The sequence below is a fragment of the Patagioenas fasciata genome, chromosome 6, assembly GCF_037038585.1.
Source record: "Patagioenas fasciata isolate bPatFas1 chromosome 6, bPatFas1.hap1, whole genome shotgun sequence".
Lineage (NCBI taxonomy): Eukaryota > Metazoa > Chordata > Aves > Columbiformes > Columbidae > Patagioenas > Patagioenas fasciata.
This window is the reverse complement of record NC_092525.1, coordinates 55,407,444-55,551,622: the sequence shown is the minus strand read 5'-3', so window position 1 is coordinate 55,551,622 and position 144,179 is coordinate 55,407,444. Positions and strand designations below refer to the sequence as shown.

The window sequence follows — 144,179 nt, the reverse complement described above, 5'->3', positions numbered from 1 at the left end:
ACAACGGGCCCTGGGTACAAGGGGGGTCCCACCCTGTCACAATGAGCACTGGGGACAAAGGGGGTCCCCAGGATGTCACAATGGGCACTGGAGACAAAGGGGGGGTCTCCACGGTGCCACAATGGGCCCTGGGGACAAGAGGGTCCCCACGGTGCCACAATGGGCCCTGGGGACAAGGGGGATCCCCGCCCTGTCACAATGGGCCCTGGGGACAAGGGGGATCCCCGCCCTGTCACAATGGGCCCTGGGGCCAAAGGGATCCCCAGGATGTCACAATGGGCCCTGGGGACTGCGGGGGGTACTAGGATGTCACAATGGGTCTTGGGGACAAAGGGGGTACCCAGGATGTCACAATGGGCCCTGGGGACAATGGGGGGTCCCCAGGATGTCACAATGGGCCCCGGGGACAAAGTAAAATCCTGGAATGTCACAATGGTCCCCAGTGACAAAGGCGCTCCCCATGGTGCCACAATGGGCCCTGGGGACAAAGTGGGTCCCCAGGATTTCACAATGAGCACTGGGGACAAAGGGGGGTCCCAGGATGTCACAATGGGCCCTGGGGACAAGGGGGGGTTCCCATGGAGTCACAATGGGTCCTGGGGACAACGAGGTGTCCTGGGACGTCACAATGGGACTTGGGGACAAAGGGGGTCTTCCACAGTCTCACAATGGGCCCTAGAGACAAGGGGAGATCCCCAGGATGACACAATAGGCCCTGGGGACAAAGAGGAGTCCCCCTGAATGTCACAATGGGCCCTGGGGACAAGGGGGGTCCCCATGGTATCACAATAAGCCCTGGGGGCAAAGTGGGGTCCTGGGATGTCACAACTGGCCCCAGTGACAAAGGGTGTCCCCATGGTGCCACAATGGGCCCTGGGGACAAAGACGGTCCCCAGGATGTCACAATGGGCTTTGGGGACAAGGCGGGGTCCCCAGGATGTCACAATGGGGTCTTGGGACAAAGGGGGTCCCCAGGATGTCACAATGGTCCCTGGGGACAATGGGGGGTCCTGGGACATCACAATGGGCCCTGGGGACAAAGGCGGTCCCAGGGTGTCACAATAAGCCATGGGGACAAGGGGGGTCCCCAGGATGTCACAATGGGCACTGGGGACAAAGGGGGGTCCCCACGGTGCCATGATGGGCCCTGGGGACAAGGGGGTCCCCAGGATGTCACAATGGGCCCATGGGACAAAGGGGGTACCCATGGTGTCACAATGGGCCCTGGGGACAACTTGGGGTCCTGGGATGTCACAATGGGCCCCGGTGACAAAGGGGGTCCCCGTGGTGCCACAATGTGCCCCTGGGACAAAGGGGGTCCCCAGAATGTCATAATGGGCACTGGGGACAAGGGGGGTCCCCAGGATGTCACAAGTGGCCCTGGGGATAAAGGGGGTCCCCATGGTGCCACAATGTGCCCCTGGGACAAAGGGGACCCCAGGATGTCACAATAAGCCCTGGGGACAAGGGGGGTCCCCAGGATGTCAGAATGGGCCCTGGGGACAACGCGGGGTCCTGGGATGTCACAATGGGCCACGGGGACAAAGGCGATCCCCATGGTGTCACAATGGGCCCTGGGGACTGCGGGGGGTACTAGGATGTCACAATGGGTCTTGGGGACAAAGGGGGTACCCAGGATGTCAGAATGGGCCCTGGGGACAATGGGGGGTCCCTTGAAGGTCACAATGGGCCCATGGGACAAAGAGGGTGCCCACGGTGTCACAGTGGGCCCTGGCGACAAAGGGGGATCCCCAGGATGTCACAATGGGCCCCGGGGACAAAGTAAAATCCTGGAATGTCACAATGGTCCCCAGTGACAAAGGCGCTCCCCATGGTGCCACAATGGGCCCTGGGGACAAAGTGGGTCCCCAGGATTTCACAATGAGCACTGGGGACAAAGGGGGGTCCCAGGTTGTCACAATGGGCCCTGGGGACAAGGGGGGGTTCCCATGGAGTCACAATGGGTCCTGGGGACAACGAGGCGTCCTGGGACGTCACAATGGGACTTGGGGACAAAGGGGGTCTTCCACAGTCTCACAATGGGCCCTAGAGACAAGGGGAGATCCCCAGGATGACACAATAGGCCCTGGGGACAAAGAGGAGTCCCCCTGAATGTCACAATGGGCCCTGGGGACAAGGGGGGTCCCCATGGTATCACAATAATCCCTGGGGACAAAGTGGGGTCCTGGGATGTCACAATTGGCCCCAGTGACAAAGGGTGTCCCCATGGTGCCACAATGGGCCCTGGGGACAAAGAGGGTCCCCAGGATGTCACAATGGGCTTTGGGGACAAGGCGGGGTCCCCAGGATGTCACAATGGGGTCTTGGGACAAAGGGGGTCCCCAAGATGTCACAATGGTCCCTGGGGACAATGGGGGTTCCTGGGACATCACAGTGGGTCCTGGGGACAAAGGCGGTCCCAGGGTGTCACAATAAGCCATGGGGACAAGGGGGGTCCCCAGGATGTCAGAATGGGCCCTGGGGACAACGCGGGGTCCTGGGATGTCACAATGGGCCACGGGGACAAAGGCGATCCCCATGGTGTCACAATGGGCCCTGGGGACAAGGGGGTCCCCAGGATGTCACAATGGGCTCATGGGATAAAGGGGGTACCCACGGTGTCACTATAGGCCCTGGGGACAACGGGGGGTCCCCACGGTGCCACGATGGGTCGTGTGGACAAGGGGGTCCCCAGGATGTTCACAACGGGCCCTGAGGACAAAGGGGGCCCCCACGGTGTCACAATGGTCCCTGGGGACAACTTGGGGTCCTGGGATGTCACAATGGGCCCTGGGGACAAAGGCGGTCCCCAGGATGTCACAATAAGCCCTGGGGACAAGGGGGGTCCCCAGGATGTCACAATGGGCACTGGGGACAAAGGGGGTACCCACGGTGTCACTATAGGCCCTGGGGACAACGGGGGGTCCCCACGGTGCCACGATGGGCCCTGGGGACAAGGGGGTCCCCAGGATGTTCACAATGGGCCCTGGAGACAATGGGGTGTCCCCAGGATGTCACAATGGGCCCTGGGGACAAAGAGCGTCCCCAGGATGTCACAATCGGCCCTGGGCACAAAGGGGGGTGCACATGGTGTCAAAATGGGCCCTGGGGACAAAGGGCGTCCCCAGGATGTCACAGTGGGCCCTGGGGACAAAGTGGTCCCCATGGTATCAGAATGGGCCCTGGGGACAAAGAGGGGTGCCCTGAATGTCACAATGGGCCCTGAGGACAAAGGGGGGTCCCCAGGATGTCGCAATGGGCCTTGGGGACAATGGGGGGTCCTAGGATGTCACAATGGGCCCGAGTGACAAATGGGGTCTCCATGGTGTCACAATGGGCCCTGAAGACAAAGGGGGTCCCCTGAATGTCACAATGGGCCCTGAGGACAATGGGGGTTCCTGGAACGTCACAATGGGCCCTGGGGAGAAAGGGAGGTCCCCAGGATGTCACAATGGGCCCTGGAGACAATTGGGGGTTTTGGGATGTCACGATGGGCTCTGACGACAAGGGGAGGTGCCCATGGTGTCACAATGGCTCCTCAGTGACAAGGGGGGTCCCTATAGTGTCACAATGGGCTCTGCAGACAATGGGGGGTCCTGGGATGTCACAATGGGCACCAGTGACAAAGGGGGTCCTCATGGTGCCACAATGGGCCCTGGGGAGTAAGTGGGGTCCTGGGATGTCACAATGGGTCCTGGGGACAAAGGGTGATCCTTTGATGTCACAAGGGGCCCTGGAGGCAAGGGGGTCCCCAGGATGTTACAATGGGCCCTGGGCACAAAGGGGGGTCCCCATAGTGTCACAATGGGTCCCCAGTGACAAGGGGGTCCCCACGGTGCCACGATGGGCCCTGGGGACAAGAGGGGGTCCCCATGGTGTCACAATGGACCCTGGGGTCAAAGGGGGTTCCCAGGACATCACAATGGGCTCTGGGGACAATGGGGATCCTGGGACATCACAATGAGCCCTGGGGACAAGGGGGGGTCCTGGGACGTCACAATGGGTCCTGGGGACAAAGCGGTTCCCCAGGATGTCACAATGGGCCCTGGGGACAAAGCAGGGTCCTGGGACGTCACAATGGGCCCTGGAGACAAAGGGATTCCCCAGGATGTCACAATGGGCCCTGGGGACAAAGGGGGTCGCCACAGTGTCACAATGGTCCCTGGGGACAAAGGAGATCCCCACAGTGTCACAATGGGCCCAGGGGACAAAAGGGGGACCCCAGGATGTCACAATGGGCCCAGGGGACAATGGGGGGTCCTGGGACGTTATAATGGGCCCTCGGGAAAAAGGGGGTCCACATGGTGCCACAATGGGCCCTGGGGACAACGGGGGTCCACATGGATGCCACAATGGACACTGGGGACAAGGGGGTCCCCAGGATGTCACAATGGGCCCTGGGGACAACGGTGGCTCCTGGGATGTCACAATGGGCCCTGGGGACACAGGTGGTCCCCAGGATGTCACAATGGGCCCTGGGGACAAAGTGGGGTCCTAAGATGTCACAATGGGCACTGGGGACAAAGGGGGTCCCCATGGTGCCACAATGGGCCTTGGGGACAATGGGGTCTCCCCAGGATGTCACAATAGGCCTTGGGGACAAAGGGGTGTCCCCTGAATGTGCATAATGGGCCCTGGGGACAAAGGGTGGTCGCCGGGATGTCTCAGTGGGCCCTGGGGACAATGGGGTGTCCTGGGATGTCACAATGGGCCCCAGTGACAAATGGGGTCTCCACGGTGTCACAATGGGCCCTGGGGATAAAGGGGGGTCTCCAGGATGTCACAATGGGCCCAAGTGATGAGTCCCCACAGTGCCACTATGGGCCCTGGAGACAAGGGGGGTCCCCAGGATGTCACGATGGGGCCTGGGGACAACGAGGGGTCCTGGGACGTCACAATGAGCCCTGGGGAAAAAGGGTGGTCCCCATGATGTCACAATGGGCACTGGAGACAGTGGGGGGTCCTGGGATGTCACAATGGGCCCTGGGGACAAAGTAAGGTCCTCGGCTGTCACAATGAGCCCTGAGGACAAGGGGGGTCCCCAGAATTTCACAATGAGCACTGGGGACAAAGTGGGGTCCTGGGATGTCAAAATGGGCCCTGGGGACAAAGGGGGTCCCTTAATTGTCACAATGGGCCCTGGGGACAAGGGGGGTCCCTTAATTGTCACAATGGGCCCTGGGGACAAAGTGGGGTCCTGGAATGTCACAATGGGCCCAGAGGACAAAGGGGGTCCCCATGGTGCCACAGTGGGCCCTGGGGACAAAGGGGGTCCTGAGACGTCACAATGGGCCCTGGGGAAAAGGCGGGGTCCCCACGGTGTCACAATGGGCCCTGGGGACAATGGGGGGTCCTGGGATGTCACAATGGGCCCCAGTGACAAAGGGGGTCCCCATGGTGCGACAACGAGCTCTGGGGATAAAGGGGGTCTCCAGGATGTCACAATGGGCCCTGGGGACAAAGGAAGTCCCCAGAATGCCACAATGGGTCCTGGAAAGAAGTGGGGTCCCCACGGTGTCACAATGGGCCTTGGGGACAAAGGGGGGTCCCCAGGATGTCACAACGGGCCCTGGGGACATTTGGGGTCCCCAGAATGTCACAATGGGCCCTGGGAACAATAGGGGGTCCTGGGACGTCACAATGGGCCCTGGAGTAAAGGGGGGTCCCCAGGATGTCACAATAGTCCCTGGGGACAAAGAGGAGTCCCCTGAATGTCATAATGGGCCCTGAGGACAAGGAGGGTCTCCACGGTGTCACAATGGGCCCTGGGGACAATGGGGGGTCCTGGGATGTCACAATAGGCCCTGGGGACAAAGGAGGTCCCCATGATTTCACAATGGGCCCAGGGGACAATGGGGCATCCTGGGACGTCACAATGGGCCCTGGGGACAAAGGGGGTCCCCATGGTGTCACAATGGCCCTGGGGATAAAGGGGGACCCCAGGATGTGTATAATGGGGCCTGGGGACAATGGGGGGTCCTGGGATGTCACAATGGGCTCTGGGGACAATAGGGGGTCCTGGGACGTCACAATGGGCCCTGGAGAAAAGGGGGGGTCCTGGCATGTCACAATAGGCCCTGGGGACAAAGGGGGTCTTCAGGATGTCACAATGGGCCCGGGGGACAAAGGGGGTCCCCAGGATGTCACAATAGGCCCTGGGGAAAAAGAGGGCTCCCCAGGATATCACAATGGGCCCTGGGGACAAAGAGGGGTCCACAGGATGTGCACAATGGGCCCTGGGGACAAAGGGGGCTCCCCAGGATATCACAATGGGCTCTGGTGACATAGGGGTCCCCAAGATGTCACAACGGGTCCTGGGGACAAGGGGGGTCCCAAGGATGTCACAATGGGCACTGGAGACAAAGGGGGGGTCCCCACGGTGCCACGATGGGCCCTGGGGACAAGGGGGTCCCCAGGATGTAACAATGTGCCCTTGGGACAATGGGGGCTCCTGCGATGTCACAATGGGCCCTGGGGACAAAGGGAGGCCCCAGGATGTCACAATGGACCCTGGGGACAAAAGGGGTCCCCGGGATGTCACAATGGGCCCAGGGGACAACGAAGCATCCTGGGACGCCACAATGGGCCCGGGGAAAAAGGGGGGTCCCCAGGTTGTTCACAATGGGCCCTGGGGACAATGGGGGTCCTGGGATGTCACAATGAACCCTAGGGACAAAGGGGGTCCCCAGGATGTAACAATGGGCCCTGGGCACAAACGGGATCCCCATGATGTCACAATGGGCCTTGGAGACAAGGGGTGTCCCGCCCTGTCACAATGGTGCCTGGGGACAAAGGGCTCCCCAGGATGTCACAATGGGCCCTGGGGACAAGGGGGGTCATGGGATGTCACAATGGGTCCTGGGGACAAAGGGGTCCCCACGGTGTCACAATGGGCCCTGGGGACAAAGTGGAGTCCTGGTATGCCACAATGGGCCCCAGTGACAAAGGGGGTCCCACGGTGTCACAATGGGCCCTTGAGACAACAGGGTCCCCAGGATGTCACAATGGGCCTGGGGACAAAGGGGGCTGCCCAGGATGTCACAATGGACTCTGGGGACAAGGGTGGGTCCTGGTATGTCACAATGGCCCCTGGGGACAAAGGGGGTCCCCAGGATGTCACAATGCGCCCTGGGGAAAATGGGGGGTCCTGGGATGTCACAATGGGCACTGGGGACAAAGGGGGCTCCCCAGGATGTCACAATGGGCTCTGAGGACAAGAGGGGTCCCAAGGATGTCACAATTGGCACTGGAGAAAAAGGGGAGGGTCCCCACGGTGCCACGATGGGCCCTGGGGACAATGGGGGGTCCTGGGATGTCACAATGGGCCCTGGGGACAAAGTGAGTCCCCAGGATGTCACAATGGGCCCTGGGGACAAAGGGGGTTCCCCTGAACGTCACAATGGGCCTTGGAGACAAAGGGGGGTCCCCAGGATGTCACAATGGGCACTGGAGAAAAAGGGGGGGTCCCCACGGTGTCACAATGAGCCCTGGGGACAATGGGGGATTTTGGGATGTCACAATAGGCCCTGGGGACAAAGGGGCTCCCCAGGATGTCACAATGGGTCCTGGGGACAACGGGGGTCCCCACAGTGTCAGAATGGGGACGGGGGATAAAGGGGGACCGCAGGATGTGCATAATGGGGCCTGGGGACAATGGGGGGTCGTGGGATGTCACAATGGGCCTTGGGGAAAAAGAGGGTGTCTCCAGGATTTCACAATGGGCCGGGGGAACAACAGGGGGTCCTGGGACGTCACAATGGGCCCTGGAGAAAAGGGGGGTCCCCAGGATGTCACAATAGGCCCTGGGGACAAAGAGGAGTCCCCTGAATGTCATAATGGGCCCTGAGGACAAGGAGGGTCTCCACGGTGTCACAATGGGCCCTGGGGACAAAGGGAGTCCCCAGGATATCACAATGGGCCCTGGGGACAAAGAAGGTCCCCATGGTGTCAGAATGGGCCCTGGGGACAAAGGGGGGTCCCCAGGATGTCACAATGGGCCCTGGGGACAATGGGGGGTCCTGGGATGTCACAATAGGCCCTGGGGACAAAGGGGGTCCCCATGATTTCACAATGGGCCCAGGGGACAATGGGGCATCCTGGGACGTCACAATGGGCCCTGGGGACAAAGGGGGTCCCCATGATTTCACAATGGGCCTGGGGATAAAGGGGGACCCCAGGATGTGTATAATGGGGCCTGGGGACAATGGGGGGTCCTGGGATGTCACAATGGGCTCTGGGGACAATAGGGGGTCCTGGGACGTCACAATGGGCCCTGGAGAAAAGGGGGGGTCCTGGCATGTCACAATAGGCCCTGGGGACAAAGGGGGTCTTCAGGATGTCACAATGGGCCCGGGGGACAAAGGGGGTCCCCAGGATGTCACAATGGGCCCTGGGGAAAAAGAGGGCTCCCCAGGATATCACAATGGGCCCTGGGGACAAAGAGGGGTCCACAGGATGTGCACAATGGGCCCTGGGGACAAAGGGGGCTCCCCAGGATATCACAATGGGCTCTGGTGACATAGGGGTCCCCAAGATGTCACAACGGGTCCTGGGGACAAGGGGGGTCCCAAGGATGTCACAATGGGCACTGGAGACAAAGGGGGGGTCCCCACGGTGCCACGATGGGCCCTGGGGACAAGGGGGTCCCCAGGATGTAACAATGTGCCCTTGGGACAATGGGGGCTCCTGCGATGTCACAATGGGCCCTGGGGACAAAGGGAGGCCCCAGGATGTCACAATGGACCCTGGGGACAAAAGGGGTCCCCGGGATGTCACAATGGGCCCAGGGGACAACGAAGCATCCTGGGACGCCACAATGGGCCCGGGGAAAAAGGGGGGTCCCCAGGTTGTTCACAATGGGCCCTGGGGACAATGGGGGTCCTGGGATGTCACAATGAACCCTAGGGACAAAGGGGGTCCCCAGGATGTCACAATGGGCCCTGGGGATAAAGGGGACTCCCCAGGATGTCACAATAGGCCCTGGGGACAAAGGGGGTCCCCAGGATGTCACAACGGGCCCTGGGTACAAGGGGGGTCCCACCCTGTCACAATGAGCACTGGGGACAAAGGGGGTCCCCAGGATGTCACAATGGGCACTGGAGACAAAGGGGGGGTCTCCACGGTGCCACAATGGGCCCTGGGGACAAGAGGGTCCCCACGGTTTCACAATGGGCCCTGGGGACAAGGGGGATCCCCGCCCTGTCACAATGGGCCCTGGGGCCAAAGGGATCCCCAGGATGTCACAATGGGCCCTGGGGACTGCGGGGGGTACTAGGATGTCACAATGGGTCTTGGGGACAAAGAGGAGTCCCCCTGAATGTCACAATGGGCCCTGAGGACAAGGGGGGTCCCCATGGTATCACAATAAGCCCTGGGGACAAAGTGGGGTCCTGGGATGTCACAATTGGCCCTGGGCACAAAGGGGGGTGCACATGGTGTCAAAATGGGCCCTGGGGACAAAGGGCGTCCCCAGGATGTCACAGTGGGCCCTGGGGACAAAGTGGTCCCCATGGTATCAGAATGGGCCCTGGGGACAAAGAGGGGTGCCCTGAATGTCACAATGGGCCCTGAGGACAAAGGGGGGTCCCCAGGATGTCACAATGGGGTCTTGGGACAAAGGGGGTCCCCAGGATGTCACAATGGTCCCTGGGGACAATGGGGGTTCCTGGGACATCACAGTGGGCCCTGGGGACAAAGGCGGTCCCAGGGTGTCACAATAAGCCATGGGGACAAGGGGGGTCCCCAGGATGTCAGAATGGGCCCTGGGGACAACGCGGGGTCCTGGGATGTCACAATGGGCCACGGGGACAAAGGCGATCCCCATGGTGTCACAATGGGCCCTGGGGACAAGGGGGTCCCCAGGATGTCACAATGGGCTCATGGGATAAAGGGGGTACCCACGGTGTCACTATAGGCCCTGGGGACAACGGGGGGTCCCCACGGTGCCACGATGGGTCGTGTGGACAAGGGGGTCCCCAGGATGTTCACAACGGGCCCTGAGGACAAAGGGGGTCCCCACGGTGTCACAATGGTCCCTGGGGACAACTTGGGGTCCTGGGATGTCACAATGGGCCCTGGGGACAAAGGCGGTCCCCAGGATGTCACAATAAGCCCTGGGGACAAGGGGGGTCCCCAGGATGTCACAATGGGCACTGGGGACAAAGGGGGTACCCACGGTGTCACTATAGGCCCTGGGGACAACGGGGGGTCCCCACGGTGCCACGATGGGCCCTGGGGACAAGGGGGTCCCCAGGATGTTCACAATGGGCCCTGGAGACAATGGGGTGTCCCCAGGATGTCACAATGGGCCCTGGGGACAAAGAGGGTCCCCAGGATGTCACAATCGGCCTTGGGCACAAAGGGGGGTGCACATGGTGTCAAAATGGGCCCTGGGGACAAAGGGCGTCCCCAGGATGTCACAGTGGGCCCTGGGGACAAAGTGGTCCCCATGGTATCAGAATGGGCCCTGGGGACAAAGAGGGGTGCCCTGAATGTCACAATGGGCCCTGAGGACAAAGGGGGGTCCCCAGGATGTCGCAATGGGCCTTGGGGACAATGGGGGGTCCTAGGATGTCACAATGGGCTCGAGTGACAAATGGGGTCTCCATGGTGTCACAATGGGCCCTGAAGACAAAGGGGGTCCCCTGAATGTCACAATGGGCCCTGAGGACAATGGGGGTTCCTGGAACGTCACAATGGGCCCTGGGGAGAAAGGGAGGTCCCCAGGATGTCACAATGGGCCCTGGAGACAATTGGGGGTTTTGGGATGTCACGATGGGCTCTGACGACAAGGGGAGGTGCCCATGGTGTCACAATGGCTCCTCAGTGACAAGGGGGGTCCCTATAGTGTCACAATGGGCTCTGCAGACAATGGGGGGTCCTGGGATGTCACAATGGGCACCAGTGACAAAGGGGGTCCTCATGGTGCCACAATGGGCCCTGGGGAGTAAGTGGGGTCCTGGGATGTCACAATGGGTCCTGGGGACAAAGGGTGATCCTTTGATGTCACAAGGGGCCCTGGAGGCAAGGGGGTCCCCAGGATGTTACAATGGGCCCTGGGCACAAAGGGGGGTCCCCATAGTGTCACAATGGGTCCCCAGTGACAAGGGGGTCCCCACGGTGCCACGATGGGCCCTGGGGACAAGAGGGGGTCCCCATGGTGTCACAATGGACCCTGGGGTCAAAGGGGGTTCCCAGGACATCACAATGGGCTCTGGGGACAATGGGGATCCTGGGACATCACAATGAGCCCTGGGGACAAGGGGGGGTCCTGGGACGTCACAATGGGTCCTGGGGACAAAGCGGTTCCCCAGGATGTCACAATGGGCCCCGGGGACAAAGCAGGGTCCTGGGACGTCACAATGGGCCCTGGAGACAAAGGGATTCCCCAGGATGTCACAATGGGCCCTGGGGACAAAGGGGGTCCCCACAGTGTCACAATGGTCCCTGGGGACAAAGGAGATCCCCACAGTGTCACAATGGGCCCAGGGGACAAAAGGGGGACCCCAGGATGTCACAATGGGGTCAGGGGACAATGGGGGGTCCTGGGACGTTATAATGGGCCCTCGGGAAAAAGGGGGTCCACATGGTGCCACAATGGGCCCTGGGGACAACGGGGGTCCCAGGATGCCACAATGGACACTGGGGACAAGGGGGTCCCCAGGATGTCACAATGGGCCCTGGGGACAACCGTGGCTCCTGGGATGTCACAATGGGCCCTGGGGACACAGGTGGTCCCCAGGATGTCACAATGGGCCCTGGGGACAAAGTGGGGTCCTAAGATGTCACAATGGGCACTGGGGACAAAGGGGGTCCCCATGGTGCCACAATGGGCCTTGGGGACAATGGGGTCTCCCCAGGATGTCACAATGGGCCTTGGGGACAAAGGGGTGTCCCCTGAATGTGCATAATGGGCCCTGGGGACAAAGGGTGGTCGCCGGGATGTCTCAGTGGGCCCTGGGGACAATGGGGTGTCCTGGGATGTCACAATGGGCCCCAGTGACAAATGGGGTCTCCACGGTGTCACAATGGGCCCTGGGGATAAAGGGGGGTCTCCAGGATGTCACAATGGGCCCAAGTGATGAGTCCCCACAGTGCCACTATGGGCCCTGGAGACAAGGGGCGTCCCCAGGATGTCACGATGGGGCCTGGGGACAACGAGGGGTCCTGGGACGTCACAATGAGCCCTGGGGAAAAAGGGTGGTCCCCATGATGTCACAATGGGCACTGGAGACAGTGGGGGGTCCTGGGATGTCACAATGGGCCCTGGGGACAAAGTAAGGTCCTCGGCTGTCACAATGAGCCCTGAGGACAAGGGGGGTCCCCAGAATTTCACAATGAGCACTGGGGACAAAGTGGGGTCCTGGGATGTCAAAATGGGCCCTGGGGACAAAGGGGGTCCCTTAATTGTCACAATGGGCCCTGGGGACAAGGGGGGTCCCTTAATTGTCACAATGGGCCCTGGGGACAAAGTGGGGTCCTGGAATGTCACAATGGGCCCAGAGGACAAAGGGGGTCCCCATGGTGCCACAGTGGGCCCTGGGGACAAAGGGGGTCCTGAGACGTCACAATGGGCCCTGGGGAAAAGGCAGGGTCCCCACGGTGTCACAATGGGCCCTGGGGACAATGGGGGGTCCTGGGATGTCACAATGGGCCCCAGTGACAAAGGGGGTCCCCATGGTGCGACAACGAGCTCTGGGGATAAAGGGGGTCTCCAGGATGTCACAATGGGCCCTGGGGACAAAGGAAGTCCCCAGAATGCCACAATGGGTCCTGGAAAGAAGTGGGGTCCCCACCGTGTCACAATGGGCCTTGGGGACAAAGGGGGGTCCCCAGGATGTCACAATGGGCCCCGGGGACAAAGGGGTCCCCAGGATGTCACAATGAGTACTGGGGACAAAGGCGGGGTCCCCATGGTGTCACAATGGACCCAAGTGACAGGACGAGTCCCCACGGTACCACTATGGGCCCTGGAGACCAGGGGGTTCCCCGGATTTCACAATGGGCCCTGGGGACAAGGGGGGTCCCAGGATGTCACAATGGGCACTGGGGACAACGAGGGGTCCTGGGACGTCACAATGAGCCCTGGGGAGAAAGGGGGGTCCCCACCCTGTCAGAAGGGACCCTGGGGACAAGGTGGGGTCCTGGGATGTCACAATGGGCCCTGGGGACAAAGGGGGTGTCCATGGTGCCACAATGGGCCCTGGGGAGTAGGGGGGGGGGGGTCCCCTCGGTGCCACGATGGGCCCTGGGGACAAGGGGGTCCCCAGGATGTCACAATGGGCCTTGAGGACAAATTGGGGTTCTGGGATGTCACAATGGGCCCTGGGGACAAAGGGGGTCCCCAGAATGTCACAATGGGCCCTGGGGACATTTGGGGTCCCCAGAATGTCACAATGGGTCCTGGGGACAATGGGGGATCCTGAGACGTCACAATGGGCCCTGGGGACAAAGTGGGTCCCCATGGTGTCACAATGGCCCTGGGGACAATGCAGGGTCCCCAGGATGTCACAATGGCCCCTGGGGACATTAGGGGTCCCCACAGTTTCACGATCTTAAGCCTTGACACCCCCCAACTACTGGGTCCTTAGGGTTACTCCCGGGTCCCTCCTGAACTGAATCCCCGCCCGAACTCCTGGGTCTGATAGAGGGCACGAACATTTTAAGGGTTAACAAAACATAATTGGGTGCCCACTAACGAGCCAACACTTTAGGGCTGAGCCACACGAGCCCTTAGTTCAGAGCTTTAGGTGAACTCATGGTAAGGAAACCAGAACCCAGCAGTGCCAGGATCAGGAGTTTTACGGCACCAGCTGTGAACTCGAGGGGACGAGAGAACCGAGATTTACAGCAAAAAGGGGGTGCCAGGCTGGGTTCAACCGACCTGGAGCTTGGGTCCCAGTCCATTCAACACAAGGAGCCAAACCTGAGGAAGCTGAAGGAGCCTTCATCCAAAGACCCCTCCTCCAGAGCACCAGGTGGCGCCGCGCAGGCGAACAGGGGGCGTCCAGGCGGAGACTACGGCAGTGATGAGCGGGAAAGGTTATGGATGTGCGCGGGCGCTCTGGGGTCGTTGGGACACGAGCACCTCGCTGTATTTAAACGCAGCTCCTGCCGCTCGGAGCGGCGCACGAGGGGTGGAACCATCGCTCCCCTTGCGCCCGACGGCGAAACGAACGCAGCTGCTCTGGAGCCCTGCGGGGTGTGGAGGTTCATGGCTCCGGAGGCTGTAAAGTTGTTTTTGCGCCTCCGTTCCCCTCATGCCCCCCCCATTCCCTTCACACCGACCCCCAATCCACCCCCCACCCGACCCCCAGCTCCCCCCCCCACCCCGACCCCCAATCCACCCCCCACCCCGACCCCCAGCTCCCCCCCCCCACCCCGACCCCCAATCCACCCCCCACCCGACCCCCAGCTCCCCCCACCCCGACCCCCCAATGCCCCCCAGTTCCTCCCCAGACTGACCCCCAATGCCCCCTCACACCGACCCCCAAGGCCGCCCCCGCACACCAACCCCCCAGTTCCCCCCTCAAACACCGACCCCCAATCCCCCCCCGGACCCTAATTCCCCCTCGCACTGACCCCCAACGCCCCCCACACCAACCCCTAATGCCCCTCACATCGACCCCCAAATCCTCCCCAGACTGACCCCTCAAATCCTCCCCAGACCAACCCCCAACTTCCCCCCCACACCGACCCCCAATTCCCCCTCACACCGACCCCCAATGTCCCCCCCCCCACACCAGACCCCAATTCCCCCACACACCGACCCCCAATTCCCCCCCACACTGATCCCCAATGCCCCCCCACACACCGACCCCCAATTCCTCCCCAGACTGACCCCCAATGCCCCCTCACACCGACCCCCAAGGCCCCCCCTGCACTGACCCCCCCACACCGACCCCCCAATTCCCCCCTCAAACACCGACCCCCAGTGCCCCCCCACTGGACCCTAATTCCCCCTCGCACCGACCCCCAATGCCCCCCCACACACTGACCCCCAGTTCCTGCCCCCCACACCAACCCCTAATGCCCCTCACATCGACCCCCAAATCCTCCCCACACTGACCCCTCAAATCCTCCCCAGACCAACCCCCAACTTCCCCCACACCGACCCCCAATTCCCCCTCACACCGACCCCCCAAGCCCCCCCCACCGATCCCCAATTCCTCCCCACACCGACCCCCAATGTCCCGCTCACACCGACCCCCAGTTCCTCCCCCACACCGCCCCCCAATTCCCCCCTCACACCGACCCCAAATCCCCACCCCCACACTGCCCCCCAAATCCCCCCCTCACGCCGACCCCAATTCCTCCCCCCACACCGACCCCCAATGCCCCTCACGCCGACCCCCAGTTCCCCTCACAACCTCCACCAAAACGGCGGCGCCTCCCCCTCCTCCCTCCCGCCTTTTCCCGCCACACACTCCCGGCACGTGACGCCGGCGAGGGGGCGTGGCCGGCGGCGAGGGGGCGTGGCCGCGGCGCCGGCGGGCGGGAAGCGCCGGGGCGGGAAGCACCGGGTGAGGAGATCGCGTCCCCTCGGGTCCCTCGTGTCTCTTCATGTCCCATCGCGTCCCCTCGGGTCCCTCGGGTCCCCTCGTGTCCCCTCATCTCCTCAGCACCCCCGCTGGAGCCCGCCCGTCCCTCCCCTCCAGGAGAGACCCCGGGGCTGGGGCGGATCCGCCATCAATCCCCCCACAGACTTTTTCTCTCTTTCATCCCCCTTTTCCCTCTTTTCCCTCTTTCCCCCTTTATCCCTCTTTCCCCCCTTTTTCCCTTCCCCCCCTTTTTCCCTCTTTTCCCTCTTTCCGCCGTTTTTCCCTCTTTTCCCTCTTTCCCCCCTTTTCCCTCTTCCCACTTTTCCCCCCCTTTTTCCCTCTTTTCCCTCTTTCCCCCTTTATCCCTGTTTCCCCCCTTTTTCTCCCTTTCCCCCCTTTTTCCCTCTTCCCCCTCTTTTCCCCCTTTTTCTCCCTTTTTCCTTCTTCCCCCCCTTTTCCGCCTTTTCCCTCTTTCCCCCTTTATCCCTCTTTTCCCTCTTTCCGCCCTTTTCCCTCTTCCCCCCTTTTTCCCTCTTTTCCCTCTTTCCCCTTTATCCCTCTTTGCCCCCTTTTTCCCTCTTTTTCCTCTTCCCCCCCTCTTCCCCCTCTTTTCCCTCTTCCCCCTTTTTCCCTTTTCCCCCCTTTTCCCCCTTTTTCCTCTTTCCCCCCTTTTCTCCCCTTTTCCCTTCTTTCCCACCTTTCCCTCTTTCCCCCTCTTTCCATCTTATCCCTCTTTTCCCCCTTTATCCCTGTTTCTTCCCTTTTCCCCCCCTTTCCCTCTTTCCTCGCTTTTTCCCTATTTTTCCCTCTTTTCCCCCTTTTTCCCTCTTTTCCCTCTTTCCTCGCTTTTTCCCTCTTTTTCCCTCTTTCCCCCCTTTTTCCCTCTTTCCCCCCTTTTTCCCCCTTTTCCCTCTTTCCTTGCTTTTCCCCCCTTTTCCTTCTTTCCCCCCTTTTCCCCTCTTTTCCCTTTTTCCCCCTTTTCCCTCTTTCCCCCCTTTTTCCCCCTTTCCCCCCTTTTCCCTCTTCCCCGTTTCCCTCTCCCGTTTTCCCGTCCCTCCTCCCATTCCCGTGCAGCCCAACCCCTTCCCCCCTTTTCCCCAGAGCAGTTTTCATACAGATCCCCCCTTTCCCCCCAGCCCCGAACCCCCGGGGGTTTCTCAGCATCAGCAGCCACTTCACTCCCCCCAATTTAACTCTTTGTGTCCCTTTTCCAGGCTCTTTGGGAGCCCGGGTGTCCTGGGGCCGCTCTGGTTTTTGCTCCGGGGTGTTTGGAGCCCGGTGACCACGGACCTGTTTCCCTTGGGCGACGAGCTGCGTGGCTTTGCCCAGAGCCCCGGGCTGCTCTGCGGGGAAGCGCTGGAGCCCGACCTGGAGCCCAGTCTGAGCCTGGAGCCCGACCTGAGCCTGGAGCCCGACCTGGAGCCCAACCTGAGCCTGGAGCCCAACCTGAGCCTGGAGCCCGACCTGAGCCTGGAGCCCAACCTGAGCCTTGAGCTCAGTATTTACTACTGATCAGTATTTAGTAATGATGGTCAGTATTTATTAATGATGATCAGTATTTATTAATGGTGATCAGTAATTATTAATAACGGCTAGTATTTATTAATGACGCTCAGTATTTATTAATGATGGTCAGTATTTATTAATGACGATCAGTATTAGTGGTGATCAGTAATTATTAATAACGGTATTTATTAATGACGATCAGTATTTATTAATGATGGTCAGTATTTATTAGGGACAATCAGCATTTATTAATGATGGTCAGTATTTATTAATGACGATCAGCATTATTAATAAGGATCAATATTTATTAATGGTGATCAGTATTTATTAATAACGACCAGTGTTTATTAGTGATGGTCAGTATTTATTAATGGTGATCAGTATTTATTAATGATGGTCAGTATTTATTAAGGACGATCAGTATTTATTAATGGTGATCAGTAATTATTAATAACAGTCAGTATTTATTAATGACGATCACTATTTATTAATGATGGTCAGTATTTATTAATGACGATCAGTATTATTAATGATGATCATTATTTATTAATGATGATCAGTATTTATTAATAACAATCAGTATTTATTAGTGACAGTCAGCATTTATTAAGGACAGTCAGTATTTATGAATGGTGGTCAGTATTTATTAAGGACATCAGTATTTATTAATGATAGTCAGTATTTATTAAGGACAATCAGTATTTATTAATGATGGTCAGTTTTTATTAATGGTGATCAGTATTTATTAATAAGGATCAGTATTAATGATGATCAGTATTTATTAATGATGGTCAGTATTTATTAATGACAATCGGCATTATTAATAAGGATCAATATTTATTAATGGTGATCATTTATTAATAACGATCAGTATTTATTAGTGATGGTCAGTATTTATTAATGGCGATCAGTATTTATTAATGATGGTCAGTATTTATTAATAGCGATCAGTATTTATTAATGACAATCAGTATTTATTAATGACGGTCAGTATTTATTAATAACGATTGGTATTTATTAATGATGATCAGTATTTATTAATGATGGTCAGTATTTATTAATGATGATCAGCAATATGAATAAGGATCAATATTTATTAATGGTGATCAGCATTTATTAATAATGATCAGTATGTATTAATAACGATCAGTATTAATGATAACCAGTATTTATTAATGATGGTCAGTATTTATTAATGGCGATCAGTATTTATTAATAACGATCAGTATTAATGATGATCAGTATTCATTAATGATGATCAGTATTTATTAATGACAATCAGCATTATTAATAAAGACCAATATTTATTAATGGTGATCAGCATTTATTAATAATGATCAGTATTTATTAATGATGGTCGGTATTTATTAACGGCGATCAGTATTTATTAAGGATGATCAGTATTTACTAATGACGGTCAGTATTTATTAACGGTGGCTGGTATTTATCAACAATCGGTATTGATTAACGGTCGCTATCTATTAATGATGAGCATTTATTAACGGCAGAGCAACCCCTGCCCGCCACCGTTGCTTCTCTCGTGCAGGGTGGGAACATCTACCGCCTGCCGACCGCGGCGCGGAGGAAAACGCCTGCGCCGGGCGGTGAGTGAACCCGTGGGAGCTTGAGGGCACGTTTGCCTTAAATCCTTGTTATTTAACCCTTTTGGCTTGAAACCTTTGAGACCGAACGCCGATTGATTCCACCGGGCAAGCTCCACCTGCCTGGAGCTTCAGTGCCGACTACGCCATCTGTTCTAAAAGCGCCGTGACTTTATCATGTTGATTTTTTTACCTATTTATCCTGATTTTTGTCACTTTAGCCACTTGGCGGCTACTCCGGTTGAGGATGGCGGCGTCTCCATGTGCCGGAACCACGGGTGGTCGGTGGACGCCGAGAGGGGGCAGGTAACGGGCACCCATGGGTGCTGCTCATTGAGCGGGGATCTGAGCGAAGGCGGCGAGGGGGACGGCGGTGCCGTCGAAGCCCTTTGCGGGGGTCGTTACCAAATTGTGCGTAACTGGATGATTTGTGAAAGTCGCTGCCGATTGAGTGGAGACGACGGGGTGAGAAAACGAGAAATAGGGAATCGCTGCGGTGTAAAGATTCGCGTTGCGCGCTCCCGCCCGGTTTGGGTCGTGTTTAGCGTAGCGGGTTTTATTATCCTCGTTATATAATGGAGAAATAATTGGGAAGAGCAGTTTGCAAAGCGCTTTGATATCCTCCAGCGCCACCGACGCTCCCGGTTCCGTTTGTGCTCAGGTGCGCGACGCGGGCGATGCAAACACCGCGAAACCATCGTTGGGAGATGGAAACGGCGCCTCCGAACCCCCGACGCTGTCCGAAAACCCCCCTGGTGATCCCGGTGTTGGTTCCAGTGACAAGGAACGAGGTGGGTGAGGAGTACTTGGATGGTTGTGCGATGATTCGGCAACCGGCGGTGCCGGAGTCGCTTCCCAGAGCACCCGTGTGTGTGTCCCTGGCTGAACCAAGGGTGCTACGTGCCCCAGAACCCCCCAAATTACACCCAAATAACACCCAAATACACCCGGGAGTAACCCTAAGGACCCAGTAGTTGGGGGGTGTCAAGGGTTAAGATCGTGAAACTGTGGGGACCCCTAATGTCCCCAGGGGCCATTGTGACATCCTGGGGACCCTGCATTGTCCCCAGGGCCATTGTGACACCATGGGGACCCACTTTGTCCCCAGGGCCCATTGTGACGTCTCAGGATCCCCCATTGTCCCCAGGGCCCATTATGACATTCTGGGGACCCCAAATGTCCCCAGGGCCCATTGTGACATTCTGGGGACCCCCTTTGTCCCCAGGGCCCATTGTGACATCCCAGAACCCCAATTTGTCCTCAGGGCCCATTGTGACATCCTGGAGACCCCCTTTATCCCCAGAGCTCGTTGTCGCACCATGGGGACCCCCTTTGTCACTGGGGCCCATTGTGACATCCCAGGACCCCCCATTGTCCCCAGGGCCCATTGTGACACCGTGGGGACACCGCCTTTTCCCCAGGGCCCATTGTGACGTCTCAGGACCCCCTTTGTCCCCAGGGCCCACTGTGGCACCATGGGGACCCCCTTTGTCCTCTGGGCCCATTGTGACATTCCAGGACCCCACTTTGTCCCCAGGGCCCATTGTGACACCGTGGGGACCCCCCTTGTCCCCAGGGCCCATTGTGACAATTAAGGGACCCCCTTTGTCCCCAGGGCCCATTTTGACATCCCAGGACCCCACTTTGTCCCCAGTGCTCATTGTGAAATTCTGGGGACCCCCCTTGTCCTCAGGGCTCATTGTGACAGCCGAGGACCTTACTTTGTCCCCAGGGCCCATTGTGACATCCCAGGACCCCCCACTGTCTCCAGTGCCCATTGTGACATCATGGGGACCACCCTTTTTCCCCAGGGCTCATTGTGACGTCCCAGGACCCCTCGTTGTCCCCAGGCCCCATCGTGACATCCTGGGGACCGCCCTTGTCTCCAGGGCCCATAGTGGCACTGTGGGGACTCATCACTTGGGCCCATTGTGACATCCTGGAGACCCCCCTTTATCCCCAGGGCCCATTGTGACACCGTGGAGACCCCATTTGTCACTGGGGCCCATTGTGACATCCCAGGACACCCCATTGTCCCCAGGGCCCACTGAGACATCCCGGCGACCACCCTTTGTCCCCAGGCCCATTATGCACATTCAGGGGACACCCCTTTGTCCCCAAGGCCCATTGTGACATCCTGGGGAGACCCCATTGTCCCCAAGGCCCATTGTGGCACCATGGGGACCCCCTTTGTCCCCAGTGCCCATTGTGGCATCTTAGGACCCCACTTTGTCCCCAGGGCCCATTGTGACATCCCAGGAGCCACCGTTGTCCCCAGTGTCCATTGTGGCATCCTGGGACCCCCGTTGTCCCCAGGGCCCATTGTGGCACCATGTGGGCCCCCTTTTTCCCGAGGGCCCATTATAACGTCCCAGGACCCCCCATTGTCCCCAGGGACCATTGTGACACTGTGGGGACCCCCTTTGTCTCCAGGGCCCATTGTGACGTCCCAGGACCCTGCTTTGTCCCTGGGGCCCATTGTGACATCCTGGGGAACCGCTTTGTCCCCAGGACCCATTGTGACGTCCCAGGACCCCCCCTTGTCCCCAGGGCTCATTGTGATGTCCCAGGATCCCCATTGTCCCCAGAGCCCATTGTGATGTCCTGGGAACCCCCTTTGACCCCAGGGTCCATTGTGACACCATGGGGACCCCCTCTTGTCCCCAGGGCCCATCGTGGCACCGTGGGGACCCCCTTGTCACTGGGGACCCATTGTGACACTATGGGGACCCCCCCTTGTCCCCAGGGCCCATTGTGACATCCTGGGACCCCCCTTTGTCCCCAGTGCTCATTGTGAAATCCTGGGGACCCACTTTGTCCCCAGGGCCCATTGTGGCACCATGGGGAGCGCCTTTGTCACTGGGGACCATTGTGACATTCCAGGATTTTACTTTGTCCCCGGGGCCCATTGTGACATCCTGGGGATCCCCCTTTGTCGCCAGGGCCCACTGTGACACCGTGGGCACCCTCTTTGTCCCATGGGCCCATTGTGACCTTCAAGGGACCCCCCATTGTCCCCAGGGCCCATTGTGACATCCTGGGTACCCCCTTTGTCCCCAAGACCCATTGTGACATCCTAGTACCCCCCGCAGTCCCCAGGGCCCATTGTGACATCCTGGGGATCCCTTTGGCCCCAGGGCCCATTGTGACAGGGCGGGGATCCCCCTTGTCCCCAGGGCCCATTGTGAAACCGTGGGGACCCTCTTGTCCCCAGGGCCCATTGTGGCACCGTGGAGACCCCCCCTTTGTCTCCAGTGCCCATTGTGACATCCTGGGGACCCCCTTTGTCCCCAGTGCTCATTGTGACAGGGTGGGACCCCCCTTGTACCCAGGGCCCGTTGTGACATCCTGGGGACCCCCTTTGTCCCCAGGGCCTATTGTGACATCCTGGGGAGTCCCCTTTATCCCCAGGGCCCATTGTGACATCCTGGGGACCCCCTTTGTCCCTAGGGTTCATTGTGACATCCCAGGACCCCCATTGTCCCCAGGGCCCATTGTGAACAACCTGGGGACCCCCCTTTTTCCCCGGGCCCATTGTGGCGTCCCAGGATGCTTCGTTGTCCCCTGGGCCCATTGTGACATCCCGGGGACCCCTTTTGTCCCCAGGGTCCATTGTGACATCCTGGGGCCTCCCTTTGTCCCCAGGGCCCATTGTGACATCGCAGGAGCCCCCATTGTCCCAAGGGCACATTGTTACATCCTGGGGACCCCCTTGTCCCCAGGGCCCATCGTGGCACCGTGGGGACCCCCCCTTTGTCTCCAGTGCCCATTGTGACATCCTTGGGACCCCCCTTGTCCCCAGGACCCGTTGTGACATCTTGGGGACCCCTATGTCACCAGAGCCCATTGTGATATCCTGGGGAGCCCCCTTTGTCCCCAGGGCCCATTGTGCACATCCTGTGGACCCCTCTTTGTCCCCAGGGCCCATTGTGATATCCTGGGGAGCCCTCTTTTTCCCCAGGGCCTATTGTGACATCCCAGGACCCCCCATTGTCCCCAGGGCCCATTGTGACACCGTGGAGACCCTCCTTGTCCTCAGGGCCCATTATGACATTCAGGGGACTCCTCTTTGTCCCCAGGGCCTATTGTGACATCCTGGGGACCCCCCTTTTCTCCAGGGCCCATTGTGACGTCCCAGGACCCCCTGTTGTTCCCCCGGCCCATTGTGAAATCCTGGAGACACCCTCTTTTTCCCCAAGGCCCATTATGACATCCCACGACCCCCCATTGTCCCCAGGCCCCATTATGCACATCCTGCGGTCCCCCTTTATCCCCCGTCCCCATTCTGACACTGTGGGGACCCCCGTTGTCCCCAGGACCCATTGTGACATCCTGGGGAGCCCCTTTGTCCCCAGGGCCTATTGTGACATCCCAAAATCCCCCATTGTCCCCAGGGCTCATTGTGACACCGTGGGGACCCCCCCTTTTTCTCCAGTGCCCATTGTGACATCCTGGGGACCCCCCTTTGTCTCCAAGGCCCATTGTGACGTTCAGGGGAACCCCCTTTGTCCCCAGGGCCCATTGTGACATCCCAGGACCCCCCATTGTACCCAGGGCCCATTGTGACATCCTGGGAACCCCCTTGTCCCCAGGGCCCATCGTGGCACCGTGGGGACCCTCCCCTTTTGCTCCAGTGCCAATTGTGACATCCTTGGGACCCCTCTTGTCCTCAGAGCCCATTGTGACATCCTGGGGAGCCCCCTTTGTCCCCAGGGCCCATTGTGACATCCCAGGACCCCCCATTTTCCCCAGGGCGCATTGTGACATCCTGGGGACCCCCTTTGTCCCCAGGGGCCATTGTGACATACCAGGACCCACCCTTGTCCCCAGAGTCCATTGTGACATCCTGGGCAGCCCCCTTTGTCCCCAGGCCCATTGTGACATCCTGGGGACCCTGTTGTCTCAAGGGCCCATTGTGACACCGTGGGGACCCCCTTTGTCACTGGGGCCCATTGTGGCATACCAGGACTCCACTTTGTCCCCAGGGCCCATTGTGACATCCTGGGGACCCCTTTGTCCCCAGGCACCATTGTGACAGGGCGGGACACCCCTTGTCTCCAAGGCCCATTGTGACATCATGGGGATCCCATTTGTGCCCAGGGCCCATTGTTACATCCTGGGGACCCCCTTTGTCCCTAGGGTTCATTGTGACATCCCAGGACCCCCATTGTCCCCAGGGCCCATTGTGAACAACCTGGGGACCCCCCTTTTTCCCCGGGCCCATTGTGGCGTCCCAGGATGCTTCGTTGTCCCCTGGGCCCATTGTGACATCCCGGGGACCCCTTTTGTCCCCAGGGTCCATTGTGACATCCTGGGGCCTCCCTTTGTCCCCAGGGCCCATTGTGACATCGCAGGAGCCCCCATTGTCCCAAGGGCACATTGTTACATCCTGGGGACCCCCTTGTCCCCAGGGCCCATCGTGGCACCGTGGGGACCCCCCCTTTGTCTCCAGTGCCCATTGTGACATCCTTGGGACCCCCCTTGTCCCCAGGACCCGTTGTGACATCTTGGGGACCCCTATGTCACCAGAGCCCATTGTGATATCCTGGGGAGCCCCCTTTGTCCCCAGGGCCCATTGTGCACATCCTGTGGACCCCTCTTTGTCCCCAGGGCCCATTGTGATATCCTGGGGAGCCCTCTTTTTCCCCAGGGCCTATTGTGACATCCCAGGACCCCCCATTGTCCCCAGGGCCCATTGTGACACCGTGGAGACCCTCCTTGTCCTCAGGGCCCATTATGACATTCAGGGGACTCCTCTTTGTCCCCAGGGCCTATTGTGACATCCTGGGGACCCCCCTTTTCTCCAGGGCCCATTGTGACGTCCCAGGACCCCCTGTTGTTCCCCCGGCCCATTGTGAAATCCTGGAGACACCCTCTTTTTCCCCAAGGCCCATTATGACATCCCACGACCCCCCATTGTCCCCAGGCCCCATTATGCACATCCTGCGGTCCCCCTTTATCCCCCGTCCCCATTCTGACACTGTGGGGACCCCCGTTGTCCCCACGACCCATTGTGACATCCTGGGGAGCCCCTTTGTCCCCAGGGCCTATTGTGACATCCCAAAATCCCCCATTGTCCCCAGGGCTCATTGTGACACCGTGGGGACCCCCCCTTTTTCTCCAGTGCCCATTGTGACATCCTGGGGACCCCCCTTTGTCTCCAAGGCCCATTGTGACGTTCAGGGGAACCCCCTTTGTCCCCAGGGCCCATTGTGACATCCTGGGGACTCACTTTGTCCCCAGGGCCCATTGTGACATCCCAGGACCCCCCATTGTACCCAGGGCCCATTGTGACATCCTGGGAACCCCCTTGTCCCCAGGGCCCATCGTGGCACCGTGGGGACCCTCCCCTTTTGCTCCAGTGCCAATTGTGACATCCTTGGGACCCCTCTTGTCCTCAGAGCCCATTGTGACATCCTGGGGAGCCCCCTTTGTCCCCAGGGCCCATTGTGACATCCCAGGACCCCCCATTTTCCCCAGGGCGCATTGTGACATCCTGGGGACCCCCTTTGTCCCCAGGGGCCATTGTGACATACCAGGACCCACCCTTGTCCCCAGAGTCCATTGTGACATCCTGGGCAGCCCCCTTTGTCCCCAGGCCCATTGTGACATCCTGGGGACCCTGTTGTCTCAAGGGCCCATTGTGACACCGTGGGGACCCCCTTTGTCACTGGGGCCCATTGTGGCATACCAGGACTCCACTTTGTCCCCAGGGCCCATTGTGACATCCTGGGGACCCCTTTGTCCCCAGGCACCATTGTGACAGGGCGGGACACCCCTTGTCTCCAAGGCCCATTGTGACATCATGGGGATCCCATTTGTGCCCAGGGCCCATTGTTACATCCTGGGGACCCCCTTTGTCCCTAGGGTTCATTGTGACATCCCAGGACCCCCATTGTCCCCAGGGCCCATTGTGAACAACCTGGGGACCCCCCTTTTTCCCCGGGCCCATTGTGGCGTCCCAGGATGCTTCGTTGTCCCCTGGGCCCATTGTGACATCCCGGGGACCCCTTTTGTCCCCAGGGTCCATTGTGACATCCTGGGGCCTCCCTTTGTCCCCAGGGCCCATTGTGACATCGCAGGAGCCCCCATTGTCCCAAGGGCACATTGTTACATCCTGGGGACCCCCTTGTCCCCAGGGCCCATCGTGGCACCGTGGGGACCCCCCCTTTGTCTCCAGTGCCCATTGTGACATCCTTGGGACCCCCCTTGTCCCCAGGACCCATTGTGCACATCCTGTGGACCCCTCTTTGTCCCCAGGGCCCATTGTGATATCCTGGGGAGCCCTCTTTTTCCCCAGGGCCTATTGTGACATCCTGGGGACCCCCTTTGTCCCCCGGGCCCATTGTGACATCCTGAAGACCCCCTTTGTCCCCAGGGCCTATTGTGACATCCCAGGACCCCCCCTTTTCTCCAGGGCCCATTGTGACGTCCCAGGACCCCCTATTGTCCCCAGAGCCCATTGTGACATCCCAGGACCCCCATTGTCCCCAGGCCCCATTATACACATCCTGGGGTCCCGCTTTATCCCCAGGGCCATTGTGACACCATGGGGACCCCCTTTGTCCCCAGGACCCATTGTGACGTCCCAGGATGCCCCATTGTCCCCTGGGCCCATTGTGAAATCATGGGGACCCCCTTTGTCCCCAGGGCCTATTGTGACATCCCAGGACCCCCCATTGTCCCCAGGGCCCATTGTGACACCGTGGAGACCCTCCTTGTCCTCAGGGCCCATTATGACATTCAGGGGACTCCTCTTTGTCCCCAGGGACTATTGTGACATCCTGGGGACCCCCCTTTACTCCAGGGCCCATTGTGACACCGTGGAGACCCCATTTGTCACTGGGGCCCATTGTGACATCCCAGGACACCCCATTGTCCCCAGGGCCCACTGAGACATCCCGGCGACCACCCTTTGTCCCCAGGGCCCATTATGCACATTCAGGGGACACCCCTTTGTCCCCAAGGCCCATTGTGACATCCTGGGGAGACCCCATTGTCCCCAAGGCCCATTGTGGCACCATGGGGACCCCCTTTGTCCCCAGTGCCCATTGTGACATCTTAGGACCCCACTTTGTCCCCAGGGCCCATTGTGACATCCTGGGGACCACCTGTGTCCCCAGGGCCCATTGTGACATCCCAGGAGCCACCGTTGTCCCCAGGGCCCATTGTGACATCCTGGGGACCCCCTTGTCCCCAGTGTCCATTGTGGCATCCTGGGACCCCCGTTGTCCCCAGGGCCCATTCTGGCACCATGTGGACCCCCTTTTACCCGAGGGCCCATTATAACGTCCCAGGACCCCCCATTGTCCCCTGGGCCCATTGTGACATCCTGGGGTCCCCCTTTTGTCCCCTGGGCCCATTGTGACACCATGGGTACCCCCTTTGGCCCATGGGCCCATTGTGACATCCTGAAGACCCCCTTTGTCCCCAGGGCCTATTGTGACATCCCAGGACCCCCCCTTTTCTCCAGGGCCCATTGTGACGTCCCAGGACCCCCTATTGTCCCCAGAGCCCATTGTGACATCCCAGGACCCCCCATTGTCCCCAGGCCCCATTATACACATCCTGGGGTCCCCCTTTATCCCCAGGGCCATTGTGACACCATGGGGACCCCCTTTGTCCCCAGGGCCCATTGTGACGTCCCAGGATGCCCCATTGTCCCCTGGGCCCATTGTGAAATCATGGGGACCCCCTTTGTCCCCAGGGCCTATTGTGACATCCCAGGACCCCCCATTGTCCCCAGGGCCCATTGTGACACCGTGGAGACCCTCCTTGTCCTCAGGGCCCATTATGACATTCAGGGGACTCCTCTTTGTCCCCAGGGACTATTGTGACATCCTGGGGACCCCCCTTTACTCCAGGGCCCATTGTGACGTCCCAGGACCCCCTATTGTTCCCAGGGCCCATTGTGACATTCTGGGGACCCCAAATGTCCCCAGGGCCCGTTGTGACATCCTGGGGACCCCCTTTGTCCCCAGGGCCTATTGTGACATCCTGGGGAGTACCCTTTATCCCCAGGGACCATTATGACACTGTGGGGATCTCCTTTGTCCCCAGGGACCATTGTGACACTGTGGGGACCCCCTTTGTCCCCAGGGCCCATTGTGACATCCTGGGGACCCCCCTTGTCCCCAGGGCCCATTGTGAAATCCGGGGAACCCCCTGGTCTCCAGGGCCCATAGTGGTACCGTGGGGACTCGTCCTGTCACTTGGGTCCATTGTGACACCATGGGGACCCCGCCTTTGTCTCCAGTACCCATTGTGACATCCTGGGGACCCCTTTGTCCCCGGGGCCCATTGTGACATCCTGGGGACCCCCCTTTGTCCCCAGGGCCCATTGTGACATCCCAGAACCCCAATTTGTCCTCAGGGCCCATTGTGACATCCTGGGGACCCCCTTGTCCCCAGGGCCCATCGTGGCACCGAGGGGACCCCCCCCCCCCCCAGTCCCCAGGGCCCATTGTGGCACCATGGACACCCCCTTTGTCCCCAGGGCCCATTGTGACATCCCAGGACCCCACCTTCTCCCCAGGGTCCCTTCTGACAGGGTGGGGACCCCCCCTTTCTCCCCAGGGCTCATTGTGACGTCCCAGGACCCCTCGTTGTCCCCAGTGCCCATTGTGACATCCTGGGGACCCCCCTTGTCCCCAGGGCCCATTGTGAAATCCGGGGAACCCCCTGGTCTCCAGGGCCCATAGTGGTACCGTGGGGACTCGTCCTGTCACTTGGGTCCATTGTGACACCATGGGGACCCCGCCTTTGTCCCCAGTACCCATTGTGACATCCTGGGGACCCCTTTGTCCCCGGGGCCCATTGTGACATCCTGGGGACCCCCCTTTGTCCCCAAGGCCCATTGTGACACCGTGGGGACCCCACTTCTTTCCAGGACCCATTGTGGCATTCTGGGGACTTCCTTTGTCCCCAGGGCCCATTGTGACATCCTGGAGACCCCCTTTATCCCCAGAGCTCGTTGTCGCACCATGGGGACCCCCTTTGTCACTGGGGCCCATTGTGACATCCCAGGACCCCCCATTGTCCCCAGGGCCCATTGTGACACCGTGGGGACCCCGCCTTTTCCCCAGGGCCCATTGTGACGTCTCAGGACCCCCTTTGTCCCCAGGGCCCACTGTGGCACCATGGGGACCCCCTTTGTCCTCTGGGCCCATTGTGACATTCCAGGACCCCACTTTGTCCCCAGGGCCCATTGTGACAATTAAGGTACCCCCTTTGTCCCCAGGGCCCATTTTGACATCCCAGGACCCCACTTTGTCCCCAGTGCTCATTGTGAAATTCTGGGGACCCCCCTTGTCCTCAGGGCTCATTGTGACAGCCGAGGACCTTACTTTGTCCCCAGGGCCCATTGTGACATCCCAGGACCCCCCACTGTCTCCAGTGCCCATTGTGACATCATGGGGACCACCCTTTTTCCCCAGGGCTCATTGTGACGTCCCAGGACCCCTCGTTGTCCCCAGGCCCCATCGTGACATCCTGGGGACCCCCCTTGTCTCCAGGGCCCATAGTGGCACTGTGGGGACTCATCACTTGGGCCCATTGTGACATCCTGGAGACCCCCCTTTATCCCCAGGGCCCATTGTGACACCGTGGAGACCCCATTTGTCACTGGGGCCCATTGTGACATCCCAGGACACCCCATTGTCCCCAGGGCCCACTGAGACATCCCGGCGACCACCCTTTGTCCCCAGGGCCCATTATGCACATTCAGGGGACACCCCTTTGTCCCCAAGGCCCATTGTGACATCCTGGGGAGACCCCATTGTCCCCAAGGCCCATTGTGGCACCATGGGGACCCCCTTTGTCCCCAGTGCCCATTGTGACATCTTAGGACCCCACATTGTCCCCAGGGCCCATTGTGACATCCTGGGGACCACCTGTGTCCCCAGGGCCCATTGTGACATCCTGGGGACCCCCTTGTCCCCAGGGCCCATTGTGGCACCATGTGGACCCCATTTTTCCCGAGGGCCCATTATAACGTCCCAGGACCCCCCATTGTCCCCTGGGCCCATTGTGACATCCTGGGGTCCCCCTTTTGTCCCCTGGGCCCATTGTGACACTGTGGGGATCTCCTTTGTCCCCAGGGACCATTGTGACACTGTGGGGACCCCCTTTGTCCCCAGGGCCCATTGTGACATCCTGGGGAATCCCTTTGTCTCCAGGGCCCATTGTGACGTCCCAGGACCCTGCTTTGTCCCCGGGGCCCATTGTGACATCCTGGGGAACCGCTTTGTCCCCAGGACCCATTGAACATCCCAGGACCCCCCCTTGTCCCCAGGGCTCATTGTGATTTCCCAGGATCCCCATTGTCCCCAGAGCCCATTGTGATGTCCTGGGAACCCCCTTTGACCCCAGGGTCCATTGTGACACCATGGGGACCCCCTCTTGTCCCCAGGGACCATCGTGGCACCGTGGGGACCCCCTTGTCACTGGGGTCCCATTGTGACACTATGGGGACCCCCCTTTGTTCCCAGGGCCCATTGTAACATCCTGGGGACCCCCTTGCCTCCAGGGCCCCTTGTGACATCAAAGGATCACCCTTTGTCCCCAGGACCCATTGTGACATCCCAGGACCCCACTTACTCCCCAGGGCCCATTGTGGCACCATGAGGACCCCCTTTGTCACTGGTGCCCATTGTGACATCCCAGGACCCCCCATTGTCTGCAGAGCCCATTGTGACACTATAGGGACCCCCCTTGTCACTGAGGAGCCATTGTGACACCATGGGCACCTCCCCTTGTCGTCAGAGCCCATCGTGACATCCCAAAACCCCCAATTGTCTCCAGGGCCCATTGTGACATCCTGGGGACCTCCCTTTCTCCCCAGGGCCCATTGTGACGTTCCAGGAACCCCCATTGTCCTCAGGGCCCATTGTGACATTCAGGGGACCCCCTTTGTCTTCAGGGCCCATTGTGACACCATGGAGACCCCATTTGTCACTCGGGCCCATTGTGACATCCTAGGACCCCCCATTGTCCCCAAGGCCCATTGCGACATCCTGGGGACCCCCCTTTGTCCTCAGGGCCCATTGTGACATTCAGGGCACCCCTCTTTGTCCCCAGGGCCCATTCTGATACCATGGGGACCACTTTGTCCCCAGGGCCCACTGTGACATCCTGGGGACGCCCTTTGTCCCCAGGGCCCATTTTGACACCATGTGCACCCCCCTTTGTGCCCAGGGCCGATTGTGACATCCTGGGGACCCTCTTTGTCCCCAGGGCCCATTGTGACATCCTGGGGACACCCCATTGTCTCCAGGGCCCATTGTGAACATCCTGGGGACCCCCTTGTCCCCAGGGCCCATCGTGGCACCGTGGGGACCCCCCGTTGTCCCCAGGGCCTATAGTGACACCGTGGGTACCCCCTTTATCCCATGAGCCCATTGTGACATCCTGGGGACCCCCCTTGTCCCCAGGGCTTATTGTGACATCCTGGGGACCGCCTTTGTCCCCAGGGCCCATTGTGACATCCCAGGACCCCAAGTTGTCCCCAGGGCCCATTGTGACATCCCAGGACCCCAAGTTGTCCCCAGGGACCATTGTGACACCGTGGGGACCCCCTTTGTCCTCAGGGCCCGTTGTGAACATCCTGGGGACCCCCTTGTCCACACGACCCATCGTGGCACCGTGGGGACCCCCCGTTGTCCCCAGGGCCTATAGTGACACCGTGGGTACCCCCTTTATCCCATGAGCCCATTGTGACATCCTGGGGACCCCCTTGTCCCCAGGGCCCATTGTGACACCATGGGGATCGCCTTTGTCCCTGTGGCCCATTGTGACATCCCAGGACCCCGCGTTGTCCCCAGGGCCCATTCTGACATCCTGGGGACCTCCCTTGTCTCCAGGGCTTATTGTGACATCCTGGGGACCCCTTTGTCCCAGGGGCACATTGTGGCACCATGGGGACCCCCTTTATCCCCAGGGCCACTTGTGACATCCTGGGGACCCCCCTTGTCCCCAGTGCCCATTATGACATTCTGGGGACCCCCTTTGTCCCAGGGGCACATTGTGGCACCACGGGGACCCCCTTTGTCACCGGGGCCCATTGTGACATCCCAGGACCCCAAGTTGTCCCCAGGGCCCATTGTGACACCATGGGTACCCCCTTTGTCCCATGGGCCCATTGTGACATCCTGGGGACCCCCTTGTCGCCAGGGCCCATCATGGCACCGTGGGGACCCCCCTTTGTCCCCAGTGCCCATTGTGACATCCTGGGGACCCCCCTTGTCCCCATGGCTTATTGTGACACCCTGGGACCGCCTTTGTCCCCAGGGCCCATTGTGATGTCCCAGGACCCCCCATTGTCCCCAGGGACCATTGTGACATCCTGGGGACCCCCTTTGTCCCAAGACCCCATTGTGACATCCTGGGGACCCCGCCTTGTCCCCAAAGCCCATTGTGACATCCTGGGGACCCTCTTTGTCCCCAGGGCCCATTGTGGCACCATGGGGACACCCTTTGTCACTGGGGCCAGTTGTGACATCCCAGGACCCCACTTTGTCCCCAGGGCTTATTGTGATACCATGGGGAACCCCCTTGTCCCCAGGGCCCATTGTGACATTCAGGGGGACTCCTCTTTGTCCCCAGGGCCTATTGTGTCATCCTGGGGATCTCCCCTTGTCTCTAGGGCCCATTGTGAGACTGTGGAAGACCCCCTTTGTCCCCAAGTCCCATTGTGACGTCCCAGGACGCCTCGTTGTCCCCAGGACCCATTGTGACTCCATGGGAACCCCCCCTTGTCCCCAGGGCCCATTGTGATATCCTGGGACCCCCCTTTGTCCCCAGTGCTCATTGTGAAATCCTGGGGACCCACTTTGTCCCCAGGGCCCATTGTGGCACCATGGGGAGCGCCTTTGTCACTGGGGACCATTGTGACATTCCAGGATTTTACTTTGTCCCCGGGGCCCATTGTGACATCCTGGGGATCCCCCTTTGTCGCCAGGGCCCACTGTGACACCGTGGGCACCCTCTTTGTCCCATGGGCCCATTGTGACCTTCAAGGGACCCCCCATTGTCCCCAGGGCCCATTGTGACATCCTGGGTACCCCCTTTGTCCCCAAGACCCATTGTGACATCCTAGTACCCCCCGCAGTCCCCAGGGCCCATTGTGACATCCTGGGGATCCCTTTGGCCCCAGGGCCCATTGTGACAGGGCGGGGATCCCCCTTGTCCCCAGGGCCCATTGTGAAACCGTGGGGACCCTCTTGTCCCCAGGGCCCATTGTGGCACCGTGGAGACCCCCCCTTTGTCTCCAGTGCCCATTGTGACATCCTGGGGACCCCCTTTGTCCCCAGTGCTCATTGTGACAGGGTGGGACCCCCCTTGTACCCAGGGCCCGTTGTGACATCCTGGGGACCCCCTTTATCCCCAGGGCCCATTGTGACATCCTGGGGACCCCCTTTGTCCCTAGGGTTCATTGTGACATCCCAGGACCCCCATTGTCCCCAGGGCCCATTGTGAACAACCTGGGGACCCCCCTTTTTCCCCGGGCCCATTGTGGCGTCCCAGGATGCTTCGTTGTCCCCTGGGCCCATTGTGACATCCCGGGGACCCCTTTTGTCCCCAGGGTCCATTGTGACATCATGGGGCCTCCCTTTGTCCCCAGGGCCCATTGTGACATCGCAGGAGCCCCCATTGTCCCAAGGGCACATTGTTACATCCTGGGGACCCCCTTGTCCCCAGGGCCCATCGTGGCACCGTGGGGACCCCCCCTTTGTCTCCAGTGCCCATTGTGACATCCTTGGGACCCCCCTTGTCCCCAGGACTCGTTGTGACATCTTGGGGACCCCTATGTCACCAGAGCCCATTGTGATATCCTGGGGAGCCCCCTTTGTCCCCAGGGCCCATTGTGCACATCCTGTGGACCCCTCTTTGTCCCCAGGGCCCATTGTGATATCCTGGGGAGCCCTCTTTTTCCCCAGGGCCTACTGTGACATCCTGGGGACCCCCTTTGTCCCCCGGGCCCATTGTGACATCCTGAAGACCCCCTTTGTCCCCAGGGCCTATTGTGACATGCCAGGACCCCCCCTTTTCTCCAGGGCCCATTGTGACGTCCCAGGACCCCCTATTGTCCCCAGAGCCCATTGTGACATCCCAGGACCCCCCATTGTCCCCAGGCCCCATTATACACATCCTGGGGTCCCCCTTTGTCCCCAGGGCCCATTGTGACACCATGGGGACCCCCTTTATCCCCAGGGCCATTGTGACACCATGGGGACCCCCTTTGTCCCCAGGGCCCATTGTGACACCATGGGGTCCCCCTTTATCCCCAGGGCCATTGTGACACCATGGGGACCCCCTTTATCCCCAGGGCCATTGTGATACCATGGGGACCCCCTTTGTCCCCAGGACCCATTGTGACGTCCCAGGATGCCCCATTGTCCCCTGGGCCCATTGTGAAATCATGGGGACCCCCTTTGTCCCCAGGGCCTATTGTGACATCCCAGGACCCCCCATTGTCCCCAGGGCCCATTGTGACACCGTGGAGACCCTCCTTGTCCTCAGGGCCCATTATGACATTCAGGGGACTCCTCTTTGTCCCCAGGGCCTATTGTGACATCCTGGGGACCCCCCTTTACTCCAGGGCCCATTGTGACGTCCCAGGACCCCCTATTGTTCCCAGGGCCCATTGTGACATTCTGGGGACCCCAAATGTCCCCAGGGCCCATTGTGACATTCTGGGGACCCCTCTTTGTCCCCAGGGCCCATTGTGGCACCATGGGGACCCCCTTTGTCCCCAGGGCCCATTGTGACATCCCAGAACCCCAATTTGTCCTCAGGGCCCATTGTGACATCCTGGGGACCCCCTTGTCCCCAGGGCCCATCGTGGCACCGAGGGGACCCCCCCCACCTAGTCCCCAGGGCCCATTGTGGCACCATGGACACCCCCTTTGTCCCCAGGGCCCATTGTGACATCCCAGGACCCCACCTTCTCCCCAGGGTCCCTTCTGACAGGGTGGGGACCCCCCTTTCTCCCCAGGGCTCATTGTGACGTCCCAGGACCCCTCGTTGTCCCCAGTGCCCATTGTGACATCCTGGGGACCCCACTTCTTTCCAGGACCCATTGTGGCATTCTGGGGACTTCCTTTGTCCCCAGGGCCCATTGTGACATCCTGGAGACCCCCTTTATCCCCAGAGCTCGTTGTCGCACCATGGGGACCCCCTTTGTCACTGGGGCCCATTGTGACATCCCAGGACCCCCCATTGTCCCCAGGGCCCACTGAGACATCCCGGCGACCACCCTTTGTCCCCAGGGCCCATTATGCACATTCAGGGGACACCCCTTTGTCCCCAAGGCCCATTGTGACATCCTGGGGAGACCCCATTGTCCCCAAGGCCCATTGTGGCACCATGGGGACCCCCTTTGTCCCCAGTGCCCATTGTGACATCTTAGGACCCCACTTTGTCCCCAGGGCCCATTGTGACATCCTGGGGACCACCTGTGTCCCCAGGGCCCATTGTGACATCCTGGGGACCCCCTTGTCCCCAGTGTCCATTGTGGCATCCTGGGACCCCCGTTGTCCCCAGGGCCCATTGTGGCACCATGTGGACCCCCTTTTTCCCGAGGGCCCATTATAACGTCCCAGGACCCCCCATTGTCCCCTGGGCCCATAGTGACATCCTGGGGTCCCCCTTTTGTCCCCTGGGTCCATTGTGACACTGTGGGGATCTCCTTTGTCCCCAGGGACCATTGTGACACTGTGGGGACCCCCTTTGTCTCCAGGGCCCATTGTGACATCCTGGGGAATCCCTTTGTCTCCAGGGCCCATTGTGACGTCCCAGGACCCTGCTTTGTCCCCGGGGCCCATTGTGACATCCTGGGGAACCGCTTTGTCCCCAGGACCCATTGTGACGTCCCAGGACCCCCCCTTGTCCCCAGGGCTCATTGTGATGTCCCAGGATCCCCATTGTCCCCAGAGCCCATTGTGATGTCCTGGGAACCCCCTTTGACCCCAGGGTCCATTGTGACACCATGGGGACCCCCTCTTGTCCCCAGGGACCATCGTGGCACCGTGGGGACCCCCTTGTCACTGGGGACCCATTGTGACACTATGGGGACCCCCCTTTGTGCCCAGGGCCCATTGTAACATCCTGGGGACCCCCTTGCCTCCAGGGCCCCTTGTGACATCAAAGGATCACCCTTTGTCCCCAGGACCCATTGTGACATCCCAGGACCCCACTTACTCCCCAGGGCCCATTGTGGCACCATGAGGACCCCCTTTGTCACTGGTGCCCATTGTGACATCCCAGGACCCCCCATTGTCTGCAGAGCCCATTGTGACACTATAGGGACCCCCCTTGTCACTGAGGACCCATTGTGACACCATGGGCACCTCCCCTTGTCGTCAGAGCCCATCGTGACATCCCAAAACCCCCAATTGTCTCCAGGGCCCATTGTGACATCCTGGGGACCTCCCTTTCTCCCCAGGGCCCATTGTGACGTTCCAGGAACCCCCATTGTCCTCAGGGCCCATTGTGACATTCAGGGGACCCCCTTTGTCTTCAGGGCCCATTGTGACACCATAGAGACCCCATTTGTCACTCGGGCCCATTGTGACATCCTAGGACCCCCCATTGTCCCCAAGGCCCATTGCGACATCCTGGGGACCCCCCTTTGTCCTCAGGGCCCATTGTGACATTCAGGGCACCCCTCTTTGTCCCCAGGGCCCATTCTGATACCATGGGGACCACTTTGTCCCCAGGGCCCACTGTGACATCCTGGGGACGCCCTTTGTCCCCAGGGCCCATTTTGACACCATGTGCACCCCCCTTTGTGCCCAGGGCCGATTGTGACATCCTGGGGACCCTCTTTGTCCCCAGGGCCCATTGTGACATCCTGGGGACACCCCATTGTCTCCAGGGCCCATTGTGAACATCCTGGGGACCCCCTTGTCCCCAGGGCCCATCGTGGCACCGTGGGGACCCCCCGTTGTCCCCAGGGCCTATAGTGACACCGTGGGTACCCCCTTTGTCCCCAGTGCCCATTGTGACATCCTGGGGACCCCCCTTGTCCCCAGGGCTTATTGTGACATCCTGGGGACCGCCTTTGTCCCCAGGGCCCATTGTGACATCCCAGGACCCCAAGTTGTCCCCAGGGACCATTGTGACACCGTGGGGACCCCCTTTGTCCTCAGGGCCCGTTGTGAACATCCTGGGGACCCCCTTGTCCACACGACCCATCGTGGCACTGTGGGGACCCCCCGTTGTCCCCAGGGCCTATAGTGACACCGTGGGTCCCCCCTTTATCCCATGAGCCCATTGTGACATCCTGGGGACCCCCTTGTCCCCAGGGCCCATTGTGACACCATGGGGATCGCCTTTGTCCCCGTGGCCCATTGTGACATCCCAGGACCCCGCGTTGTCCCCAGTGCCCATTCTGACATCCTGGGGACCCCCCTTGTCCCCAGGGCTTATTGTGACATCCTGGGGACCCCTTTGTCCCAGGGGCACATTGTGGCACCATGGGGACCCCCTTTATCCCCAGGGCCACTTGTGACATCCGGGGGACCCCCCTTGTCCCCAGGGCCGATTGTGAAATCCGGGGAACCCCCTGGTCTCCAGGGCCCATAGTGGTACCGTGGGGACTCGTCCTGTCACTTGGGTCCATTGTGACACCATGGGGACCCCGCCTTTGTCCCCAGTACCCATTGTGACATCCTGGGGACCCCTTTGTCCCCGGGGCCCATTGTGACATCCTGGGGACCCCCCTTTGTCCCCAAGGCCCATTGTGACACCGTGGGGACCCCACTTCTTTCCAGGACCCATTGTGGCATTCTGGGGACTTCCTTTGTCCCCAGGGCCCATTGTGACATCCTGGAGACCCCCTTTATCCCCAGAGCTCGTTGTTGCACCATGGGGACCCCCTTTGTCACTGGGGCCCATTGTGACATCCCAGGACCCCCCATTGTCCCCAGGGCCCATTGTGACACCGTGGGGACCCCGCCTTTTCCCCAGGGCCCATTGTGACGTCTCAGGACCCCCTTTATCCCCAGGGCCCACTGTGGCACCATGGGGACCCCCTTTGTCCTCTGGGCCCATTGTGACTTTCCAGGACCCCACTTTGTCCCCAGGGCCCATTGTGACAATTAAGGGACCCCCTTTGTCCCCAGGGCCCATTTTGACATCCCAGGACCCCACTTTGTCCCCAGTGCTCATTGTGAAATTCTGGGGACCCCCCTTGTCCTCAGGGCTCATTGTGACAGCCGAGGACCTTACTTTGTCCCCAGGGCCCATTGTGACATCCCAGGACCCCCCACTGTCTCCAGTGCCCAGTGTTCAGTGTTCATTGGTTACTGGCCTTTTGCATTTGTTAGTATTTGGTTTATTATTTGTGAACGTTTTCTTGCAATAGTTGAGCCTTGCAGTAGCCAGCAGGCTCTGATTTAGGAGAAACATGGATGATCATTTTTTGCCCTGGTGCTCCATGCTCCCACGTTAGTGTGGGTTTCCTTTTGTGTGTGTGAGAGGTCTCCTGGTCAGAAGGCCCTGAGAGGCCCCGTGTTGGTCCATCTGGTCCTTGAGGGGTGTTGCATGTGGCCTGGACACAGTAGTTTGGAAGCTGCCAGGTCCCAGACAAGGGGTCTGCAGCCCCTCTGCAGCTTTGGCAATTTCAGCATGCGTCTGGGTCCCGTGTTGTTGCCTGACCCCCGTCCAGGCACTGCAGGTCATTTCACAACGTGAAATGGAAACGCTTTTCCTTTCTGCTCGATTCCAGCCGTCCCTGTAGGCAGCGGCTCCTTGACTGCTTCACCTGAGTGTGTCCGTGAGCCTCGGGGCGATCCCACAGGTACGACCTGGGAACAAATGAGCGTTTCCATGTTAATTTTCCGTTCCTGTGAAATTTAGCTTGCTGCTTTCTTGGCTGACGCTCGGTCACGCAGAGGGGAAGTGGGTCCAGCTCAGTGCTGTGCCCCAGAGGGCTCTGCCTTGCAAAGCTCTTTGCCAACTGCTCCGTCTCTGCGCCGCTCGCAGTGCCGGCTGCCGAGGCAGCAGCAGGTTGGGGCTGAGTTTAGAGCTGGGTGAGCTCCAGGGAGTCCTTTCTCCTGACAGCTCCAGGCCTGCTTAGTGGCCACTGAGTTTGGGTTTGGGTTAGGGTTAGGCTTAGGTTTTGGAGTTTGGGTTAGGGTTAGGCTTAGGAGTTTGGGTTAGGCTTAGTCTTAAGCTTAGGAGTTTGGTTTAGGCTTAGACTTAGGGTTAGGAGTTTGAGTTAGGATTTAGGGTTAGTCTTAAGGCTAGGAGTTTGGGTTAGGGTTAGGAGTTTCCGTTAGGGTTAGGCTTAGTGTTAGGAGTTTGGCTTAGGCGTCTGGGTTGGGCTTAGGCGTCTGGGTTGGGCTTAGGCTTAGAGTTAGGAGTTTGGGTTAGGGTTAAGGGATTGGGATAAGGGTTAAGAGATTGGGTTAGGGTTAAGGGATTGGGTTAGGATTGGGTTTAGGGTTAGGAATTAGGCTTAGGTTTAGGATTAGGATTAGCGTTATGGTCTGGGTTAGGAGTTGGGGTTAGGAGTTGGGGTTAGGAATCTTAACCCTCGACAGGGACAAAGGGGGTCCCCAGGATGTCACAATGGGCCCTGGGGACAACATGGGGCCCTGGGAATTCACAATGGGCCCTGGGGACAAAGTAAGGTCCTGGAATGTCACATTGGGACCCAGTAACAAAGGGGGTCCCCATGGTGCGAAAATGGGCCCTGGGGACAAAGGGGGTCCCTAGGATGTCACAATGGGCTCTGGGGACAATGGAGGGTCCTGGGATGTCACAATGGGCCCTGGGGACAAGGGGGTCCCCCGAATATCACAATGGGCCCTGGGGACAAAGGGGGTCCCCACGGTGTCCCAATGATCCCTGGGGACAATGGGGGGTCCTAGGAAGTCACAATGCGCCCAGGGGAGAAAGCGGGGTCCTCTGGATGTCACAATGGGCCCTGGGGACAAGGGGGAGTCATGGGACGTCCAATGGGCCCTGGGGACAAAGGGGGTCCCCAGGATGTCACAATGGGCTCTGGGGACAAGGCGGGGTCCCCATGGTGTCACAAAACACCGTCCTCAGGGATACGGGTCAGTGCCAGGGGTGGGTTATGCTTGGCCTCCATGACCTCGAGGGTCTTTTCCAACCAAAATGAGTTTTTAGGGTTTATCCCAAATGATGGGAACCCCCGCTTCCAGCTCTGCTCTTCACCAAACACCTTTTAGAGGATGAAGAGGAAGGAGACGCAACACCTCAGCATACGGAGGGTCTTCCCCAAAGGGGTGGTCTGGGGTATCCAAAACACAAGGGGTGCTGTGGGCATCCGAAGCACAAGGGGTGGTCTGGGGTATCCAAAACACAAGGGGTGGTGTGGGCATCTGAAGCACAAGGGGTGGTCTGGGGTATCCAAAGCTCTCCTGGAGCGACTGCTGCTTCTTCTTGCTTTCCATCAGCTTCTTGATGTCTTCCCGCGTGGGGACACGCTCGTCATCTTCATCATCTTCATCATCTTCGTCATCTTCGTCATCTTCGTCATCTTCGTCATCTTCGCCATCAGATTCAGAGGATTCTGGAGGAGCGAACAGAGAGAAATGGGCTGGGGAGGGTCCAGCACCGGCCCTGGCTCTTCCTGCCCAGCATCCCAGGCCCATCCCCAGCTGCTCCAGCTTCATCCAAAAGAGGTGGCGAGCTCCAAAAACTCAGTGGCTCCTCCAAGAGCGTCCAATGGGAAGAGGCCCCAGGCAGAGAAGTCGTGGGCTCAAAGGAAAGCACCACGTTGCGAGGATCTCCAGAGGATCCCTGGCCTGCTCCAGAAGATCCCCATCATCAACAAGATGAGGTCGTCCATGTTGTTTTCAAAGGCGAGGAGGAGCTCAAGGGCCCTCAGCATCGGGGCTCACGTGCGGTTATGAGAGGGCAAGGAGGGAAGGAAGGAGGGAAGGAAGTAAGGAAGGAAGGAAGGAAGGAAGGAGGGAAGGAAGGAAGGAAGGAAGGAAGGAAGGAAGGAAGGAAGGAAGGAAGGAAGGAAGGAAGGAAGGAAGGAAGGAACCGGGGGTTCCCATCATTTGGGATAAACCCTAAAAACTCATTAATCACTTTGGTTGGAAAAAAGCACCCACCTCCATAGGACCCCATAGGGACCCATAGAGACCATAGAGGCCCATAGGGAGCCACAGAGCCCCATGGAACCCCATAGAGACCCATAGGGACCGTAAAGCCTGTAGAGACCCATAGGGACCCATAGAGACCCATAGAGCTCCATAGGACCCCATAGGGACCCATAGAGACCATAGAGGCCCATAGGGAGCCGCAGAGCCCCATGGAACCCCATAGGGACCCATAGAGACCCAAAGGGACCCATAGGGACCCATAGAGACCATAGAGACCCATAGGGACCCATAGGGACCGTAGAGCCTGTAGAGACCCATAGGGACCCATAGAGCTCCATAGGACCCCATAGGGACCCATAGAGACCATAGAGGCCCATAGGGAGCCACAGAGCCCCATGGAACCCCATAGGGACCCATAGAGACCCAAAGGGACCCATAGAGACCATAGAGACCCATAGGGACCCATAGGGACCGTAGAGCCTGTAGAGACCCATAGGGACCCATAGAGCTCCATAGGACCCCAGAGGGACCCATAGAGACCATAGAGGCCCATAGGGAGCCACAGAGCCCCATGGAACCCCATAGAGACCCATAGGGACCGTAGAGCCTGTAGAGACCCATAGGGACCCATAGAGCTCCGTAGGACCCCATAGGGACCCATAGAGACCATAGAGGCCCATAGGGAGCCACAGAGCCCCATGGAACCCCATAGAGACCCATAGGGACCGTAGAGCCTGTAGAGACCCATAGGGACCCATAGAGCTCCGTAGGACCCCATAGGGACCCATAGAGACCATAGAGGCCCATAGGGAGCCACAGAGCCCCATGGAACCCCATAGAGACCCATAGGGACCCATAGAGACCCAAAGGGACCCATAGAGAGGGAGGGTTTTAGGACCCTGGGGGTTCCATAGAGACCCATAGAGCATCAAGGAGCCCCATAGGGACCCATAGAGCCTGTAGAGACCCATAGAGACCCATAGGGACCCGTAGAGACCCATAGAGACCCATAGGGACCCATAGAGACCCAAGGAGCCCCATAGAGACCCATTAAGACCCATAGGGACCCATAGGGACCCATAGGGACCCATAGAGCCCCATAGAGGCCCATAGGAAACCACAGAGCCCCATGGAACCACATAGGGACCTAGAGAGCTCCATAGGGACCCATAGGGACCCATAGAGCTCCATAGGGACCCATAGAGCCCCATAGGGACCCATAGAGAGGGAGGGTTTTAGGACCCCGGGGGTTCCTGCTGGGCTCAACTATGGCAAGAAAACCTTAACGAATAATTAACCGAATATTAATGAATGCAAAAGGCCAGGAACCAATGAGGAGTGAGCACTGAGCCCTGGGACAGCGGGGACAGGGACAGCGGGAATGCGACCCTGGGACCCATTGACCCCATTGACTCCCATTGACCCCATTGACCCCATTGACTGACCCCATTGACCCCCATTGATCCCCATTGACCGATTGACCCCCATTGACCCATTGACCCCATTGACCCCATTGACCCATTGATCCCCATTGCCCCCCATTGATCCCTATTGACCCATTGACCCCATTGACCCATTGATCCCCATTGACCCCATTGACCCATTGACCCCATTGACTCCCATTGACCCATTGATCCCCATTGACCCCATTGACCCCCATTGACCCCATTGACTCCCATTGACCCCACTGACCCCATTGACCCATTGATCCCCATTGACCCCCATTGAGTCATTGACTTCATTGACCCCCCATTGACCCCCATTGCCCCCCATTGATCACCATTGATCCCCATTGCCCCCCATTGCCCCCCATTGATCCCCATTGCCCCCATTGCCCCCATTGACCCATTGACCCCCATTGACCCCCATTGACCCCGTTGACCCATTGATCCCCATTGCCCCCCATTGACTCCCATTGCCCCCATTGACCGCATTGACTCCCATTGCCCCCATTGACCCCATTGCCCCCCATTGTCCCATTGCCCCCCACTGCCCCCATTGCCCCCCATTGCCCCCCATTGCCCCCATTGCCCCCCATTGCCCCCATTGTACCCACTGCCCCCATTGTCCCCCATTGTCCCCCATTGCCCCCCACTGACCCCATTGCCCCCCACTGACCCCATTGCCCCCCATTGACCCCATTGCCCCCCATTGCCCCCATTGTCCCATTTCAGGTAAAAGAGGACATAAACAAGAGAGAAAAAACAAAACACAACACATTTGGGTACTCCTGGGTCCTTTGGGGCACTCCTGGGTCCCTCCTGAACTCCTGGGTCCTTTGGGGCACTCCTGGGTCCCTCCTGAACTCCTGGGTCCTTTGGGGCACTCCTGGGTCCCTTGGGGTACTCCTGGGTCCCTCCTGAACTCCCCATAGACCCCCATAATTTCCCCCTTAGGGACCCAGGAGTGCCCCATAGTGACCCATAAGTGACTCATGGAGCCCCCTAAGTGTGTTCGGGTCCCTTCGGGTCCCTTCGGGTGAGTGCGGGCCCCACTCGGGTCCCTTCGGGTCCCTTCGGGTGTGTTCGGGTCCCACTCGGGTCCCTTCGGGTGCGTTCGGGTCCCTTCGGGTGCGTTCGGGTCCCTTTGGGTGCCTTCGGGTGCCTTCGGGTCCCCTCGGGTACGTTCGGGCCCCACTCGGGTCCCTTCGGGTGCGTTCGGGTCCCTTCGGGTGCGTTCGGGTCCCTTCGGGTGCGTTCGGGTCCCTTCGGGTCCCCTCGGGTCCCTTCGGCTCCCTTCGTGTATCTTCGGCTCCCTTCGTGTATCTTCGGCTCCTCTCGGAGCCGCCTCCGCGCACGCCACGCACAGTGGGCGTGGCCACGCACCCCCCCCGCTTCCCATTGGCCGCCGCCTGAGGAAGGGGGCGTGGCCTCGCTCGCAGCCACCGCCGCGGCGGGAAACGATCGTGAGGCGGGAAAAGGGGAAGAAAGGGGGCGGGGGGAGGAAGAGGAGGGGCCGGGGGGGGAGCGGAACACGGGTTTTGGGGTAAAAAGGGGGGGATTTGGGAGTTTGGCGCCTTTTGGGGCACTTTCGGGTGGGTTCGGGTCCCTTCGGGGAGACTTCGGGTCCCTTCGGGGAGACTTCGGGTCCCTTCGGGGAGACTTCGGGCCCCTTCGGGTGGGTTCGGGCCCCTTCGGGGAGACTTCGGGTCCCTTCGGGTGCGTTCGGGTCCCTTCGGGTGCGTTCGGCTCCACTCGGACCCCTTCGGGTGCGTTCGGGTCCCTTCGGGTGCGTTCGGCTCCCTTCGGGTGCGTTCGGGTCCCTTCGGGTGCGTTCGGGTCCCTTCGGGTGGGTTCGGGTCCCTTCGGGTGGGTTCGGGTCCCTTCGGGTTTGTTCGGCTCCACTCGGGCCCCTTCGGGTGGGTTCGGGTCCCTTCGGGTGCGTTCGGCTCCACTCGGACCCCTTCGGGAAGACTTCGGGTCCCTTCGGGTGCGTTCGGCCCCTTCGGGTGCGTTCGGGTGCGTTCGGCTCCACTCGGACCCCTTCGGGAAGACTTCGGGTCCCTTCGGGTGCGTTCGGCCCCGGCCGGGACTCGGGCGCCGCTCGGCTCCGCTCGGGCGCCGCTCGGCTCCGCTCGGGCGCCGTTCGGCTCCGCTCGGGCGCCGTTCGGTTCCGCTCGGGCCCATTCGGCTCCGCTCGGGCCCATTCGGCTGCGCTCGGCTCTTTCCGTCTCCGCTCGTTTTCCCGCGCTTTCCCTCAGAGCGCGAAGCGAAGCGCGGGGACCCCCGGGGCCGCTTTTTTCGCGCTTTTCCCGAGGTGACAACAGCGGGGGCTTTGGGGACACAGCTCGGGGAGCCTCAGCGGGAGGGTTTTGGGTTGAAAAAGCGCTATTTTGGGTCAATTTTGAGGTGGTTTGTGGCCCTCCCGGCGGGGCAAGATGGCGGCTGCGGACATCGAGGGGCTGCTGGGTGAGTAATGAGGGGGAATTAGGGGTGATTAGCGCGAATTAGGGGGTAATTAGGGGGCAGCGGGGATACGGGGGGGTGGGGGGGGTGTTAATTAGCGCTGCTGAGGGTGTTAATTGTTAATGAATGCAGAGGAGGAGCCGTTGCAGCAGCTGCACCCCGGGCTGGCCCCGCTGAGGGGGATTGGGGGGGTGGGAGCGGAGCTGGAGAGGGAGGTGAGACAGGTAAGGGGGCATTGGGGACAATGGGGACAGAGAGAGAGAGTGTGTGCGGATCAGCAGTGATCACCCCAAACCTGCCCCGCAGACACAGCACCCAAAATCCTGCACCCCAAAATACTCTTCCCAAACCTGCACCCCAGATCCTGACCCCAAGCCCTGCACCAAAACCCTGCCCCTCAATCCTGCATCCCCAAATCCTCCACCCCCGATCCTGTCTTCCCAAACCCTGCACCCCAGATCCTGCACCCCCAAATTCGGCCCTACCAAACTCTGCACCCCTAAACCCTACAACTGAAACCTTGCACCCCCTAATCCTGCCCTCCCTACCTTCCTGAACCCCGAAACCTGCACCCCAAACCCTGCATTCCCAAATCTTTCCGTCCTATATCCTCCACCCCTAAACCTGCCCCCAAACCCTGTACCCCAAAGAATTCCCTCCCAAACCCTGCACCTCCAAATCCTGCACCTCAAAGGCCTGGCAACCCAAGCCCTTCAACCCCATCCCTGCAACACCAAATCCTGTACCCCAAACCCAGCACCCCAGAATCCTGCACCCCAAATCCTGCCTACCAAACCTTTCACTGCAAACCCCTGCACCCCAAGATTGTGCTGCCCTAAACACTGAACCCCCAAATCCTGCAGCCCCGGATCCTTGCCTCCCAAGACTCTGCACCCCCAAATCCTGCACCCAAATCTCTCACCCCCACCACCCTGCACTCCCAACCCCTGCACCCCAAAACTCCACACCTCCAAATCCTGAACCCTGAAACCCCGCACCCCCAAATCCTGTGCCCCAGTCCTGTGCACCCCACACTCTGCAACCTTAAATTTCCCCCCAAGCCCCTGCACCCCAAACGCTGCACTCTTAGACCTGACTTCTAAACCCCAAGGGCCCATTGTGACATCCCAGAACCTCCTATTGTCCCCAGGGCCCATTGTGACATCCTGGGGACCCCCATTGTCCCCAGGGCCCATTGTGACATTCAGGGGACTCCTCTTTGTCCCCAGGGCCCATTGTGACATCCTGGGGACCGCCCCTTGTCCCCAGGGCCCATTGTGACGTCCCAGGACCCCCCATTGTCCCCAGGACCCATTGTGACATTCAGGGGACCCCCTTTGTCACTGGGGCCCATTGTGAAATCCCAGGACCCCACATTGTCCCCAGGGCCCATTGTGACATCCTGGGGACCCCCCCTTGTCCCCAGGGCCCATTGTGACGTCCCAGGACCCCCCATTGTCCCCAGGACCCATTGTGACATTCAGGGGACCCCCTTTGTCACTGGGGCCCATTGTGAAATCCCAGGACCCCACATTGTCCCCAGGGCCCATTGTGACATCCTGGGGACCCCCCCTTTGTCCCCAGTGCCCATTGTGACATCCTGCGGACCCCCCTTTGTCCCCAGGGCCCATTTTGACATTCAGGGGACCCACCATTGTCCTCAGGGCCCATTGTGCGGTCCCAGGACCCCCCATTGTCCCCAGGGCCCATTGTGACATCCTCGGCACCCCCTTGTCCCCAGGGTCCATTGTGACACTATGGGGACCCCCCCTTGTGCCCAGGGCCCATTGTGACACTGTGGGTACCACCCTTGTCTGCAGGGCTCATTGTGACATCCCAGGACCCCCCATTGTCCCCAGGGCCCATTGTGACATTCAGGGGACCCCCCTTGTCCCCAGGGCCCATTCTGATACCGTGGGGACCCCCTTTGTCCCCAGGGCCCATTGTGACATCCTGGGGACCCCCCTTGTCCTCAGGGTCCATTGTGACAGCCCAGGACCCCCCATTGTCCCCAGAGCCCATTGTGACATCCTCGGCACCCCCTTGTCCCCAGGGCCCATTGTGACATCCTGGGGACCCCCCCTTCTTCCCAGGGCCCATTGTGACGTCCCAGGACCCCCCATTGTCCCCAGGGCCCATTCTGACATCCTGGGGATCCCTCCTTGTCCCCAGGGCCCATTGTGACGTCCCAGGACCCCCCATTGTCCCCAGGACCTATTGTGACATTCAGGGGACCCCCTTTGTCACTGGGGCCCATTGTGACACCATGGAGACCCCCGCTTGTCCTCAGGGTCCATTGTGACATCCTGGGCACCCCCCATTTTCCCCAGGACCCATTGTGACATCCTGGCCACCCCCTTGCTCCCAGGGCCCGTTGTGGCACCATGGGGACACCCCCTTTGTCCCCAGGGCCCATTGTGACATCCCAGGACCCCCCTTTGACCCCAGGGCCCATTGTGGCACCATGGCAACCCCTTTTGTCCCCAGGGCCCATTGTGACATTCTTGGACCCCACTTTGTCCCCAGGGCCTATTGTGACACCATGGGGACCCCTCCTTGTCACTGGGGACCCATTGTGACACCATGGGGACCCCCCCTTGTCCTCAGGACTCATTCTCACATCCTGGACACCCCCAATTGTCCCCAGGGCCCATTGTAACATCCACTGCACCCCCTTGTCCCCAGGGCCCATTGTGACATTCAGGGGACCCCTCTTTGTCCCCAGGGCCCATTGTGACATCCTGGGGACCCCCCCTTGTCACTGGGGCCCATTGTGACGTCCCAGGATCCCTCCTTGTCCCCAGGGCCCATTGTGACGTCTTAGGACTCCCCATTGTCCCCAGGGCCCATTGCAACATTCAGGGCACCCCCTTGTCCCCAGGGCCCATTGTGACATTCCGGGGACGCCTCTTTGTCCCCAGGGCACATTGTGACATCCTGGGGACCCCCCCTTGTCACTGGGGCCCATTGTGACGTCCCAGGATCCCCCATTGTCCCCAGGGTCCATTGTGACATTCAGGGGACTCCTCTTTGTCCCCAGGGCCCATTGTGACATTCCGGGGACGCCTCTTTGTCCCCAGGGCCCATTGTGACATCCTGGGGATCCCTCCTTGTCCCCAGGGCCCATTGTGACGTCCCAGGACCCCCCATTTTCCCCAGGACCCATTGTGACATTCAGAGGGCCCCTTTGTCACTGGGGCCCATTGTGACATCCCAGGACCCCACATTGTCCCCAGGACCCATTGTGACACTATGGGGTCCCCCCCTTGTTCCCAGGGCCCATTGTGACACCGTGGGTACCACCCTTGTCCGCAGGGCTCATTGAGACATCCCAGGACCCCCCTTTGTCCCCAGGGCCCATTGTGACATCCAGGGGACCCCCTTTGTCCCCAGGGCCCATTGTGACATCGAAGGACCCCCCTGGTCCCCAGGGCCCATTATGACATCCTGGGGATACCCCCTTATTACTGGGGCCCATTGTGACGTCCCAGGACCCCCCATTGTCCCCAGGGCCCATTGTGACATCCTGGGGATCCCTGTTTGGCCCCAGGGCCCATTGTGACATCCCAGGACCCCCCCTTGTCCCCAGGGCCCATTGCGACATTCAGGGGACGCCTCTTTGTACCCAGGGCACATTGTGACATCCTGGGGACCCCCCCTTGTCCCCAGGGCCCATTGTGACATCCTGGGGATCCCTCCTTGTCCCCAGGGCCCATTGTGACGTCCCAGGACCCCCCATTGTCTTCAGGACCCATTGTGACATTCAGGGCACCCCCTTTGTCACTGGGGCCCATTGTGACATCCCAGGACCCCACATTGTCCTCAGGGCCCATTGTGACATCCTGGGGACCCCACTTGTCCCCAGGACCCATTGTGACACTATGGGCACCCCGCCTTGTTCCCAGGGCCCATTGTGACACCGTGGGTGCCACCCTTGTCCCCAGAGCCCATTGTGACATCCAGGGGACCCCCTTTGTCCCCAGGGCCCATTGTGACATCGCAGGACCCCCCCTGGTCCCCAGGGCCCATTGTGACATCCTGGGGACCCCTTTTGTCCCCACGGCCCATTGTGGCACCATGGGGACCCCCTTTGTCACTGGGGCCCATTGTGACATCCCAGGACCCCACTTTGTCCCCAGGGCTTATTGTGACACCATGGGGACCTCCCTTGTCCCCAGGGCCCATTGTGACATCCCATGACCCCCCTTTGTCCCCAGTGCTATTGTGAAATCCTGGGGACCCCCTTTGTGCCCAGGGCCCATTGTGGCACCATGGGGAACCCCTTTGTCACTGGGGGCCATTGTGACATCCCAGGATTCCACTTTGTCCCCAGGGCTCGTTCTGACACCTTGGGGACTCCCATTGTCCCCAGGGCCCATTGTGACATCCTGGGGATCCCCCTTTGTCCCCAGGGCCCATTGTGACACCATGGGGACGCCCCCTTTGTCCCCAGTACCCATTGTGACATCCTGCTACCCCCCTTTGTCCCCAGGGCCCATTTTGACATTCAGGGGACCCACCATTGTCCCCAGGGCCCATTGTGACATCCTGGGCAACCCCAATGTCCCCAGGGCCCAATGTGACATCTGGGGGACCACCTTGTCCCCAGGACCCATCGTGGCACCGTGGGTGCCCTCCTTGTCACTTGGGCCCATTGTGACACCATGGGGACTCCCCCTTTGTCCCCAGTGCCCATTGTGACATCCTGCGGACCCCCCCTTTGTCCCCAGGGCCCATTTTGACATTCAGGACACCCACCATTGTCCCCAGGGCCCATTGTGACCTTCAAGGGACCCCCATTGTTCCTAGGGCCCATTGTGACGTCCTGGGGACCCCCTCTGTTCCCAGGGCTCATTGTGACTTTCAGGGGACCTCCCCCTTGTCCCCAGGGCTGATTGTGACGTCCTAGGGCCCCTCTGTGTCCCCAGGGCCCATTGTGACACTTTAGAGACCCCTCTTTGTACCCAGGGCCCATTGTGACATCCTGGGGACCCCCCCTTGTCCCCAGGGCCCATTGTGACATCCTCGGCACCCCCTTGTCCCCAGGGCCCATTGTGACATTCAGGGGACCCCTCTTTGTCCCCAGGGCCCATTGTGACATCCTGGGGACCCCCTCTTGTCCCCAGGGCCCATTGTGACGTCCCAGGACCCCCCATTGTCCCCAGGGCCCATTGTGACATCCTGGGGATCCCTCCTTGTCCCCAGGGCCCATTGTGACGTCCCAGGACCCCAGATTGTCCCCAGGGCCCATTGTGACATCCTGGGGACCCCCTTTGTCACTGGGGCCCATTGTGACGTCCCAGGACACCACATTGTCCCCAGGGCCCATTGTGACAATCTGGGGACCCCCTTTGTCTCCAGGGCCCATTGTGACGTCCTAGTACCCCCCATTGTCCCCAGGGTTCATTCTTACATCCTGGGGACCCCCTTGTCCCCAGGACCCATCGTGACACCATGGGGACCCTCCTTGTCACTGGGGACCCATTCCGACACCCTGGGGAACCCCCTTGTCCTCAGGGCCCATTGTGACATCCTGGGCATCCCCCTTTTTCCCCCTGGACCATTGTAACACCGTGGGGACCCGCTTTGTCCCCAGGGCCCATTGTGACACTGTGGGACCCCCCCTTTGTTCCCAGGGCCTATTATTCCGTCCCGGGACCCCCATTGTCCCCAGGGCCCATTGTGACACTTGGGGACCCCCCTTGTCAGTGGGGACCCATTGTGACACCATGGGGACCACCCCTTGTCCTCAGGGCCTATTGTGAGCATCCTGGGGAACCTCCATTGTCCCCAGAGCCCACTGTGAGTCCTGGGGACCCCCTTGTCCCCAGGTCCCATTGTGACATCCTGGGGATCCCTCCTTGTCCCCAGGGCCCATTGTGACGTCCCAGGACCCCAGATTGTCCCCAGGGCCCATTGTGACATCCTGGGGACCCCCTTTGTCACTGGGGCCCATTGTGACGTCCCAGGACCCCCCATTGTCCCCAGGGCCCATTGTGGCATCCTGGGGACCTCCTTGTCCCCAGGACCCATCGTGGCACCGTGGGGACCTCCCTTGTCACTGGGGACCCTTTGTGACACCATGGGGACCTCCCATTGTTCTCAGGGCCCATTGAGACATCCTGGGGACCCCCTTTGTCACTGGGGACCCATTGTGACATCCCAGGAACCCCATTGTCCCAAGGGCCCATTGTGACATCCTGGGGACCCCTCTTTGTCTCCAGGACATATTGTGACACCGTGGGGACCACATTAGTCCCCAGGGCCCATTGTGACATCCTAGGAATCCCCTCTTGTCCCCAGGGCCCATTGTGACATCCCAGGACCCCCCTTTGTCCCCAGGGCTCATTGTGACATTCTAGGACCCCACTTTGTCCCCAGGGCCTATTGTGACACCATGGGGAACCCTCCTTGTCACTGGGGACCCATTGTGACACCATGGGGACCCCCCCTTTGTCCCCAGTGCCCATTGTGACATCCTGCCCACCCCCCTTTGTCCCCAGGGTCCATTGTGACATCCTGGGCAACCCCATTGTCCCCAGGGCCCATTGTGACATCTAGGGGGACGCCCTTGTCCCCAGGACCCATCGTGGCACCGTGGGGACCCCCATTGTCCCCAGGGCCCATTGTGACATCCCAGGAACCCCATTGTGCCAAGAGCAGATTGTAACATCCTGGGGACCCCCCTTTTTCTCCAGGACGCATTGTGACATAGTGGGGACCTCATTAGTCCCCAGGGCCCATTGTGGCACCATGGGGACCCCCCCATGTCCTCAGGGTCCATTGTGACATCCTGGGCACCCCCCATTGTCCCCAGGACCCATTGTGACATCCTGGCCACCCCCTTGCTCCCAGGGCCCATTTTAGCACCATGGGGACCGCCTTTGACCCCAGGGCCCCTTGTGGCACCATGGCAACCACTTTTGTTCCCAGGGCCCATTGTGACATTCAGGGGACCCCATTGTCCCAAGGGCCTATTGTGACACCATGGGGACCCCTCCTTGTCACTGGGGACCCATTGTGACACCATGGGGACCCCCCCATGTCCTCAGGACTCATTTTCACATCCTGGGCACCCCCCATTGTCCCCAGGGCCCATTGTGACATCCCAGAACCTCCTATTGTCCCCAAGGCCCATTGTGACATCCTGGGGACCCCCATAGTCCCCAGTGCCCATTGTGACATTCCAGGACCCCCCATTGTCCCCAGGGCCCATTGTGACATCCTCGGCACGCCCTTGTCCCCAGGGCCCATTGTGACATTCAGGGGACCCCTCTTTGTCCTCAGGGCCCATTGTGACATCCTGGGGACCCCCCCTTGTCACTGGGGCCCATTGTGACATCCTGGGGATCCCTCCTTGTCCCCAGGGCCCATTGTGACATCCTGGGGACACTCCTTGTCCCCAGAGCCCATTGTGACATCCAGGGGACCCCCTTTCTCCCCAGGGCCCATTGTGACATCGCAGGACCCCCCTGGTCCCCAGGGCCCATTGTGACATCCTGGGGATCCCCCTTTGTCCCCAGGGTCCATTGTGACATCCTGGGCAACCCCATTGTCCCCAGGGCCCATTGTGACATCTGGGGGACCCCCTTGTCCCCAGGACCCATCGTGGCACCGTGGGGACCCTCCTTGTCACTTGGGCCCATTGTGACACCATGGGGACCTCCCCTTTGTCCCCAGTGCCCATTGTGACATCCTGCGGACCCCCCCTTGTCCCCAGGGCCCATTGTGACATCCTCGGCACCCCCTTGTCCCCAGGGCCCATTGTGACATTCAGGGGACCCCTCTTTGTCGCCAGGGCCCATTGTGACATCCTGGGGACCCCCTCTTGTCCCCAGGGCCCATTGTGACGTCCCAGGACCCCCCATTGTCCCCAGGGCCCATTGTGACATCCTGGGGATCCCTCCTTGTCCCCAGGGCCCATTGTGACGTCCCAGGACCCCAGATTGTCCCCAGGGCCCATTGTGACATCCTGGGGACCCCCTTTGTCACTGGGGCCCATTGTGACGTCCCAGGACCCCACATTGTCCCCAGGGCCCATTGTGACAATCTGGGGACCCCCTTTGTCTCCAGGGCCCATTGTGACGTCCCAGGACCCCCCATTGTCCCCAGGGTTCATTCTTACATCCTGGGGACCCCCTTGTCCCCAGGACCCATCGTGACACCATGGGGACCCTCCTTGTCACTGGGGACCCATTCCGACACCCTGGGGAGCCCCCCTTGTCCTCAGGGCCCATTGTGACATCCTGGGCATCCCCCTTTTTCCCCCTGGACCATTGTAACACCGTGGGGACCCGCTTTGTCCCCAGGGCCCATTGTGACACTGTGGGACCCCCCCTTTGTTCCCAGGGCCTATTATTCCGTCCCGGGACCCCCATTGTCCCCAGGGCCCATTGTGACACTTGGGGACCCCCCTTGTCACTGGGGACCCATTGTGACACCATGGGGACCACCCCTTGTCCTCAGGGCCTATTGTGAGCATCCTGGGGAACCTCCATTGTCCCCAGAGCCCACTGTGAGTCCTGGGGACCCCCTTGTCCCCAGGTCCCATTGTGACATCCTGGGGATCCCTCCTTGTCCCCAGGGCCCATTGTGACGTCCCAGGACCCCAGATTGTCCCCAGGGCCCATTGTGACATCCTGGGGACCCCCTTTGTCACTGGGGCCCATTGTGACGTCCCAGGACCCCCCATTGTCCCCAGGGCCCATTGTGGCATCCTGGGGACCTCCTTGTCCCCAGGACCCATCGTGGCACCGTGGGGACCTCCCTTGTCACTGGGGACCCTTTGTGACACCATGGGGACCTCCCATTGTTCTCAGGGCCCATTGAGACATCCTGGGGACCCCCTTTGTCACTGGGGACCCATTGTGACATCCCAGGAACCCCATTGTCCCAAGGGCCCATTGTGACATCCTGGGGACCCCTCTTTGTCTCCAGGACATATTGTGACACCGTGGGGACCACATTAGTCCCCAGGGCCCATTGTGACATCCTAGGAATCCCCTCTTGTCCCCAGGGCCCATTGTGACATCCCAGGACCCCCCTTTGTCCCCAGGGCTCATTGTGACATTCTAGGACCCCACTTTGTCCCCAGGGCCTATTGTGACACCATGGGGAACCCTCCTTGTCACTGGGGACCCATTGTGACACCATGGGGACCCCCCCTTTGTCCCCAGTGCCCATTGTGACATCCTGCCCACCCCCCTTTGTCCCCAGGGTCCATTGTGACATCCTGGGCAACCCCATTGTCCCCAGGGCCCATTGTGACATCTAGGGGGACGCCCTTGTCCCCAGGACCCATCGTGGCACCGTGGGGACCCCCATTGTCCCCAGGGCCCATTGTGACATCCCAGGAACCCCATTGTGCCAAGAGCAGATTGTAACATCCTGGGGACCCATCTTTTTCTCCAGGACGCATTGTGACATAGTGGGGACCTCATTAGTCCCCAGGGCCCATTGTGGCACCATGGGGACCCCCCCATGTCCTCAGGGTCCATTGTGACATCCTGGGCACCCCCCATTGTCCCCAGGACCCATTGTGACATCCTGGCCACCCCCTTGCTCCCAGGGCCCACTTTAGCACCATGGGGACCGCCTTTGACCCCAGGGCCCCTTGTGGCACCATGGCAACCACTTTTGTTCCCAGGGCCCATTGTGACATTCAGGGGACCCCATTGTCCCAAGGGCCTATTGTGACACCATGGGGACCCCTCCTTGTCACTGGGGACCCATTGTGACACCATGGGGACCCCCCCATGTCCTCAGGACTCATTTTCACATCCTGGGCACCCCCCATTGTCCCCAGGGCCCATTGTGACATCCCAGAACCTCCTATTGTCCCCAAGGCCCATTGTGACATCCTGGGGACCCCCATAGTCCCCAGTGCCCATTGTGACATTCCAGGACCCCCCATTGTCCCCAGGGCCCATTGTGACATCCTCGGCACGCCCTTGTCCCCAGGGCCCATTGTGACATTCAGGGGACCCCTCTTTGTCCTCAGGGCCCATTGTGACATCCTGGGGACCCCCCCTTGTCACTGGGGCCCATTGTGACGTCCCAGGACCCCCCATTGTCCCCAGGGCCCATTGTGACATCCTGGGGATCCCTCCTTGTCCCCAGAGCCCATTGTGACATCCAGGGGACCCCCTTTCTCCCCAGGGCCCATTGTGACATCGCAGGACCCCCCTGGTCCCCAGGGCCCATTGTGACATCCTGGGGATCCCCCTTTGTCCCCAGGGTCCATTGTGACATCCTGGGCAACCCCATTGTCCCCAGGGCCCATTGTGACATCTGGGGGACCCCCTTGTCCCCAGGACCCATCGTGGCACCGTGGGGACCCTCCTTGTCACTTGGGCCCATTGTGACACCATGGGGACCTCCCCTTTGTCCCCAGTGCCCATTGTGACATCCTGCGGACCCCCCCTTGTCCCCAGGGCCCATTTTGACATTCAGGGGACCCACCATTGTTCCCAGGGCCCATTGTGACCTTCAAGGGACCCCCATTGTTCCCAGGGCCCATTGTGACGTCCTGGGGAGCCCCCTCTACTCCCAAGGCTCATTGTGACTTTCAGGGGATCCCCCCATGTACCCAGGGCTGATTGTGATGTTGTAGGGCCCCTCTGTGTCCCCAGGGCCCATTGTGACATCCTGGGGAACCCTCCTTGTCCCCAGGGCCCATTGTGACGTCCCAGGACCCCCCATTGTCCCCAGGGCCTATTGTGACATCCTCTGCACCCCCTTGTCCCCAGGGCCCATTGTGACATTCAGGGGACACCTCTTTGTCCCCAGGGCCCATTGTGACATCCTGGGGACCCCCTCTTGTCCCCAGGGCCCATTGTGACGTCCCAGGACCCCCCATTGTCCCCAGGGCCCATTGTGACATCCTGGGGATCCCTCCTTGTCCCCAGGGCCCATTGTGACGTCCCAAGACCCCCCCATTGTCCCCAGGGCCCATTGTGACATTCAGGGCACCCCCTTTGTCACTGGGGCCCATTGTGACATCCCAGGACCCCACATTGTCCCCAGGGCCCATTGTGACATCCTGGGGACCCCTCTTTGTCCTAAGGACCCATTGTGACGTCCCAGGACCCTGCATTGTCCCCAGAGCCCATTGTGACATCCTGGAGACCCCCTTTGTCCCCAGGACCCATTGTGACGTCCCAGGACCCCCCATTGTCCCCAGGGTCCATTGTTACATCCTGGGGACCCCCTTGTCCCCAGGACCCATCGTGACACCATGGGGACCCTCCTTGTCACTGGGGACCCATTGTGACACCATGGAGACCCCTCCTTGCCTCAGGGCCCATTGTGACATCCTGGGCATCCCCCTTTGTCACCCGGGACCATTGTAACACCGTGGGGACCCCCTTTGTCCCTAGGGCCTATTGTTACGTCCCAGGACCCCCCCTTGTTCCCAGGGCCCATTGTGACACCTTGGGGACCCCCTTGTCACTGGGGACCCATTGTGACACCATGGGGACCACCCCTTGTCCTCAGGGCCTATTGTGAACATCCTGGGGAACCTCCATTGTCCCCAGAGCCCATTGTGAGTTCCTGGGGACCCCCTTGTCCCCAGGTCCCATTGTGACGTCCCAGGACCCCCCATTGTCCCCAGGACCCATTGTGACATTCAGGGGACCCCCTTTGTCACTGGGGCCCATTGTGACATCCCAGGACCCCACATTGTCCCCAGGACACATTGTGACATGCTGGGGACGCTCTTTGTCCCCAGGGCCCATTGTGACATCCTGGGGACCCTCCTTGTCCCCAGAGCCCACTCTGACTTCCAGGGGACCCCCTTTGTCCCCATGGCCCATTGTGGCAACATAGGGACCCCCTTTGTCACTGGGGCCCATTGTGACATCCCAGGACACCCCCTTGTCCCCAGGCCCCATTGTGACATCCTGGGGACCCCCTTTGTCCCAGGACTCCATTGTGACATCCTGGGGACCCCCCCTTGTCCCCAGGGCCCATTGTGACGTCCCAGGACCCCCCATTGTCCCCCGGGGCCATTGTGACATCCTAGGGATCCCTCCTTGTCCCCAGGGCCCATTGTGACATTCAGGGGACCCCTCTTTGTCCCTAGGGCCCATTGTGACATCCTGGGGATCCCTCCTTGTCCCCAGGACCCATTTTGACGTCCCAGGATCCCCATTGTCCCCAGGACCTATTGTGACATTCAGGGGACCCCCTTTGTCACTGGGGCCCATTGTGACACCATGGAGACCCCCGCTTGTCCCCAGGGCCCATTGTGACATCCCAGGACCCCCCTTTGTCCCCAGGGCCCATTGTAGCACCATGGGGACCCCCTTTGACCCCAGGACCCATTGTGGCACCATGGCAACCCCTTTTGTCCCCAGGGCCCATTGTGACATTCTTGGACCCCACTTTGTCCCCAGGACCTATTGTGACACCATGGGGACCCCTCCTTGTCACTGGGGACCCATTGTGACACCATGGGGACCCCCCCTTGTCCTCAGGACTCATTCTCACATCCTGGACACCCCCCATTGTCCCCAGGGCCCATTGTGACATCCACTGCACCCCATTGTCCCCAGGGCCCATTGTGACATTCAGGGGACCCCTCTTTGTCCCCAGGGCCCATTGTGACATGCTGGGGACGCTCTTTGTCCCCAGGGCCCATTGTGACATCCTGGGGACCCTCCTTGTCCCCAGAGCCCATTGTGACATCCAGGGGACCCCCTTTGTCCCCAGGGCCCATTGTGGCACCATGAGGACCCTCTTTGTCACTGGGCCCCATTGTGACATCCCAGGACCCCCCTTTGTCCCCAGGGCCCATTGTGACATCCCAGGACCCCACTTTGTCCCCAGAGCTTATTGTGACACCATGGGGATCTCCCTTGTCCCCAGGGCCCATTGTGACATCCCATGACCCCCCTTTGTCCCCAGTGCTATTGTGAAATCCTGGGGACCCCTTATGTCCCCAGGGCCCATTATGACACCATGGGGAACCCCTTTGTCACTGGGGGCCATTGTGACATTCCAGGACTCCACTTTGTCCCCAGGGCTCGTTCTGACACCTTGGGGACTCCCATTGTCCCCAGGGCCCATTGTGACATTCCAGGACCCCCCATCGGCCCAAGGCCCATTGTGACATCCACTGCACCCCCTTGTCCCCAGGGCCCATTGTGACATTCCGGGGACGCCTCTTTGTCCCCAGGGCCCATTGTGACATCCTGGGGACCCCCACTTGTCACTGGGGCCCATTGTGACATCCCAGGACCCCCCATTGTCCCCAGGGCCCATTGTGACATTCAGGGCACCCCCTTGTCCCCAGGGCCCATTGTGACATTCCGGGGACGCCTCTTTGTACCCAGGGTACACTGTGACATCCTGGGGACCCCCCCTTGTCACTGGGGCCCATTGTGACGTCCCAGGACCCCCCATTGTCGCCAGGGCCCATTGTGACATCCTGGGGATCCCTTCTTGTCCCCAGGGCCCATTGTGACGTCCCAGGACCCCCCATTGTCCCCAGGACCCATTGTGACATTCAGGTGGCCCCTTTGTCACTGGGGCCCATTGTGACATCCCAGGACCCCACATTGTCCCCAGGACACATTGTCACATCCTGGGGACCCCACTTGTCCCCAGGACCCATTGTGACACTATGGGGACCCCCCCTTGTTCCCAGGGCCCATTGTGACGTCCCAGGACTCCCCACTGTCCTCAGGTCCTATTGTAACATTCAGGGGACCCCCTTTGTCACTGGGGCCCATTGTGACATCCCAGGACCCCACATTGTCCCCAGGGCCCATTGTGACATCCTGGGGACCCCATTTTCCCCAGGACCCATTGTGACACTATGGGTACCCCCCCTTGTCCCCAGGGCCAATTGTGACGTCCCAGGACCCCCCATTGTTCCCAGGGCCCATTGTGATGTCCTTGGGAGCCCCCTCTCTTCCCAGGGCTCATTGTGACTCTCAGGGGACCCCACCTTGTCCCCAGGACTGATTGTGACGTCCTAGGGCCCCTCTGTGTCCCCAGGGCCCATTGTGACGTCCCAGGACCCCCATTGTCCCCAGGGCCCATTGTGACATCCTCGGCACGCCCTTGTCCCCAGGGCCCATTGTGACATTCAGGGGACCCCTCTTTGTCCCCAGGGCCCATTGTGACATCCTGGGGACCCCCTCTTGTCCCCAGGGCCCATTGTGACGTCCCAGGACCCCCCATTGTCCCCAGGGCCCATTGTGACATCCTGGGGATCCCTCCTTGTCCCCAGGGCCCATTGTGACGTCCCAGGAACCCCCATTGTCCCCAGGACCCATTGTGACATTCAGGGGACCGCCTTTGTCACTGGGGCCCATTGTGACATCCCAGGACCCCACATTGTCCCCAGGGCCCATTGTGACATCCTGGGGACCCCCATGTCACTGGGGCCCATTGTGACGTCCCACGACCCCGCATTGTCCCCAGGGCCCATTGTGACACCTTGGGGACCCCCTTGTCACTGGAGACCCGTTGTGACATCATGGGGACCACCCCTTGTACTCAGGGCCTATTGTTACGTCCCAGGACCCCCCCTTGTCCCCAGGGCCCATTGTGACATTCAGGGGACCCCTCTTAGTCCCCAGGGCCCATTGTGACATCCTGGGGACCCCACTTGTCCCCAGGACCCATTGTGACACTATGGGGACCCCCCCTTGTGCCCAGTGCCCATTGTGACACCGTGGGTACCACCCTTGTCTACAGGGCTCATTGTTTCATCCCAGGACCCCCCATTGTCCCCAGGGCCCATTGTGACATTCAGGGGACCCCCCTTTGTCCCCAGGGCCCATTCTGATACCGTGGGGACCCCCTTTGTCCCCAGGGCCCATTGTGACATCCAGGGGACCCCCTTTGTCCCCAGGGCCCATTGTGGCACCATAGGGACCCCCTTTGTCACTGGGGCCCATTGTGACATCCCAGGACCCCCCCTGGTCCCCAGGCCCCATTGTGACATCCTGGGGACCCCTTTGTCCCAAGACTTCATTGTGACATCCTGGCCACCCCCTTGCTCCCAGGGCCCGTTGTGGCACCATGGGGACACCCCCTTTGTCCCCAGGACCCATTGTGACATCCCAGGTACCCCTTTGTCCCCAGGGCCATTGTAGCACCATGGGGACCCCCTTTGACCCCAGGGCCCATTGTGGCACCATGGCAACCCCTTTTGTCCCCAGGGCCCATTGTGACATTCTTGGACCCCACTTTGTCCCCAGGGCCTATTGTGACACCATGGGGACCCCTCCTTGTCCCCAGGGCCCATTGTGACGTCCCAGGACCCCCACTGTCCCCAGGGCCCATTGTGACATTCAGGGGACCCCCCTTTGTCCCCAGGGCCCATTGTGACGTCCCAGGACCCCCACTGTCCCCAGGGCCCATTGTGACATTCAGGGGACCCCCCTTTGTCCCCAGGGCCCATTGTGACATCCTGGGGACCCCCCCTTGTCCCCAGGGCCCATTGTGACGTCCCAGGACCCCCCTCTGTCCCCAGGGCCCATTGTGACATTCAGGGGACCCCCCTTTGTCCCCAGGGCCCATTCTGATACCGTGGGGACCCCCTTTGTCCACAGGGCCCATTGTGACATCCTGGGGACCCTCCTTGTCCCCAGAGCCATTTGTGACATCCTGGGGACCCCCTTTGTCCCCAGGGCCCATTGTGGCACCATGAGGACCCTCTTTGTCACTGGGGCCCATTGTGACATCCCATGACCCCCCTTTGTCCCCAGTGCTATTGTGAAATCCTGGGGACCGCTTTTGTCCCCAGGGCCCATTGTGACACCGTGGGGAACCCCTTTGTCACTGGGGGCCATTGTGACATTCCAGGATTCCACTTTGTCCCCAGGGCTCGTTCTGACACCTTGGGGACTCCCATTGTCCCCAGGGCCCATTGTGACATCCTGGGCAACCCCATTGTCCCCAGGGCCCATTGTGACATCCTGGGGACCCCCATTGTCCCCAGGGCCCATTGTGACATTCCAGGACCCCCCATTGTCCCCAGGGCCCATTGTGACATCCACTGCACCCCCTTGTCCCCAGGGCCCATTGTGACATTCAGGGGACCTCTCTTTGTCCCCAGGGCCCATTGTGACATTCAGGGGACCCCCCCTTGTCACTGGGGCCCATTGTGACGTCCCAGGACCCCCCATTGTCCCCAGGGCCCATTGTGACATCCACTGCACCCCCTTGTCCCCAGGGCCCATTGTGACATTCAGGGGACCCCTCTTTGTCCCCAGGACCCATTGTGACATTCAGGGGGCCCCTTTGTCACTGGGGCCCATTGTGACATCCCAGGACCCCACATTGTCCCCAGGACACATTGTCACATCCTGGGGACCCCACTTGTCCCCAGGACCCATTGTGACACTATGGGGACCCCACCTTGTGCCCAGGGCCCATTGTGACACCGTGGGTACCACCCTTGTCCGCAGGGCTCATTGTGACATCCCAGGACCCCCCTTTGTCCCCAGGGCCCATTCTGATACCGTGGAGATCCCCTTTGTCCCCAGAGTCCATTGTGACATCCAGGGGACTCCCTTTGTCCCCAGGGCCCATTGTGACATCGCAGGACCCCCCTGGGCCCCAGGGCGCATTTTGACATCCTGGGGATGCCCCCTTGTCAACGGGGCCCATTGTGACGTCCCAGGACCCCCCATTGTGTCCAGGGCCCATTGTGACATCCTGGGGATCCCTGCTTGGCCCCAGGGCCCATTGTGACGTCTTAGGACCCCCCGTTGTCCCCAGGGCCCATTGTGACATCCTGGGGATCCCTCCTTGTCCCCAGGGCCCATTGTGACGTCCCAGGACCCCCCACTGTCCTCAGGACCTATTGTAACATTCAGGGGACCCCCTTTGTCACTGGGGCCCATTGTGACATCCCAGGACCCCACATTGTCCCCAGGGCCCATTGTGACATCCTGGGGACCCCCTCTTGTCCCCAGGGCCCATTGTGACGTCCCAGGACCCCCCACTGTCCCCAGGGCCCATTGTGACATTCAGGGGACCCCCCTTTGTCCCCAGGGCCCATTCTGATACCGTGGGGACCCCCTTTGTCCACAGGGCCCATTGTGACATCCTGGGGACCCTCCTTGTCCCCAGAGCCATTTGTGACATCCTGGGGACCCCCTTTGTCCCCAGGGCCCATTGTGGCACCATGAGGACCCTCTTTGTCACTGGGGCCCATTGTGACATCCCATGACCCCCCTTTGTCCCCAGTGCTATTGTGAAATCCTGGGGACCGCTTTTGTCCCCAGGGCCCATTGTGACACCGTGGGGAACCCCTTTGTCACTGGGGGCCATTGTGACATTCCAGGATTCCACTTTGTCCCCAGGGCTCGTTCTGACACCTTGGGGACTCCCATTGTCCCCAGGGCCCATTGTGACATCCTGGGCAACCCCATTGTCCCCAGGGCCCATTGTGACATCCTGGGGACCCCCATTGTCCCCAGGGCCCATTGTGACATTCCAGGACCCCCCATTGTCCCCAGGGCCCATTGTGACATCCACTGCACCCCCTTGTCCCCAGGGCCCATTGTGACATTCAGGGGACCTCTCTTTGTCCCCAGGGCCCATTGTGACATTCAGGGGACCCCCCCTTGTCACTGGGGCCCATTGTGACGTCCCAGGACCCCCCATTGTCCCCAGGGCCCATTGTGACATCCACTGCACCCCCTTGTCCCCAGGGCCCATTGTGACATTCAGGGGACCCCTCTTTGTCCCCAGGACCCATTGTGACATTCAGGGGGCCCCTTTGTCACTGGGGCCCATTGTGACATCCCAGGACCCCACATTGTCCCCAGGACACATTGTCACATCCTGGGGACCCCACTTGTCCCCAGGACCCATTGTGACACTATGGGGACCCCACCTTGTGCCCAGGGCCCATTGTGACACCGTGGGTACCACCCTTGTCCGCAGGGCTCATTGTGACATCCCAGGACCCCCCTTTGTCCCCAGGGCCCATTCTGATACCGTGGAGATCCCCTTTGTCCCCAGAGTCCATTGTGACATCCAGGGGACTCCCTTTGTCCCCAGGGCCCATTGTGACATCGCAGGACCCCCCTGGGCCCCAGGGCGCATTTTGACATCCTGGGGATGCCCCCTTGTCAACGGGGCCCATTGTGACGTCCCAGGACCCCCCATTGTGTCCAGGGCCCATTGTGACATCCTGGGGATCCCTGCTTGGCCCCAGGGCCCATTGTGACGTCTTAGGACCCCCCGTTGTCCCCAGGGCCCATTGTGACATCCTGGGGATCCCTCCTTGTCCCCAGGGCCCATTGTGACGTCCCAGGACCCCCCACTGTCCTCAGGACCTATTGTAACATTCAGGGGACCCCCTTTGTCACTGGGGCCCATTGTGACATCCCAGGACCCCACATTGTCCCCAGGGCCCATTGTGACATCCTGGGGACCCCCTCTTGTCCCCAGGGCCCATTGTGACGTCCCAGGACCCCCCATTGTCCCCAGGGCCCATTGTGACATCCTGGGGATCCCTCCTTGTCCCCAGGTCCCATTGTGACGTCCCAGGACCCCCCATTGTCCCCAGGGCCCATTGTGACATTCAGGGGACCCCCTTTGTCACTGGGGCCCATTGAGACATCCCAGGACCCCCCTTTGTCCCCAGGGCCCATTGTGACATCCTGGGGATCCCCATGTCACTGGGGCCCATTGTGACGTCCCAGGACCCCGCATTGTCCCCAGGGCCCATTTTGACACCGTCGACACCCCCCTTTGTCCCCAGGGCCCATTGTGACATCCTGGGGACACTCCTTGTCCCCAGAGGCCATTGTGACATCCAGGGGACCCCCTTTGTCCCCAGGGCCCATTGTGACATCCTGGGGTCCCCCCTTTGTCCCCAGGGCCCATTGTGATATCCTGGGGATCCCTCCTTGTCCCCAGGGCCCATTGTGACGTCCCAGGACCCCCCATTGTCCCCAGGGCCCATTGTGACATTCAGGGGACCCCCTTTGTCACTGGGGCCCATTGTGACATCCCAGGACCCCCCTTTGCCCCAGGGCCCATTGTGACATCCTGGGGATCCCCATGTCACTGGGGCCCATTGTGACGTCCCAGGACCCCGCATTGTCCCCAGTTTCCATTGTTACATCCTGGGGACCCCCTTGTCACTGGGACCCATCATGACACCATGGGGACCCTCCTTGTCACTGGGGACCCATTGTGACACCATGGGGACCCCCCCTTGTCCTCAGGGCCCATTGTGACATCCTGGGCATCCCCCCTGTCCCCCGGGACCATTGTAACACCGTGCGGATCCCCTTTGTCCCCAGGGCCCATTGTGACACTGTGGGGAACCCCCTTGTCCCCAGGACCTATTGTTACGTCCCAGGACCCCCCATTGTCCCCAGGGCCCATTGTGACACCTTGGGGACCCCCTTGTCACTGGAGACCCATTGTGACAGCATGGGGACCACCCCTTGTCCTCAGGGCCTATTGTGAACATCCTGGGGAACCTCCATTGTCCCCAGAGCCCATTGTGATTTCCTGGAGACCCCCTTTGTCCCCAGGGCCCATTGTGACATCCTGGGGTCCCCCCTTTCTCCCCAGGGCCCATTGAAATGTCCCAGGATCACCGTTTGTCCCCAGGGTTCATTGTGACATCCTGGGGACCCCATTTGTCCCCACGGCCCATTGTGGCACCATGGGGAACCCCTTTGTCACTGGGGCCCATTGTGACATCCGAGGACCCCACTTTGTCCCCAGGGCTTATTGTGACACCATGGGGATCTCCCTTGTCCCCAGGGCCCATTGTGACATCCCATGACCCCCCTTTATCCCCAGTGCTATTGTGAAATCCTGGGGACCCCTTTTGTCCCCACGGCCCATTGTGACACCATGGGGAACCCCTTTGTCACTGGGGGCCATTGTGACATTCCAGGATTCCACTTTGTCCCCCGGGCTCGTTCTGACACCTTGGGGACTCCCATTGTCCCCAGGGCCCATTGTGACATCCTGGGCAACCCCATTGTCCCCAGGGCCCATTGTGACATCTGGGGAACGCCCTTGTCCCCAGGAGCCATCGTGGCACTGTGGGGACCCTCCTTGTCACTTGGGCCCATTGTGACACCATGGGGACCCCCCCTTTGTCCCCAGTGCCCATTGTGACATCCTGTGCGCCCCCCTTTGTCCCCAGGGTCCATTGTGACATCCTGGGCAACCCCATTGTCCCCAGGGCCCATTGTGAAATCTGGGGGACGCCCTTGTCCCCAGGACCCATCGTGGCACCGTGGGGACCCTCCTTGTCACTTGGGCCCATTGTGACACCATGGGGACCCCCCCTTTGTCTCCAGTACCCATTGTGACATCCTGGGGATCCCTCCTTGTCCCCAGGGCCCATTGTGACGTCCCAGGACCCCTCATTGTCCCCAGGACCCATTGTGACATTCAGGGGACCCCCTTTGTCACTGGGGCCCATTGTGACATCCCAGGACCCCACATTGTCCCCAGGGCCCATTGTGACATCCTGGGGACCCCACTTGTCCCCAGGACCCATTGTTACACTATGGGAACCCCCCCTTGTGCCCAGAGCCCATTGTGACACTGTGGGTACCACCCTTGTCCGCAGGGCTCATTGTGACATCCCAGGACCCCCCTTTGTCCCCAGGGCTCATTGTGACATTCTAGGACCCCACTTTGTCCCCAGGGCCTATTGTGACACCATGGGGAACCCTCCTTGTCACTGGGAACCCATTGTGACACCATGGGGACCCCCCCTTTGTCCCCAGTGCCCATTGTGACATCCTGCGCACCCCCCTTTGTCCCCAGGGTCCATTGTGACATCGTGGGCAACCCCATTGTCCCCAGGGCCCATTGTGACATCTAGGGGGACGCCCTTGTCCCCAGGACCCATCGTGGCACCGTGGGGACCCCCATTGTCCCCAGGGCCCATTGTGACGTCCCAGGACCCCCATTGTCCCCAGGGCCCATTGTGACATCCCAGGACCCCACTTTGTCCCCAGGGCTTATTGTGACACCATGGGGATCTCCCTTGTCCCCAGGGCCCATTGTGACATTCAGGGGCCCCCGTTTGTCACTGGGGCCCATTGTGACATCCCAGGACCCCACATTGTCCCCAGGGCCCATTGTGACTTTCAGGGGACCCCACTTGTCCCCAGGACCCATTGTGACACTATAGGGACCCCCCCTTGTGCCCAGTGCCCATTGTGACACCGTGGGTACCACCCTTGTCCGCAGGGCCCATTGTGACATCCTGGGGACACCCCCTTGTCCCCAGGGCCCATTGTGACATCCTGGGGATCCCTCCTTGTCCCCAGGGCCCATTTTGACATTCAGGGGACCCACCATTGTCCTCAGGGCCCATTGTGAGGTCCCAGGACCCCCCATTGTCCCCAGGGCCCATTGTGACATCCTAGGCACCCCCTTGTCCCCAGGGCCCATTGTGACATCCCAGGACCCCCCATTGTCCCCAGGGCCCATTGTGACATCCTGGGGACCCCACTTGTCCCCAGGACCCATTGTGACACTATGGGGACCCCCCCTTGTGCCCAGGGCCCATTGTGAAACCGTGGGTACCACCCTTGTCTGCAGGGCTCATTGTGACATCCCAGGACCCCCCATTGTCCCCAGGGCCCATTGTGACATTCAGGGGACCCCCCTTTGTCCCCAGGGCCCATTCTGATACCGTGGGGACCCGCTTTGTCCCCAGGGCCCATTGTGACATGCTGGGGACGCTCTTTGTCCCCAGGGCCCATTGTGACATCCTGGGGACCCTCCTTGTCCCCAGAGCCCATTGTGACATCCAGGGGACCCCCTTTGTCCCCAGGGCCCATTGTGACATCCTGGGACCCTCCTTGTCCCCAGAGCACATTGTGACATCCAGGGGACCCCCTTTGTCCCCAGGGCCCATTGTGGCACCATAGGGACCCCCTTTGTCACTGGGGCCCATTGTGACATCCAAGGACCCCCCATTGTCTCCAGGGCCCATTGTGATATCTGGGGACCCCCCCTTGTCCCCAGGGCCCATTGTGACATACCAGGACCCCCCATTGTCCCCAGGGCCCATTGTGACATCCTCGGCACCCCCTTGGTACCAGGGCCCATTGTGACATCCTGGGGAACCCCCTTGTCCCCAGGGCCCATTGTGACGTCCCAGGTCCCCCCATTGTCCCCAGGGCCCATTGTGACATCCTGGGCACCCCCCATTTTCCCCAGGACCCATTGTGACATCCTGGCCATCCCCTTGCTCACAGGGCCCGTTGTGGCACCATGGGGACACCCCCTTTGTCCCCAGGGCCCATTTTGACATCCCAAGACCCCCCTTTGTCCCCAGGGCCCATTGTGACATCCTGTGGACCCCCCCTTGTCCCCAGGGCCCATTGTGACGTCCCAGGACTCGACATTGTCCCCAGGGCCCATTGTGACATCCTCTGCGCCCCCTTGTCACTGGGGCCCATTGTGACGTCCCAGGACCCACCATTGTCCCCACGGCCCATTGTGACATTCAGGGGACCCCACTTAGTCCCCAGGGCCCATTGTGACATCCTGGGGACCCCCTTTGTCGCCAGGGCCCATTGTGGCACCATGAGGACCCTCTTTGTCACTGGAGCCCATTGTGACATCCCATGACCCCCCTTTCTCCCCAGTGCTATTGTGAAATCCTGGGGACCCCTTTTGTCCCCAGGGCCCATTGTGGCACCATGGGGAACCCCTTTGTCACTGGGGGCCATTGTGACATTCCAGGATTCCACTTTGTCCCCAGGGCTCGTTCTGAACGCCTTGGGGCCTCCCATTGTCCCCAGGGCCCATTGTGACATCCTGGGCAACCCCATTGTCCCCAGGGCCCATTGTGACATCTGGGGGACGCCCTTGTCCCCAGGACCCATCGTGGCACCGTGGGGAGCCTCCTTGTCACTTGGGCCCATTGTGACACCATGGGGACCCCCCCTTTATCCCCAGTGCCCATTGTGACATCCTGCGGACCCCCCTTTGTCCCCGGGGCCCATTTTGACATTCAGGGGACCCACCATTGTCCTCAGGGCCCATTGTGAGGTCCCAGGACCCCCCATTGTCCCCAGGGCCCATTGTGACATCCTCGGCACCCCCTTGTCCCCAGGGTCCATTGTGACATCCCAGGACCCCCCATTGTCCCCAGGGCCCATTGTGACATTCAGGGGACCCCCCTTTGTCCCCAGGGCCCATTGTGACATCGTGGGGACCCCCTTTGTCCCAAGACTTCATTGTGACATCCTGGGGCCACCCTTGTCCTCAGGGTCCATTGTGACAGCCCAGGACCTTACATTGTCCCCAGGGCCCATTGTGACATCTCAGGACCCCCCCTTGTCCCCAGGGCCCATTGTGACATCCTGGGGACCCCCCCTTGTCCCCAGGGCCCATTGTGACGTCCCAGGACCCCCCATTGTCCCCAGGGCCCATTGTGACATCCTGGGGATCCCTCCTTGTCCCCAGGGCCCATTGTGATGTCCCAGGACCCCCCATTGTCCCCAGGGCCCATTGTGACATCCTGGGAACCCCCCCTTGTCCCCAGGGCCCATTGTGACGTCCCAGGACCCCCCATTGTCCCCAGGGCCCATTGTGACATCCTGTGGATCCCTCCTTGTCCCCAGGGCCCATTGTGACGTCCCAGGACCCCCCATTGTCCCCAGGGCCCATTGTGACATTCAGGGGACCCCCTTTGTCACTGGGGCCCATTGTGACATCCCAGGACCCCCCTTTGCCCCAGGGCCCATTGTGACATCCTGGGGATCCCCATGTCACTGGGGCCCATTGTGACGTCCCAGGACCCCGCATTGTCCCCAGTTTCCATTGTTACATCCTGGGGACCCCCTTGTCACTGGGACCCATCATGACACCATGGGGACCCTCCTTGTCACTGGGGACCCATTGTGACACCATGGGGACCCCCCCTTGTCCTCAGGGCCCATTGTGACATCCTGGGCATCCCCCCTGTCCCCCGGGACCATTGTAACACCGTGCGGATCCCCTTTGTCCCCAGGGCCCATTGTGACACTGTGGGGAACCCCCTTGTCCCCAGGACCTATTGTTACGTCCCAGGACCCCCCATTGTCCCCAGGGCCCATTGTGACACCTTGGGGACCCCCTTGTCACTGGAGACCCATTGTGACAGCATGGGGACCACCCCTTGTCCTCAGGGCCTATTGTGAACATCCTGGGGAACCTCCATTGTCCCCAGAGCCCATTGTGATTTCCTGGAGACCCCCTTTGTCCCCAGGGCCCATTGTGACATCCTGGGGTCCCCCCTTTGTCCCCAGGGCCCATTGAAATGTCCCAGGATCACCGTTTGTCCCCAGGGTTCATTGTGACATCCTGGGGACCCCATTTGTCCCCACGGCCCATTGTGGCACCATGGGGAACCCCTTTGTCACTGGGGCCCATTGTGACATCCGAGGACCCCACTTTGTCCCCAGGGCTTATTGTGACACCATGGGGATCTCCCTTGTCCCCAGGGCCCATTGTGACATCCCATGACCCCCCTTTATCCCCAGTGCTATTGTGAAATCCTGGGGACCCCTTTTGTCCCCACGGCCCATTGTGACACCATGGGGAACCCCTTTGTCACTGGGGGCCATTGTGACATTCCAGGATTCCACTTTGTCCCCCGGGCTCGTTCTGACACCTTGGGGACTCCCATTGTCCCCAGGGCCCATTGTGACATCCTGGGCAACCCCATTGTCCCCAGGGCCCATTGTGACATCTGGGGAACGCCCTTGTCCCCAGGAGCCATCGTGGCACTGTGGGGACCCTCCTTGTCACTTGGGCCCATTGTGACACCATGGGGACCCCCCCTTTGTCCCCAGTGCCCATTGTGACATCCTGTGCGCCCCCCTTTGTCCCCAGGGTCCATTGTGACATCCTGGGCAACCCCATTGTCCCCAGGGCCCATTGTGAAATCTGGGGGACGCCCTTGTCCCCAGGACCCATCGTGGCACCGTGGGGACCCTCCTTGTCACTTGGGCCCATTGTGACACCATGGGGACCCCCCCTTTGTCTCCAGTACCCATTGTGACATCCTGGGGATCCCTCCTTGTCCCCAGGGCCCATTGTGACGTCCCAGGACCCCTCATTGTCCCCAGGACCCATTGTGACATTCAGGGGACCCCCTTTGTCACTGGGGCCCATTGTGACATCCCAGGACCCCACATTGTCCCCAGGGCCCATTGTGACATCCTGGGGACCCCACTTGTCCCCAGGACCCATTGTTACACTATGGGAACCCCCCCTTGTGCCCAGAGCCCATTGTGACACTGTGGGTACCACCCTTGTCCGCAGGGCTCATTGTGACATCCCAGGACCCCCCTTTGTCCCCAGGGCTCATTGTGACATTCTAGGACCCCACTTTGTCCCCAGGGCCTATTGTGACACCATGGGGAACCCTCCTTGTCACTGGGAACCCATTGTGACACCATGGGGACCCCCCCTTTGTCCCCAGTGCCCATTGTGACATCCTGCGCACCCCCCTTTGTCCCCAGGGTCCATTGTGACATCGTGGGCAACCCCATTGTCCCCAGGGCCCATTGTGACATTCAGGGGGACGCCCTTGTCCCCAGGACCCATCGTGGCACCGTGGGGACCCCCATTGTCCCCAGGGCCCATTGTGACGTCCCAGGACCCCCATTGTCCCCAGGGCCCATTGTGACATCCCAGGACCCCACTTTGTCCCCAGGGCTTATTGTGACACCATGGGGATCTCCCTTGTCCCCAGGGCCCATTGTGACATTCAGGGGCCCCCGTTTGTCACTGGGGCCCATTGTGAGATCCCAGGACCCCACATTGTCCCCAGGGCCCATTGTGACTTTCAGGGGACCCCACTTGTCCCCAGGACCCATTGTGACACTATAGGGACCCCCCCTTGTGCCCAGTGCCCATTGTGACACCGTGGGTACCACCCTTGTCCGCAGGGCCCATTGTGACATCCTGGGGACCCTCCTTGTCCCCAGAGCCCATTGTGACATCCAGGGGACCCCCTTTGTCCCCAGGGCCCATTGTGACATCCTGGGACCCTCCTTGTCCCCAGAGCACATTGTGACATCCAGGGGACCCCCTTTGTCCCCAGGGCCCATTGTGGCACCATAGGGACCCCCTTTGTCACTGGGGCCCATTGTGACATCCAAGGACCCCCCATTGTCCCCAGGGCCCATTGTGATATCTGGGGACCCCCCCTTGTCCCCAGGGCCCATTGTGACATACCAGGACCCCCCATTGTCCCCAGGGCCCATTGTGACATCCTCGGCACCCCCTTGGTACCAGGGCCCATTGTGACATCCTGGGGAACCCCCTTGTCCCCAGGGCCCATTGTGACGTCCCAGGTCCCCCCATTGTCCCCAGGGCCCATTGTGACATCCTGGGCACCCCCCATTTTCCCAAGGACCCATTGTGACATCCTGGCCATCCCCTTGCTCACAGGGCCCGTTGTGGCACCATGGGGACACCCCCTTTGTCCCCAGGGCCCATTTTGACATCCCAAGACCCCCCTTTGTCCCCAGGGCCCATTGTGACATCCTGTGGACCCCCCCTTGTCCCCAGGGCCCATTGTGACGTCCCAGGACTCGACATTGTCCCCAGGGCCCATTGTGACATCCTCTGCGCCCCCTTGTCACTGGGGCCCATTGTGACGTCCCAGGACCCACCATTGTCCCCACGGCCCATTGTGACATTCAGGGGACCCCTCTTTGTCCCCAGGGCCCATTGTGACATCCTGGGGATCCCTCCTTGTCCCCAGGGCTTATTGTGACATCCTGGAGATCCCTCCTTGTCCCCAGGGCCCATTGTGACGTCCCAGGACCCCCCATTGTCCCCAGGACCTATTGTGACATTCAGGGGACCCCCTTTGTCACTGGGGCCCATTGTGACACCATGGGGACCCCCCTTGTCCTCAGGACTCATTCTCACATCCTGGACACCCCACATTGTCCCCAGGGCCCATTGTGACATCCACTGCACCCCCTTGTCCCCAGGGCCCATTGTAACATTCAGGGGACCCCTCTTTGTCCCCAGGGCCCATTGTGACATCCTGGGGACCCCCCCTTGTCCCCAGGGCCCATTGTGACGTCCCAGGACCCCCCATTGTCCCCAGGGCCCATTGTGACATTCAGGGGACGCCCTTTGTCCCCAGGGCCCATTGTGACATGCTGGGGATGCTCTTTGTTCCCAGGGCCCATTGTGACATCCTGGGGACCCTCCTTGTCCCCAGAGCCCATTGTGACATCCAGGGGTCCCCCTTTGTCCCCAGGGCCCATTGTGGCACCATAGGGACCCCCTTTGTCACTGGGGCCCATTGTGACATCCCAGGACCCCCCCTGGTCCCCAGGGCCCATTGTGACATCCTGGGGACCCTTTTGTCCCAAGACTTCATTGTGACACCCTGGGGACCCCCCTTGTCCTCAGGGTCCATTGTGACAGCCCAGGACCTTACATTGTCCCCAGGGCCCATTGTGATATCTGGGGGACCCCCTTGTTCCCAAGGCCCATTGTGACATCCTGGGGACCCACCCTTGTCCCCAGGGCCCATTGTGACATCCCAGGACCCCCCATTGTCCCCAGGGCCCATTGTGACATTTTGGGAATCCCTCCTTGTCCCCCGGGCCCATTGTGACGTCCCAGGACCCCCCATTGTCCCCAGGGCCCATTGTGACATCCTCTGCACCCCCTTGTCCCCAGAGCTCATTGTGACATTCAGGGAACCCCTCTTTGTCCCCAGGGCCCATTGTGACATCCTGGGGACCCCCCCTTGTCCCCAGGGCCCATTGTGACGTCCCAGGAACCCCCATTGTCCCCAGGGCCCATTGTGACATCCTGGGGATCCCTCCTTGTCCCCAGAGCCCATTGTGACGTCCCAGGACCCCCCATTGTCCCCAGGACCTATTGTGACATTCAGGGGACCCCCTTTGTCACTGGGGCCCATTGTGACACCATGGAGACCCCCGCTTGTCCTCAGGGTCCATTGTGACATCCTGGGCACCCCCCATTTTCCCCAGGACCCATTGTGACATCCCATGACCCCCTTTGTCCCCAGTGCTATTGTGAAATCCTGGGGACCCCTTTTGTCCCCAGGGCCCATTGTGGCACCATGGGGAACCCCTTTGTCACTGGGGGCCATTGTGACATTCCAGGATTCCACTTTGACCCCAGGGCTCGTTCTGACACCTTGGAGACTCCCATTGTCCCCAGGGCCCATTGTGACATCCTGGGCAACCCCATTGTCCCCAGGGCCCATTGTGACATCTGGGGGACGCCCTTGTCCCCAGGACCCATCGTGGCACCGTGGGGACCCTCCTTGTCACTTGGGCCCATTGTGACACCATGGGGACCCCCCCTTTGTCCCCAGTGCCCATTGTGACATTCAGGGGACCTACCATTGTCCCCAGGGCCCATTGTGACATCCTCGGCACCCCCTTGTCCCCAGGGCCCATTGTGACATCCTGGGGATCCCTCCTTGTCCCCAGGGCCCATTGTGACGTCCCAGGACCCCACTTTGTCCCCAGGGCCCATTGTAGCACCATGGGGACCCCCTTTGACCCCAGGGCCCATTGTGGCACCATGGCAACCCCATTTGTCCCCAGGGCCCATTGTGACATTCTTGGACCCCACTTTGTCCCCAGGGCCTATTGTGACACCATGGGGACCCCTCCTTGTCACTGGGGACCCATTGTGACACCATGGGGACCCCCCCTTGTCCTCAGGACTCATTCTGACATCCTGGACACCCCCCATTGTCCCCAGGGCCCATTGTGACATCCAATGCACCCCCTTGTCCCCAGGGCCCATTGTGACATTCAGGGGACCCCTCTTTGTCCCCAGGGCCCATTGTGACATCCTGGGGACCCCCCCTTGTCCCCAGGGCCCATTGTGACGTCCCAGGACCTGACATTGTCCCCAGGGCCCATTGTGACATCCTCTGCACCCCCTTGTCCCCAGGGCCCATTGTGACGTCCCAAGACCCCCCATTGTCCCCAGGGCCCATTGTGACATTCAGGGGACCCCCCTTTGTCCCTAGGGCCCATTCTGACACCGTGGGGACGCCCCTTGTCCCCAGGGCCCATTGTGACATGCTGGGGACGCTCTTTGTCCCCAGGGCCCATTGTGACATCCTGGGGACCCTCCTTGTCCCCAGAGCCCATTGTGACATCCAGGGGACCCCCTTTGTCCCCAGGGCCCATTGTGGCACCATGAGGCCCCTCTTTGTCACCGGAGGCCATTGTGACATCCCATGACCCCCCTTTGTCCCCAGTGCTATTGTGAAATCCTGGGGACCCCTTTCGTCCCCAGGGCCCATTATGACACCATGGGGAACCCCTTTGTCACTGGGGGCCATTGTGACATTCCAGGACCCCCCATTGTCCCCAGGGCCCATTGTGACATCCTGGGGATCCCTCCTTGTCTTCAGGGCCCATGGTGATGTCCGAGGACCCCCATTGTCCCCAGGGCCCATTGTGACATCCTCTGCACCCCCTTGTCCCCAGGGCCCATTGTGACATTCAGGGGACCCCTCTTTGTCCCCAGGGCCCATTGTGACATCCTGGGGATCCCTCCTTGTCCCCAGGGCTTATTGTGACATCCTGGAGATCCCTCCTTGTCCCCAGGGCCCATTGTGACGTCCCAGGACCCCCCATTGTCCCCAGGACCTATTGTGACATTCAGGGGACCCCCTTTGTCACTGGGGCCCATTGTGACACCATGGGGACCCCTCCTTGTCACTGGGGACCCATTATGACACCATGGGGACCCCCCTTGTCCTCAGGACTCATTCTCACATCCTGGACACCCCACATTGTCCCCAGGGCCCATTGTGACATCCACTGCACCCCCTTGTCCCCAGGGCCCATTGTAACATTCAGGGGACCCCTCTTTGTCCCCAGGGCCCATTGTGACATCCTGGGGACCCCCCCTTGTCCCCAGGGCCCATTGTGACGTCCCAGGACCCCCCATTGTGCCCAGGACCCATTGTGACACTATGGGGACCCCCCCTTGTGCCCAGGGCCCATTGTGACACTGTGGGTACCACCCTTGTCTGCAGGGCTCATTGAGACATCCCAGGAGCCCCCATTGTCCCCAGGGCCCATTGTGACATCCTGGGGACCCCCCCTTGTCCCCAGGGCCCATTGTGACGTCCCAGGACCCCCCATTGTCCCCAGGACCCATTGTGACACTATGGGGACCCCCCCTTGTGCCCAGGGCCCATTGTGACACCGTGGGTACCACCCTTGTCTGCAGGGCTCATTGAGACATCCCAGGAGCCCCCATTGTCCCCAGGGCCCATTGTGACATTCAGGGGACCCCTCTTTGTCCCCAGGGCCCATTGTGACATCCTGGGGACGCCCCCTTGTCCCCAGGGCTCATTGTGACGTCCCAGGACCCCCCATTGTCCCCAGGACCTATTGTGACATCCTCTGCACCCCCTTGTCCCCAGAGCTCATTGTGACATTCAGGGAACCCCTCTTTGTCCCCAGGGCCCATTGTGACATCCTGGGGACCCCCCCTTGTCCCCAGGGCCCATTGTGACGTCCCAGGAACCCCCATTGTCCCCAGGGCCCATTGTGACATCCTGGGGATCCCTCCTTGTCCCCAGAGCCCATTGTGACGTCCCAGGACCCCCCATTGTCCCCAGGACCTATTGTGACATTCAGGGGACCCGCTTTGTCACTGGGGCCCATTGTGACACCATGGAGACCCCCGCTTGTCCTCAGGGTCCATTGTGACATCCTGGGCACCCCCCATTTTCCCCAGGACCCATTGTGACATCCCATGACCCCCTTTGTCCCCAGTGCTATTGTGAAATCCTGGGGACCCCTTTTGTCCCCAGGGCCCATTGTGGCACCATGGGGAACCCCTTTGTCACTGGGGGCCATTGCGACATTCCAGGATTCCACTTTGACCCCAGGGCTCGTTCTGACACCTTGGAGACTCCCATTGTCCCCAGGGCCCATTGTGACATCCTGGGCAACCCCATTGTCCCCAGGGCCCGTTGTGACATCTGGGGGACGCCCTTGTCCCCAGGACCCATCGTGGCACAGTGGGGACCCTCCTTGTCACTTGGGCCCATTGTGACACCATGGGGACCCCCCCTTTGTCCCCAGTGCCCATTGTGACATTCAGGGGACCTACCATTGTCCCCAGGGCCCATTGTGACATCCTCGGCACCCCCTTGTCCCCAGGGCCCATTGTGACATCCTGGGGATCCCTCCTTGTCCCCAGGGCCCATTGTGACGTCCCAGGACCCCCCTTTGTCCCCAGGGCCCATTGTAGCACCATGGGGACCCCCTTTGACCCCAGGGCCCATTGTGGCACCATGGCAACCCCTTTTGTCCCCAGGGCCCATTGTGACATTCTTGGACCCCACTTTGTCCCCAGGGCCTATTGTGACACCATGGGGACCCCTCCTTGTCACTGGGGACCCATTGTGACACCATGGGGACCCCCCCTTGTCCTCAGGACTCATTCTGACATCCTGGACACCCCCCATTGTCCCCAGGGCCCATTGTGACATCCAATGCACCCCCTTGTCCCCAGGGCCCATTGTGACATTCAGGGGACCCCTCTTTGTCCCCAGGGCCCATTGTGACATCCTGGGGACCCCCCCTTGTCCCCAGGGCCCATTGTGACGTCCCAGGACCTGACATTGTCCCCAGGGCCCATTGTGACATCCTCTGCACCCCCTTGTCCCCAGGGCCCATTGTGACGTCCCAGGACCCCCCATTGTCCCCAGGGCCCATTGTGACATTCAGGGGACCCCCCTTTGTCCCCAGGGCCCATTCTGATACCGTGGGGACGCCCCTTGTCCCCAGGGCCCATTGTGACATGCTGGGGACGCTCTTTGTCCCCAGGGCCCATTGTGACATCCTGGGGACCCTCCTTGTCCCCAGAGCCCATTGTGACATCCAGGGGACCCCCTTTGTCCCCAGGGCCCATTGTGGCACTATGAGGCCCCTCTTTGTCACCGGAGGCCATTGTGACATCCCATGACCCCCCTTTGTCCCCAGTGCTATTGTGAAATCCTGGGGACCCCTTTCGTCCCCAGGGCCCATTATGACACCATGGGGAACCCCTTTGTCACTGGGGGCCATTGTGACATTCCAGGACCCCCCATTGTCCCCAGGGCCCATTGTGACATCCTGGGGATCCCTCCTTGTCTTCAGGGCCCATGGTGATGTCCGAGGACCCCCATTGTCCCCAGGGCCCATTGTGACATCCTCTGCACCCCCTTGTCCCCAGGGCCCATTGTGACATTCAGGGGACCCCTCTTTGTCCCCGGGGCCCATTGTGACATCCTGGGGATCCCTCCTTGTCCCCAGGGCTTATTGTGACATCCTGGAGATCCCTCCTTGTCCCCAGGGCCCATTGTGACGTCCCAGGACCCCCCATTGTCCCCAGGACCTATTGTGACATTCAGGGGACCCCCTTTGTCACTGGGGCCCATTGTGACACCATGGGGACCCCCCTTGTCCTCAGGACTCATTCTCACATCCTGGACACCCCACATTGTCCCCAGGGCCCATTGTGACATCCACTGCACTCCCTTGTCCCCAGGGCCCATTGTAACATTCAGGGGACCCCTCTTTGTCCCCAGGGCCCATTGTGACATCCTGGGGACCCCCCCTTGTCCCCAGGGCCCATTGTGACGTCCCAGGACCCCCCATTGTCCCCAGGGCCCATTGTGACATTCAGGGGACGCCCTTTGTCCCCAGGGCCCATTGTGACATGCTGGGGATGCTCTTTGTTCCCAGGGCCCATTGTGACATCCTGGGGACCCTCCTTGTCCCCAGAGCCCATTGTGACATCCAGGGGTCCCCCTTTGTCCCCAGGGCCCATTGTGGCACCATAGGGACCCCCTTTGTCACTGGGGCCCATTGTGACATCCCAGGACCCCCCCTGGTCCCCAGGGCCCATTGTGACATCCTGGGGACCCTTTTGTCCCAAGACTTCATTGTGACACCCTGGGGACCCCCCTTGTCCTCAGGGTCCATTGTGACAGCCCAGGACCTTACATTGTCCCCAGGGCCCATTGTGATATCTGGGGGACCCCCTTGTTCCCAAGGCCCATTGTGACATCCTGGGGACCCACCCTTGTCCCCAGGGCCCATTGTGACATCCCAGGACCCCCCATTGTCCCCAGGGCCCATTGTGACATTTTGGGAATCCCTCCTTGTCCCCCGGGCCCATTGTGACGTCCCAGGACCCCCCATTGTCCCCAGGGCCCATTGTGACATCCTCTGCACCCCCTTGTCCCCAGGGCCCATTGTGACATTCAGGGGACCCCTCTTTGTCCCCGGGGCCCATTGTGACATCCTGGGGATCCCTCCTTGTCCCCAGGGCTTATTGTGACATCCTGGAGATCCCTCCTTGTCCCCAGGGCCCATTGTGACGTCCCAGGACCCCCCATTGTCCCCAGGACCTATTGTGACATTCAGGGGACCCCCTTTGTCACTGGGGCCCATTGTGACACCATGGGGACCCCCCTTGTCCTCAGGACTCATTCTCACATCCTGGACACCCCACATTGTCCCCAGGGCCCATTGTGACATCCACTGCACTCCCTTGTCCCCAGGGCCCATTGTAACATTCAGGGGACCCCTCTTTGTCCCCAGGGCCCATTGTGACATCCTGGGGACCCCCCCTTGTCCCCAGGGCCCATTGTGACGTCCCAGGACCCCCCATTGTCCCCAGGGCCCATTGTGACATTCAGGGGACGCCCTTTGTCCCCAGGGCCCATTGTGACATGCTGGGGATGCTCTTTGTTCCCAGGGCCCATTGTGACATCCTGGGGACCCTCCTTGTCCCCAGAGCCCATTGTGACATCCAGGGGTCCCCCTTTGTCCCCAGGGCCCATTGTGGCACCATAGGGACCCCCTTTGTCACTGGGGCCCATTGTGACATCCCAGGACCCCCCCTGGTCCCCAGGGCCCATTGTGACATCCTGGGGACCCTTTTGTCCCAAGACTTCATTGTGACACCCTGGGGACCCCCCTTGTCCTCAGGGTCCATTGTGACAGCCCAGGACCTTACATTGTCCCCAGGGCCCATTGTGATATCTGGGGGACCCCCTTGTTCCCAAGGCCCATTGTGACATCCTGGGGACCCACCCTTGTCCCCAGGGCCCATTGTGACATCCCAGGACCCCCCATTGTCCCCAGGGCCCATTGTGACATTTTGGGAATCCCTCCTTGTCCCCCGGGCCCATTGTGACGTCACAGGACCCCCCATTGTCCCCAGGGCCCATTGTGACATCCTCTGCACCCCCTTGTCCCCAGAGCTCATTGTGACATTCAGGGAACCCCTCTTTGTCCCCAGGGCCCATTGTGACATCCTGGGGACCCCCCCTTGTCCCCAGGGCCCATTGTGACGTCCCAGGAACCCCCATTGTCCCCAGGGCCCATTGTGACATCCTGGGGATCCCTCCTTGTCCCCAGAGCCCATTGTGACGTCCCAGGACCCCCCATTGTCCCCAGGACCTATTGTGACATTCAGGGGACCCCCTTTGTCACTGGGGCCCATTGTGACACCATGGAGACCCCCGCTTGTCCTCAGGGTCCATTGTGACATCCTGGGCACCCCCCATTTTCCCCAGGACCCATTGTGACATCCCATGACCCCCTTTGTCCCCAGTGCTATTGTGAAATCCTGGGGACCCCTTTTGTCCCCAGGGCCCATTGTGGCACCATGGGGAACCCCTTTGTCACTGGGGGCCATTGTGACATTCCAGGATTCCACTTTGACCCCAGGGCTCGTTCTGACACCTTGGAGACTCCCATTGTCCCCAGGGCCCATTGTGACATCCTGGGCAACCCCATTGTCCCCAGGGCCCGTTGTGACATCTGGGGGACGCCCTTGTCCCCAGGACCCATCGTGGCACCGTGGGGACCCTCCTTGTCACTTGGGCCCATTGTGACACCATGGGGACCCCCCCTTTGTCCCCAGTGCCCATTGTGACATTCAGGGGACCTACCATTGTCCCCAGGGCCCATTGTGACATCCTCGGCACCCCCTTGTCCCCAGGGCCCATTGTGACATCCTGGGGATCCCTCCTTGTCCCCAGGGCCCATTGTGACGTCCCAGGACCCCCCTTTGTCCCCAGGGCCCATTGTAGCACCATGGGGACCCCCTTTGACCCCAGGGCCCATTGTGGCACCATGGCAACCCCTTTTGTCCCCAGGGCCCATTGTGACATTCTTGGACCCCACTTTGTCCCCAGGGCCTATTGTGACACCATGGGGACCCCTCCTTGTCACTGGGGACCCATTGTGACACCATGGGGACCCCCCCTTGTCCTCAGGACTCATTCTGACATCCTGGACACCCCCCATTGTCCCCAGGGCCCATTGTGACATCCAATGCACCCCCTTGTCCCCAGGGCCCATTGTGACATTCAGGGGACCCCTCTTTGTCCCCAGGGCCCATTGTGACATCCTGGGGACCCCCCCTTGTCCCCAGGGCCCATTGTGACGTCCCAGGACCTGACATTGTCCCCAGGGCCCATTATGACATCCACTGCACCCCCTTGTCCCCAGGGCCCATTGTGACGTCCCAGGACCCCCCATTGTCCCCAGGGCCCATTGTGACATTCAGGGGACCCCCCTTTGTCCCCAGGGCCCATTCTGATACCGTGGGGACGCCCCTTGTCCCCAGGGCCCATTGTGACATGCTGGGGACGCTCTTTGTCCCGAAGGGCCCATTGTGACATCCTGGGGACCCTCCTTGTCCCCAGAGCCCATTGTGACATCCAGGGGACCCCCTTTGTCCCCAGGGCCCATTGTGGCACCATGAGGCCCCTCTTTGTCACCGGAGGCCATTGTGACATCCCATGACCCCCCTTTGTCCCCAGTGCTATTGTGAAATCCTGGGGACCCCTTTCGTCCCCAGGGCCCATGATGACACCATGGGGAACCCCTTTGTCACTGGGGGCCATTGTGACATTCCAGGACCCCCCATTGTCCCCAGGGCCCATTGTGACATCCTGGGGATCCCTCCTTGTCTTCAGGGCCCATGGTGATGTCCGAGGACCCCCATTGTCCCCAGGGCCCATTGTGACATCCTCTGCACCCCCTTGTCCCCAGGGCCCATTGTGACATTCAGGGGACCCCTCTTTGTCCCCGGGGCCCATTGTGACATCCTGGGGATCCCTCCTTGTCCCCAGGGCTTATTGTGACATCCTGGAGATCCCTCCTTGTCCCCAGGGCCCATTGTGACGTCCCAGGACCCCCCATTGTCCCCAGGACCTATTGTGACATTCAGGGGACCCCCTTTGTCACTGGGGCCCATTGTGACAACATGGGGACCCCTCCTTGTCACTGGGGACCCATTATGACACCATGGGGACCCCCCTTGTCCTCAGGACTCATTCTCACATCCTGGACACCCCACATTGTCCCCAGGGCCCATTGTGACATCCACTGCACCCCCTTGTCCCCAGGGCCCATTGTAACATTCAGGGGACCCCTCTTTGTCCCCAGGGCCCATTGTGACATCCTGGGGACCCCCCCTTGTCCCCAGGGCCCATTGTGACGTCCCAGGACCCCCCATTGTCCCCAGGGCCCATTGTGACATTCAGGGGACGCCCTTTGTCCCCAGGGCCCATTGTGACATGCTGGGGATGCTCTTTGTTCCCAGGGCCCATTGTGACATCCTGGGGACCCTCCTTGTCCCCAGAGCCCATTGTGACATCCAGGGGTCCCCCTTTGTCCCCAGGGCCCATTGTGGCACCATAGGGACCCCCTTTGTCACTGGGGCCCATTGTGACATCCCAGGACCCCCCCTGGTCCCCAGGGCCCATTGTGACATCCTGGGGACCCTTTTGTCCCAAGACTTCATTGTGACATCCTGGGGACCCCCCTTGTCCTCAGGGTCCATTGTGACAGCCCAGGACCTTACATTGTCCCCAGGGCCCATTGTGATATCTGGGGGACCCCCTTGTTCCCAAGGCCCATTGTGACATCCTGGGGACCCACCCTTGTCCCCAGGGCCCATTGTGACATCCCAGGACCCCCCATTGTCCCCAGGGCCCATTGTGACATTTTGGGAATCCCTCCTTGTCCCCCGGGCCCATTGTGACGTCCCAGGACCCCCCATTGTCCCCAGGGCCCATTGTGACATCCTCTGCACCCCCTTGTCCCCAGAGCTCATTGTGACATTCAGGGAACCCCTCTTTGTCCCCAGGGCCCATTGTGACATCCTGGGGACCCCCCCTTGTCCCCAGGGCCCATTGTGACGTCCCAGGAACCCCCATTGTCCCCAGGGCCCATTGTGACATCCTGGGGATCCCTCCTTGTCCCCAGAGCCCATTGTGACGTCCCAGGACCCCCCATTGTCCCCAGGACCTATTGTGACATTCAGGGGACCCCCTTTGTCACTGGGGCCCATTGTGACACCATGGAGTCCCCCGCTTGTCCTCAGGGTCCATTGTGACATCCTGGGCACCCCCCATTTTCCCCAGGACCCATTGTGACATCCCATGACCCCCTTTGTCCCCAGTGCTATTGTGAAATCCTGGGGACCCCTTTTGTCCCCAGGGCCCATTGTGGCACCATGGGGAACCCCTTTGTCACTGGGGGCCATTGTGACATTCCAGGATTCCACTTTGACCCCAGGGCTCGTTCTGACACCTTGGAGACTCCCATTGTCCCCAGGGCCCATTGTGACATCCTGGGCAACCCCATTGTCCCCAGGGCCCGTTGTGACATCTGGGGGACGCCCTTGTCCCCAGGACCCATCGTGGCACCGTGGGGACCCTCCTTGTCACTTGGGCCCATTGTGACACCATGGGGACCCCCCCTTTGTCCCCAGTGCCCATTGTGACATTCAGGGGACCTACCATTGTCCCCAGGGCCCATTGTGACATCCTGGGGATCCCTCCTTGTCCCCAGGGCCCATTGTGACGTCCCAGGACCCCCCTTTGTCCCCAGGGCCCATTGTAGCACCATGGGGACCCCCTTTGACCCCAGGGCCCATTGTGGCACCATGGCAACCCCTTTTGTCCCCAGGGCCCATTGTGACATTCTTGGACCCCACTTTGTCCCCAGGGCCTATTGTGACACCATGGGGACCCCTCCTTGTCACTGGGGACCCATTGTGACACCATGGGGACCCCCCCTTGTCCTCAGGACTCATTCTGACATCCTGGACACCCCCCATTGTCCCCAGGGCCCATTGTGACATCCAATGCACCCCCTTGTCCCCAGGGCCCATTGTGACATTCAGGGGACCCCTCTTTGTCCCCAGGGCCCATTGTGACATCCTGGGGACCCCCCCTTGTCCCCAGGGCCCATTGTGACGTCCCAGGACCTGACATTGTCCCCAGGGCCCATTGTGACATCCTCTGCACCCCCTTGTCCCCAGGGCCCATTGTGACGTCCCAGGACCCCCCATTGTCCCCAGGGCCCATTGTGACATTAAGGGGACCCCCCTTTGTCCCCAGGGCCCATTCTGACACCGTGGGGACGCCCCTTGTCCCCAGGGCCCATTGTGACATGCTGGGGACGCTCTTTGTCCCCAGGGCCCATTGTGACATCCTGGGGACCCTCCTTGTCCCCAGAGCCCATTGTGACATCCAGGGGACCCCCTTTGTCCCCAGGGCCCATTGTGGCACCATGAGGCCCCTCTTTGTCACCGGAGGCCATTGTGACATCCCATGACCCCCCTTTGTCCCCAGTGCTATTGTGAAATCCTGGGGACCCCTTTCGTCCCCAGGGCCCATTATGACACCATGGGGAACCCCTTTGTCACTGGGGGCCATTGTGACATTCCAGGACCCCCCATTGTCCCCAGGGCCCATTGTGACATCCTGGGGATCCCTCCTTGTCTTCAGGGCCCATGGTGATGTCCGAGGACCCCCATTGTCCCCAGGGCCCATTGTGACATCCTCTGCACCCCCTTGTCCCCAGGGCCCATTGTGACATTCAGGGGACCCCTCTTTGTCCCCAGGGCCCATTGTGACATCCTGGGGATCCCTCCTTGTCCCCAGGGCTTATTGTGACATCCTGGAGATCCCTCCTTGTCCCCAGGGCCCATTGTGACGTCCCAGGACCCCCCATTGTCCCCAGGACCTATTGTGACATTCATGGGACCCCCTTTGTCACTGGGGCCCATTGTGACACCATGGGGACCCCTCCTTGTCACTGGGGACCCATTATGACACCATGGGGACCCCCCTTGTCCTCAGGACTCATTCTCACATCCTGGACACCCCACATTGTCCCCAGGGCCCATTGTGACATCCACTGCACCCCCTTGTCCCCAGGGCCCATTGTAACATTCAGGGGACCCCTCTTTGTCCCCAGGGCCCATTGTGACATCCTGGGGACCCCCCCTTGTCCCCAGGGCCCATTGTGACGTCCCAGGACCCCCCATTGTGCCCAGGACCCATTGTGACACTATGGGGACCCCCCCTTGTGCCCAGGGCCCATTGTGACACTGTGGGTACCACTCTTGTCTGCAGGGCTCATTGAGACATCCCAGGAGCCCCCATTGTCCCCAGGGCCCATTGTGACATCCTGGGGACCCCCCCTTGTCCCCAGGGCCCATTGTGACGTCCCAGGACCCCCCATTGTCCCCAGGACCCATTGTGACACTATGGGGACCCCCCCTTGTGCCCAGGGCCCATTGTGACACCGTGGGTACCACCCTTGTCTGCAGGGCTCATTGAGACATCCCAGGAGCCCCCATTGTCCCCAGGGCCCATTGTGACATTCAGGGGACCCCTCTTTGTCCCCAGGGCCCATTGTGACATCCTGGGGACGCCCCCTTGTCCCCAGGGCTCATTGTGACGTCCCAGGACCCCCCATTGTCTCCAGGACCTATTGTGACATCCTCTGCACCCCCTTGTCCCCAGAGCTCATTGTGACATTCAGGGAACCCCTCTTTGTCCCCAGGGCCCATTGTGACATCCTGGGGACCCCCCCTTGTCCCCAGGGCCCATTGTGACGTCCCAGGAACCCCCATTGTCCCCAGGGCCCATTGTGACATCCTGGGGATCCCTCCTTGTCCCCAGAGCCCATTGTGACGTCCCAGGACCCCCCATTGTCCCCAGGACCTATTGTGACATTCAGGGGACCCGCTTTGTCACTGGGGCCCATTGTGACACCATGGAGACCCCCGCTTGTCCTCAGGGTCCATTGTGACATCCTGGGCACCCCCCATTTTCCCCAGGACCCATTGTGACATCCCATGACCCCCTTTGTCCCCAGTGCTATTGTGAAATCCTGGGGACCCCTTTTGTCCCCAGGGCCCATTGTGGCACCATGGGGAACCCCTTTGTCACTGGGGGCCATTGCGACATTCCAGGATTCCACTTTGACCCCAGGGCTCGTTCTGACACCTTGGAGACTCCCATTGTCCCCAGGGCCCATTGTGACATCCTGGGCAACCCCATTGTCCCCAGGGCCCGTTGTGACATCTGGGGGACGCCCATGTCCCCAGGACCCATCGTGGCACCGTGGGGACCCTCCTTGTCACTTGGGCCCATTGTGACACCATGGGGACCCCCCCTTTGTCCCCAGTGCCCATTGTGACATTCAGGGGACCTACCATTGTCCCCAGGGCCCATTGTGACATCCTCGGCACCCCCTTGTCCCCAGGGCCCATTGTGACATCCTGGGGATCCCTCCTTGTCCCCAGGGCCCATTGTGACGTCCCAGGACCCCCCTTTGTCCCCAGGGCCCATTGTAGCACCATGGGGACCCCCTTTGACCCCAGGGCCCATTGTGGCACCATGGCAACCCCTTTTGTCCCCAGGGCCCATTGTGACATTCTTGGACCCCACTTTGTCCCCAGGGCCTATTGTGACACCATGGGGACCCCTCCTTGTCACTGGGGACCCATTGTGACACCATGGGGACCCCCCCTTGTCCTCAGGACTCATTCTGACATCCTGGACACCCCCCATTGTCCCCAGGGCCCATTGTGACATCCAATGCACCCCCTTGTCCCCAGGGCCCATTGTGACATTCAGGGGACCCCTCTTTGTCCCCAGGGCCCATTGTGACATCCTGGGGACCCCCCCTTGTCCCCAGGGCCCATTGTGACGTCCCAGGACCTGACATTGTCCCCAGGGCCCATTGTGACATCCTCTGCACCCCCTTGTCCCCAGGGCCCATTGTGACGTCCCAGGACCCCCCATTGTCCCCAGGGCCCATTGTGACATTCAGGGGACCCCCCTTTGTCCCCAGGGCCCATTCTGATACCGTGGGGACGCCCCTTGTCCCCAGGGCCCATTGTGACATGCTGGGGACGCTCTTTGTCCCCAGGGCCCATTGTGACATCCTGGGGACCCTCCTTGTCCCCAGAGCCCATTGTGACATCCAGGGGACCCCCTTTGTCCCCAGGGCCCATTGTGGCACTATGAGGCCCCTCTTTGTCACCGGAGGCCATTGTGACATCCCATGACCCCCCTTTGTCCCCAGTGCTATTGTGAAATCCTGGGGACCCCTTTCGTCCCCAGGGCCCATTATGACACCATGGGGAACCCCTTTGTCACTGGGGGCCATTGTGACATTCCAGGACCCCCCATTGTCCCCAGGGCCCATTGTGACATCCTGGGGATCCCTCCTTGTCTTCAGGGCCCATGGTGATGTCTGAGGACCCCCATTGTCTCCAGGGCCCATTGTGACATCCTCTGCACCCCCTTGTCCCCAGGGCCCATTGTGACATTCAGGGGACCCCTCTTTGTCCCCAGGGCCCATTGTGACATCCTGGGGATCCCTCCTTGTCCCCAGGGCTTATTGTGACATCCTGGAGATCCCTCCTTGTCCCCAGGGCCCATTGTGACGTCCCAGGACCCCCCATTTTCCCCAGGACCTATTGTGACATTCAGGGGACCCCCTTTGTCACTGGGGCCCATTGTGACAACATGGGGACCCCTCCTTGTCACTGGGGACCCATTATGACACCATGGGGACCCCCCTTGTCCTCAGGACTCATTCTCACATCCTGGACACCCCACATTGTCCCCAGGGCCCATTGTGACATCCACTGCACCCCCTTGTCCCCAGGGCCCATTGTAACATTCAGGGGACCCCTCTTTGTCCCCAGGGCCCATTGTGACATCCTGGGGACCCCCCCTTGTCCCCAGGGCCCATTGTGACGTCCCAGGACCCCCCATTGTCCCCAGGGCCCATTGTAACATCCTGGGGACCCTTTTGTCCCAAGACTTCATTGTGACATCCTGGGGACCCCCCTTGTCCTCAGGGTCCCTTGTGACAGCCCAGGACCTTACATTGTCCCCAGGGCCCATTGTGATATCTGGGGGACCCCCTTGTTCCCAAGGCCCATTGTGACATCCTGGGGACCCACCCTTGTCCCCAGGGCCCATTGTGACATCCCAGGACCCCCCATTGTCCCCAGGGGCCATTGTGACATTTTGGGAATCCCTCCTTGTCCCCCGGGCCCATTGTGACGTCCCAGGACCCCCCATTGTCCCCAGGGCCCATTGTGACATCCTCTGCACCCCCTTGTCCCCAGAGCTCATTGTGACATTCAGGGAACCCCTCTTTGTCCCCAGGGCCCATTGTGACATCCTGGGGACCCCCCCTTGTCCCCAGGGCCCATTGTGACGTCCCAGGAACCCCCATTGTCCCCAGGGCCCATTGTGACATCCTGGGGATCCCTCCTTGTCCCCAGAGCCCATTGTGACGTCCCAGGACCCCCCATTGTCCCCAGGACCTATTGTGACATTCAGGGGACCCCCTTTGTCACTGGGGCCCATTGTGACACCATGGAGACCCCCGCTTGTCCTCAGGGTCCATTGTGACATCCTGGGCACCCCCCATTTTCCCCAGGACCCATTGTGACATCCCATGACCCCCTTTGTCCCCAGTGCTATTGTGAAATCCTGGGGACCCCTTTTGTCCCCAGGGCCCATTGTGGCACCATGGGGAACCCCTTTGTCACTGGGGGCCATTGTGACATTCCAGGATTCCACTTTGACCCCAGGGCTCGTTCTGACACCTTGGAGACTCCCATTGTCCCCAGGGCCCATTGTGACATCCTGGGCAACCCCATTGTCCCCAGGGCCCGTTGTGACATCTGGGGGACGCCCTTGTCCCCAGGACCCATCGTGGCACCGTGGGGACCCTCCTTGTCACTTGGGCCCATTGTGACACCATGGGGACCCCCCCTTTGTCCCCAGTGCCCATTGTGACATTCAGGGGACCTACCATTGTCCCCAGGGCCCATTGTGACATCCTCGGCACCCCCTTGTCCCCAGGGCCCATTGTGACATCCTGGGGATCCCTCCTTGTCCCCAGGGCCCATTGTGACGTCCCAGGACCCCCCTTTGTCCCCAGGGCCCATTGTAGCACCATGGGGACCCCCTTTGACCCCAGGGCCCATTGTGGCACCATGGCAACCCCTTTTGTCCCCAGGGCCCATTGTGACATTCTTGGACCCCACTTTGTCCCCAGGGCCTATTGTGACACCATGGGGACCCCTCCTTGTCACTGGGGACCCATTGTGACACCATGGGGACCCCCCCTTGTCCTCAGGACTCATTCTGACATCCTGGACACCCCCCATTGTCCCCAGGGCCCATTGTGACATCCAATGCACCCCCTTGTCCCCAGGGCCCATTGTGACATTCAGGGGACCCCTCTTTGTCCCCAGGGCCCATTGTGACATCCTGGGGACCCCCCCTTGTCCCCAGGGCCCATTGTGACGTCCCAGGACCTGACATTGTCCCCAGGGCCCATTATGACATCCACTGCACCCCCTTGTCCCCAGGGCCCATTGTGACGTCCCAGGACCCCCCATTGTCCCCAGGGCCCATTGTGACATTCAGGGGACCCCCCTTTGTCCCCAGGGCCCATTCTGATATAGTGGGGACGCCCCTTGTCCCCAGGGCCCATTGTGACATGCTGGGGACGCTCTTTGTCCCCAGGGCCCATTGTGACATCCTGGGGACCCTCCTTGTCCCCAGAGCCCATTGTGACATCCAGGGGACCCCCTTTGTCCCCAGGGCCCATTGTGGCACCATGAGGCCCCTCTTTGTCACCGGAGGCCATTGTGACATCCCATGACCCCCCTTTGTCCCCAGTGCTATTGTGAAATCCTGGGGACCCCTTTCGTCCCCAGGGCCCATGATGACACCATGGGGAACCCCTTTGTCACTGGGGGCCATTGTGACATTCCAGGACCCCCCATTGTCCCCAGGGCCCATTGTGACATCCTGGGGATCCCTCCTTGTCTTCAGGGCCCATGGTGATGTCCGAGGACCCCCATTGTCCCCAGGGCCCATTGTGACATCCTCTGCACCCCCTTGTCCCCAGGGCCCATTGTGACATTCAGGGGACCCCTCTTTGTCCCCAGGGCCCATTGTGACATCCTGGGGATCCCTCCTTGTCCCCAGGGCTTATTGTGACATCCTGGAGATCCCTCCTTGTCCCCAGGGCCCATTGTGACGTCCCAGGACCCCCCATTGTCCCCAGGACCTATTGTGACATTCAGGGGACCCCCTTTGTCACTGGGGCTCATTGTGACAACATGGGGACCCCTCCTTGTCACTGGGGACCCATTATGACACCATGGGGACCCCCCTTGTCCTCAGGACTCATTCTCACATCCTGGACACCCCACATTGTCCCCAGGGCCCATTGTGACATCCACTGCACCCCCTTGTCCCCAGGGCCCATTGTAACATTCAGGGGACCCCTCTTTGTCCCCAGGGCCCATTGTGACATCCTGGGGACCCCCCCTTGTCCCCAGGGCCCATTGTGACGTCCCAGGACCCCCCATTGTGCCCAGGACCCATTGTGACACTATGGGGACCCCCCCTTGTGCCCAGGGCCCATTGTGACACTGTGGGTACCACCCTTGTCTGCAGGGCTCATTGAGACATCCCAGGAGCCCCCATTGTCCCCAGGGCCCATTGTGACATCCTGGGGACCCCCCCTTGTCCCCAGGGCCCATTGTGACGTCCCAGGACCCCCCATTGTCCCCAGGACCCATTGTGACACTATGGGGACCCCCCCTTGTGCCCAGGGCCCATTGTGACACCGTGGGTACCACCCTTGTCTGCAGGGCTCATTGAGACATCCCAGGAGCCCCCATTGTCCCCAGGGCCCATTGTGACATTCAGGGGACCCCTCTTTGTCCCCAGGGCCCATTGTGACATCCTGGGGACGCCCCCTTGTCCCCAGGGCTCATTGTGACGTCCCAAGACCCCCCATTGTCCCCAGGACCTATTGTGACATCCTCTGCACCCCCTTGTCCCCAGAGCTCATTGTGACATTCAGGGAACCCCTCTTTGTCCCCAGGGCCCATTGTGACATCCTGGGGACCCCCCCTTGTCCCCAGGGCCCATTGTGACGTCCCAGGAACCCCCATTGTCCCCAGGGCCCATTGTGACATCCTGGGGATCCCTCCTTGTCCCCAGAGCCCATTGTGACGTCCCAGGACCCCCCATTGTCCCCAGGACCTATTGTGACATTCAGGGGACCCCCTTTGTCACTGGGGCCCATTGTGACACCATGGAGACCCCCGCTTGTCCTCAGGGTCCATTGTGACATCCTGGGCACCCCCCATTTTCCCCAGGACCCATTGTGACATCCCATGACCCCCTTTGTCCCCAGTGCTATTGTGAAATCCTGGGGACCCCTTTTGTCCCCAGGGCCCATTGTGGCACCATGGGGAACCCCTTTGTCACTGGGGGCCATTGCGACATTCCAGGATTCCACTTTGACCCCAGGGCTCGTTCTGACACCTTGGAGACTCCCATTGTCCCCAGGGCCCATTGTGACATCCTGGGCAACCCCATTGTCCCCAGGGCCCGTTGTGACATCTGGGGGACGCCCTTGTCCCCAGGACCCATCGTGGCACCGTGGGGACCCTCCTTGTCACTTGGGCCCATTGTGACACCATGGGGACCCCCCCTTTGTCCCCAGTGCCCATTGTGACATTCAGGGGACCTACCATTGTCCCCAGGGCCCATTGTGACATCCTCGGCACCCCCTTGTCCCCAGGGCCCATTGTGACATCCTGGGGATCCCTCCTTGTCCCCAGGGCCCATTGTGACGTCCCAGGACCCCCCTTTGTCCCCAGGGCCCATTGTAGCACCATGGGGACCCCCTTTGACCCCAGGGCCCATTGTGGCACCATGGCAACCCCTTTTGTCCCCAGGGCCCATTGTGACATTCTTGGACCCCACTTTGTCCCCAGGGCCTATTGTGACACCATGGGGACCCCTCCTTGTCACTGGGGACCCATTGTGACACCATGGGGACCCCCCCTTGTCCTCAGGACTCATTCTGACATCCTGGACACCCCCCATTGTCCCCAGGGCCCATTGTGACATCCAATGCACCCCCTTGTCCCCAGGGCCCATTGTGACATTCAGGGGACCCCTCTTTGTCCCCAGGGCCCATTGTGACATCCTGGGGACCCCCCCTTGTCCCCAGGGCCCATTGTGACGTCCCAGGACCTGACATTGTCCCCAGGGCCCATTGTGACATCCTCTGCACCCCCTTGTCCCCAGGGCCCATTGTGACGTCCCAGGACCCCCCATTGTCCCCAGGGCCCATTGTGACATTCAGGGGACCCCCCTTTGTCCCCAGGGCCCATTCTGATACCGTGGGGACGCCCCTTGTCCCCAGGGCCCATTGTGACATGCTGGGGACGCTCTTTGTCCCCAGGGCCCATTGTGACATCCTGGGGACCCTCCTTGTCCCCAGAGCCCATTGTGACATCCAGGGGACCCCCTTTGTCCCCAGGGCCCATTGTGGCACTATGAGGCCCCTCTTTGTCACCGGAGGCCATTGTGACATCCCATGACCCCCCTTTGTCCCCAGTGCTATTGTGAAATCCTGGGGACCCCTTTCGTCCCCAGGGCCCATGATGACACCATGGGGAACCCCTTTGTCACTGGGGGCCATTGTGACATTCCAGGACCCCCCATTGTCCCCAGGGCCCATTGTGACATCCTGGGGATCCCTCCTTGTCTTCAGGGCCCATGGTGATGTCTGAGGACCCCCATTGTCCCCAGGGCCCATTGTGACATCCTCTGCACCCCCTTGTCCCCAGGGCCCATTGTGACATTCAGGGGACCCCTCTTTGTCCCCAGGGCCCATTGTGACATCCTGGGGATCCCTCCTTGTCCCCAGGGCTTATTGTGACATCCTGGAGATCCCTCCTTGTCCCCAGGGCCCATTGTGACGTCCCAGGACCCCCCATTGTCCCCAGGACCTATTGTGACATTCAGGGGACCCCCTTTGTCACTGGGGCCCATTGTGACAACATGGGGACCCCTCCTTGTCACTGGGGACCCATTATGACACCATGGGGACCCCCCTTGTCCTCAGGACTCATTCTCACATCCTGGACACCCCACATTGTCCCCAGGGCCCATTGTGACATCCACTGCACCCCCTTGTCCCCAGGGCCCATTGTAACATTCAGGGGACCCCTCTTTGTCCCCAGGGCCCATTGTGACATCCTGGGGACCCCCCCTTGTCCCCAGGGCCCATTGTGACGTCCCAGGACCCCCCATTGTGCCCAGGACCCATTGTGACACTATGGGGACCCCCCCTTGTGCCCAGGGCCCATTGTGACACTGTGGGTACCACCCTTGTCTGCAGGGCTCATTGAGACATCCCAGGAGCCCCCATTGTCCCCAGGGCCCATTGTGACATCCTGGGGACCCCCCCTTGTCCCCAGGGCCCATTGTGACGTCCCAGGACCCCCCATTGTCCCCAGGACCCATTGTGACACTATGGGGACCCCCCCTTGTGCCCAGGGCCCATTGTGACACCGTGGGTACCACCCTTGTCTGCAGGGCTCATTGAGACATCCCAGGAGCCCCCATTGTCCCCAGGGCCCATTGTGACATTCAGGGGACCCCTCTTTGTCCCCAGGGCCCATTGTGACATCCTGGGGACGCCCCCTTGTCCCCAGGGCTCATTGTGACGTCCCAAGACCCCCCATTGTCCCCAGGACCTATTGTGACATCCTCTGCACCCCCTTGTCCCCAGAGCTCATTGTGACATTCAGGGAACCCCTCTTTGTCCCCAGGGCCCATTGTGACATCCTGGGGACCCCCCCTTGTCCCCAGGGCCCATTGTGACGTCCCAGGAACCCCCATTGTCCCCAGGGCCCATTGTGACATCCTGGGGATCCCTCCTTGTCCCCAGAGCCCATTGTGACGTCCCAGGACCCCCCATTGTCCCCAGGACCTATTGTGACATTCAGGGGACCCCCTTTGTCACTGGGGCCCATTGTGACACCATGGAGACCCCCGCTTGTCCTCAGGGTCCATTGTGACATCCTGGGCACCCCCCATTTTCCCCAGGACCCATTGTGACATCCCATGACCCCCTTTGTCCCCAGTGCTATTGTGAAATCCTGGGGACCCCTTTTGTCCCCAGGGCCCATTGTGGCACCATGGGGAACCCCTTTGTCACTGGGGGCCATTGCGACATTCCAGGATTCCACTTTGACCCCAGGGCTCGTTCTGACACCTTGGAGACTCCCATTGTCCCCAGGGCCCATTGTGACATCCTGGGCAACCCCATTGTCCCCAGGGCCCGTTGTGACATCTGGGGGACGCCCTTGTCCCCAGGACCCATCGTGGCACCGTGGGGACCCTCCTTGTCACTTGGGCCCATTGTGACACCATGGGGACCCCCCCTTTGTCCCCAGTGCCCATTGTGACATTCAGGGGACCTACCATTGTCCCCAGGGCCCATTGTGACATCCTCGGCACCCCCTTGTCCCCAGGGCCCATTGTGACATCCTGGGGATCCCTCCTTGTCCCCAGGGCCCATTGTGACGTCCCAGGACCCCCCTTTGTCCCCAGGGCCCATTGTAGCACCATGGGGACCCCCTTTGACCCCAGGGCCCATTGTGGCACCATGGCAACCCCTTTTGTCCCCAGGGCCCATTGTGACATTCTTGGACCCCACTTTGTCCCCAGGGCCTATTGTGACACCATGGGGACCCCTCCTTGTCACTGGGGACCCATTGTGACACCATGGGGACCCCCCCTTGTCCTCAGGACTCATTCTGACATCCTGGACACCCCCCATTGTCCCCAGGGCCCATTGTGACATCCAATGCACCCCCTTGTCCCCAGGGCCCATTGTGACATTCAGGGGACCCCTCTTTGTCCCCAGGGCCCATTGTGACATCCTGGGGACCCCCCCTTGTCCCCAGGGCCCATTGTGACGTCCCAGGACCTGACATTGTCCCCAGGGCCCATTGTGACATCCTCTGCACCCCCTTGTCCCCAGGGCCCATTGTGACGTCCCAGGACCCCCCATTGTCCCCAGGGCCCATTGTGACATTCAGGGGACCCCCCTTTGTCCCCAGGGCCCATTCTGATACCGTGGGGACGCCCCTTGTCCCCAGGGCCCATTGTGACATGCTGGGGACGCTCTTTGTCCCCAGGGCCCATTGTGACATCCTGGGGACCCTCCTTGTCCCCAGAGCCCATTGTGACATCCAGGGGACCCCCTTTGTCCCCAGGGCCCATTGTGGCACTATGAGGCCCCTCTTTGTCACCGGAGGCCATTGTGACATCCCATGACCCCCCTTTGTCCCCAGTGCTATTGTGAAATCCTGGGGACCCCTTTCGTCCCCAGGGCCCATTATGACACCATGGGGAACCCCTTTGTCACTGGGGGCCATTGTGACATTCCAGGACCCCCCATTGTCCCCAGGGCCCATTGTGACATCCTGGGGATCCCTCCTTGTCTTCAGGGCCCATGGTGATGTCTGAGGACCCCCATTGTCCCCAGGGCCCATTGTGACATCCTCTGCACCCCCTTGTCCCCAGGGCCCATTGTGACATTCAGGGGACCCCTCTTTGTCCCCAGGGCCCATTGTGACATCCTGGGGATCCCTCCTTGTCCCCAGGGCTTATTGTGACATCCTGGAGATCCCTCCTTGTCCCCAGGGCCCATTGTGACGTCCCAGGACCCCCCATTGTCCCCAGGACCTATTGTGACATTCAGGGGACCCCCTTTGTCACTGGGGCCCATTGTGACAACATGGGGACCCCTCCTTGTCACTGGGGACCCATTATGACACCATGGGGACCCCCCTTGTCCTCAGGACTCATTCTCACATCCTGGACACCCCACATTGTCCCCAGGGCCCATTGTGACATCCACTGCACCCCCTTGTCCCCAGGGCCCATTGTAACATTCAGGGGACCCCTCTTTGTCCCCAGGGCCCATTGTGACATCCTGGGGACCCCCCCTTGTCCCCAGGGCCCATTGTGACGTCCCAGGACCCCCCATTGTCCCCAGGGCCCATTGTAACATCCTGGGGACCCTTTTGTCCCAAGACTTCATTGTGACATCCTGGGGACCCCCCTTGTCCTCAGGGTCCCTTGTGACAGCCCAGGACCTTACATTGTCCCCAGGGCCCATTGTGATATCTGGGGGACCCCCTTGTTCCCAAGGCCCATTGTGACATCCTGGGGACCCACCCTTGTCCCCAGGGCCCATTGTGACATCCCAGGACCCCCCATTGTCCCCAGGGCCCATTGTGACATTTTGGGAATCCCTCCTTGTCCCCCGGGCCCATTGTGACGTCCCAGGACCCCCCATTGTCCCCAGGGCCCATTGTGACATCCTCTGCACCCCCTTGTCCCCAGAGCTCATTGTGACATTCAGGGAACCCCTCTTTGTCCCCAGGGCCCATTGTGACATCCTGGGGACCCCCCCTTGTCCCCAGGGCCCATTGTGACGTCCCAGGAACCCCCATTGTCCCCAGGGCCCATTGTGACATCCTGGGGATCCCTCCTTGTCCCCAGAGCCCATTGTGACGTCCCAGGACCCCCCATTGTCCCCAGGACCTATTGTGACATTCAGGGGACCCCCTTTGTCACTGGGGCCCATTGTGACACCATGGAGTCCCCCGCTTGTCCTCAGGGTCCATTGTGACATCCTGGGCACCCCCCATTTTCCCCAGGACCCATTGTGACATCCCATGACCCCCTTTGTCCCCAGTGCTATTGTGAAATCCTGGGGACCCCTTTTGTCCCCAGGGCCCATTGTGGCACCATGGGGAACCCCTTTGTCACTGGGGGCCATTGTGACATTCCAGGATTCCACTTTGACCCCAGGGCTCGTTCTGACACCTTGGAGACTCCCATTGTCCCCAGGGCCCATTGTGACATCCTGGGCAACCCCATTGTCCCCAGGGCCCGTTGTGACATCTGGGGGACGCCCTTGTCCCCAGGACCCATCGTGGCACCGTGGGGACCCTCCTTGTCACTTGGGCCCATTGTGACACCATGGGGACCCCCCCTTTGTCCCCAGTGCCCATTGTGACATTCAGGGGACCTACCATTGTCCCCAGGGCCCATTGTGACATCCTGGGGATCCCTCCTTGTCCCCAGGGCCCATTGTGACGTCCCAGGACCCCCCTTTGTCCCCAGGGCCCATTGTAGCACCATGGGGACCCCCTTTGACCCCAGGGCCCATTGTGGCACCATGGCAACCCCTTTTGTCCCCAGGGCCCATTGTGACATTCTTGGACCCCACTTTGTCCCCAGGGCCTATTGTGACACCATGGGGACCCCTCCTTGTCACTGGGGACCCATTGTGACACCATGGGGACCCCCCCTTGTCCTCAGGACTCATTCTGACATCCTGGACACCCCCCATTGTCCCCAGGGCCCATTGTGACATCCAATGCACCCCCTTGTCCCCAGGGCCCATTGTGACATTCAGGGGACCCCTCTTTGTCCCCAGGGCCCATTGTGACATCCTGGGGACCCCCCCTTGTCCCCAGGGCCCATTGTGACGTCCCAGGACCTGACATTGTCCCCAGGGCCCATTGTGACATCCTCTGCACCCCCTTGTCCCCAGGGCCCATTGTGACGTCCCAGGACCCCCCATTGTCCCCAGGGCCCATTGTGACATTCAGGGGACCCCCCTTTGTCCCCAGGGCCCATTCTGATACCGTGGGGACGCCCCTTGTCCCCAGGGCCCATTGTGACATGCTGGGGACGCTCTTTGTCCCCAGGGCCCATTGTGACATCCTGGGGACCCTCCTTGTCCCCAGAGCCCATTGTGACATCCAGGGGACCCCCTTTGTCCCCAGGGCCCATTGTGGCACCATGAGGCCCCTCTTTGTCAGCGGAGGCCATTGTGACATCCCATGACCCCCTTTGTCCCCAGTGCTATTGTGAAATCCTGGGGACCCCTTTCGTCCCCAGGGCCCATTATGACACCATGGGGAACCCCTTTGTCACTGGGGGCCATTGTGACATTCCAGGACCCCCCATTGTCCCCAGGGCCCATTGTGACATCCTGGGGATCCCTCCTTGTCTTCAGGGCCCATGGTGATGTCCGAGGACCCCCATTGTCCCCAGGGCCCATTGTGACATCCTCTGCACCCCCTTGTCCCCAGGGCCCATTGTGACATTCAGGGGACCCCTCTTTGTCCCCAGGGCCCATTGTGACATCCTGGGGATCCCTCCTTGTCCCCAGGGCTTATTGTGACATCCTGGAGATCCCTCCTTGTCCCCAGGGCCCATTGTGACGTCCCAGGACCCCCCATTGTCCCCAGGACCTATTGTGACATTCAGGGGACCCCCTTTGTCACTGGGGCCCATTGTGACACCATGGGGACCCCTCCTTGTCACTGGGGACCCATTATGACACCATGGGGACCCCCCTTGTCCTCAGGACTCATTCTCACATCCTGGACACCCCACATTGTCCCCAGGGCCCATTGTGACATCCACTGCACCCCCTTGTCCCCAGGGCCCATTGTAACATTCAGGGGACGGCTCTTTGTCCCCAGGGGCCATTGTGACATCCTGGGGACCCCCCCTTGTCCCCAGGGCCCATTGTGACGTCCCAGGACCCCCCATTGTCCCCAGGACCTATTGTGACATTCAGGGGACCCCCTTTGTCACTGGGGCCCATTGTGACACCATGGAGACCCCCGCTTGTCCTCAGGGTCCATTGTGAAATCCTGGCCACCCCCTTGCTCCCAGGGCCCGTTGTGGCACCATGGGGACACCCCCTTTGTCCCCAGGGCCCATTGTAGCACCATGGGGACCCCCTTTGACCCCAGGGCCCATTGTGGCACTATGGCAACCCCTTTTGTCCCCAGGGCCCATTGTGACATTCTTTGACCCCACTTTGTCCCCAGGGCCTATTGTGACACCATGGGGACCCCTCCTTGTCACTGGGGACCCATTGTGACACCATGGGGACCCCGCCTTGTCCTCAGGACTCATTCTCACATCCTGGACGCCCCCCATTGTCCCCAGGGCCCATTATGACATCCACTGCTCCCCCTTGTCCCCAGGGCCCATTGTGACATTCAGGGGACCCCTCTTTGTCCCCAGGGCCCATTGTGACATCCTGGGGACCCCCCCTTGTCCCCAGGGCCCATTGTGACGTCCCAGGACCCCCCATTGTCCCCAGGGCCCATTGTGACATCCTGTGGATCCCTCCTTGTCCCCAGGGCCCATTGTGACGTCCCAGGACCCCCCATTGTCTCCAGGGCCCATTGTGATATGCTGGGGAGCCCTCTTTGTCCCCAGGGCCCATTGTGAAATTCAGGGGACCCCAACTTGTCCTCAGGGCCCATTCTGATATCCTGGGGACACTCTTTGTCCCCAGGGCCCATTGTGACATCCCAGGACCGCCTGTTGTCCCCAGGGCCCATTGTGACATCCTGGAGACCCCATTGTCACCAGAGCCCATTGTGATATCCTGGTGACCACCCTTTGTCCCCAGGGCCCATTGTGATATCCTGAGGACCGCCCTTTGTCCCCAGGGCCCATTGTGACGTCCCAGGACCCCCCATTGTCCCCAGGGCCCATTGTGACATTCAGGGGCCCCCGTTTGTCATTGGGGCCCATTGTGAGATCCCAGGACCCCACATTGTCCCAAGGGCCCATTGTGACTTTCAGGGGACTCCACTTTTCCCCAGGACCCATTGTGACACTATAGGGACCCCTCCTTGTGCCCAGTGCCCATTGTGACACCGTGGGTACCACCCTTGTCCCCAGGGCCCATTGTGACATCCTGGGGACACCCCCTTGTCCCCAGGGCCCATTGTGACATTTTGGGAATCCCTCCTTGTCCCCAGGGCCCATTGTGACGTCCCAGGACCCCCCATTGTCCCCAGGACCCATTGTGACATTCAGGGGACCCCCTTTGTCACTGGGGCCCATTGTGAAATCCCAGGACCCCACATTGTCCCCAGGGCCCATTGTGACATCCTGCGGACCCCCCTTTGTCCCCAGGGCCCATTTTGACATTCAGGGGACCCACCATTGTCCTCAGGGCCCATTGTGAGGTCCCAGGACCCCCCATTGTCCCCAGGGCCCATTGTGACATCCTCGGCACCCCCTTGTCCCCAGGGTCAATTGTGACACTATGGGGACCCCCCCTTGTGCCCAGGGCCTATTGTGACACTGTGGGTACCACCCTTGTCTGCAGGGCTCATTGTGACATCCCAGGACCCCCCATTGTCCCCAGGGCCCATTGTGACATTCAGGGGACCCAACTTGTCCCCAGGGCCCATTCTGACACCGTGGGGACGCCCTTTGTCCCCAGGGCCCATTGTGACATGCTGGGGATGCTCTTTGTTCCCAGGGCCCATTGTGACATCCTGGGGACCCTCCTTGTCCCCAGAGCCCATTGTGACATCCAGGGGTCCCCCTTTGTCCCCAGGGCCCATTGTGGCACCATAGGGACCCCTTTGTCCCAAGACTTCATTGTGACATCCTGGGGACCCCCCTTGTCCCCAGGGTCCATTGTGACAGCCCAGGACCTTACATTGTCCCCAGGGCCCATTGTGATATCTGGGGGACCCCCTTGTTCCCAAGGCCCATTGTGACATCCTGGGGACCCACCCTTGTCCCCAGGGCCCATTGTGACATCCCAGGACCCCCCATTGTCCCCAGGGCCCATTGTGACATTTTGGGAATCCCTCCTTGTCCCCCGGGCCCATTGTGACGTCCCAGGACCCCCCATTGTCCCCAGGGCCCATTGTGACATCCTCTGCACCCCCTTGTCCCCAGAGCTCATTGTGACATTCAGGGAACCCCTCTTTGTCCCCAGGGCCCATTGTGACATCCTGGGGACCCCCCCTTGTCCCCAGGGCCCATTGTGACGTCCCAGGAACCCCCATTGTCCCCAGGGCCCATTGTGACATCCTGGGGATCCCTCCTTGTCCCCAGAGCCCATTGTGACGTCCCAGGACCCCCCATTGTCCCCAGGACCTATTGTGACATTCAGGGGACCCCCTTTGTCACTGGGGCCCATTGTGACACCATGGAGACCCCCGCTTGTCCTCAGAGTCCATTGTGACATCCTGGGCACCCCCCATTTTCCCCAGGACCCATTGTGACATCCCATGACCCCCTTTGTCCCCAGTGCTATTGTGAAATCCTGGGGACCCCTTTTGTCCCCAGGGCCCATTGTGGCACCATGGGGAACCCCTTTGTCACTGGGGGCCATTGCGACATTCCAGGATTCCACTTTGACCCCAGGGCTCGTTCTGACACCTTGGAGACTCCCATTGTCCCCAGGGCCCATTGTGACATCCTGGGCAACCCCATTGTCCCCAGGGCCCGTTGTGACATCTGGGGGACGCCCTTGTCCCCAGGACCCATCGTGGCACCGTGGGGACCCTCCTTGTCACTTGGGCCCATTGTGACACCATGGGGACCCCCCCTTTGTCCCCAGGGCCCATTGTGACATCCTCGGCACCCCCTTGTCCCCAGGGCCCATTGTGACATCCTGGGGATCCCTCCTTGTCCCCAGGGCCCATTGTGACGTCCCAGGACCCCCCTTTGTCCCCAGGGCCCATTGTAGCACCATGGGGACCCCCTTTGACCCCAGGGCCCATTGTGGCACCATGGCAACCCCTTTTGTCCCCAGGGCCCATTGTGACATTCTTGGACCCCACTTTGTCCCCAGGGCCTATTGTGACACCATGGGGACCCCTCCTTGTCACTGGGGACCCATTGTGACACCATGGGGACCCCCCCTTGTCCTCAGGACTCATTCTGACATCCTGGACACCCCCCATTGTCCCCAGGGCCCATTGTGACATCCACTGCACCCCCTTGTCCCCAGGGCCCATTGTGACATTCAGGGGACCCCTCTTTGTCCCCAGGGCCCATTGTGACATCCTGGGGACCCCCCCTTGTCCCCAGGGCCCATTGTGACGTCCCACGACCCCCCATTGTCCCCAGGGCCCATTGTGACGTCCCAGGACCCCCCTTTGTCCCCAGGGCCCATTGTGAAATTCAGGGGACCCCAACTTGTCCTCAGGGCTCATTCTGATATCCTGGGGACACTCTTTGTCCCCAGGGCCCATTGTGACATGCCAGGACCGCCTGTTGTCCCCAGGGCCCATTGTGACATCCTGGGGACCCCATTGTCACCAGAGCCCATTGTGATATCCTGGCGACCACCCTTTGTCCCCAGGGCCCATTGTGATATCCTGAGGACCGCCCTTTGTCCCCAGGGCCCATTGTGACGTCCTAGGACCCCCCATTGTCCCCAGGGCCCATTGTGACATTCAGGGGCCCCCGTTTGTCATTGGGGCCCATTGTGAGATCCCAGGACCCCACATTGTCCCAAGGGCCCATTGTGACTTTCAGGGGACCCCACTTGTCCCCAGGACCCATTGTGACACTATAGGGACCCCTCCTTGTGCCCAGTGCCCATTGTGACACCGTGGGTACCACCCTTGTCCGCAGGGCCCATTGTGACATCCTGGGGACACCCCCTTGTCCCCAGGGCCCATTGTGACATTTTGGGAATCCCTCCTTGTCCCCAGGGCCCATTGTGACGTCGCAGGACCCCCCATTGTCCCCAGGACCCATTGTGACATTCAGGGGACCCCCTTTGTCACTGGGGCCCATTGTGAAATCCCAGGACCCCACATTGTCCCTAGGGCCCATTGTAACATCCTGGGGACCCCCCCTTTGTCCCCAGTGCCCATTGTGACATCCTGCGGACCCCCCTTTGTCCCCAGGGCCCATTTTGACATTCAGGGGACCCACCATTGTCCTCAGGGCCCATTGTGAGGTCCCAGGACCCCCCATTGTCCCCAGGGCCCATTGTGACATTCAGAGGACCCCCCTTGTCCCTAGGGCCCATTCTGATACCGTGGGGACCCCCTTTGTCCCCAGGGCCCATTGTGACATGCTGGGGATGCTCTTTGTTCCCAGGGCCCATTGTGACATCCTGGGGACCCTCCTTGTCCCCAGAGCCCATTGTGACATCCAGGGGACCCCCTTTGTCCCCAGGGCCCATTGTGGCACCATAGGGACCCCCTTTGTCACTGGGGCTCATTGTGACATCCCAGGACCCAACCTGGTCTCCAGGGCCCATTGTGACATCCTGGGGACCCCTTTGTCCCAAGACTTCATTGTGACATCCTGGGGACCCCCCTTGTCCTCAGGGTCCCTTGTGACAGCCCAGGACCTTACATTGTCCCCAGGGCCCATTGTGATATCTGGGGGACCCCCTTGTTCCCAAGGCCCATTGTGACATCCTGGGGACCCCCCCTTGTCCCCAGGGCCCATTGTGACATCCCAGGACCTTACTTTGTCCCCAGGGCCCATTGTGACATTTTGGGAATCCCTCCTTGTCCCCCGGGCCCATTGTGACGTCCCAGGACCCCCCATTGTCCCCAGGGCCCATTGTGACATCCTGGGGATCCCTCCTTGTCCCCAGGGCCCATTGTGACATCCCAGGACCCCCCATTGTCCCCAGGGCCCATTGTGACATCCTCTGCACCCCCTTGTCCCCAGAGCTCATTGTGACATTCAGGGAACCCCTCTTTGTCCCCAGGGCCCATTGTGACATCCTGGGGACCCCCCCTTATCCCCAGGGCCCATTGTGACGTCCCAGGACCCCCCATTGTCCCCAGGGCCCATTGTGACATCCTGGGGATCCCTCCTTGTCCCCAGGGCCCATTGTGACGTCCCAGGACCCCCCATTGTCCCCAGGACCTATTGTGAAATTCAAGGGACCCCCTTTGTCACTGGGGCCCATTGTGACACCATGGAGACCCCCGCTTGTCCTCAGGGTCCATTGTGACATCCTGGGCACCCCCCATTTTCCCCAGGACCCATTGTGACATCCTGGCCACCCCCTTGCTCGCAGGGCCCGTTGTGGCACCATGGGGACACCCCCTTTGTCCCCAGGGCCCATTGTGACATCACAGGACCCCCCTTTGTCCCCAGGGCCCATTGTAGCACCATGGGGACCCCCTTTGACCCCAGGGCCCATTGTGGCACCATGGCAACCCCTTTTGTCCCCAGGGCCCATTGTGACATTCTTGGACCCCACTTTGTCCCCAGGGCCTATTGTGACACCATGGGGACCCCTCCTTGTCACTGGGGACCCATTGTGACACCATGGGGAACCCCCTTGTCCTCAGGACTCATTCTGACATCCTGGACACCCCCCATTGTCCCCAGGGCCCATTGTGACATCCACTGCACCCCCTTGTCCCCAGGGCCCATTGTGACATTCAGGGGACCCCTCTTTGTCCCCAGGGCCCATTGTGACATCCTGGGGACCCCCCCTTGTCCCCAGGGCCCATTGTGACGTCCCAGGACCCCCCATTGTCCCCAGGGCCCATTGTGACACTATGGGGACCCCCCTTGTGCCCAGGGCCCATTGTGACACCGTGGGTACCACCCTTGTCCGCAGGGCTCATTGAGACATCCCAGGACCCCCCATTGTCCCCAGGGCCCATTGTGACATTCAGGGGACCCCCCTTTGTCCCCAGGGCCCATTCTGATACCGTGGGGACCCCCTTTGTCCCCAGGGCCCATTGTGACATGCTGGGGACTCTCTTTGTCCCCAGCGCCCATTGTGACATCCTGGGGACCCTCCTTGTCCCCAGAGCCCATTGTGACATCCTGGGGACCCCCCCTTGTCCCCAGGGCCCATTGTCACGTCCCAGGACCCCCCATTGTCCCCAGGGCCCATTGTGATATGCTGGGGAGCCCTCTTTGTCCCCAGGGCCCATTGTGAAATTCAGGGGACCCCAACTTGTCCCCAGGGCCCATTGTGACATCCTGGGGACCCCATTGTCACCAGAGCCCATTGTGATATCCTGGCGACCACCCTTTGTCCCCAGGGCCCATTGTGATATCCTGAGGACCGCCCTTTGTCCCCAGGGCCCATTGTGACATCCCAGGACCCTCTTTGTCCCTGTCGAGGGTTAGGATTGCGGGGTGACAATCAAACCCTGCCAGATGTGTTGTCAACGTCCTCTCCCCCCCCAATTCCCCCTTTTTCCTGTCCCTCTCCCCCTTCCCACTCAGCACAGGCGATTGGGAGGGGAAGAAGCACAGAGGGAAGAGAGTTGGAAAAGTTAAAGATGTTTTACTGATGCTACTGATAAGAACAGGGAAAATAATACAAAATATACAAAACCAATCTTGTAAGTCTCAGCAACTGCAGAGCCAGCACCCAAAGTCCTGGATTAGACTCTGTAGCCAACCGGAGCTGGATTCAGTCTCTCACTAGGCCTCCGTTCGCAGGGACGACCAGCAAGGTCCTCTCCTAATGTCATCCATGAGGAGAAAAGGGCCGAGATCCTCGTGATCTCCCACTTTTATATGAAGCATTCACGTGAACGGAATGTTATACACAGTTGGTCACCGGTTTCTCGTTGCCCCTCTCGCGAGATGTGCATCCGTGCTTATCAATAAGTTTTCATTCCATTGCTGGGTTTGCCAAAACATGTGTTCGGTTCTCCAGGAAAATGCAGCTGACATGAAGCTTGAGCTGACAGGCAAATTCACTAAAAGAGAAACTTGTTTTTTAACAAAACCAGGACATTCCACCCCTTATAATATGACATTCACTGAATACTTAAACCTTATCAATACAATCTATCAATACAATCTAATTAATCACTACTACTATATATATATATATACATATGTACATATATACACAGGAGTAATTAATCAGTGGACCATCCTTTGAAAAGTTCATTAAGTTCATTTTGTCACCACAGTCTCCGAGGGAGGGAAAATGGTCCAAGTGCATCTCATGGCCCCTGTTTGTGGGTTAAGGACACCAACTTCCAAGAAGGTGTCGGGCGCCACTCGAAGAAGCCAGCGCTGGTTTCATCGCCATTGTCTTGATCTGAAAGACACTTATTAAACATTGTTAGTGCGGCAATTCACATCGTACAGTTCAGCATTGCACATTTTCACCTAAAATCAAATCCCCTTGAGGTGCACACCGAACTTCTCCATCCTTGAGCATCACCCACCAGGTGCTGCCAGGTCCCTGGGCAAAAACAATCCCACGAATAGGTTTGCCTGTGCCTGAGGCAGGAGGAACCCAGACTGCCTTTCCTAACATATTTTTCATGTGTACTACAGGGACTTTATCTCCTTCTACAGTCCATAGAATTTCTGATTGGGCAGGCCCGGCTCGATTGGTTGATCCCCTGGTGTTGCCCAACCAAGTGGCTTTTGCTAAATGTGAATCCCAGTTTTTAAAGGCTCCACCACCAAGTGCCTTTAGTGTAGTTTTTAACAAACCATTGCACCTTTCAGTTTTCCCAGAGGCTGGTGCATGATATGCAATATGATATACCCACTCAATACCATGTTCTTTGGCCCAATTGTCTATAATACTGTTTTTGAAATGAGTACCATAGTCTGATTCAATTCTTTCTGGCGTACCCGGCCACCAAAGGACTTGCTTCTCAAGGCCCAAGATGGTATTTCGGGCTGTAGCATGAGGTACGGCAGATGTTTCCAACCATCCAGTGGTTGCTTCCACCATTGTAAGTACATAACGCTTACCTTGACGTGTTTGTGGAAGTGTAATATAATCAATCTGCCAAGCTTCTCCATACTTACACTTTAACCATCACCCCCCACATAAGGACCCCCCATCTAAGGACCCCCCAGTTGTGCCCAGGGCCCATTGTGCCGTCCCAGAACCCCTCATTGTCCCCAGGGCCCATAGTGACATCCTGGCAACCTCCCTTTGTCCCCAGGGCCCATAGTGACATCCCAGGACCCCCAATTGTCCCCAAGGCCCATTGTGACACCATGGGGAACCCCCTTGTCACTGGGGATGCATTGTGACACAATGGGGACCCCCTCTTTGTCTCAGGTGCCCATTGTGACATCCTGGAGACCCCCCTTGTCCCCAGGGTCTATTGTGACATCCTGGGGACCTCCTTTATCCCCAGGACCCATTGTGACGTCCCAGGACCCCTCATAGTCCCCAGAGGCCATTGTGACATCCTGGGGACCCCTCTTTCCCCTAGGGCCTAATGTCACATCCTGGGGACTCCTCTTTGTCCCCTGGGCCCATTATGACATCCTGGGCACCCCGTTTGTCCCCAGGGCCCATTGTGATATCCCAGGACCCCAGTTTGTCCCCAGGGCCCATTACTACAGGGTAGGACCCCCCTTGTCCCCAGGGACCATTGTGACATTCAGGGGACCCCTCTTTGTTCCCAGGGCCCATTGTGGCACCATGGGGACCCTCTTTGTCACTGGGGCCCATTGTGACATCCCAGGACCCCACTTTGTCTTAGAAGGTCACTATTCGGACCCCCGGAGCCCCCCGGCCCCACACCCGCCCCGCAGCCCCACAGCGCGCGGTCTCGGGCCCCGGTGCCGGCGAAGCCACGTCCTGGCCGCGGCCGGAGGAGCCGCCGCTTGTCCGCCCCCCACGTCCCCCCGATCGCTGCTGCTGTCGCTGCCTGAGGAGCCGCAGGAGCCGCCGCTTGTCCGCCCCCCACGTCCCCCCGATCGCTGCTGCTGTCGCTGCCTGAGGAGCCGCAGGAGCCGCCGCTTGTCCGCCCCCCCACGTCCCCCCGATCGCTGCTGCTGTCGCTGCCTGAGGAGCCGCAGGAGCCGCCGCTTGTCCGCCCCCCCACGTCCCCCCGATCGCTGCTGCTGTCGCTGCCTGAGGAGCCGCAGGAGCCGCCGCTTGTCCGCCCCCCCACGTCCCCCCGATCGCTGCTGCTGTCGCTGCCTGAGGAGCCGCAGCAGCTGCCGCTTGTCCGCCCCCCCACGTCCCCCCGATCGCTGCTGCTGTCGCTGCCTGAGGAGCCGCAGCAGCCGCCGCTTGTCCGCCCCCCCACGTCCCCCCGATCGCTGCTGCTGTCGCTGCCTGAGGAGCCGCAGCAGCCGCCGCTTGTCCGCCCCCCCACGTCCCCCCGATCGCTGCTGCTGTCGCTGCCTGAGGAGCCGCAGCAGCCGCCGCTTGTCCGCCCCCCCACGTCCCCCCGATCGCTGCTGCTGTCGCTGCCTGAGGAGCCGCAGCAGCCGCCGCTTGTCCGCCCCCCACGTCCCCCCGATCGCTGCTGCTGTCGCTGCCTGAGGAGCCGCAGCAGCCGCCGCTTGTCCACCCAGCCCCGACTGCCCCCCCCCAATCGCCGCCGCTGCCGCCCCCGCCACCCCCCTTCTCCCGCCATCCCGGTGTCACAACGGGGACTTCGAGCGCGGCTGTGGAGGCAGCAGCTGTTCTGATAGCGAAGCCAAACCGGACCGGGAAACAGGACCGGGAACCAGGAACCGTGGGAGGGAAGTTTTCCCTTGGAGCAAACAAACCCCAGGTGTTCTTCAATGTTTATTGAGAAAGCAGAGTCAGGATGTACCAGTAGTCCGATCAGTGACCTTCTAAGGCAAAGTGGGGTCCTGGGATGTCACAATGGGCCCTGGGGACAAAGGGGGTCCCCATGGTGCCACAATGGGCCCTGGGGACAAAGGGAGTCACCAGGATGTCACAATGGGCCCTGGGGACAAGGGGGGTCCCACCCTGTAACAATGGGCCCTGGGGACAAAGTGGGGCCCTGGGATGTCACAATGGGCCCTGGGGACAAATGGGGTCCTGGGACGTCACAAGGGGTCCTGGGGATAAAGGGGGTCCCCAGGATGTCACAATGGGCACTTGAGACAAACGTGGGGTCCCCATTGTGTCACAATGCATCCCCAGTGACAAGAGGGTTCCCCATGGTGTCACAATGGGCCCTGGGGACAATTGGGGGTCCTGGGATGTCACAATGGGCCCTGAGGACAACAGGGGGTCCCCACGGTGTCAAAATGGGCCCTGGTGACATACGGGGCAGCCCAGGATGTCACAATGGGCCCTGGGGACAAAGAGGGGTCCCCAGGATGTTCACAATGGGCCCTGGAGACAGTGGGGGGTCCAGAAATGTCACAATGGGCCCTGGGGACAAAGGGGGCTCCCCAGGATGTCACAATGGGCTCTGGGGAAAGAGGGGGTCCCCACGGTGTCACAATGCACCCTGGGGACAATGGGGGGTCCTGGGACGTCACAATGGGCCCTGGGGACACAGGGGTCCCAAGGATGTGATAATGGGCTCTGGGGACAAGTGGGGTCCCCAGGATGTCACAATGGGCACTGGGGAGAAAAGGGTGGTCCCCATGGTGTCACAATGGGCCCTAGTGACAAGGAGGGTCCCCACGGTTCCACGATGGGCCCTGGGGACAAGGGGGTCCACCAGATGTCACAATGGGCCCTGGGGACAAAGGGAGGTCCTAGGACGTCACAGTGGGCCCAGGGGACAAAGTGGGGTCCCCTGAATGTCACAATGGGACCTGCAGACAAAGGGGGGTCCTGGGATGTCACAATGGGCCCCAGTGACAAAGGGGGTCCCCAGGATGTCACAACAGGCCCTGGGGACAAAGAGGGCTCTCCTGAATGTCAAAATGGGCCCTGGGGACAAGGGGGGACCCCAGGATGCAACAACGGGCCCTGGGGACAAAGAGGGGTCCCCTGAATGTCACAAAGGGCCCTGGGGACAAGGGGGTGCCCTGGGATGTCACAATGGACCCTGGGGACAAATAGCAGTTCCCTGAATATCACAATGGGCCCTGGAGACAAGGGGTGTCCTGGGATGTCACAATGGGCCCCAGTGACAAAGGGCGTCCCTGTGGTGCCAAAATGGGCCCTGGGGACAAAGGGGGTCCCCAGGATGTCACAATGGGTCCCGGGGACAAAGGGCATCCTCATGGTGCCACAATGGACCCTAGTGACAAACGAGGTCCCCAGGATGTCACAACGGGCCCTGGGGAGAAAGGGGGGTCCTGGGATGTCACAATGGGACCTGGGACAACGGGGGGTCCCCAGGATGTCACAATGAGCCCTGGGGACAAGCAGGGTACCCACGGTGTCACAATGGGCCCTGGGGACAAAGGGGGGTCCCGAGGATGTCACAATGGGCCCTGGGGACAATTGGGGGATCCTGGGATGTCACAATGGGCCCTGGGGACAAAGATGAGTCCCCTAAATGTCACAATGGGCCCTGGAGACAGAGGGGCTCCCCATGGTTCCACAATGGGCCCTGAGGAAAAAGCAGGGTCGCCAGGATGTCACAATGGGCTCTTGGAAAAATGGAGGGTCCAGGGACGTCACAATGGGCCCTGGGGACAAAGGAGGTCCCCAGGATGTCACAATGACCCCTTGGGACAACGGGGCCATTGTGGACATCACAATGGGTCCTGGGAACAAAGTGGGGTCCCCAGGATGTCACAATGGGCCCTGGGGACAAAGGGGGTCCCCAGAATTTCACAATGGACCCTGGGGACAAAGGGAGTCCCCACACTGTCACAATAGGCCCTGGGGACAAAGGGTGTGCCCAGGATGTCACAATGGGTCCTGGGGACAAAGGGGGTCCTGTGATGTCACAATGGGCCCTGGGGACAAAGGGGGTCCCCATGGTGCCACAATGGACCCTAGGGACAAACGAGGTCCCCAGGATGTCACAATGGGCCCTAGGGACAAAGGGAGTCCCCACCCTGTCACAATAGGCCCTGGGGACAAAGGGGGTGCCCAGGATGTCACAATGGGTCCTGGGGACAAAGGGCATCCCCATGGTGCCACAATGGACCCTAGTGACAAACGAGGTCCCCAGGATGTCACAACGGGCCCTAGGGACAAAGGGGGGTCCCCAGGATGTCAAAATAGGCCCTGGGGACAAAGAGGGGGCCTGGGACGTCACAATGGGCCCTGGGGACAATGGGGGGTCCTGGGATGTCACAATGAGCCCTGGGCACAATTGGGGGGTCCTTAGATGTCACAACGGGCTCTGGGGACAAAGGGCGTCTCCAGGATGTCACAATGGGCCCTGGGGACAAAGTGGGGTCCTGAAATGTCACAATGGGCCCTGGGCACAAAGGGGGTTCCCAGGATGTCACAATGGGCTCTGAGGACAACGGGGATTCCAACGGTGTCACAATGGGCCCTTGGGACAAAGGCTGTCCCCTGAATGTCACAATGGGCCCTGGGGACAAAGGGGGTCCCCAGGATGTCACAATGGGTCTGGGGACAATGGGGGGTCCGGGGACGTCACAATGGGCCCTGGGGACAAAGGGGGGTCCTGGGACGTCACAATGGGCCCTGGTGACAAAGGGGATCCCCCAGAAGTCACAATGGGCCCTGGGGACAAAGTGAGGTCCTGGGAAGTCACAATGGGCCCCAGTGACAAAGGGGGTCCCAATGGTGCCACAATGGGTCCTGGGGAAAAAGGGCATCCCCAGGATGTCACAATGGGCTCTGGGGACAAGGGGGGGTCCTGGGACATCACAGTGGGCCATGGGGAACAAGGGGGTCCCCAGGATGTCACAATGGGCTCTGGGGACAAGGGGGGATCCCCATAGTGTTACAATGGGTCCCAGTGACAAGGGTGGTCCCCACGGTGCCACGGTGGGTCCTGGAGACAAGGGGGGTCCCCAGGATGTCACAATGGGCCCTGGGGATGACGGGGGGTCCTGGGACGTCACAATGGGCCCTGGGGACAATGGGGGGTCTTGGGATGTCACAATGAGCCCTGGGCACAACTGGAAGGTCCCTAAATGTCACAATGGGCCCTGGGGACAAAGGGGGTCCCCACGGTGTCACAATGGGCCCAGGGGACAGAGGGGAGTCCCCAGGATGTCACAACGGGCTCTGGGGACCAGGGGCGTCCCGAGGATGTCACAATGGGCCCTGGGGACAAAGTGGGGTCCTGGGAGGTCACAATGTGCCCTGGGCACAAAGGGGGTTTCCAGGATGTCACAATGGGCTCTGGGGACAACAGGGGTCCCGACGGTGTCACAATGGGCCCTTGGGACAAAGGCTGTCCCCTGAATGTCACAATGGGCCCTGGGGACAAAGGGGGTCCCCAGGATGTCACAATGGGCCTTCAGTATAAAGTGGGGTCCTGGGATGTCACAATGGGCCCTGGGGACAAAGGGGGGTCCTGGGACGTCACAATGGGCCCTGCGGATCAAGGATGGTGCCCTGGATATCACAATGGGCTCTGGGGACAATGGGGGGTCCTGGAATGACACAATGGTCCCTAGGGACAAAGGGGGGTCCCTTGGATGTCACAATGGGGCTGGGGACAAAGGGGGTCCTGGGATGTCACAATGGGCCCTGGGGACAAAGGGGGTCCCCACGGTGTCACAATGGGCCCTGGGGACAAAGGGGGTCCTCAGGATGTCACAATGGGCCCTGGGGACAAGGGGGATACCCACGGTTTCAAAATGGGCCCTGGGGACAAGGGGGTCCCCAGGATCTCACAGTGGGCCGTGGGGACAAAGAGGGGTCCCCAGGATTTCACAATGGACCCTGGGGACAAAGGGGGGTCCTGGGACGTCACAATGGGCCCTGGGGACAAAGGGTTCCCCAGGATGTCACAATGAGCTCTGGGTACAAAGGAGGTCCCCAGGATGACACAATGGGCCCTGGGGATGACGGGGGGTCCTGGGACGTCACAATGGGCCCTGGGGACAAAGGGGATTCCCCAGTATGTCACAATGGGCCCTGGAGACAATGGGGGGTCCTGGGATGTCACAATGGGCCCTGGGGACAATGGGGGTCCCGACGGTGTCACAATGGGCCCTAGGGACAAAGGCTGTCCCCTGAATGTCACAATGGGCCCTGTGGACAATGGGGGTTCCCAGGATGTCACAATGGGCTCTGGGGACAATGGGGGATCCGGGGACGTCACAATGGGCCCTGGGGACAAAGGGGGTCCCCAGGACGTCACAATGGGCCCCAGTGACAAAGGGGGTCCCAACGGTGCCACAATGGGTCCTGGGGAAAAAGGGGGTCCCCAGGATGTCACAATGGGCTCTGGGGACAAGGGGGGTCCCCATAGTGTTACAATGGGTCCCCAGTGACAAGGGGGGTCCTGGGATGTCACAATGGGCCCTGGGGACAAAGGGGGTCCTGGGACTTCACTATGGGCACTGGGGACAAGGGGGTCCCCAGGATGTCACAATGGGCCCTTAGGACAAGGGGGGTCCCCAAGGTGTCACAATGGGCCCTGGGGACAATTTGGAGTCCTGGGACATCTCAACAGGCCTGGGGACAAGGGGGATCTCCACCCTGTCACAATGGGCCCTGGGGACAAAGGGGGTCCCCATGGTGCCACAATGGGCCCTGGGGACAAAGGGGAGTCCCCAGGATGTCACAATGGGCCCTGAGGACAAGGGGAGGTCCCCATGGTGTCACAATGGGTCCTCAGTGAGAAGGGGGTCCCCCATGGTGTCACAATGGGCCCTGGGGACAAGGGGGATCCCCAGGGTGTCACAATGGACCCTGGGGAGAAGGGTTTAGGGGGTTGTGTTAGGGGGTTGGAGGATTAGGTGGTGCAGGATTTGGGGGTGCAAGGATTTTGCGGGGCCTGATTTGTGGCTGCAGAGTCTGGGGTTGCAGGTTCCAGGGGTGCAGGATTTGGGGGTTCAGGGTTTAGGGCAGTAGGATATTTGGGTGCAGGAGTTTGGGGTGCCGGGTTTGGGGGCCAGGATTTGGGGTTGCAGGATTTAGGGGTGCAGTGGTTTGGAGTGCAGTGTTTTGGGATGCAGGGTTTGGGGAAGGAGGATATGGGGGTGCAGGGTATAGGAGAGCAGGATCTTGGGGTGCAGGGGTTTGGGGTTGAGGGCTTGGTAGGGCAGGGTTTGGGGGTGGAAATTTTATTGGGTAGGGCTGGGGGTGCAGGATTTGGGGGTGAAGGGGTTGTGGGGTGCAGGGTTCTGGGGTGCAGGGTTTGGGAGATCGGTACGTGGGGCTGGAGGATTTGGGGTGCAGGGTTTGGAGCAGCAGGATCTGGGGGTGCAGAGTTGGGGGGTGCAAGATTGGGGGTAGCAGGGTTTTGGGGAGCAGGGTTTCGGGGTCAGGCTTTACGGGGACAGGGTTTGGGGGGCAGGGTTGGGAGGGATGATTTTGGGGTGCAGGGTTTAGGGCAGCAGGATCTTGGGGTGAAGGGGTTTGGTGTGAAGGGTTGGGTAGGACAGGATTTGGGGTGCAGGTTTTTAGGGTGCAACTTGTGGGGGTCAGGATTTGGGGTACAGGGTTTGGGGGTGCAGGGTTTAGTGGTGCAGGGTTTGGGGATGCAGGTCTTGGGGAGGCAGAGTTAGGGTGCAAGACTTGAGGGTGCAGGGTTTTGGGGTTTGGGACATGGGGCTGGAGGATTTGGGGGTGCAGGATTTGGGGTGCAGTGTGTGGGGGTGCAAGATCTTGGGGTGTACGAGCTTTGGGTGTGGGATTTGAAGGACAATGATTTGGGGGTGCAGGGATTGGGGGTGCAGGGTTTTGGGGTTGCTGCGTTTGGAGATTCGGGACGTGGAGGTCAGGGATTTAGGGGTACAAGGGCTGGTTGCAGGATTTGGGGTACAGGGTTTGGTTGCAGGAATTGGGGTGCAGGGTTTGAAGTGCAGGTCTAAAGGGGGCAGGATTTGGAGGTGCAAGATTTGGTGGTCTGGGGTATTGGGGTGCAGGATTTTGGGGTGAGGGATTTGGGGGTCAGGATGTGGGTTGGAGGATTTGAGCGTGCATGCTGTTGGGGCACAGAGTTTCGGGGACAGATCTGGGGGTGCATGGTTTGTGGGGCAGGATTCAGGGCTGTAGGCGTTGGGGGTGGAGTGTTTTGGGGAGGATTTGGGGTGCAGGGTTGAAGGGTTTAGATCTGGAGGTGCAGAGTTCTGGGGTGCAGGGTGTCGGGTGCAGGATCTGGGGCTCCAGGATTTATGGGTGCAGGCTCTTGGGGTTTAGGGTAGGAGGATCGTGGGGTGCGGGGCTGAAGGGTTTGGTAGGGCCGGATTTGGGGCTGCAGGGCTTTAGGGTGAGGCTTTGGGGGTGCAGGTTCCATGTCTTTAGGAACTGGGGGGGCAGGATTTTGTGGTGCGGACTTTTGAGTGCAAGTTTGAGGGGCCTTGATTTTGGGGTGCACGGTTTGGGGGGCAGGATTCCGGGTGTAAGGTTTTGAGGTGCAGGACTTGGGGGCGCAGGTTTCACGCGTTAAGGAACTGGGGCTGCAGAGGTTGGGGGTGCAGCGTTGTGGGCTGCAGGGTTGAAGGGTGCAGGATTTAGGGGTACAGGTTTTGGGGGTGCAGGAGCTGGGGGTGCAGGCTGTAGGGATCAGAATATGGGGGTGCATTGTTTGGGATTGCAGGATATTGGGTGTAGGATCTGAGGGTACAAGGTTTGGGGTAGCAGGGTTTTGGGGAGCAGGGTTTCGGGGTCAGGCTTTAGGGGGACAGGGTTTGGGGCGCAGGGCTGGGAGGGATGATTTGGGGGTGCAGGGTTTAGGGCAGCAGGATCTTGGGGTAAAGGGGTTTGGGGTGAAGGGTGGGTAGGACAGGATTTGGGGTGCAGGTTTTTAGGGTGCAACTTGTGGGGGCAGGATTTGGGGTACAGGGGATTGGGGGTCCAGGGTTTGTGGGTGCAGGATTTAGTGGAGCACGGATTGGGTTGTAGATCCTGGGGAGGCAGAATTGGGGGTGCAGGTTTTGGGAGTTATGGGCTTGGGGGTGCAGATTTTGGCTGTTCAGGACCTGGGGGTGCCAGATTTGAGGATGTAGGTTTGGGGGGGTAGATTTTGGGGTGCTGGGTTCGGCACATGGGTCTGGAGGATTTGGGGGTGCAGGGTTAAGGGGTTTAGGATTTTGGGGTGCACAGTTTAGGGTGCACGTTCTGGGCATGTATGATTTGAGAGTGCAGGGCTTTGGGGTACAGGATTTGGGGGGCAGGGTTTTGGGGTCAGGATCTGGGGGTGCAGGGTGTTGGGGAGAAGGATTTGGGGGTGCAGCATTTTGAAGTGCAGGGTTTGGAGGAGGGAGGTTTTGGGGGTGAAAGATTTGGTGGCTCAGGTTTTGGGGGTGCAATGTTAAGAGGGTGGAGGATTAGGGGTGCAGGATTTGGGGGTTCAGGATTTGGGGCTGCAGAGTATGGGAGGGAAGGATCTGGGGCTTCACGATTTGGGGGTGCAGGGTTTAGAAGTCAGGTCTAAGAGTGCAGCGTTTGGGGTGCAGAGTGTGGGGTGCACAGGACTGGGGCACAGGATTTGGGGGTGTGCAGAGGGGGGGTGGGGTGTCAGGGTTCAGGATTTGGAGGTGTGGAGGTTTGGGGTGCAGGGGATGGGGGTGAAGGATCTGAGGGTGTAGGGTGGTGGGGGAAGGATTTGGGGGTGAGAGATTTGGGGTGCAGGATTTGGGGGTGCAGAGTTTTGGGAGGCAAGGATCTGGGGCTGCAGGATTTGGGGGTTCAGTGTTTGGGGCAGCACAATCTTGGGGTGCAGGGGTTTGCAGTGAAAGGTTTGGTAGGCAGGATTTGGGGTGCAGGATTCTGGGGTGCTAGGTTTGGGGTACAGGATTTGGTGTTGCAGGGATGGGGTTGAAGGGCTTGGGTTTCCAGGCCTTTGAGGTGCAGGATTTGGAGGTGCAAGGTTTGGGAGGGAATTCTTTGGGGTGCAGGGTTTGGGGTTCCAGGAGGTGGGGGAAGGACCTTGGGGTGTAGGGTTTGGGGGGGCAGGGTTTTGGGGGAAGGATTTGGGGGTGCAGGGTTTTGAAGTGCAGCGTTTCAGGGGAGCATGGTTTTGGGGGTGCACATGTGGGGGTCCAGGTTCGGGGCGTGCAGAGTTTGTGAATGGAGGATTTTGGGGTGCTGGGTTTGGGGCTGCCTAATTTGGAGGTGCAGTGTTTGGGTGTTCAGGACCGGGGGTGCTGCGTTTGGGAATGCAGGCTTTGGGGGTGCAGGGCTCAGGATTTGGGAGGGCAGCATTAGGGGGTGTGAGATTTCAGGAGTTAGGGGTGCAAAGTTTGGTAGGGATGAATTTAGGGGTGCAGGATTTGGGGGGCAGGGTTTGGTGCTGCAGGATTTAGGGGTGCAGGGTTTGAGGGTGCAAGGTTTGGGTGTTCAAGATTTAGGGGAGCAGGATCTTGGGGTGCAGGGTTTGGGGCTGCAGGGGTTTTGGGTGAGGGATTTAGGGTTCAGGCTTAGGGGTGCAGGGTTTGGGGGTGCAGGGTGTTGGGGAAGGATTTGGGGGTACAGGGTTTGGAGGTGCAGTGTTTCAGGGATCGGGGTTTGGGGGGCAGAATTTGGGGTGCAGGGTTTGGGATGGCAGGATTAGGGGGAGCAAGACTGTGGGGTGCAGGGGTTTGGGGTGAAGGGTTTGGTAGGGCACGATTTGGGGTGCAGGCTTTAGGAAGGAAGGAAGGAAAGAAGGATCTGGAGGTGCAGGATTTGGGGGTGCAGGGTTTAGGGGTGCAGGATTTAAGGGTGCGGGGGTTTGGGTGAAGGGCTTGGCAGGGCAGGAATTTGGGGTGCAGGGTTTGGGGGTGCAGGGTGTTTGGGGAACGATCTGGGGGTACAGGGTTTGGGGTGCTGGGTTTGGGGTTTAAAGGATTTGCGGGGGCAGGGTTCAGGTGTTCAGGACCTGGGCGTGCAGGCTTTGCGGGTTCAAGGTTCCAGGTGCATTGTTTGGGGGGAGAGGACTTGGGGGTGCAGAGTTTTGGGGTGCAGGGCTTGTGAGAGAGGAATCGGGGGTGCAGGATTTGGGGGTTCAGGGTTTAGGGTAGCAGGATCTTGGGGTGCAGGATATGGGTGTGCAGTGTTTGTGAATGCAGGGTTTTGGGGGTCAGGATCTGGGGGTGCATGATTTGGGGGCTCAGGGTTTGGGGATGAAGGGTCTTGGGGTGCTGGGCTTTGGGGTGCAGTGTTGGGGGGCAGGTTTTGGGGTGCAGGGTTTAGGAGGGCAGGATTTGCGTGTTCAGGAACTGGGGGTGCAGGATTTTGCGTTGAAGGGCTCTGGGGTGCCGGGGTTGGCCTGCAGGGATTGGGGTGCAGTATTTTGGGGTGCAGGGGTTTGGGGTTCAGGACCTGTGGCTGCAGGGTCTTAGGGAACAGGATTTCAGGGGTGCAGGGGCTTTGGGAGAGGGATTGGGGCTTCAGGGTCTGAGGGGTGCAGGGTTTGGTGGGGAAGGGTTTGGGGTGCCTGGTTTAGGGTTGCAGGATCTGGGGATCAAGGGTTTGGAGGTGCCAGGGTTTTGGGGGGCAGGATATAGGGGTGCAGGATTTGAGGGTGCAGGGTTGTGGAGTGCAGAGATTTGCAGGTGCAAGATCTGGGATTGTAGGGTTTTGGGGTGCAGGTTTTGGGGAGGAAGGATTTGGGGTGCAGGGTTTAAAGGTTCACGATCTGGAGGTGCAGCGCTTTGGGGTGCAGGGTTATCGGGCTACGGGTTTTGGGAGGGAAGGATCTGGGGGTGCAGGGTGCAGGGATCACAGTATGGGGGTGCAGGATTCTGGGGTGCAGGATCTGGGGAGCAGGATCTGGGGTGCAGAACCTTGTTGTTTAGGGTTTAGAGGCAGGATTTGGGGGTGCAGGGCTTTGGGGTGAGGAGTTGGGGGTGCAGGGTTCAGGTGTTCAGGACTTGGGGGTTGGAAGATTTGGGGGTGCAGGGTTGGGTAAGGAAGGATCTGAGGGCGCAGGGTTTGTGGGGCAGGATTTTGGGTGCAGGGTTTGGGGAGCAGGATCTGGGGGTGATGGAATTGGTTGACAAGGTTTCGCAGGCCGGCTTTGGGGGAGCAGAGTTCAGGGGTGCAAGGTTTTGGGGGACAGGTTTGGACATAAAAGATTCGGGGGTGAATGGTTTGAGGGAACGATTTTGGGGGTGCAGGATTTGGTATTACAAGTTTTGGGGATTCATGGCTTGGGAGGAAGGATTTAGGGGTGCAGGGTTTCAAGAGGCAGGATTTGGGGTGCAGTATTTGGGGTTGCATGTTTGGGGGTGCAAGTTGTGGGGCAGCAGGATATCGGGTATAGGGTTCTGGGGTGCAGGGTTTGGGGGTGCAGGATTTCAACGTTCAGGGTTCTGGGGTGCAGTATCTGGGGGTCCAGGGTTTGGCAGTGCATTGGCTTTGGGGGTTGAAGGATTTGGGGGTGCAGGGTTTAGGGATGCAGGATTTGGGGGTGCAGGATTTGGGGGTGCAGAGTTAGGGGGCAGGATTTTCAGTGCAGGGTTTCAGGGTACAGAACTTGGTGGTGCAGGATCTGGGGTGCAGGTTTTCGGTGGGGAATTTGGGGGTGCAGGGTGTTGAGGAAGGATCTGGGGGTGCAATATTTGGGCTTTAAGGGTTTAGGGGGGCAGGATCTGGCAGTGCAGAGTGTGGGGACAGGACCTGGGGGTGCAGCGATTGGGGTTACAGGTTTTGGGGGTGCAGGGTCTGGGGGTGCAAGATCCTGGAATTCAGGATCTGGGGATTCAGGATTTGGGGCTGCAGGGTATGGGAGGGAAGGATCTGGGGCTTCAGGATTTGGGGGTGCACTGTTTGGGGGTGCAGGGTTTAGAAGTCAGGTCTCAGAGTGCAGCGTTTGGGGTGCAGGGGCTTGGCGGGAAATTTAAGGTTGCAGAGCGTGGGGTGCACAGGACTGGGGCACAGGATTTGGGGGTGTGGGGTTTCAGGGTTCAGGATTTGGAGGTGTGGAGTTTTGGGGTGCAGGGGTTGGGAGTGCAGGGTGGTGGGGGTGAGAGATTTGGGTGCAGGATTTGGGGGTGCAGAGTCTTGGGAGGCAAGGATCTGGGGCTGCAGGATTTGGGGGTTCAGTGTTTAGGGCAGCACACTCTTGGGGTGCAGGGGTTTGCAGTGAAAGGTTTGGTAGGCAGGATTTGGGGTGCAGGATTCTGGGGTGCTGGGTTTTGGGGTACAGGATTTGGTGTTGCAGGGATGGGGTTGAAGGGCTTGGGTTTCCAGGCCTTTGAGGTGCAGGATTTGGAGGTGCAAGGTTTGGGAGGGAATTCTTTGGGGTGCAGGGTTTGGGGGCAGGTTTAGGGGTGTAGGGTATAGGACGGAAGGATTTGGGAATGCAGGGTTTGGGGTGCAGGTTTCGGGGTTCAGGAAGGTAGGGAGGGCAGGATTAGGGGGTGCAAGGTTTCAGTTGTAGGGTTTAGGGGTGCAGAGTTTGGTAGGGCCGAATTTGGGGGTGCAGGATTTGGGGTGCAGGGTTTGGGAAGACAGGATCAGGGGTGGAGGATTTGGGGGTGCAGGATTGAGGGGCAGGGTTTTGGTGCAGGGCTTGGGGTCAGGATCTGGGGTGCAGGTTTGGGAAGAGTATTTTGGGGTGCAGGATTTTGGGTGCCGTGTCTGCGGGGCAGGTTTGGGGTGATCACTGCTGATCCGCACACACTCGCTCTCTCTGGTATTCACCTCCACTCCTGCTCCTCCACCTCCCCACTGTTCTCTCCACCTCCTCTCTTCTCGTTGCCTACACCCCCAAACCCTGCCCCCAAACCCTGCACCCCAAAGAATTCCCTCCCAAACCTTGCACCTCCAAATCCTGCACCTCAAAGGCCTGGAAACCCAAGCCGTTCAACCCCATCCCTGCAACACCAAATCCTGTACCCCAAACCCAGCACCCCAGAATCCTGCACCCCAAATCCTGCCTACCAAACCTTTCACTGCAAACCCCTGCACCCCAAGATTGTGCTGCCCCAAACACTGAACCCCCAAATCCTGCAGCCCCAGATCCTTGCCTCCCAAAACTCTGCACCCCCAAATCTTGCACCCCAAATCTCTCACCCCCACCACCCTGCACTCCCAACCCCTACACCCGAAAACTCCACACCTCCAAATCCTGAACCCTGAAACCCCGCACCCCCAAATCCTGAGCCCCAGTCCTGTGCACCCCACACTCTGCAACCTTAAATCTCCCCCCAAGCCCCTGCACCCCAAACGCTGCACTCTGAGACCTGACTTCTAAACCCTGCACCCCCAAACAGTGCACCCCCAAATCCTGAAGCCCCAGATCCTGAATTCCAGGATCTTGCACCCCCAGACCCTGCACCCCCAAATCAGACACACGAACACCCTGCACCCCCAAATCTTGCACCTCTAAGCCTCCACCCCTTAACACTGCACCCCCAAATCTTTCACCCCAAAACCTCAACCCAGAACCCTGTACCCCAAAACCCTACACCTCCAAATCCTGAACCCTTAAACCCTGCACCCCCAGATCCTCCCCCCAAAGGAATGAACCCCCAAAACCTGCACCCCCAGATCCTGCTGCCCCATACCCAGCACCCCAAACTCTGCACCCAGAAATCCTGCACTCTCATAACCCTGCACCTCAAACAATTCCCTCAACCCTGCACCCCCAAAACCTGTAACCCCAAACACTGCACCCCCAGGTCCTGTCCCCACACTCTGCACTGCCAGATCCTGCCCCCCTAAACCCTTAAAGCCCAAATATTGCACCCCCAGATCCTTCCTCAACACCCTGCACCCCCAAATTCCCCACCGAAAACCTGCACCCCCAGATCCTGCACCACCAAGTTCTGTGCCCTGAAGCCCTGCACTGAAAATCCTGCCCCCTAACTCTGCACCCCCAAATCCTGCACCCCCAAATCCTGCACCCCCAAATCCTTCAAACCCCAAAGCCAATGCACTGCCAAACCCTGGACCCCCAGATCCTGCACCCCAGAACCCTGCACGTTGAAATCCTGCACCCCCAAACCCTGCAGCCCAGAACCCTCTACCCGATATCCTGCCGCCCCACAACTTGCACCCCCAAACATGCAACCCCAAATACTGCACCCCAAATCCTGCATCTTGAAACCCTGCTCCCCTAAATCCTTCTTCCCAAGCCATGAATCCCCAAAACCTGTAATACCAAATCCTGCACCCCCAAATCCTGCACCCCCAAATCCTTCACCCCAAAATCGTTCCCCCAAACCATTCGCCCCCGAATCTTTTATGTCCAAACCTGTCCCCCAAACCTTGCACCCCTGAACTCTGCTCCCCCAAAGCCGGCCTGCGAAACCTTGTCAACCAATTCCATCACCCCCAGATCCTGCTCCCCAAACCCTGCACCCAAAATCCTGCCCCACAAACCCTGCGCCCTCAAATTCTGACCCCCAATCAATGCACTGACAAACCCTGCACCCGCAGATCCTTCCCCCCCAGACCTGGCACCCTGAAATCGCTCACCCCAAATCCCTGCACTCTCAAATCTTACACACCCCAAAAATGTGCACCCCCAAATCGTTCACCCCACATCCTGCCCCTTTAAACCCTGCACTTCAAAACCCTGCACCCCCAAATCCTTTCTCTAAACACCCTGCACCCATTAATCCTGTACCCCCAAATCCTGCACCCCAGGTCCTGAAACTTCAAACCCTGCGCCCTCAGATCCTTCCTTACCCAACGCTGCACCCCCAAATCCTCCAACCCCCAAATCCTCCAACCCCCAAGTCCTGAACACCTGAACCCTGCACCCCAAAGCCCTGCACCCCTAAATCCTGCCTCTAAACCCTAAACAACAAGGTTCTGCACCCCAAACCCTGCTCCCCCATATCCTGCTCCCCAGATCCTGCACCCCAGAATCCTGCACCCCCATGCTGTGATCCCTGCACCCTGACCCCCAGATCCTTCCCTCCCAAAACCCGTAGGCCCATAACCCTGCACCCCAAAGCGCTGCACCTCCAGATCGTGAACCTTTAAACCCTGCACCCCAAATCCTTCCTCCCCAAAACCTGCACCCCAAAACCCTACAATCCCAGATCTTGCACCTGCAAATCTCTGCACTCCACAACCCTGCACCCTCAAATCCTGCACCCCTATATCCTGCCCCCCAAAACCCTGGCACATCCAAACCCTTGACCCCCAAATCCTGCAACCCTAAACCAGGCACCCCCAAACCCTTCCCCACCAAACCCTGCACCCCTCAGACCCTGAAGCCCAAATCCCTCTCCCAAAGCCCCTGCACCCCTGAAATCCTGTTCCCTAAGACCCTGCAGCCACAGGTCCTGAACCCCAAACCCCTGCACCCCAAAATACTGCACCCCAATCCCTGCAGGCCAACCCCGGCACCCCAGAGCCCTTCAACGCAAAATCCTGCACCCCCAGTTCCTGAACACGCAAATCCTGCCCTCCTAAACCCTGCACCCCAAAACCTGCCCCCCAACACTGCACCCCAAAGCCCAGCACCCCAAGACCCTTCATCCCCAAACCCTGAGCCCCCAAATCATGCACCCCCAGATCCTGAACCCCAAAACCCTGCACCCACAAACACTGCACACCCATATCCTGCGCCCCAAGATCCTGCTACCCTAAACCCTGAACCCCCAAATCCTGCACCCCCGATTCCTCTCTCACAAGCCCTGCACCCCAAAACTCTGCACCCCCAAATCCTCTCCCCCCAAACAATGCACCTGGAACCTTGAACCCGCAAAGCCTGCACGCCCAGGTCCTGAACACCTGAACCCTGCCCCAGCAAATCCTTTAACCCCCAAACCCAGCACCCCAAACCCTGTAGCCCCAGATCGTTCCCCAAACACCCTGCACCCCCAAACCCTGCACCCCAAATTCCTGCCCTACCAAGCCCTTCACCCAAACCCCCGCACCCTTAAATCCTGCACCCCTAAACCCTGCACCCCCAAATCCTTCCCCCAAAACCCTGCCCCCCCAAACCCTACACCCCAAGGTCCTTCCCCCACCTCCTGGAACCCTAAACCTGCACCCCAAAGAATTCCCTCCCAAACCTTGCACCTCCAAATCCTGCACCTCAAAGGCCTGGAAACCCAAGCCCTTCAACCCCATCCCTGCAACACCAAATCCTGTACCCCAAACCCAGCACCCCAGAATCCTGCACCCCAAATCCTGCTACCAAACCTTTCACTGCAAACCCCTGCACCCCAAGATTGTGCTGCCCTAAACACTGAACCCCCAAATCCTGCACCCCCAGGTCCTTGCCTCCCAAAACTCTGCACCCCCACATCCTGCACCCCAAATCTCTCACCCCCAAATCCTTCCCCCACCGCCCTGCAGCCTCAGATCCTTCACCCCCATCCCCTGCACCCCAAACCTCCACACCTCCAAATCCTGAACCCTGAAACCCCGCACCCCCAAATCCTGTGCCCCAGTCCTGTGCACCCCACACTCTGCAACATTAAATTTCCCACCAAACCCCTGCACCCCAAACGCTGCACTCTGAGACCTGACTTCTAAACCCTGCACCCCCAAACGGTGCACCCCCAAATCCTGAAGCCCCAGATCCTTCCCTCCCATACTCTGCAGCCCCAAATCCTGAACCCCCAAATCCTGCACCCCTAATCCTCCACCCTCTTAAAACTGCACCCCCAAAACCTGAGCCACCAAATCTTTCACCCCCAAAACCTCCCTCCTCCAAACCCTGCACTTCAAAATGCTGCACCCCCAGATCCTGACCCCAAAACCCTGTACCCCAAATCCTGTACCCCAAAGCCCTGCACTCTCAAATCATACATGCCCAGAACGTGCACCCTAAACTGTGCACCCCAAAATCCTAAACCCCTTAACCCTGCACCCCCAAATCCTCCAGACCCATGTCCCAAACCCAGCACCCCAAAATCTACCCCCCAAAACCTACATCCCCAAATCCTGCACCCCCAGGTCCTGAACAGCCAAAATCTGCACCCCCAATTCTGCCTCCCCAAGACCTTCACCCCCAGGCCCTGCTCCACTAAATCCTACACCCCAAACCCTGCACCCCCAACCTCCTGGACCCCAAATCCTGCCCACACAAGTTGCACCCTAAAATCGTGCACCCCAAGTCCTGTCCTACCCAACCCTTCACCCCAAACCCCTTCACCCCAAGATCCTCCTGCCCTAAACCCTGCACCCCCAAATCATCCCTCCCAGCCCTGCCCCCCAAACCCTGTCCCCCTAAAGCCTGACCCCGAAACCCTGCTCCCCAAAACCCTGCTACCCCAAATCTTGTATCCCCAGATCCTTCCCCCAACACCCTGCAATCCCAAACCCTGCACCCCCAATTCTGGCGCTAAACCCTGCACCCCCAGAACGCTGCACCACTGAACCTTGCACCCCAAAACCCTGCTTCCCCAATCCTCCCCCACAAAACTCTGCACCCCAAAACCCTATACCCAAAACTCTGCACCCCACAAGTTGCACCCCATATCCCTGCACCCCCAAATCCTCCAACCCCCAAATCCTCCAACCCCCTAAGTCCTGCACCCCCAGGTGCTGAACACCTGAACCCCTCACCCCAGACCCCTCACCCCAGACCCCTGCACCCCCAAAGCCCTGCACCCCCAAATCCTGCCTCTAAACGCTGAACTACAAGGTTCTGTACCCCAACAGCCTGCTCACCCAGATCCTGCACCCCAGAACCCTGCACCCCCATATTCTGATCCCTACAGCCTGCACCCCCAGCTCCTGCACCCCCAAAACCTGTACCCCTAAATCCTGCACCCTTCAACCCTGCAGCCCACAACGCTGCACCCCCAACCTCTGCAGCCCCAGTTCCTTAACGTGTGAAACCTGCACCCCAAGTCCTGCACCCCAAAACCTTACACCCGGAATCCTGCCCCCCAAACCATGCACCCCAAAATCAAGGCCCCTCAAACTTGCACTCAAAAGTCCGCACCAAGAAACCCTCCCCGCCCAGTTCCTAAAGACATGGAACCTGCACCCCCAAATCCCGCACCCCAAAATCCTGCACCCCAGTACCCCAGACCACCAAATCTTGCACCTCCAAATCCCGCCCCCTTTAGCCCTGCACTTCAAACCCTGCACCCCAAATCCTGCAACCAAACCCTGTACCCCAAATCCTGCAACCAGCCCTTGTAGCCCTAAATCCTTGACCTCTACATCCCGAATCTCCAAACGCAGCAACCCCAAAACCCTACACCCCCAATCCCTGCACCCCCAAATCATTGTCCTTCAAATCCCACACCCAACGCTCGTACACCCCAAGATCTTGCACCCCCACACACTGCACCCCAAATCCTGCACCCCCAAATCCTCCAGCCCCATGTCCCAAACCCCCAAACCCTGCACCCTCAAGTCTTGCACCCCCAAACCATTCTCCCCCAAATCCTGCAACCCAAAACCCCACACCTCCTGCACCCCAAAATTCGACACCTCCAAATTCTAAACCCTTAAACCCTGCATCTCGCAAATCCTTCCCCCCAAAACAGTGCCCCCCAAACCCTGCACCCCAGTTCCTGCAGCCCCTAACTCTGCACCCCAAACGCTGCACCCTCAGATCCTGCGTCCCCAACCTTGCACCCCAAATCCTTTACCCCAAAATTCCCAAACCTGCAAACCCAAATCCTGCACCCCCACTTCCTGAACATGCGAACCCTGCACCCCCAAACCTGCAGCCCAAAGCCCTGCACCCCCAAATCCTGCCGTACACAACCCTTCCCCCCAAACCTCTTCAACCCAAGGTACTGAAACCCTAAGCCGTGCCCCCCCAAACCTACATCCCCAAATCCTGCACCCCCAGGTCCTGAACACCCAAAATCTGCACCCCCAAATCCCTGAACTCCAAAAACCTGCACCCCCAATTCTGCCTCCCCAAGACCTGCACCATTAAACCCTGCACCACTAAACCCTGCACACCGAAACCCTGTACCCCAAATCCTGACCCCCCACAAGTTGCACCCTAAAAACCTGCACCCCAAATCCTGTCCTACCCAACCCTTCACCCCAAACCCCTTCACCCCAAGATCCTGCTGCCCTAAACCCTGCACCCCAAAATCATCCCTCCCAACCCTGCCCCCCAAACCCTGTCCCCCTAAAGCCTGACCCCGAAACCCTGCTCCCCAAAACCCTGCTACCCCCAATCTTGCACCCCCAGATCCTTCTGCTCCAAACCCTGCACCCCCAAATCCTCCAGCCCCACCTACCGATCTCCCAAACCCTGCACCCCAGAACCCTGCACCCCACAACCCCTTCACCCCCAAATCCTGCACCCCCAGCCCTACCCCCTAAACTTTCCATCCCCAAATCCTGCCCTACCAAGCCCTCCACCTCAAACCCCTGCACCCCAAGATCCTGCTCCCCTAAACCGTGCACCCCAAAACACTGCACTCCAAACCACTGCACCCCTAAACCCTGAACCCCCAAATACTGCACCCCTGGAACCTGCAACCCCAGACCCTGTAGGCCCAATTCAGGCCCCCCAAACTCCTGCTCCCCCGGCCTTGCAACACCTGATCCTCCAACCCCCTAACACAACCCCCTAACCCCTTGTCCCCAGGGCCCATTGTGACATTCAGGCAACCCCTCTTTGTCCCCAGGGCCCATTGTCACACCATGGGGACCCCCTTTGTCCCCAGGGCCTATTGTGACGTCCCAGGACCCCCTTTGTCCCCAGGGCCCATTGTGACATCCTCGGGACCCACTTTGTCCTGAGCGCCCATTTTGGCACCATGGGGACCCCCTTTGTCACTGGAGCCCATTGTGACATCCCAGGACCCCCCTTGTTCCCAGGGCCCATTGTGACATTCAGGGGACCCCTCTTTGTCCCCAGGGCCCATTGTTGCATCCTGGGGACCCTCCCTTTTCCCCAGGGCCCATTGTGAAGTCCCAGAACCCCCCTTTGTCCCCAGGGCCCATTGTGATGTTCCAGGACCCCCCATTGTCTCCGGGGTCCATTGAGACATCTTGGGGAACCCCCGTTGTCCCCAGGGCCCATTGTGACACCATGGGGACCCCCTTTGTCCCCAGGGCCCATTGTGACATCCCAGGACCCCCTTTGTCCCCAGGTCCCATTGTGACATTCAGGGGACCCCACTTTGTCCCCAGGGCCCATTGTGACATCTGGTGGACCCCGTTGTCCCCAGGGCCCATCGTGGAACCGTGGGGACCCTCCTTGTCACTTGGGCCCATTGTGACACCATGGGGACCACCCCTTTCTCCCCAGTGCCCATTGTGACATCCTGGGGACCCCACTTGTCCCCAGAACCCATTATCACATCCTGGGGACCCCTGTGTCCCCAGGGCCCATTGTGACGTCCCAGGAACCCCCATTGTCCTCAGGGTGCATTGTGACATTCAGGGGACCCCCATTTGTCCCCAGGGCCTATTGTGACATCCTGGGGAGCCCCCTTTGTCCCCAGCGCCCATTGTGACACCATGGGGAACCCCCTTTGTCCCCAGTGCCCATTGTGACATCCTGGGTACCCCTATGTCCCTAGGGCCCATTGTGACATCCCAGGACCCCCCATTGTCTCCAGGGCGCATTGTGACATCCCAGGACCCCCCCTTGTCCTCAGGGCCCATTGTGACATCCTGGGGACCCCTTTGTCCCCAGAGCCCATTGTGACATCCTGGGGAGCCCCCTTTGTCCCCAGGGTCCATTGTGACATCTCAGGACCCCCCTTTTTCCCCAGGGCCCATTGTGACACCATGGGGAACCCCCTTGTCACTGGGGACGCATTGTGACACAATGGGGACCCCCCCTTTGTCTCAGGTGCCCATTGTGACATCCTGGGGACCGCCTTTATCCCCAGGACCCATTGTGACGTCCCAGGACCCTTCATAGTCCCCAGAGCCCATTGTGACATCCTGGGGTCCCCCCTTTCCCCCAGGGCCCATTGTGACATCCTGGGGACTCCTCTGTGTCCCCTGGGCCCATTATGACATCCTGGGCACCCCGTTTGTCCCCAGGGCCCATTGTGACATCCCAGGGCCCCACTTTGTCCCCAGGGCCCATTGTGACATCCTGGTGACTCCCTTTGTCCCCAGGGCCCATTGTGGCACCATGGGGACCCTCTTCGTCACTGGGGCCCATTGTGACATCCCAGGACCCCACTTTGCCTTAGAAGGTCACTGATCGGACTACTGGTACATCCTGACTCTGCTTTCTCAATAAACATTGAAGAACACCTGGGGTTTGTTTGCTCCAAGGGAAAACTTCCCTGCCACGGTTCCTGGTTCCCGGTCCTGTTTCCCGGTCCGGTTTGGCTTCGCTATCAGAACAGCTGCTGCCTCCACAGCCGCGCTCAAAGTCCCCGTTGTGACACTGGGATGGCGGGAGAAGGGGGGTGGCGGGGGCGGCAGCGGCGGCGATTGTGGGGGGGCAGTCGGGGCTGGGCGGACAAGCGGCGGCTGCTGCGGCTCCTCAGGCAGCGACAGCAGCAGCGATCGGGGGACGTGGGGGGGCGGAAAAGCGGCGGCTGCTGCGGCTCCTCAGGCAGCGACAGCAGCAGCGATCGGGGGGACGTGGGGGGCGGACAAGCGGCGGCTGCTGCGGCCGCGGCCAGGACGTGGCTTCGCCGGCACCGGGGCCCGAGACCGCGCGCTGTGGGGCTGTGGGGTGGGTGTGGGGCCGGGGGTCTCCGGGGGTCCCGCAGCGGGCCGCTGTGGGGCGGGATGGGGCGGCTGTGGAATTACCTGTGGGGCACTCATGGGGCTGCTGTAGGGGCTCTTAAGAGGCATGTCTGGAGCACTTATGGGGCGACTATGGGGCAGGTGCTGGGCTGCTACAGCGGGACCTGTGGGGCAGCCATAGGGCTGCTATGGGGTTGGTTATGGGTCACAGATGGGAGGGGGCAGCTGGGTGTGGCCCCGCCTACATGGGGTGGGGGTCAGTGCCGAGGGGCGGGTACTGAGAGGGCACGCCCACGGGGAGCCCCTCGGGGGGGCGGAGCCTCTGTGTCACGCCCCATGGGAGGTGGTCTGGGGGTGGGCATTCTCTGGGGCACGCCCCCATGGGAGGAGCCTCTTGGGGTAGGGAGAGGGTGCGGTCAACATGGCACGGCCCCAAGGGGGCGTGGCTTAGCTCGGGAAGAGGTGGAGCCGAGAAGGGGCTGCCCGACCCGGCTCTCCAGGCGGCTCTGAGACGGAGCGGAGCGGGCCGGGCGGGGCCGGGCCGGGCACTCCCCGGGGCCTCGCAGAAACAGCGGCGCAGCGAGTCCGCTCCGGGCTCCAACGGTGCGCGCACGGGGCCGCCGAGAGCGCCCCGTCCACCTCGCAGCGCCCATTTCTGCGCATGCGCATTGGGAAGCCCTCGAGACAACCCTTCCCCCGCGGCCCGCCCCTTCTCTTCCCTCTCCGCAATCTGATTGGCCAGCTAAGCACGTCAATTTCCATTCTCTCCGCCTATCATCACCCGTCCCCGTTTGCCCCGCGCTGCGCTCTGATCCAGTGTCTATTTACACTTAAATACATTTAAACTTCCATTTTAACACTCAGGTATCTTTTCAAATTTACAGATTTTGACATATTTACAATTATATATATTTAGACTGGGATATCGATTTACATTTATTAATAAATTAAAGGTATGTATACGGGTGTGAGTGGATATATATAGATGATATTTATTACCTATTTAGACTATGTAACACGTAGTAATTATACAGAGCTCTGCCTACTCACACTTTTTTCTATTTTAAGTTCCTATCTAGATATTTTTTTCTTTTTCAAGTCCTTCACTTTTTAATCTACAAATAGATAAGATGTTTGTATTCTTAAAACCATCAACAGAAATTTTTTACATTCTAAAATCCTTTATATAACAGAGTAGAAAAGGGGTTTTATTTTAAAATCATTTTATATCTACATGAATACCATTCTGCAATATATAAATACAAACGACAGACTTCTCTCTGTTTGAAATTGTCACGCTCATATTTACAGGGTTTAATAAGTTTTATCCTCCCCCAGGAATTTTCAGGCATTTTTGGACTGTGACCCCCTCTTTTCAGGGGGACTCCCTTTTGAGCCCCACATTGTGGGGGATTTGAGGGATTTTCTTGCAGTCAGTGAACATTGTATGGAACTGAACTGAACTGAACAGGGCTCTGAGGCCTCTGTGTCCTGCAAGAGAGCAGGAGAGCAGGAGTGGAGCAGCCCCCGTGTCTACGTGACTGTACAGCCTTCTTCAGTGTTGGAACCGAGCTGCTTCGCCTTCTGTTTGTCCACGTGCACACACACCATTCCTCACTGGAAAACAGGCAGAAACCTTTCCACACGCACCCAGGTCTGTGCACCCAGGCCTTGTCTATTCCTGTCGGGTTTGCTGGGCTCTGTCAGGCTCCTCTGGCTCTGTCGTGCTTTGACAGCCTCTGTCAGGCCCTGCCAGACTCCACTGTTCGCTGTCAGGCGCTGTCGGGATTTGTCGGCCCCTGTTGAGTTCTATCAGGCTCTGTCAAGCCCTGTTGGGCTCTGTCGCGCTTTGTCAGGCTCTGCCTGGCTTTATCATGTTCCATAAGTGCTCCAAAAACTGGATGCTCTTGCGATGCTTGTATTCACACAATTATCGCATATTCATTACAATTTGGGGGAATTTTTAGCATCAAACGCATCTATAGTAAGAAAAAATGTCATAAACCTAGGGTTAGACTGAGGTTAGTAATTTCATGGTCTTTGCTGCCATCTAGCGTCCCTTAAGAGAATGCACAGAACACGCATTCGGAGGGTGCCTGCAGGTATGTGCCTGTTCTTGGACGAACCTGTGCGCGAAAGCCTTAGTGCCTATAAACGTTGGTCTGTCCACATGTGAGTGCCTTGATGTCAGCTCCATTTATGCTAAAGCTGGAGCATTATCGTTCAGACGTGTGCGTGTGTGCAGTATGCCAAACATCCACGCACGTGTTTACCCTCAAGCATCTCAGTACATTTCACGTACGTCTTTCTGTCAATAGATGGGACTGGGCACGCTTGTGGAAGTGTGCGTGTGTGTGGCCACGTGTTTGCTTACACATCAGTGTGTAGCTGCGTGTCCGTGCACGCGGTGCTGGGTGCACATACCTGGGTGCCCCACAGGTCCCGCTGTAGCAGCCCAGCACCTGCCCCATAGTCGCCCCATAAGTGCTCCAGACATGCCTCTTAAGACCCCTACAGCAGCCCCATGAGTGCCCCACAGGTAATTCCACAGCCGCCCCATCCCGCCCCACAGCGGCCGCTGCGGGACCCCCGGAGACCCCCGGCCCCACACCCGCCCCGCAGCCCCACAGCGCGCGGTCTCGGGCCCCGGTGCCGGCGAAGCCACGTCCTGGCCGCGGCCGGAGGAGCCGCCGCTTGTCCGCCCCCCACGTCCCCCCGATCGCTGCTGCTGTCGCTGCCTGAGGAGCCGCAGGAGCCGCCGCTTGTCCGCCCCCCACGTCCCCCCGATCGCTGCTGCTGTCGCTGCCTGAGGAGCCGCAGCAGCCGCCGCTTGTCCGCCCCCCCACGTCCCCCCGATCGCTGCTGCTGTCGCTGCCTGAGGAGCCGCAGCAGGCGCCGCTTTTCCGCCCCCCACGTCCCCCCGATCGCTGCTGCTGTCGCTGCCTGAGGAGCCGCAGGAGCCGCCGCTTGTCCGCCCCCCACGTCCCCCCGATCGCTCCTGCTGTCGCTGCCTGAGGAGCCGCAGCAGCCGCCGCTTGTCCGCCCCCCACGTCCCCTCGATCGCTGCTGCTGTCGCTGCCTGAGGAGCCACAGGAGCCGCCGCTTGTCCGCCCCCCACGTCCCCCCGATCCCTGCTGCTGTCGCTGCCTGAGGAGCCGCAGGAGCCGCCGCTTGTCCGCCCCCCACGTCCCCCCGATCGCTGCTGCTGTCGCTGCCTGAGGAGCCGCAGCAGCCGCCGCTTTTCCGCCCCCCCACGTCCCCCCGATCGCTGCTGCTGTCGCTGCCTGAGGAGCCGCAGCAGCCGCCGCTTGTCCGCCCAGCCCCGACTGCCCCCCCCCAATCGCCGCCGCTGCCGCCCCCGCCACCCCCCTTCTCCCGCCATCCCGGTGTCACAACGGGGACTTCGAGCGCGGCTGTGGAGGCAGCAGCTGTTCTGATAGCGAAGCCAAACCGGACCGGGAAACAGGACCGGGAACCAGGAACCGTGGCAGGGAAGTTTTCCCTTGGAGCAAACAAACCCCAGGTGTTCTTCAATGTTTATTGAGAAAGCAGAGTCAGGATGTACCAGTAGTCCGATCAGTGACCTTCTAAGGCAAAGTGAGGTCCTGGGATGTCACAATGGGCCCCGGTGACAAAGAGGGTCCCCATGGTGCCACAATGGGCCCTGGGGACAAAGGGAGTCACCAGGATGTCACAATGGGCCCTGGGGACAAGGGGGGTCCCACCCTGTAACAATGGGCCCTGGGGACAAAGTGGGGCCCTGGGACGTCACAATGGGCCCTGGGGACAAATGGGGTCCTGGGACGTCACAATGGGTCCTGGGGATAAAGGGGGTCCCCAGGATGTCACAATGGGCACTTGAGACAAAGGTGGGGTCCCCATTGTGTCACAATGCGTCCCCAGTGACAAGAGGGTTCCCCATGGTGTCACAATGGGCCCTGGGGACAATTGGGGGTCCTGGGATGTCACAATGGGCCCTGAGGACAACAGGGGGTCCACACGGTGTCAAAATGGGCCCTGGTGACATACAGGGCAGCCCAGGATGTCACAATGGGCCCTGGGGACAAAGAGGGGTCCCCAGGATGTTCACAATGGGCCCTGGAGACAGTGCGGGGTCCAGAAATGTCACAATGGGCCCTGGGGACAAAGGGGGCTCCCCAGGATGTCACAATGGGCTCTGGGGACAAAGGGGGTCCCCACGGTGTCACAATGCACCCTGGGGACAATGGGGGGTCCTGGGACGTCACAATAGGCCCTGGGGACACAGGGGTCCCAAGGATGTGATAATGGGCTCTGGGGACAAGTGGGGTCCCCAGGATGTCACAATGGGCACTGGGGAGAAAGGGGTGGTCCCCATGGTGTCACAATGGGCCCTAGTGACAAAGAGGGTCCCCACGGTTCCACGATGGGCCCTGGGGACAAGGGGGTCCACCAGATGTCACAATGGGCCCTGGGGAAAACAGGGGGTCCCCACGGTGTCACAATGGGCCCTGGGGACAAAGGGAGGTCCTAGGACGTCACAGTGGGCCCTGGGGACAAAGTGGGGTCCCCTGAATGTCACATTGGGACCTGCAGACAAAGGGGGGTCCTGGGATGCCACAATGGGCCCCAGTGACAAAGGGGGTCCCCAGGATGTCACAACAGGCCCTGGGGACAAAGAGGGCTCTCCTGAATGTCAAAATGGGCCCTGGGGACAAGGGGGGACCCCAGGATGCAACAACGGGCCCTGGAGACAAAGAGGGGTCGCCTGAATGTCACAAAGGGCCCTGGGGACAAGGGGGTGTCCTGGGATGTCACAATGGACCCTGGGGACAAATAGCAGTTCCCTGAATATCACAATGGGCCCTGGAGACAAGGGGTGTCCTGGGATGTCACAATGGGCCCCAGTGACAAAGGGCGTCCCTATGGTGCCAAAATGGGCCCTGGGGACAAAGGGGGTCCCCAGGAAGTCACAATGGGCCCTTGGAACAAAGGGGGGTCCTGGGATGTCACAATGGGACCTGGGACAACGGGGGGTCCCCAGGATGCCACAATGAGCCCTGGGGACAAGCAGGGTACCCAGGGTGTCACAATGGGCCCTGGGGACAAAGGGGGGTCCCGAGGATGTCACAATGGGCCCTGGGGACAATTGGGGGATCCTGGGATGTCACAATGGGCCCTGGGGAGAAGGATGAGTCCCCTAAATGTCACAATGGGCCCTGGAGACAGAGGGGCTCCCCATGGTGCCACAATGGGCCCTGAGGAAAAAGCGGGGTCGCCAGGATGTCACAATGGGCTCTTGTAAAAATGGAGGGTTCTGGGACGTCACAATGGGCCCTGGGGACAAAGGAGGTCCCCAGGATGTCACAATGACCCCTTGGGACAACGGGGCTATTGTGGACATCACAATGGGTCCTGGGAACAAAGTGGTGTCCCCAGGATGTCACAATAGGCCCTGGGGACAAAGAGGGGTCCCCAGGATGTCACAATAAGCCCTGGAAACAATTGGGGGTCCTGAGATGTCACAATGGGCCCTGGGGACAAAGGGGGTCCCCAGGATTTCACAATGGGCCTTGGGGACAAAGGGAGTCCCCACACTGTCACAATAGGCCCTGGGGACACAGGGGGTGCCCAGGATGTCACAATGGGTCCTGGGGACAAAGGGGGTCCTGTGATGTCACAATGGGTCCTGGGGACAAAGGGCATCCCCATGGTGCCACAATGGACCCTAGTGACAAACGGGGTCCCCAGGATGTCACAATGGGCCCTGGGGACAAGGGGGTCCCCAGGATCTCACAATGGACCCTGGGGACAAAGGGGGGGCCTGGGACGTCACAATTGGCCCTGGGGACAATGGGGGGTCCTGGGATGTCACAATGAGCCCTTGGATCAATTGGGGGGTCCTTAGATGTCACAACGGGCTCTGGGGACAAAGGGCGTCTCCAGGATGTCACAATGGGCCCTGGGGACAAAGTGGGGTCCTGAAATGTCACAATGGGCCCTGGGCACAAAGGGGGTTCCCAGGATGTCACAATGGGCTCTGGGGACAAAGCCTGTCCCCTGAATGTCACAATGGGCCCTGGGGACAAAGGGGGTCCCCAGGATGTCACAATGGGCTCTGGGGACAATGGGAGGTCCGGGGACGTCACAATGGGCCCTGGGGACAAAGGGGAGTCCTGGGACGTCACAATGGGCCCTGGTGACAAAGGGGGTCCCCCGGAAGTCACAATGGGCCCTGGGGACAAAGTGAGGTCCTGGGAAGTCACAATGGGCCCCAGTGACAAAGGGGGTCCCAATGGTGCCACAATGGGTCTTGGGGATAAAGGGGGTCCCCAGGATGTCACAATGGGCTCTGGGGACAAGGGGGGGTCCTGGGACATCACAGTGGGCCCTGGGGAACAAGGGGGTCCCCAGGATGTCACAATGGGCTCTGGGGACAAGGGCGGGTCCCCATAGTATTACAATTGGGCCCAGTGACAAGGGTGGTCCCCACGGTGCCACGGTGGGCCCTGGAGACAAGGGGGGTCCCCAGGATGTCACAATGGGCTCTGGAGACAAGGGGGGTCCCCACGGTGTCACAATGGGCCTTGGGTACAAAGTGGGGTCCTTGGATGTCACATTGGGCCACAGTGACAAAAGGGGTCCCCATGGTGTCACAACGGGCCCTGGGGACAAAGGAGGTCCCCACGGTGCCACAACGGGCCAGAGGGACAAGGCGGTCCCCATGATGTCACAATGGGCCCTGGGGACAAACGGGGGTCCCTATGGTGTCACAATGGGTCCCCAGTGACAAGTGGGGTCCTGAGATGTCACAATGGGTCCTTGGGACAATGGGGGGTCCTGGGATGTCACAATGAGCCCTGGGGACAAACGGGGGTCCCCATGGTGTCACAATGGGTCACCAGTGACAAGGGGGGTCCCCAGGATGTCACAATGGGCCCTGGGGACAAAGAGGGGTCCCCATGGTGTATACAATGGGTCCCCAGTGACAAGGGGGGTCCCCAGGATGTCACAATGGGCCCTGGGGACAAAGGGGGTCCTGGGACTTCACAATGGGCCCTGCGGACAAGGGCGGGTCCCCAGGATGTCACAATGGGCCCTGGGGAAAATTGGGGGGTCCTGGGATGTGACAATGGGCCCTGGAGTCAAAGGGGTGTCCCCATGGTGTCACAATGGGCACTGGGGACATAGGGGGGTCCTGGGATGTCACAATGGGCACTGGGAATAAAGAGGGGGTCCCCAGGGTGGAACTATGGGCCCTGGGGACAAGAGGGTCCCCAGGATGTCACAATGGGCCCTGAGGACAAGGGCAGGTCCCCATGGTGTCACAATGGGTCCGCAGTGACGAGGAGGGTCCCCATGGTGTCACAATTGGCCCTGGGGACAACGGGGGTCCCGATGGTGTCACAATGGGCCCTTGGGAAAAAGGCTGTCCCCTGAATGTCACAATGGGCCCTGGGGACAATGGGGGTCCCAAGGATGTCACAATGGGCTCTGGGGACAATGGGGGGTCCGGGGATGTCACAATGGGCCCTGGGGACAAAGAGGGGTCCTGGGACGTCACAATGGGCCCTGGTGACAAAGGGGGTCCTGGGATGTCACAATGGGCCCTGGGGACAAAGGGGGCTCACCAAAATGTCACAATGGGCTCTGGGGACAAAGGGGTCCCCAGGATGTCACAATGGGCACTGGGGAGAAAGGGGTGGTCCCCATGGTGTCACAATGGGTCACCAGTGACAAGGGGAGTCCCCAGGATGTCACAATGGGCCCCGGGGATAAAAGGGGTACGCAGGATGCCACAATGGACCCTGGGGAAGATTGGGGGGTCCTGAGATGTCGCAATGTGCCCTGGGGACAAAACAATGTTCCCTGAATGTCACAATGGGCCCTGGGGAAAAAGGGGGGTCCCCAGGACGCCACAATGGGCCCTGGGGACAACTGGGCGGTCCCTAGGACGTCACAATGGGCCCTGGAAACAATTGGGGTGTCCTGAGATGTCACAATGGGCCCTGGGGACAAAGAGGGTCCCCAGGATGTCACAATGGACCCTGGAGACAAAGGGGGGTCCTGGGACGTCACAATGGGCCCTGGGGACAAAGGAGGTCCCCAGGATTTCACAATGGGCCATGGGGACAAGGGGGGTCCTGGAATGTCACAATGGGCCCTGGGGACAAAGGGGGTCCCCAGGATTTCACAATAGGCACTGGGGACAAGGGGGTCCCCAGGATGTCACAATGGGCCCTGGGGATGACGGGGGGTCCTGGGACGTCACAATGGGCCCTGGGGACAATGGGGGGTCTTGGGATGTCACAATGAGCCCTGGGCACAACTGGGAGGTCCCTAAATGTCACAATGGGCCCTGGGGACAAAGGGCGTCCCCACGGTGTCACAATGGGCCCAGGGGACAGAGGGGGCTCCCCAGGATGTCACAACGGGCTCTGGGGACCAGGGGCGTCCCGAGGATGTCACAATGGGCCCTGGGGACAAAGGGGGTTTCCAGGATGTCACAATGTGCTCTGGGAACAACAGGGGTCCCGACGGTGTCACAATGGGCCCTTGGGACAAAGGCTGTCCCCTGAATGTCACAATGGGCCCTGGTGACAATGGGGGGTCCGGGGACGTCACAATGGGCCCTGGGGCAAAGGGGGTCCCCAGGATGTCACAATGGGCCTTCAGTATAAAGTGGGGTCCTGGGATGTCACAATGGGCCCTGGGGACAAAGGGTGGTCCTGGGACGTCACAATGGGCCCTGCGGATCAAGGATGGTGCCCTGTATGTTACAATGGGTCTGGGGACAATGGGGGGTCCTGGAATGTCACAATGGGCCCTAGGGACAAAGGGGGGTCCCTTGGATGTCACAATGGGGCTGGGGACAAAGGGGGTCCTGGGATGTCACAATGGGTCCTGGGGACAAAGGGGGTCCCCAGGTTGTCACAATGGGCCCTGGGGACAAAGGGGGTCCCCACGGTGTCACAATGGGCCCTGGGGACAAAGGGGGTCCTCAGGATGTTACAGTGGGCCCTGGGGACTAGGGGGATACCCACGGTTTCAAAATGGGCCCTGGGGACAAGGGGGTCCCCAGGATCTCACAGTGGGCCGTGGGGACAAAGAGGGGTCCCCAGGATTTCACAATGGACCCTGCGGACAAAGGGTTCCCCAGGATGTCACAATGGGCTCTGGGGACAAAGGAGGTCCCCAGGATGACACAATGGGTCCTGGGGACAAGGGGGGTCCTGGGACGTCACAATGGGCCCTGGGGACAATGGGGCGTCCTGATATGTTACAATGAACCCTGGGCACAATTGGGGGGTCCTTAGATGCCACAATGGGCCCTGGGGACAAAGGGGGTCCCCACGGTGTCACAATGGGCTCTGGGCACAAAGGGGAGTCCCCAGTATGTCACAATGGGCCCTGGGGACAATGCGGGGTCCTGGGATGTCACAATGGGCCCCCTGGGGACAACGGGGGTCCCGATGGTGTCACAATGGGCCCTAGGGACAAAGGCTGTCCCCTGAATGTCACAATGGGCCCTGTGGACAATGGGGGTCCCCAGGATGTCACAATGGGCTCTGGGGACAATGGGGGATCTGGGGACGTCACAATGGGCCCTGGGGACAAAGGGGGTCCCCAGGACGTCACAATGGGCCCCAGTGACAAAGGGGGTCCCAATGGTGCCACAATGGGTCCTGCGGAAAAAGGGGGTCCCCAGGATGTCACAATGGGCTCTGGGGACAAGAGGAGGTCCCCATAGTGTTACAATGGGTCCCCAGTGACAAGGGGGGTCCCCAGGATGTCACAATGGGCCCTGGGGACAAAGGGGGTCCTGGGACTTCACTATGGGCCCTGGGGACAAGGGGGGGTCCCCAAGATGTCACAATGGGTCCTGGGGACAAGGGGGTCCCCAGGATGTCACAATGGGCCCTGGAGACAAAGGGGGTCCTGGGACTTCACTATGGGCCCTGGGGACAAGGGGGTCCCCAGGATGTCACAATGGGCCCTTAGGACAACGGGTGGTCCCCATGGTGTCACAATGGGTCCCCAGTGACAAGGGGGGTCCCCAAGGTGTCACAATGGGCCCTGGGGACAATGGGGGGTCCTGGGACATCACAACAGGCCTGGGGACAAGGGGGATCTCCACCCTGTCACAATGGGCCCTGGGGACAAAGGGGGTCCCCCATGGTGTCACAATGGGCCCTGGGCACAAGGGGGATCCCCAGGGTGTCACAATGGACCCTGGGGACAAGGGGTTAGGGGGTTGTGTTAGGGGGTTGGAGGATTAGGTGGTGCAGGATTTGGGGGTGCAAGGCTGGGGGAGCAGGATTTTGCGGGGCCTGATTTGGGGCTACAGGGTCTGGGGCTGCAGGTTCCAGGGGTGCAGGATTTGGGGGTTCAGGGTTTAGGGCAGTAGGATCTTTGGGTGCAGGAGTTTGGGGTGCCGGGTTTGGGGGCCAGGATTTGGGGGTTCAGGGTTTAGGGGTGCAGTGGTTTGGAGTGCAGTGTTTTGGGGTGCAGGATTTGGGGAAGGAGGATATGGAGGTGCAGGGTTTAGGGTGCAGGATCTTGGGGTGCAGGGGTTTGGGGTGGAGGGCTTGGTAGGGCAGGGTTTTCGGGTGGAAAGTTTAGGGGGTAGGGCTGGGGGTGCAGGATTTGGGGATGAAGGGGTTGTGGGGTGCAGGGTTCTGGGGTGCAGGGTTTGGGAGATCGGTACGTGGGGCTGGAGGATTTGGGGTGCAGGGTTTGGAGCAGCAGGATCTGGGGGTGCAGAGTTGGGGGGTGCAAGATTGGGGGTAGCAGGGTTTTGGGGAGCAGGGTTTCGGGGTCAGGCTTTACGGGGACAGGGTTTGGGGGGCAGGGTTGGGAGGGATGATTTTGGGGTGCAGGGTTTAGGGCAGCAGGATCTTGGGGTGAAGTGGTTTGGGGTGAAGGGTTGGGTAGGACAGGATTTGGGGGTGCAGGACTTCGGGCTTCGGGTTTGGGGGTGCAGGGTTCGCATGTTCAGGAACTGGGGGTGCAGGGTTTGGGGGTTTGGGACGTGGGGCTGGAGGATTTGGGGGTGCAGGATTTGGGGTGCAGTGTGTGGGGGTGCAAGATCTGGGGGTGTACGAGCGTTGGGTGTGGGATTTGAAGGACAATGATTTGGGGGTGCAGGGATTGGGGGTGTAGGGTATTGGGGTTGCTGCGTTTGGAGATTCGGGATGTGGAGGTCAAGGATTTAGGGGTACAATGTTTGGTTGCAGGATTTGGGGGTGCAGGGTTTGAAGTGCAGGTCTAAAGGGGGCAGGATTTGGAGGTGCAAGATTTGGTGGTCTGGGGTATTGGGGTGCAGGGTTTTGGGGTGAGGGATTTGGGGGTCAGGATGTGGGGTGGAGGATTTGAGCGTGCATGCTGTTGGGGCACAGAGTTTCGGGGACAGATCTGGGGGTGCAGGGTTTGTGGGGCAGGATTCAGGGCTGTAGGCGTTGGGGGTGGAGTGTTTTGGGGAGGATTTGGGGTGCAGGGTTGAAGGGTTTAGATCTGGAGGTGCAGAGTTCTGGGGTGCAGGGTGTCGGGTGCAGGATCTGGGGCTCCAGGATTTATGGGTGCAGGCTCTTGGGGTTTAGGGTAGGAGGATCGTGGGGTGCGGGGCTGAAGGGTTTGGTAGGGCCGGATTTGGGGTGCAGGGCTTTAGGGTGAGGCTTTGGGGGTGCAGGTTCCATGTCTTTAGGAACTGGGGGGGCAGGATTTTGTGGTGCGGACTTTTGAGTGCAAGTTTGAGGGGCCTTGATTTTGGGGTGCATGGTTTGGGGGGCAGGATTCCGGGTGTAAGGTTTTGAGGTGCAGGACTTGGGGGCGCAGGTTTCACACGTTAAGGAACTGGGGCTGCAGAGGTTGGGGGTGCAGCGTTGTGGGCTGCAGGGTTGAAGGGTGCAGGATTTAGGGGTACAGGTTTTGGGGGTGCAGGAGCTGGGGGTGCAGGCTGTAGGGATCAGAATATGGGGGTGCAGGGTTCTGGGGTGCAGGATCTGGGTGAGCAGGCTGTTGGGGTACAGAACCTTGCAGTTCAGCGTTTAGAGGCAGGATTTGGGGGTGCAGGGCTTTGGGGTGAGGGGTCTGGGGTGAGGGGTTCAGGTGTTCAGCACCTAGGGGTGCAGGACTTGGGGGTTGGAGGATTTGGGGGTGCAGGGATTTGGGGGTGCAGGGATTTGGGGGTGCAGGGATATGGGGTGCAACTTGTGGGGTGCAGGGTTTTGGGGTGCAGGGTTTTGGGGTGCAGGGTTTTGGGGGGGAGGATTGGGGGAGCAGGGTTTTGGGGTGCAAGGTTCAGTGGTGCAGCGTTCTGGGGGTGCAGGGTTTAGCGCCAAATTGGGGGTGCAGGGTTTGGGATTGCAGGGTGTTGGGGGAAGGATCTGGGGGTACAAGATTTGGGGTAGCAGGGTTTTGGGGTGCAACTTGTGGGGGCAGGATTTGGGGTACAGGAGGTTGGGGGTGCAGGGTTTGGGGTGTAGGATTTAGTGGAGCAGGGACTGGGGGTGAAGGTCTTGTGGAGGCAGAATTGGGGGTGCAGGTCTTGGGGAGGCAGAATTGGGGGTGCAGATTTTGGCTGTTCAGGACCTGGGGGTGCAGGATTTGGGGATGTAGGTTTTGGGGGGCAGATTTTGGGGTGCTGGGTTCGGCACATGGGTCTGGAGGATTTGGGGGTGCAGGGTTAAGGGGTTTAGGATTTTGGGGTGCACAGTTTAGGGTGCACGTTCTGGGCATGTATGATTTGAGAGTGCAGGGCTTTGGGGTACAGGATTTGGGGTGCAGGGTTTTGGGGTCAGGATCTGGGGGTGCAGGGTGTTGGGGAGAAGGATTTGGGGGTGCAGCATTTTGAAGGGCAGGGTTTGGAGGAGGGAGGTTTTGGGGGTGAAAGATTTGGTGGTTCAGGTTTTGGGGGTGCAGTGTTAAAAGGGTGGAGGATTAGGGGTGCAGGATTTGGGGGTGCACTGTTTGGGGGTGCAGGGTTTAGAAGTCAGGTCTAAGAGTGCAGCGTTTGGGGTGCAGGGGCTTGGGGGGAAATTTAAGGTTGCAGAGTGTGGGGTGCACAGGACTGGGGCACAGGATTTGGGGGTGCGGGGTTTCAGGGTTCAAGATTTGGAGGTGTGGAGTTTTGGGGTGCAGGGACTGGGGGTGAAGGATTTGAGGCTGCAGGGTGGTGGGGGGAGGATTTGGGGGTGAGAGATTTGGGGTGCAGGATGTGGGGGTGCAGAGTTTTGGGAGGCAAGGATCTGGGGCTGCAGGATTTGGGGGTTCAGTGTTTATGGCAGCACAATCTTGGGGTGCAGGGGTTTGCAGTGAAAGGTTTGGTAGGCAGGATTTGGGGTGCAGGATTCTGGGGTGCTGGGTTTGGGGTACAGGATTTGGTGTTGCAGGGATGGGGTTGAAGGGCTTGGGTTTCCAGGCCTTTGAGGTGCAAGGTTTGGGAGGGAATTCTTTGGGGTGCAGGGTTTGGGGTTCCAGGAGGTGGGGGAAGGACCTTGGGGTGTAGGGTTTGGGGGGGCAGGGTTTTGGGGAAAGGATTTAGGGGTGCAGGGTTTTGAAGTGCAGCGTTTCAGGGGGGCATGGTTTTGGGGGTGCACATGTGGGGGTCCAGGTTTGGGGGATGCAGAGTTTGTGAATGGAGCATTTTGGGGTGCTGGGTTTGGGGCTGCCTAATTTGGGGGTGCCGTGTTTGGGTGTTCAGGACCTGGGGTTGCTGCGTTTGGGAATGCAGGCTTTGGGGGTGCAGGGCTCAGGATTTGGGAGGGCAGGATCAGGGGGTGTAAGATTTCAGGGTTTAGGGGTGCAAAGTATGGTAGGGCTGAATTATAGGGGTGCAAAGTATGGTAGGGCTGAATTTAGGGGTGCAGGATTTGGTATTACAGGTTTTGGGGAATCATGGCTTGGGAGGAAGGAAATTAGGGGTGCAGGCTTTCAAGATGCAGGATTTGGGGTGCAGTATTTGGGGTTGCAGGTTTGGGGGTGCAAGTTGTGGGGCGGCAGGATATCGGGTATAGGGTTCTGGGCTGCAGGATTTGGGGGTGCAGGATTTCAACGTGCAGGGTTCTGGGGTGCAGTATCTGGGGGTCCAGGGTTTGGCAGTGCATTGGCTTTGGGGGTTGAAGGATTTGGGGGTGCAGGGTTTAGGGATGCAGGATTTGGGGGTGCAGGATTCGGGGGTGCAGGTTTTCGGTGGGGAATTTGGGGGTGCAGGGTGTTGAGGAAGGATCTGAGGGTACAATATTTGGGCTTTAAGGGTTACGGGGGGCAGGATCTGGCAGTGCAGAGTTTGGGGACAGGACCTGGGGGTGCAGCGATTGGGGTTACAGGTTCTGGGGGTGCAGGGTTGAGGGAATTGTTTGAGGTGCAGGGTTATGAGAGTGCAGGATTTCTGGGTGCAGAGTTTGGGGTGCGGGGTATGGGGCAGGAGCATCTGGGGGTGTAGGTTTTGGGGGTTCATTCATTTGGGGGGAGGATCTGGGGGTGCAGGGTTTAAGGGCTCAGGATTTGGAGGTGTAGGGTTTTGGGGTAAAGGGTTCTGGGTTGTGGTTTTGGGGTGAAAGATTTGGGGGTGCAGTGTTAAGGGGTGGAGGCTTAGAGGTGCAAGATTTGGGGGTGGAGAGTTTTCGTTTGTCTGATTTGGGGGTGCAGGGTCTGGGGGTGCAAGATCCTGGAATTCAGGATCTGAGGGTTCAGGATTTGGGGGTGCAGGGTATGGGAGGGAAGGATCTGGGGCTTCAGGATTTGGGGGTGCACTGTTTGGGGGTGCAGGGTTTAGAAGTCAGGTCTCAGAGTGCAGCGTTTGGGGGTGCAGGGGCTTGGGGGGAAATTTAAGGTTGCAGAGTGTGGGGTGCACAGGACTGGGGCACAGGATTTGGGGGTGCGGGGTTTCAGGGTTCAGGATTTGGAGGTGTGGAGTTTTGGGGTGCAGGGGTTTGGAGTGCAGGGTGGTGGGGGTGAGAGATTTGGGTGCAGGATTTGGGGGTGCAGAGTTTTGGGAGGCAAGGATCCGGGTCTGCAGGATTTGGGGGTTCAGTGTTTGGGGCAGCACAATCTTGGGGTGCAGGGGTTTGCAGTGAAAGGTTTGGCAGGCAGGATTTGGGGTGCAGGATTCTGGGGTGCTGGGTTTGGGGTACAGGATTTGGTGTTGCAGGGATGGGGTTGAAGGGCTTGGGTTTCCAGGCCTTTGAGGTGCAGGATTTGGAGATGCAGGGTTTGGGAGGGAATTCTTTGGGGTGCAGGGTTTGGGGGCAGGTTTAGGGGTGTAGGGTATAGGACGGAAGGATTTGGGAATGCAGGGTTTGGGGTGCAGGTTTCGGGGTTCAGGAAGGTAGGGAGGGCAGGATTAGGGGGTGCAAGGTTTCAGTTGTAGGGTTTAGGGGTGCAGAGTTTGGTAGGGCCGAATTTGGGGGTGCAGGGTTTGGGGTGCAGTGTTTGGGAAGACAGGATCGGGGTGGAGGATTTGGGGGTGCAGGATTGAGGGGCAGGGTTTTGGTGCAGGGCTTGGGGTCAGGATCTGGGGTGCAGGGTTTGGGAAGAGTATTTTGGGGTGCAGGATTTTGGGTGCCGTGTCTGCGGGGCAGGTTTGGGGTGATCACTGCACCTTTTCCTTTCTCCAGGTGCAGAGCCCGTGCCTCACTTGGTTCCGTCTGCAAACAGCGCCCATCCCAGCTCGAATCCCCCTGCCCCTCTCACCCTGTGCAGCTCTTTGTGCGCTGAGCTCCGCACTCAGCACCAGCGGGTGCGGCTCCTCCTGAGGGGCTGGGGGGAGGGGGCGGGGCCAAGGGCTGGTTTGAGGGGGCGGGGCTGAGGCGGCGAGCTGCGATTGGCCGGCCGGGCCGCAGCGGCCGTTCCCGCCTGAGCCTTGGGGCGGAGCCAGAGCGGGAGTGCGGGGGGCGGCCGGGCCAGGAGCCGCCTGCAGAGCGCCCGGAGAGCGGGCTTCGGGGACTCTGCCCGGGAACGAGCGGCAGGAGGAGAGGAGACGGCCCCAGCGGTACCGGGTGAGCTTCTGGCTGGAGCCTGGGAGCTGCTCCTCCCAGCGAGGGCTGTCGGGCACTGAACGGGCTGCCCAGGGCAGGGCTGGAGCCGCCATCCCTGGAGGGGTTTCCACAGGAGCTCCTGAGGGCCGTGGGCAGCGCCGGGGGGTTGTGCTTGGACTCCAGCACCTTCAAGGTGTTTGACACCCAAAGGGATTCTGTGGCACACTCCATTTCCACATTGCCATGGAGCCCGGAGGTCCCAGCGGGGTTTG

At 60.1% G+C, this 144,179-nt stretch overlaps 1 long non-coding RNA gene across 1 annotated transcript; it reads left to right on the top strand.

The window, feature by feature from the left end:
- The first annotated feature begins 43,583 nt into the window (after nucleotides 1–43,583).
- Nucleotides 43,584–105,382, top strand: LOC139828242 (uncharacterized). Its single transcript, XR_011739619.1, has 3 exons — nucleotides 43,584–43,636; nucleotides 44,580–44,639; nucleotides 104,592–105,382. It is a non-coding gene; the product is annotated as an uncharacterized lncRNA (long non-coding RNA).
- The last annotated feature ends 38,797 nt before the right edge of the window (nucleotides 105,383–144,179 follow it).